The 140,068-nt window shown below is 32.8% G+C and overlaps 18 protein-coding genes across 24 annotated transcripts; 7 read left to right on the top strand and 11 right to left on the bottom strand.

Annotated features, from left to right (window-relative positions):
* Positions 1-1,779: 1,779 nt before the first annotated feature.
* LOC11408295 (uncharacterized) lies at positions 1,780-2,575 on the bottom strand. Its single transcript, XM_003629555.4, has one exon. The coding sequence runs from the start codon at positions 2,484-2,486 to the stop codon at positions 1,962-1,964; it is 525 nt and encodes a 174-aa protein (XP_003629603.1). The 5' UTR covers positions 2,487-2,575; the 3' UTR covers positions 1,780-1,961.
* A 7,794-nt stretch (positions 2,576-10,369) lies between these two features.
* LOC11415840 (serine hydroxymethyltransferase 4) lies at positions 10,370-13,458 on the bottom strand. Its single transcript, XM_003629553.4, has 4 exons — positions 12,644-13,458; positions 11,482-11,872; positions 11,288-11,389; positions 10,370-10,935 (listed from the first exon to the last, which is right to left on the bottom strand). Exons 1-4 carry the CDS (start codon positions 13,319-13,321, stop codon positions 10,691-10,693), a joined length of 1,416 nt encoding a protein of 471 aa, XP_003629601.1. The 5' UTR covers positions 13,322-13,458; the 3' UTR covers positions 10,370-10,690.
* A 9,600-nt stretch (positions 13,459-23,058) lies between these two features.
* LOC11406131 (adenosylhomocysteinase) lies at positions 23,059-25,480 on the top strand. The gene is made up of 2 exons (XM_003629562.4): positions 23,059-23,861; positions 24,423-25,480. Exons 1-2 carry the CDS (start codon positions 23,151-23,153, stop codon positions 25,167-25,169), a joined length of 1,458 nt encoding a protein of 485 aa, XP_003629610.1. The 5' UTR covers positions 23,059-23,150; the 3' UTR covers positions 25,170-25,480.
* A 7,653-nt stretch (positions 25,481-33,133) lies between these two features.
* LOC11411353 (heat stress transcription factor A-5) lies at positions 33,134-36,560 on the bottom strand. Its single transcript, XM_003629563.4, has 2 exons — positions 36,213-36,560; positions 33,134-34,618 (listed from the first exon to the last, which is right to left on the bottom strand). Exons 1-2 carry the CDS (start codon positions 36,453-36,455, stop codon positions 33,398-33,400), a joined length of 1,464 nt encoding a protein of 487 aa, XP_003629611.1. The 5' UTR covers positions 36,456-36,560; the 3' UTR covers positions 33,134-33,397.
* A 10,034-nt stretch (positions 36,561-46,594) lies between these two features.
* On the top strand, positions 46,595-49,500 carry LOC11409732 (protein BUD31 homolog 2). Of its 2 annotated transcripts, none has more exons than XM_003629565.4 (4): positions 46,595-46,754; positions 47,216-47,316; positions 47,439-47,626; positions 49,085-49,500. In XM_003629565.4, exons 2-4 carry the CDS (start codon positions 47,223-47,225, stop codon positions 49,238-49,240), a joined length of 438 nt encoding a protein of 145 aa, XP_003629613.1. In that variant the 5' UTR covers positions 46,595-46,754; positions 47,216-47,222; the 3' UTR covers positions 49,241-49,500. The 2 variants fall into 2 exon arrangements, with proteins under 2 accessions (XP_003629613.1, XP_024627786.1); XM_024772018.2 differs by having other exon boundaries at positions 46,615-46,754; positions 47,196-47,316.
* A 766-nt stretch (positions 49,501-50,266) lies between these two features.
* On the bottom strand, positions 50,267-54,609 carry LOC11413784 (putative pentatricopeptide repeat-containing protein At1g12700, mitochondrial). Its single transcript, XM_003629566.4, has 2 exons — positions 52,179-54,609; positions 50,267-50,647 (listed from the first exon to the last, which is right to left on the bottom strand). The coding sequence occupies exon 1, from the start codon at positions 54,234-54,236 to the stop codon at positions 52,410-52,412; it is 1,827 nt and encodes a 608-aa protein (XP_003629614.2). The 5' UTR covers positions 54,237-54,609; the 3' UTR covers positions 50,267-50,647; positions 52,179-52,409.
* A 4,327-nt stretch (positions 54,610-58,936) lies between these two features.
* Positions 58,937-62,146, top strand: LOC11409733 (microfibrillar-associated protein 1). The gene is made up of 3 exons (XM_003629567.4): positions 58,937-59,098; positions 59,322-60,566; positions 61,661-62,146. Exons 2-3 carry the CDS (start codon positions 59,371-59,373, stop codon positions 61,773-61,775), a joined length of 1,311 nt encoding a protein of 436 aa, XP_003629615.1. The 5' UTR covers positions 58,937-59,098; positions 59,322-59,370; the 3' UTR covers positions 61,776-62,146.
* Positions 62,147-63,826: 1,680 nt separating this feature from the next.
* Positions 63,827-64,528, bottom strand: LOC11417972 (protein RALF-like 32). The gene has a single exon (XM_003629568.4). The coding sequence runs from the start codon at positions 64,406-64,408 to the stop codon at positions 64,049-64,051; it is 360 nt and encodes a 119-aa protein (XP_003629616.1). The 5' UTR covers positions 64,409-64,528; the 3' UTR covers positions 63,827-64,048.
* Positions 64,529-65,479: 951 nt separating this feature from the next.
* LOC11415841 (selenium-binding protein 1) lies at positions 65,480-67,107 on the bottom strand. Its single transcript, XM_003629569.3, has 2 exons — positions 66,648-67,107; positions 65,480-66,182 (listed from the first exon to the last, which is right to left on the bottom strand). The coding sequence occupies exons 1-2, from the start codon at positions 66,867-66,869 to the stop codon at positions 65,904-65,906; spliced, it is 501 nt and encodes a 166-aa protein (XP_003629617.1). The 5' UTR covers positions 66,870-67,107; the 3' UTR covers positions 65,480-65,903.
* Positions 67,108-67,473: 366 nt separating this feature from the next.
* Positions 67,474-75,549, bottom strand: LOC11410333 (probable acyl-activating enzyme 16, chloroplastic). 3 transcript variants are annotated; one of them, XM_024772234.2, is made up of 17 exons: positions 75,058-75,549; positions 74,852-74,966; positions 74,025-74,112; positions 73,640-73,857; positions 72,698-72,816; positions 72,241-72,390; positions 71,939-72,006; positions 71,425-71,530; positions 70,865-71,023; positions 70,125-70,178; positions 69,965-70,045; positions 69,503-69,640; positions 69,092-69,251; positions 68,544-68,605; positions 68,284-68,432; positions 67,995-68,052; positions 67,474-67,903 (listed from the first exon to the last, which is right to left on the bottom strand). In XM_024772234.2, the coding sequence occupies exons 1-17, from the start codon at positions 75,394-75,396 to the stop codon at positions 67,811-67,813; spliced, it is 2,157 nt and encodes a 718-aa protein (XP_024628002.1). In that variant the 5' UTR covers positions 75,397-75,549; the 3' UTR covers positions 67,474-67,810. The 3 variants fall into 3 exon arrangements, with proteins under 3 accessions (XP_024628002.1, XP_003629618.2, XP_024628003.1); XM_003629570.4 differs by having other exon boundaries at positions 67,481-67,903; positions 68,544-68,623; positions 75,058-75,546; XM_024772235.2 differs by having other exon boundaries at positions 67,485-67,903; positions 68,544-68,623; positions 74,025-74,117; positions 75,058-75,200.
* Positions 75,550-79,570: 4,021 nt separating this feature from the next.
* Positions 79,571-81,158, top strand: LOC112417429 (uncharacterized). Its single transcript, XM_024773103.1, has 3 exons — positions 79,571-79,676; positions 79,786-80,427; positions 81,121-81,158. Exons 1-3 carry the CDS (start codon positions 79,571-79,573, stop codon positions 81,156-81,158), a joined length of 786 nt encoding a protein of 261 aa, XP_024628871.1.
* An 18-nt stretch (positions 81,159-81,176) lies between these two features.
* Positions 81,177-94,070, top strand: LOC11410334 (bifunctional aspartokinase/homoserine dehydrogenase 2, chloroplastic). The gene is made up of 18 exons (XM_003629571.4): positions 81,177-81,445; positions 81,762-81,826; positions 81,919-82,293; positions 83,330-83,418; positions 83,509-83,812; positions 83,982-84,034; positions 84,120-84,334; positions 84,494-84,581; positions 84,666-84,779; positions 84,987-85,085; positions 85,201-85,395; positions 89,799-89,881; positions 90,757-90,982; positions 91,697-91,842; positions 92,177-92,312; positions 92,771-92,854; positions 92,949-93,041; positions 93,629-94,070. Exons 1-18 carry the CDS (start codon positions 81,306-81,308, stop codon positions 93,872-93,874), a joined length of 2,751 nt encoding a protein of 916 aa, XP_003629619.2. The 5' UTR covers positions 81,177-81,305; the 3' UTR covers positions 93,875-94,070.
* Positions 94,071-94,445: 375 nt separating this feature from the next.
* Positions 94,446-99,558, bottom strand: LOC11406751 (subtilisin-like protease SBT3.9). Of its 3 annotated transcripts, none has more exons than XM_024772027.2 (10): positions 99,149-99,534; positions 98,947-99,038; positions 98,768-98,865; positions 98,520-98,675; positions 97,349-98,022; positions 97,185-97,270; positions 96,586-96,828; positions 96,379-96,493; positions 95,677-95,869; positions 94,446-95,229 (listed from the first exon to the last, which is right to left on the bottom strand). In XM_024772027.2, the coding sequence occupies exons 1-10, from the start codon at positions 99,272-99,274 to the stop codon at positions 94,673-94,675; spliced, it is 2,340 nt and encodes a 779-aa protein (XP_024627795.1). In that variant the 5' UTR covers positions 99,275-99,534; the 3' UTR covers positions 94,446-94,672. The 3 variants fall into 3 exon arrangements, with proteins under 3 accessions (XP_024627795.1, XP_003629621.2, XP_024627796.1); XM_003629573.4 differs by having other exon boundaries at positions 97,185-97,276; positions 99,149-99,529; XM_024772028.2 differs by having other exon boundaries at positions 94,889-95,234; positions 97,185-97,276; positions 99,149-99,558.
* A 5,860-nt stretch (positions 99,559-105,418) lies between these two features.
* LOC11406752 (receptor-like kinase TMK4) lies at positions 105,419-109,331 on the bottom strand. Its single transcript, XM_003629575.3, has 2 exons — positions 106,991-109,331; positions 105,419-106,217 (listed from the first exon to the last, which is right to left on the bottom strand). Exons 1-2 carry the CDS (start codon positions 109,227-109,229, stop codon positions 105,706-105,708), a joined length of 2,751 nt encoding a protein of 916 aa, XP_003629623.1. The 5' UTR covers positions 109,230-109,331; the 3' UTR covers positions 105,419-105,705.
* Positions 109,332-119,054: 9,723 nt separating this feature from the next.
* Positions 119,055-120,829, bottom strand: LOC11406133 (phloretin 4'-O-glucosyltransferase). The gene has a single exon (XM_003629579.4). The coding sequence runs from the start codon at positions 120,704-120,706 to the stop codon at positions 119,288-119,290; it is 1,419 nt and encodes a 472-aa protein (XP_003629627.1). The 5' UTR covers positions 120,707-120,829; the 3' UTR covers positions 119,055-119,287.
* A 4,972-nt stretch (positions 120,830-125,801) lies between these two features.
* On the bottom strand, positions 125,802-127,671 carry LOC11406664 (phloretin 4'-O-glucosyltransferase). The gene has a single exon (XM_003629580.4). It carries the CDS (start codon positions 127,442-127,444, stop codon positions 126,047-126,049), a length of 1,398 nt encoding a protein of 465 aa, XP_003629628.1. The 5' UTR covers positions 127,445-127,671; the 3' UTR covers positions 125,802-126,046.
* A 2,053-nt stretch (positions 127,672-129,724) lies between these two features.
* On the top strand, positions 129,725-131,361 carry LOC25501788 (phloretin 4'-O-glucosyltransferase). The gene is made up of 2 exons (XM_024772489.2): positions 129,725-130,262; positions 130,947-131,361. The coding sequence occupies exons 1-2, from the start codon at positions 129,846-129,848 to the stop codon at positions 131,331-131,333; spliced, it is 804 nt and encodes a 267-aa protein (XP_024628257.1). The 5' UTR covers positions 129,725-129,845; the 3' UTR covers positions 131,334-131,361.
* A 2,269-nt stretch (positions 131,362-133,630) lies between these two features.
* Positions 133,631-139,323, top strand: LOC11409734 (uncharacterized). Of its 2 annotated transcripts, none has more exons than XM_024773623.2 (9): positions 133,631-134,551; positions 134,642-134,753; positions 134,988-135,574; positions 135,868-135,970; positions 136,145-137,043; positions 137,198-137,300; positions 137,410-138,107; positions 138,787-138,885; positions 138,960-139,323. In XM_024773623.2, the coding sequence occupies exons 1-9, from the start codon at positions 133,703-133,705 to the stop codon at positions 139,026-139,028; spliced, it is 3,519 nt and encodes a 1,172-aa protein (XP_024629391.1). In that variant the 5' UTR covers positions 133,631-133,702; the 3' UTR covers positions 139,029-139,323. The 2 variants fall into 2 exon arrangements, with proteins under 2 accessions (XP_024629391.1, XP_003629630.2); XM_003629582.4 differs by having other exon boundaries at positions 133,636-134,551; positions 134,663-134,753.
* Positions 139,324-140,068: the final 745 nt, after the last annotated feature.

Raw genomic sequence — 140,068 nt, 5'->3', positions numbered from 1 at the left:
ATTTTTTTTTAACCTTTAGATTGAATCAACAACTAATTCTTATCATGGTTCATCCACACCAAATACAACCCATCAATACATAATAAAATGTAAATGACATAAAAGAACATTTGTAATTCATAATAAAATGTAAATCAATTCATATTTAAGATATTTAACAATTTAAATTAATCAATTTAATATATATTTTAAATATTAATAAATTAATTTTTTAATTTTTTGGTCAAAATATTTAATTAATTTCTTTTGATTAAATTATATTTTGAATTTAATTCATTTCAATTTTTATATTTCATTTCAATTAAATAAATTATTTTCAGTTTTTATATAATATTTCAGTTTTAAGATTTATTTTATGTGTATCAGATTTTTTTCATTAATATTTAAGTATAAAATTTTATTTTAAAAACAAAACAAAAAATAAGAAATCCATAAGATTAAAAACAAAAATATTAAAGAAAGAACAACAACAACAATTCAAAAAGAAGGTATTTAATAACATAAGCAACAACAACTAGATTTTTTTTCGTAAAAAAAACCAATTGAATACTTATTAATTCATGTTATTTATTTTTTTAAGAAATTTAATTCATATCCCTTCAAAAAAAATTAATTCATATATTACTTAAAAACTCGATCAATACAAAGTGCCGTAAGAAAAAAACTACTTGTATTGCTAAATAAAAAAATATACACGTATATGACAAAAAGAAAGTAGATAGATTAAATGAGAGTTATAGAGAAGATGGGTGAGATTTGGTGTTTATGGACCATGATAAAATTTGGTGGATTCATATAATCTAATGGGATAAAAAATTAGTCCATCATAGACCAATATTTTTATAGGTTGATTTTATACTTCAACCGAAACTAAATATGCCCTGCTTCATAAAATAATTCACACCTAAGATAAAAAATAGTCAATCAATAAGCCTAACTCAACTACTAATGTTTAATATTATTAGATTGAAAGTTTAAGGTGGTTTGCCGTACTGATAAAAAGAAAACCAAAACAACTTTCCACTCATGTCGTGTATTATTGTTATTTTGTTATCATATTACTTGTAACTTGGAAGGTAGAGGTTAATTTGAGCACACCACAAACATAAAACCGGTAACAAGGTTTAATTGGTTGATTAATCATCTTGAGGATGGAAATGGAAAAGTTCTATAAAGAAGCCATGTGTCCATAAAACACTCCTTGATCACCACGTGTCTTACATTACATTGAACCAAATACCAAACAATCCGAAAACAAAGTTTGTTTTCTTATTTATAGCACTAAGGATGGAACAAAAGAGGAGGTTGTAACTTGTAAGGCAAGAAAGGAAGAAAATGGAGAAGCAAATGGTGAAGGATGAGACAAAGGGAGCTAGAGAATCAGGTAAAGGAAGCATTGAAGGACTTCCATTTGAGGATAGTCCCTACTTGAAATGCAAAGATTTGGAAGATTATAAGTGTCAAGGTTATGGTACTCAAGGTCATCAACAACCAAAGCCTGGTCGTGGACCTGGTGCCACTGAGGCAGCTACTCTTTCTGGTGCTAATGTTTCCTCTCAAGCCCAATTCAATGCTGCTGATGATGCTGTTCATAGCAAAGAAGCCTCATAAGAAATTGTTCCTAGATTGTAATATTTTCTAAATTTCCCTTATATAACACATCTTGGATGTTTTCTTAATTTTCTTAATGTTGAATTTTTTATATATATATTGAAGGTCTAATCATTAGCGAACATAAAATTTTGGACATAGAATTTAGGGAAGAAAAAAATCAGCACCTTAATTAAAACATATATATAATTTTTTGAACAAAGGTTGGGATGATAATCACAACACATACAACATCATCAAGAATAAAAGGGTTGAAAAAAAGAGTAATAATCAAACAATCTAAATCCAACAAATAATAAGCACTTAAATCAGTGCTATTGTTGTGACTTATAATTAAGCTGAAGAATTAACTAAAGTTGTAAAGACAATGGCCAATCCTTCAAATCTTCTTGATTCTGAACCTTACCACTCCTCATAGCACCATCACCACCTTCATGGTAAGAATAACACTTCAAGAAAAACGCAAGTATCAAAACAACCCACTCCAACAAAAATATTAAAATAGTTAATCCACCACATAGTTTCAATATAACAGAACCATCTTCTTCCCTAACATATGATTTCAACTCAACAAGAAAATCTTCAGTTCTTGTGAAAATCAGCACAGAAACTGAACCTTGAAATATGGCAGTTAGCACAGTGACTACCATGTGTGCAGAGTACCAGCGAGTAAGAGTAGTTATTGATGATGATGCAGAGGCGGAAACAGCTCCGGCGATGGTGAATGCGTGGAGGAGAATGAAGAAGATGCCGCAGATTGAAGGGAAAAGGTTAAGGGAGAGAGTGAGGAAGATGCAACTTGAGGATGCAGATAAGAGTATGTAGTTGCAGAACAAGAATGCTTTGTGAATGTTGTATTGGTGTTGTTGACTCATTTTCTATGCTTTTCTATGTTCTTTCTAAATTGTAATTAAGGTTATGTATGATATGAGATTTGTGTGTGAAGTTTGAAGAATGGGTTTGATATATGATGTTATTTATTATATACTAATGAAGAAAGATTCAAAGTAACGGTAATATATTGATTGCTACTCTACTTTGATTTGGTAGGCTATATGACCGTTGGGAAAAGAAACAAAGGTGACTTAACGGATGATATAGAATTTGTTTAATCTAAAAAATTATGAGTTTTAAATTATTAATAATTCTTTTTTTTTTTTTGAGAGAGAGAGAGAATATTAACTAATTCATTAAAAAAAAAAATTAGTGTTCTTGAGAAACTTTGACAAATGCGAGGATCTACCATTTAAAGAAAAAAAATCTTGATAAATAGGCTTTATCTTGTTGTGTTTTCCAGCTTCATCTTTGCACCTCTTCATCTTGGATAGAATCAATTATGAAATTCGCTTTGCCTCAACTTGCGTCTAACTATTACATCATCTACCAAAGAATGTCACAATGTTCATGATAAGATCAATAAACTTTAGGGTAACTTTGAGAAATCTCAATCTATTCTATCATAAACTTTTTCAATGTCAATTTTAAAAAGCATGTGTCCAAGAGTTTCCTTTCATTTTATACATAGTATCTATTAATAATCGACAATTATATAAAGACTCTATCTCCTCATTGGTCTCACAATTAAAAGAAGAAATAAAAATATCTCACATTTCAAATTCATGTTATGCTATCTTTCTTTAATTCAAATTCATTAATAAGTACTTTTAGAAAAAAAATAAAAAAAGTTATAAATAAATGATATATACACATAGGATAAATTTAACGAGTTCTTATTAATTTAGTACAGTACCATTTAGATGTTTAAATGTACGGCAATTTCTTTGTTACAAAGTGCACCACAGTTTTTTTTTTGTACAAAGTGTACTTGATTCAATCGGAAAAACAATCAAATTCTTTTTCATGAATTGGATATATATTTTCGCAATTATTTGATAAAGAGAAAAAAATCAATAAAAATATTTTCTTAATACATAATTCAACCCTTTTACGATTCATGTAGAAATTTAAAATTTCAAAAGCATATGTTCTTAGTTTAACGATTCAATACTACTATAAAAAGGAAAAAAAGTATCTTCTTATTTTAATTTGATTTTTTTTAGGTTTAGTTGATATGTTTTTCATATTATCTATGGTATATATAAACAAAATAGAAGATTTTGGAAAGATTTTGGCTGATTTTTTTTTATTCTAATTATACCCTTAAACAAATGTTCCTATAAGAATGTTATATTGTTGATGTTATTAAAATAGATAAGAACTTTGTTATATTATTAAATAAGGTTTGATGAGTTTGTTACATTTGAAAATGACAAATATCTATCCTTATAATTTCAATCTATATAAAAAAAAAATCTATAAAATATCGTTTGTAATTTACACGCAAAATTTCTATAAAGTATTGATAATATAGACACATTAACACAATAAAAAGAGAAAAAACGAACATTTGAGTGTCCGTCTTTTGACTAGTATTTAATAAGGTATTCCTCAAGAAAAGAATTAACAAGGTACGAAAAGAAACTAGAAACTCGATCCACCTTTAACCTCTCTATAATTAGATAAGAATTCGTAGTAAAAATTAAACAAGAAATTAAAATTGAAAATTGATCTGGTTTTTAAAAGATTTGATTTTTTAATAAAAACTCAAATATTTTGAAAACAAATCAATTTAAAAAGATTTGTTAATAAAAAAGAATCTTGAAGCACAAGTTAATATAGGTTCTAGCGCTATATAAATACGAGAATATTGTTTCCTTTCACGGTCACAAAAACATCCTAGTTAGTTTAATCGATCGAACATCAACCTCGTAAAACACTAATCTTTGCATCGTTCATTCATGGCTTCCTTGTATCAACAACCTCGTAAAGGGCTCATGATAAAACTTCCCTTTCCACATGGTTCTCAAAAACGTGGATCATTCACCATCGACGATTCTCAAAGAGACAACAAGAGGAGAAGGGTGGAACAATCTTCTACAAAGCCAACAATTTCATGCTACCGGCTTGATGCAAAAGATTCGACAATTACCCTGTCTCAACAAAACAACAAGATGATCGAGAATCAACTTTCTTCCACAACAACTGTTTCTACCGCTAAGGGCAATCAAAACCCTAAAAGCACTTTATCCAAAGAAAACTCAAAGGTTTGTGCAAAAGACTCAAAGGGTACCTTGAAGAATGATGGTAATGCAGAGTTGATAAAAAAAGAGGAGCATAAGAAACCAATGGAGCATTACAAGAAAATGCAATGTTGGGTTATATTGAAAAAGATGATTGAAGGAAGAGATGGGTGGGCTCTGAAGCACCCTCTCGATCTCAAGGTTTTGGAGGGTTTATCGAAGTCAAACTGTTTAGAAAACAAGTACGAGTTGAAGGCAAATATGGGTTTGAAGGACATTGAAGCTAAGTTGGGATTTTATTCAACACCTGATGAATTTGCTGATGATGTGAGACTTGTTTTCTCTCATGGATTATTATACACTTGGAAGGATGATGTTCACAAAGCGGCGAAGAGGCTAAGCGACACTTTTGAGAACAGATGGAAATCTTTGAAGGAAGAATGGACACTTGAGGAAAGAAGAGTGAAAAAGATTAATAAGAGGAAGAGGGAGTCACTGTGCCCAAAACCTGATAGAGGACAAGATCAAACTTTGAGCAAACTACTGAAGGAGAAAAGCAACGTGTTGGCTACTCTCAAAGAAAGGAGCATAAAGATCAGATAAAGAAGAACATCACAATTCACAAGCATCAACCTCTTTTGGAAAATGCTTCTAACCATATATTTTTCATTCATCTTACTAAATGAAAAATATATGGTTATTCAAGCTACTTGATACCATATATTTTTCATTTGGAATATATGTTATTTTGAACCATGTATGTGTTGCTACCTACTCATTGTTTTTATCTAGTTTTTAGAACTATTCACTGATACTTGATACTTTGAATTGATCGGTCAAGTTATGTTTGTAATGAATTCTTCTAGCTTATTTAATCTGTGCCTTCCAATTACCACTTCAATAAGTCATGTGCAGTTTGGTTTTTATTTCTATTTTTTGCTAAGATTTTGAAGGTTGTTTGAGAGTTAACTATATGGAACCTAAAATTTGAATTATTCAGTTACTTACTAAAAAACATTCATCTTCTAGAAATAGCTTGAATGATACGCATATATATGTTTGGCTTGAATGATACGCATATATATGTTTGGTTTAGGTTCTACACCATCAAAAGCAATTCTAGTCTCAAAAGTGAAAACAAGCAATTTCAACAGTTTGGTTTAACTTCTCAAAATCAATTCTTAGCTCCAAAAGTAATTCTGATTGAAGCTACAATTCCTAGCTTTTGAGTTAACTACAATCAATTATGCATTAAATTTTCTATTTTGGTTATTATAACTCATTATTTTCCCTACAAGTAATTTTTTTCATAAAGATTTTTAAAGCTAATCAAAAAGTGCGGAGTTAATTAGGGTTACTTGCAACACTATTTAGCATTTAATTTAATATAATAAAGATAGGTTTTAATTAATTTGAGATTGCAAGTGAAGAGTGAAGGACTCAATCAGTTCGCTTTTTTGGGCATGTTTGGTCAAGTTTTTCTAGGTTTATATGAACATATATTTATGATGATGAAGATAAAGAGGAAGAAGAGGAAAGGAGAAGAAGGATAAAAAAAATAGGTATTGGTGATTCAATGTTACATACAAATAATATACAATCAAAAGGTTGCAATTATATCATGAATAATATTGACATCGTTTGATGGTCAGAATATGAAGGAATACATGATATGATATATTAATTTATCATATCCGGCTTAAATATCATGTTTGATGCACCAAAGAGGTGGATAAAATAAACTATTTACCTATCTTATCCTAACTTATCTTTGTAATTTTTATCTTAAGTATAAGATGAGTTGGAAACTATCATGATAGGATTACAAATTCATTCCTTCTTTATTACCATGATATTATATCGTTTTTAAAATATTGTCATTCATTACTTATTATTTATAAGGGTGTGTTTGTTTCAAGTGCACCAAATTTATTCCTATGAATAACATTCCTTGGAATATAAAGATAGGAATTTTATTCCAAGGTATTTAGGAAAAAAAATGTTTCGTTAACATTATAATATTCCAAGGAACCTTAAAAATAGGGAATATAATAGGTAATTACACATAATTTTATTTTCATCTCCATGGGAACTTTATTCCCACCATTTTCTTTGAGAAAACTTTTCTATTCCCAGGAACATTTTATACTCGGGAATAAAATTTAGTAAACTTGTAACAAACATAGGCATATATATTTTTATAATTTTATTCCTAGAAATCTACAAATATAACTTGAAACAAACACACCCTAATTAATTACATGTCGTTTTAAACCATTTAATTCATTACGAGAGTAACTTTCTCATTTAATTATAATAAAATAATGAAATTCTATTGGTTATCATGTGGGCATCAAACATATAATAGAATTAATGATTATCATGTCCATATCATATTATGTCTTGATCATATCCTGACTATCATATGTGTGCTAAAAAACTACAAAAAATGATCAATTTGGCTAACGGAAGCATAGATAATAGATAAAGGATCAAATAGTAACTTTTAACAATTATGGAATCACTTTGATACAAAGAATTGAGTTAAGGAATGGGGTGATCATTTAAGCCATGTATATAAGGACATTGTTATCTTTTACTATCACAAAAATATCTTAATTAGTTTCTAAAAGATTTGACCTCTCTAGAATTAAATAAGAATTCGTCGTAAAAAAAAAAAAATAGACAATAAATTAAAATTGAAAACTGATTTAGTTTTTAAAATATTTGATTTTTTAATAAAAAATTAAATATTTTGAAAAGATAAAAGTTTTTTTTAAAGGAGAGGAAAAACAAATCAAATTAAAAAGTAAAATATTTTGAAAACAAATCAATTGAAAAAGATTTGATAATAAAAAAGAATCTTGAAGCACAAGTTAATATAGGGTTTTGGCAGTTATATATATGAGAAATCCTAATTAGTTTCCTTTCACAGTCACAAAAACATCCTAGTTTGTTTCTTTAGTTAATCGATTGAACATCAACCTCGTCATCGTAAAACACTCAACTTTGCACTGTTAATTCATGGCTCCCTTGGATCAACAGCCTCGTAAAGTGCCCGTGATAAAACTTCCCTTTCCGCATGGTTCTGAAAAACGTGGGTCATTCACCATCGATGATTCTCAAAGAGACTACAAGAGGAGGAGCAGGGTGGAACAATCTTCTACAAAGCCAACAATTTCATGCCACCGGCTTGATGCAAAAGATTCAACAATTACCTTGTCTCAACAAAACAACAAGATGATCGAGAATCAACTTTCTTCCACAACAAGAAGTACTGTTTCTACAGCTAAGGGCAATCAAAACCCTAAAAGCACTTTTTCTAAAGAAAACTCAAAGGTTTATGCAAAAGACTCAGAGGGTACCTTGAAGAATGATGGTGATGCAGAGTTGATAAAAAAAGTGGAGAATAAGAAACCAATGGAGCATTACAAGAAAATGCAATGTTGGGTTATATTGAAAAAGATGATTGAAGGAAGAGATGGGTGGGCTCTGAAGCACCCTCTCGATCTCAAGGTTTTGGAGGGTTTATCGAAGTCAAACTGTTTAGAAAACAAGTACGAGTTGAAGGCAAATATGGGTTTGAAGGACATTGAAGCTAAGTTGGGATTTTATTCAACACCTGATGAATTTGCTGATGATGTGAGACTTGTTTTCTCTCATGGATTATTATACACTTGGAAGGATGATGTTCACAAAACTGCAAAGAGGCTACACGACACTTTCGAGAACAGATGGGAATCTTTGAAGAAGGAATGGACACTTGAGGAAAGAAGAGTGAAAAAGATTAATAAGAGGAAGAGGGAGTCACTGTGTTCAAAATCTGATAGAGGACAAGATCAAACTTCGAGCAAAATACTGAAGGAGAAAAGCAACGTGTTTGCTACTCTCGAAGAAAGGAGCATAAAGATCAGATAAAGAAGAACATCACAATTCACAAGCATCAACCTCTTTTGGAAAATGCTTCTAACCATATATTTTTCATTCATCTTGTTTAATCTCCAAGCAAACATTTGTAATATATGTTATTTTGAACCATGTATGTGTTGCTACCTACTCATTGTTTTTATCTAGTTTTTAGAACTATTCACTGATACTTGATACTTTGAATTGATCGGTCAAGTTATGTTTGTCATGAATTCTTATAGCTTGTTTAATCTGTGCCTTCCAATTACCACTTCAATAAGTCATGTGCAGTTTGGTTTTTATTTCTTTTTTCTCTGAAGCTTTTGAAGGTTATTTGAGAGCTAACTATATATGGAATCTAAAATTGGAATTATTCGGTTACTACACTTACTAACAAATATTCATCTTCTAGAAATAGCTTGAATGAGGAGGATTAACCTGACTTAAACTTTTTTCTATTTTATAAGGAATTAAGGTATTGTTCAAGTTTTTAGAGGGTATGGCAAGAAAATGGTTGGGAGAAGCAACTTATTTTATGGCTGCATGCAGTAAGCTACTTGTTTTGAATGAGGATTAACCTGACTTCAACCTTTTTCTGTTTTATAAGTGAGAAGCTACAATTGCTACCTTCTAACAATGTACTGTGCCCACACAAACAAACATAGCATTAATCAATTATAATCGTTTGAAAATTCATATTGACCAAACACATAAGTAATAATAATCAAGTCGCCATATACCATTTCCGGTCTTTTAAGTTAGATGATTATAACAAGTTAGTCTTTAAGTTTTTTTTGTTACAAATTGGTCATTTAAGTCATAAAATATATGCACCATTATCCTAATTTCATCAAACTCAGTCAAAAAGTGTTTGTATAGATGTTTAATGCTAAGTTGATTTGTCCAAATTCACTTCTCTTAAAATTAGGGCTCATAGGTGTGTTATTCGGTCTTGGTTCAAAACAAAATTGGCCGATTACTTAATTTATAATATTGTTTATCAAATATTTATCTCTAATATTAGGCTTGATTTCAAAAATACGAAGAAGAAAATGTGTATAAGTAATCATCTTTGATGTCATAAACTCTTTTGGACTTACCATCTTAATGTTAAACGGTCCATAAACACATTTTAACGAAGTTAGCTGAAAAGATGGATGACAGGGTAAATATTTTATGATTTAAAGGATCAATTTGTAACAAAAAATAACTTTAAGGACCAATTGGTAAAAAAAACTTAAACTAATATGTTATAAACATATAACTTAAAGGACTGCGGAAAATATTTGGCCTGATCAATTAATTAACTACACTCTGCCAAAAAAAAATAGCTAGAAAAACAATTACCAATAATAATATACTGTTCCAGTTTTTTATACAAGGAAAAACGAACATGCAATTCCAAATACATGTATGTTTTTGCTTATATAAAAAATTCGACCAAATACAAAAGCTTCAAGTACAAATTTGCTAGACTAATAATGGAAAATGGAGGATATAAGTCCCTCTATCTCCATACTAGAAATTTAGCCTAAAATGGAATGAAATTTTTTGTGAAACCCAAAAATTTCAATTCAGCCCATTGTAAAAATAAATACAAGGAATGAGATAACATATTTTTCTTCAATTTCTCTTCTCACTATTTCTTTCTTTTCAAAATCCATCAATCCAAACAATTCGTAAAGCATAAGAGAGACGTTAGTTTCGGATTTGTAGTAGGGGGCGTCAGGGATTGGGGTTTGAAGTTTGAACAACTTGAAACAAAGTAAAGATCTCAAAGAACAACAAATCTACTTTATTCTATTAGCTAAATTCAACATGTAGTTGCAGGCTGTTTGCGTGCATTTTTGTAGTATTATATAAAATGATGAAACATACAAGCCTCTTAGCAAAAGGAAAATAACACATTTATTTTGATGCAATGCTACTATTAAGAAAAAATATGATTAGGCTAACAAAACATGAAAACAAAATCCAAAACTTAATTTCTTTTGAATTAAACACCATCATGATATCACACTCAAAATAGGAAGAAGCTTATTTTATTTTTCTCCACCTTGTCTCAAACTTGACGTTTGATTTGAGAGGGAAGTTTAATCCTTGTACTTCATCTCAGATACCAGGAAACCAGGCATACCAAATAAAGACGAGAACTTCTCAACATCAGCTTTGAGTTCTGCAATAGCCTTGTTGTCCACCAAGCCCTTGTTGAAATCCTTCAAAAGTTTTCCATGCTCCTTCTGGATCTCTAGTGTGAGTGTCACAGCACGGTGAAGGAACTCTCCAATCTTCTCAAAATCCTTTTCAACCAAACCTCTAGAAGTCATGGCCGGAGCACCTGTTAACAGAACTCCAGTCAGCTACCTTGAGTAAAATATAAAATAAAGGCACAAGTTTTACAAACATCAGAAAAATATACGGTAACAAGATTAAAAGGTAGAGTCAGATACACTAAAAACAAGTATTTTGACAATCACATTGCATAAGCAACAATTTACAATTTTTACATGGTCAGCTGAAACAAATCGAATAATACTACTTGGTAAAGAAAGAAAAGAAGAAAAAAAAAAACATTACAAAGACATCCTCAGTCAAATTGCTTTCCAATAAAATCTACAACAACTTGCTTGCTATCAATGCATCCCAAGTTTAGACTCCAAAAATAAAGTAGTTCATACAAAGTTTCTTACCAACTCGTACTCCTCCTGGAGCCAAGGCACTGCTATCGCCAAAAACAGCATTTTTGTTTACTGTGATGTTACAGAGGTCACAAAGTTTCTCCACCTTGTTTCCTGCAATGAACATCAAACCGCAAGATTAAGTTTCCAGAAATAGTATGCAATTTAAATCAGACAAGATCATTTTTAGGTGAGGTATCCTTTACCAGTCAATCCAAGAGGGCGAAGATCCCACAACACAAGATGGTTCTCAGTTCCACCAGTGACAAGACTGTATCCCTTGCTCATCAAGTAATTTCCAATGGCAACTGCATTGGCCTTAACTTGCTTGGCATATGCCTTGAACCCAGGTGACATGGCCTGTTTCAAGGCAACAGCAAGGGCACCAATCTGGTGATTGTGAGGACCACCTTGAAGGGAAGGGAAAACTGCAAAGTTGATCTTGTCCTCAAAATCGTAAACTGCATTCTCAGGCTGGCCCTTCTTGGGTGGTTTAGGTCCCTTCCTGTAGAAGATCATACCAGCCCTGGGACCCCTCAAGCTCTTGTGAGTTGTTGTTGTCACAATGTCACAGTACTCAAAGGGATTATTAACTTCCTGTACACACGACAAATAAATAGAGCTATCATTCATTCATACCAAACAGAACAAGTCATATTATTATCCGTAAGAAAAGCTTTGAGACAACATAAATGAACTTATGCAACATAACTTATGCAAAACAAATAAGCTTTTATGTATTATTCATAAGCTTGTCAAGGTAGTTTATGAAAAAACAGTTTATGAAGATACAATTTTCGTCAGTTAGAAGAACTTATGAATTAACTTAAAAGCTGATTTATTTACATAAGCTCAAAAATAAGCCAATCCAAACGGGCCTATTATTATTAATGTTCTTGGGGTTTTGGACTTAACCTAGCATCAATGTTTATCAGAGACCAGTTGACAGGTAAGGCATTGTCTTACCCACACATTGAGCCATGATAGGAGCTTATAATGCCCATTCAATTGTCACCTTAAAATACAAGTTTATTGATACTTTAGAAATACATAAGTATTTTACATTTAACCTTTAACAATGGATCCAGATGGGAATAGATAACAACAACATAATCTGTAAATGAAAAAAACAATACTGCAGATAGATCTTAACACAATAATGGTGAAAACAAGTAACCAATAAAAAAAATACTTGATTAAAAAAACATACCCTCTAAATCAACAGAAAAAGATACTATGATAAACTAGCAGATCTAAAAGTAAAATAAAAAGAAACAAAGAAGATCCATTAAATTAAAAATCAGATATCAAACTTTGTACTTACATTATAAATCTAATAAATATAACGGTTTAATCAATTAATTATACCTGAGCAGCAACAAGGCCACTAAAATGAGCCATATCACAAAGCAAAAGAGCACCACACTTATCAGCAACATCTCTAAAGCGTTTATAATCCCAATCCCTAGGGTAAGCACTGCCACCACAGATAATCAACCTAGGCCTAAAATCCAAGGCTTTCTCCTCCAACCGATCATAATCAATAAAACCAGTCGTAGAATTCACCTTATACGGCAAACTCTCAAAGTAAATAGAAGTGGCCGAGATCTTCTTCCCACCGGAAGTATAGTAACCATGAGTCAGATGTCCACCTGAAGGAAGATCCAATCCCATAATCCGATCATGAGGATTAAGCACGGCGGTGTAAGCTGCGAAATTCGCAGGTGAACCAGAGTAAGGCTGAACATTAACTCCCCAAGATTGTGGATCGATATGAAAAGCTTGAAGAGCGCGTGAACGGCAAAGGTTTTCGATTTGGTCGATGAATTCGTTACCGCCGTAGTAACGGTTACCCGGCATGCCTTCGGAGTATTTGTTGGTTAAAGCGCTGCCGAGAGCTTCGATGACGGCGAAGGAGGTGAAATTTTCGGATGCGATGAGTTCGATTCCGCGGCATTGGCGACGTTTTTCTTTTTCGATTAGGTCGTGGATCTCTGGGTCGACGGTTACGAGTGGTGTGTTACCCCATTCACTAACGGGATCCATAATTGGAAATGTGGGAAATGAATCTGAATGAAAAAAGAAAGAAAGAAAGAAAGAGTGGAATGAATGAGAATGGAAATGTGCGTGTCGGTTGTGTTTTAAAAAGGGAAGAGATTAGTAGTAGTAACCAAACGTTAAAGGAGTGTTGTGGCCGTTGCTTAATCGTTGGTTAGTTTATGGTAGTTGGTTATTGGTAAGAGTAAATTCTATCCACTTCTTTTTTTTTGTCTTTCTAAATTTGAAATTTCTCATTATTATTAATAATAATAGTACAACTTCATTTCTCTTTTTTTGTCTTTCTTATTTATTATATTTAGGGTTTCATTTTTTTTAGCTTATAGCTTATGTTATATAAATTTATTTGATCAAAAAGGATATGTTTGAGTGCGCGTGACAACTTAATCAATTTAGCAAATCGTTAAACTTCTTCTGTAATTACAAAACACGTGAGAACATGACAACAACAATATTAAGTTTTTAATTAAGGAAGAAAATAGAAAAATTACACCAACCTTGAATAATCTTATTAATAGAATTTTATTTCTTTTGATTGAAAAACATACCGGTCACACCATAGTATAACATGGGACATTTTAATATTCATTTAAATTTAAAAGTCGTTGTTGTTTGCAAGAACCGCAAGCAATTAGAATTGGAATTGTCCTTATGGAATGCAAGTCAGTGTGAAATTTGGTTTCAACAATTCTCAATGTTGTTGTTGGTGGCTATGAATTTCGCAAAATTCTAAACACCAACCCTTCTTGCTGGACTGACTGTGACATTTGCTTTGCTTCTCCCACATTTTGTTTGAATAGTGGACTATGACTAGGAAGTAGTAGGAACTACTACTAATTACTAAATAAGCCCCAAACCCATAAATTTTGATGTATGAATTAATTTTAAAATTCATTTTAAATCACATAGTCAAGATTCAGCCACTGATGTACTAACCAACAACTTCTCTGATTGTCTTCATCCATAAAGCCTGATATATAATAAATAATATATATCATGAAGCACGTTCGATTAATAAAGATAAACCAATGTTGGTGGATTTCAAGTTACCTACCTCAGTTCTGTAATTAATCAATCAAGTTCATGAGCTAGAGCTAGAGCTAGCGATATCATAATTATGTCAATATATACTTCCGAACTCAAGTTTTTTTCTCTCGTATAATTCATATTTTTAGCGGTTACTTGTAGTTAATAAATAGAGTGTCAATGGATACATGGAAGAAAAAAAATCACCAAATTAGTTAACATCATATCTTTCATGAATCAAATTGACGTTTTCATGAACGTGCGCTCACCCTATTTCCATAAACTAGTATAAATTAAAATTATGGGCATAAACCACGTTATGTGGGTAGATTGCGGCACTGGCACGTCTCCACTTGGAAGGAGAGGAAGAGGAACGTGGTTCACACTACAACTAGATCTAAGCTAGGTTGTAAATATCCAACTTGATGATCAAAAAACAAATTTATGCCAAGGTTGTAGATCTTTGATCGTAAAAGATAAATGTTGCCCAACTCCTAAAATTTGGTTATATTTTAAAACCAAAAAATAATGACAATGTATAAAAGAATAACAATTATAAACGAAACAAATTTGTTTCATCATTGCTTTTTGTTTAAAATGGATCAAAATTTAGAGCTATGATATATTGATATCACTTTTGTGATAACTTTGTCAACGATTGACGTAGTGTTCTGAAGCTTTTTTTTTCTTTTGCTTTTACGAAAATACTCATATATACATAGAGTTGGTAATATATGCTTAAAATCATTTCTCTTTTGTTTAATAAAAAATCTAGAATGATGTATATGTTGATCAATACGAAAGGTCGTGCCTTCACACAGCCGACAAAATAAGCACATGGGGAATTTTCTCAAGAAAATATTATCAGGACGAAACGAACGAACATATGCTCACGTACCACTGTACTATATTTTATATTCTCTGGATCACACACTCTTCTGTTATAATTTCATTAAATTTTATATCATGGAGGGCCACTCTGTTGTGTTAGCTTCTATTCACTTTCCATGATGTTTCATTTGGTTCAGAAAAGAAGTGTTAAATAAAAATATGAATTAAGGGAAAGAAAACTAAAGTAGAAAATGAAATGATTGTGATTTATTTATTCAATTTAATTACTTTTTAAAGATGCTTATTATTTAGTATTTTTAATATTATTGAAGAAATATCAACCTACCATTAAACAAAATTAAATGCTAATGGCTATACATAAAGAAAATTAACCTAATTTATAAGAAAAACAATGTTTCAAATTGAACCTAGAGCTTATCCCCAACAACACATCGGATAAATCTCAATAATCAAATCGTCTTCTGATACTAATCAAATGGTAAATCTTAAATTACGTCAGGATCACAGCAACAAAATAGCTATTATAAAACTTGATATTCTTTGCTCGTCGTTGGGTGAAATGTATCTTCTCTAACACTTGTTGAAAGCCTTTGATTAAACTCGTGGTTGACTGAAAGGTACATTCTCTAATTTGATTAAACTTTCATTTATTCTCCTAAAACTCCTACTAACGTGTGTCGTAGTTTTTGCAGGTAAACCACTCCATATGGAGTAGCGATGTTGTCCTCCTCTATCATCAAGCGACTTTGAGCCTGTTTGTTTTGGCTTTTCAGCAGCAAGAAGCACTTCTACAAACCTCAAAAGTGGAAATTGAATTTTCAATGTTGTTTGGTTTGGCTTTTCAGCTTCTATCCTCCAAAAGCAATTCTCCTTGAAGCTACAATTCCTAGTTTTTGACTTTCCTCGAATCAATTCTACATTAAATTTAATATTTTAATTATTACAACTTATTATTTTCTTTTATTGCCCTTTATTAATTCTCCTTCTTTTTGTTTTGTAATTAGTTTGATGAACCAAATTTAATCAGAAAACTTAACCAACCAAATTAGCCTCCGATAAATGTTTATGGTCATGAGTTACCAAATTTTGGATTTTCTTTTACGGTGTCCCCATTCAGATTTACTCTATTTTTCTTTTACGCTATATTTTATCATTTTTTTACAACTAATTCTATTATTAATTAACTTAAATATATTTTATCAAAAAATATAAAATATATGAACAAATATTTTGTAAAAAAATTAGTTTAATGATCGTATTTATTATGTTTTAAATTAATATATAGAAAATCTATTTATTTAAATTAAATAATATATCTACATTTAATATTGATCTACATATACATTCAACTATGCACATTTACTTGAATTTAGCTATGTCTATTTTTGTACCCGCATGATTTATTCTTTGTTTATTTCATGGTTGAGCATAGGTGGTTGGACTAAAACTGTCATTTCTGTGCGTTTCTCGAGTTGGAAATAGGGAATAAAAAATTATCATAATTACATCTATGCTCAAAAATGACATAATTACATCTGATTAGTAACTTCAGTTACGAAAATTCAAATGACCTATATTTATAGGGACGAAAGACTTATTTAAGCCAACCACCTTGCCCAATCATCACTTGCCACATGGGCACCACGTCGCTAATGACACCCCACCTCAGCAAAAAAAAAAAACCTAATTATGACCAAAAGTCAAATGATTAAATTTTGCAGTGGCAGATTGAAAGGATCAGTAACTTCAAGGACGAAAATTCAAATGGCTTATATTTGCAGGGATGAAAGACCTATTTAAACCTTTATTATTTTACAAAGTTATTTTTCATACTTCACATATATTACAGAGTCGGTTTGATCAATTACCTCTATTTCTTTCAAGTAACTCTAAAGTTTATATAAATTTCTACATAATAAAATATAATTAAATAATTAAAGTAACTTTCTTTGTCAAATGAAGTAGAAAAAAAAAAAAAAAAACTCATATAAGCATGCATGAGTGAATCACTTAAGAGAAATTCTCACGTACTCTTACCCAACACATCATTCTTACATCCAATCAATTAAAATCAAACACCTCATTAAAATAAAATAAAAAAAGAACGAAAATCAGAATTTTTTTTGTCATTATTTTAAATATTTCTCTCTCCTTTTTCCACTTTCTTTAACTAACAAGAACTACCCACCACCATTTATGTTTCCATTTCCTTAATTAAAATCACACTTTTTTTAAAGTTAATAACATGTGTCATATTTTTATTGGTCGGGTGTAAGAATAATGTGTTGGAAGAGAGTTCATGCAAGAATATCTCATCACTTAATCTTCATACTCGTTGCTTGCGGTTGCAGTACGCCGAGTAGTGTCCTTTGGTGAGATATCTTATGGAAAGGCCATCGAGTGATTTTTTTTGTATGAAATTTCGCATAATCAATACATTGAAAATTATACCAGCAGTATTGAACTTTTTTAAATAATATAATTTTTAATGCCTTAAGAATTTGAATTTTGCTCTTCACCCAGCATATTTATAGCTCGTACCCTGTAACCATGTCCAAAATGTCTCTGCGCTAGTTAACCAGCGCAAGTGTAAACTTGTGCGCAAGTTAAGTAGCGTTGCGCATGTTAAGTGGCGTAAGTGTAAACTAGTGCGAACGTTAAGTGGCACAAAGTGCCTACATTTTTTTTTGTTCATTCAATATGATTCAATAAATTATTTTATTTACTTTATTCAATATGGTGCAAAGTCTAAAATATTTTATTTATTCAATATGATTCAATAAATTATTTTATTTAGTCAATATGGCGTAAAGTCTAAACATAAATTCTATTTTATTTTATTTTATTCTATATTATTTGGTCACTTTATTCTAATTTATTTATGCACTTAAAATAAATTCGATTTTATACTAATTCAATTTTCATTCTAATTTATTTATTTATTAAATACAATTAGAAAATAAAATTGATTTTATTTATTCAATATTTATTTATTCAATACATAAGCATAAACATAAAATAAATGCGAAAATAAATACAAATAAAAAACAAAATTAATAAAAATAACTCTAATTTTATTAATATGATTCAAACATTACATTATATAATACATATATTTTACCCTCTTCGGTATATGCCAATAACTCTTGGGGAAAATAGGGATTCGTCCTGTTGGGGAAAACGTCATCAAGACCCCTTGAGTTAAATTTAAATTTGGTTCCTTTTATACCCCTATGATGATTCTTTTTACCCACGGTAAAAAGATTTTGGGAGTAAAAGGAAGCAAACCTAATTTTACCTCAAGCGATGATGATGTATTTTTTTCCGACCTAACGGACCACTACTTCCTTCAAAAGTCACCGGTATTTACCTAAAGGGGTATAAAGACCCTAGAGACTATAGAAACAAAGAAGAAGAAGAAGAAGAAGAAGAAGAAGAAGAGAAAGATGGGGAGAGAGTGGGAGGAGAAAATGCGAGGAAAAGAGGAAGTATGGGAGGGTTTTTATAGGTGGTATAAGGTATATGACACTTAATGAGGTCCAAAAACGTGTGAAAAACTTAAGAAAAACGTGTAAAATCCAATCAAAATCATTGACTACCGTCTAAGAAACGTTTGTGCTTCAGTTTTACCACCGGTCAACTTGCGCAAGTTAACTCGCGCATAGGCTCAGTGGTGCGTGACTAAGTCACGCAGAGCTTGTGAGGTGGGTGTGTTAAGTCTCGCTGCATGACTTAACTCACGCATGGTTATATTTAAAAAAAGTGCAGGGCGCGAGCAAAATGTGCAGGGTGAAGAGTAGAATTCTAAGAATTTTGTTTCTATGATTGAGATGTCATAATTGTAATCGTGGGTGGCCAATACTTTTTTCCCGTTGGACCAAGTGTACCACGCTCATTGAATTGGGACCGTAGTAGTTTATATTTTTCTCATCACAAGTCACAACACTGTTTTTGGCCATATGCATATTGTTCACTTTGGTTGTGTCTTCTATTTATGATTACTGGTTCTTAGATATACAGATGGAACACAAACGACATACTGCATTTTAGCTTTAGCTATCGACTCAATGCAACGGTCAGTGAGGGCACCACCAATGATAAACTAAAGCAGTTACTAACAAGCTGACTAGGGATGACAGGTGTATAGTCATTTTTGTTTTAGATTTCAGCATCAATGGATTGGAATGTTGGGTAATGTGGTAGTCATAATTTATTGGGTTAAATATGTTTTTGGTCTCTATAAATATGTCAATTTTCCGTTTTAGTCCCTTTAAAATTTTCCTTCAACTTTTAGTCCTTATAAAATTTTCAATCACCACTTTTGGTACCTATTTTTAATTTAATTTTTATATTTTTTTTTAATGAAATTGCGCAGAAATGTGTATAATATTCTAAAAAAAATCCTAAAAAAAATTAGAATTTTTTAACAAAACACAGATTAAATATGAATTTTTAACCGTAAAACATATAAAAATTCATATTAAATTCATGTTTTTTAAAAAAATTCTAAAATTTATTTGGAGGGATTCTTGTAATATTTTGAATTTTTCTGGAAAATGTTATTAAAAAATATGAATTCTACATATGAGTTTACTTTAAAAGAGGGACCAAAAGTGAAGATTGAAAATTTTATAGGGACTAAAAGTTGAAGAAAAATTTTAGAGGGACTAAAACGAAAAGTTGACATATTTATAGGGACAAAAATCATATTTAACCCTAATTTATTTTGAGAGAATTTATTTTTATTAAAAGTGAGTTGGACTTGTATTTTTTTTAAACAAGAGGGTAAGAGTCCAGAAAAATTAACTACATTGCAGTCAAATGAGAGAATGAAACCTCCATCTGATCAGCACAACAAAATCATCGAATTCGGTCGGATATGACTCTTAAAACTTCAAAGAAAGACCTAAATTACAACATATATTAAGGTTGTGTTTGGTAACACAAAAAAGCTAGCTTATAGCTTATTGGATTAGCTTATAAGTTCGTTAGATGAAAACGTGGCGTGTTTGGTAACAAGCTTTTTTCAATAGCTTATAGCGTTTTTTGAAAAGCTATTTCAAGTAGCTTTTTAGCTTATAGCTGATAGCTTTTTATACTTTCTTCCAACTTTAACCCTATTAATTTAAATTAATTATTTTTTTAATTAAACAACTACCCATGTTCATCTTTATAATCGCCCCATTTTTTCCCTTAAAAAAAATGTCACGTTGTTTTTTTTTAAGGAGCACTTTATATATATATATGTGTGTGTGTGTGTGTATTTTTTTTAAGGAAATGCTTTATATTTTGCTATAACTAACCTGTTGTACACCACAAAAAAAATAACTAGCCTATCTTATTTTAAAGGAAAAAATAACTAGTCTATTGTACGTTGTAAAATTTTATATATTCTAGCTCACATTTTGTTTCCACCTTTCTCTTATTTTTGAGATTCATAAAGCAAGATCAAAATTGTCGGTGAATTTTTTTTTTTTAGGATTAAAGGTCGAAGAATTTTTTTATGGAGACTAAGACCAAAAGTTTGAATATTTATAGGGATCAAAAACATTTTTAACTATAATTAAAAATATTAAAAAAATAAATACATTACAAAAAAATGTGTGTGTCTATATGTATATTAAAAAAAAAAAGTCCTTTTATGTGATTTTATACTTATCAGCCACTTCAACAACTAATTTTACCAAACACATTATTTTTAATAAGCAAGCTTTTCAGTTATAAGTTATCAGTCATCAGCTATCAGCTAGCTTTTCAGCTATCAGCTAACTTATAGTTTATTTTTACCAAACAGAACCTAACCGTACAAGAATTTGTCTCATGGTACACATGATGCACCTTAACATCCTAGTCTAGTTGGTTAAGCCTTTGAATTCCTACACATCAAATTATTCTCTCCCTCTTTGTAGCAACTGCTCACTAACTCCTTCGGATTGTGGAGTGGTTACATTATGTTTGCACGTACAATAACGTTTGCGATGGACAAAACTTATAAGAGGTAGTGCAATTCATGAGTTTTGGTTCCCTAAGCCTAACAACTCTATTCAAAAGATTTACACTATCAAAGTGAGATTGTGGAAGGTTTAAAAGAGCCTTAAGAGCATAATTATCGTTAGTGTCTTTTGCCAACGTGTACATGTTTTGTTAGTTTCGACATTGTTTGGATATCACTAATTGATATAGCGGTGATGGTAAATGGTTGGTACAGTGCCAATAATGGATATGGTGCCATTCTCTCAACTTTCCACCTTTTGACTATATTTTATTAATTTAAAATACAAGTTAGAGTATATTGTACGATTAGTGGGACCTATTTTAGAGTTTACGAAAAATGGTATGAATATTTAGAAAATGTAGTTGAGTGGTTTAAATAATTGGGAAGTGTCCAGTAATATAATATATTAAGTCAGACTCATTTATACCACCCATATGAGTGATATGGATGTGGATGCTCTAACATCTTAAGCCATAAGCAATGGCGGGAGGTATGCCTTTGTCTTTTAATTTAAGTTTCCCTTGTTTAAGCATAATTTCTTTTATGGTTTTAAAGAAATATCTTACACATTATTCTTCCTTTTGTTAAGAAAAAAATGACTATACTAGTTGTTTACAAATGACACTACTAGAACATCCGCTAACATGGTAAAGTAAAGGCAATAGAGAGACTATCAGATAATGGCCAAAGGATCAATATCATTATCTCCCAATTAGGCTAGAACATCAACACAGTAGTTCCCTTCGTGAAGAGTGTGATGCAACCCAACATTTCAATCTTCCAGCAAATAATATTGAATGGTCGTCAGAAAGTTAAAATGGTCGTGGAGTCTATAAGTACTAGTGGTCACTGACCAGATAGTATAATTAAACCCCACATGTAAACAAAGTTCAATATCAGTTAGAAAGACTTTTATATAAACATGAAGCGCATTTGAAATTCTCACACTATCATAGAAGGCAGACTAAAAGGATCCCTCATGATTCCTAACCAAACCTCAAAAATTGTTTTCTTGTGTTTCTAAGAGTGCCACCATCTATATTAAGAATCATAGTCTCGACATTACCATGATGCCAAGAAATCTCACGAGATGGTGTCATAACATCAAATGCTTGACGATCTACCGCCAATTGTGCAAAGACTGTGGCTAAGCTCGAACTCACTACAAGCTGTTGACTTTCGAATACAAGTTTGTTTTTGGAACATTAAATATTCCACATGATCCTTCACTAAGTTGCGCACCACTATTAAAAGATTATCTAGGCCATTATTCAAGTATAAAGAGTGAACACGTATGAGGCCAACAACCACGCCAAGTAGAATACGGATACATGCAACATATTGTGCAATGAATAATGGACTCAACTACATCACTACAACATAGGTAAGACGTATCCAACTGGACTCCCATGCGATCCAAAACTATTTTCGCAGGGTTAAAGTTATGACAAACTTGTCAGATAAAAATTTGAACGCCGGATCAAAACTTTCACCTTTCAAATCAATCCTCATCTATTTTCATAAATTATTTTGATTATGTAAATAATTTGTTTTAAACAATACTAATTTAATTTTATTAAGTCAAATAACTTGCGTAGAAAATAATCCCTCCACCTCATTTAACAATTTTTTTGTCAAACACAAATGAAGAGAAAAGAAATGAAAAGGACATGGAGTTGAATAGTGGCAAATTGATTGAAGGAAGATTCACATTTGAAATCATTTAATATATTTTTGGGTCCATAATAATAATAAATCGGAAAGAATAAAAACCGGATCAAGTCCGGTCCAGTACAATTCCACTCCACCAACAACTCCAATCACTTAAACCTCTTCTATTTATACCCACTCTCATCCTCACTCTCCCTTCACCTCTCACACTCTCTCTTCTCTCTCTCTCAAAACCCTTACACAAACGCTGCGTTTAGTGTAAGAAAATCAATCATGTCTCTTACAGTAGAGAAAACCCAAGCTGGCCGTGAATACAAGGTTAGGGATCTTTCCCAAGCCGATTTCGGCCGACTCGAGATCGAGTTGGCCGAAATCGAGATGCCCGGACTCATGTCCTGCCGAACTGAGTTCGGACCATCCCAACCCTTCAAAGGTGCCAGAATCACCGGATCTCTTCACATGACCATCCAAACCGCCGTCCTCATCGAAACCCTAACCGCCTTAGGTGCTGAAGTCCGTTGGTGTTCCTGCAACATTTTCTCAACTCAAGACCACGCCGCCGCCGCCATCGCTCGTGACAGCGCCGCCGTTTTCGCCTGGAAGGGTGAGACTCTTCAAGAGTACTGGTGGTGTACTGAACGTGCTCTTGACTGGGGTCCAGGTGGTGGTCCTGATTTGATTGTTGATGATGGTGGTGATGCTACTTTGTTGATCCATGAAGGTGTTAAGGCTGAAGAGCTTTATGAGAAAACTGGTGAGGTTCCTGATCCAAGTTCTACTGATAACGCTGAGTTTCAGCTTGTGCTTACTATCATTAGAGATGGGTTGAAGACTGATCCTAAGAGGTATCGTAAGATGAAGGATAGACTTGTTGGTGTTTCTGAAGAGACTACTACTGGTGTTAAGAGGCTTTATCAGATGCAAGCTAGTGGAACTCTTTTGTTCCCTGCTATTAATGTCAATGACTCTGTTACCAAGAGCAAGGTTTGTTTTTTCAAAACCTAGATCTGCTTATTTTCGTTTACTTTTTAATATTTAATAATCTGGGGTTGTGTTGATTCAGATCTGACTTGTGTTGTTGTATGTTAGTGAGGTTGAGTGTGTGAAATTGAGTGTTTGGTTTTGGATCTGCTAACTATTTGATGAATGTGTTGAAAGGAGTTTTGTGAGAATGAGTTATGTGTAGTGTGAAATTTATTATTTCGTTTTGGATCTGCCTATTGTTTGATAAATGTCCTGAATGAAGTTTGGTATGGGTAATTGTGTTCAAATGATATAGCTTGGGTGTAGATATTAGATTTGATAAATGGATATGTCATTTACTTTCTGTAAGATACGTTTGTGTGGTTGTAGTTAACTATGATGTGAATTTGGTTGTAATTTTGGTACTATAGCATAGTTTGATCTTGGATTTAACAAAGTTAGGTGTTTGTGGTTGTTTTAAACTACGATGATGTGAATTTGGTTCTTGTATTTTGGGGTACCGTAGCATGTTTTGATCTAATGAAGTTTCTGTTTGCCATTTGATCTATGGTTTTGTAACAGTTTGACAACTTGTATGGATGCCGTCACTCTCTTCCTGATGGTTTGATGAGGGCTACGGATGTTATGATTGCTGGAAAGGTGGGTGTTGTCGCTGGATATGGAGATGTTGGAAAGGGTTGTGCTGTTGCCCTGAAGCAAGCTGGAGCTCGTGTGATTGTTACTGAAATTGATCCAATCTGTGCCCTTCAGGCTCTCATGGAAGGTTTCCAGGTTCTGACTCTTGATGATGTTGTCTCTTATGCTGACATCTTTGTTACCACCACCGGTAACAAGGACATCATCATGGTTGATGACATGAGGAAAATGAAAAACAATGCCATTGTTTGCAACATTGGTCACTTTGACAATGAAATTGATATGTCTGGACTTGAGAACTACCCTGGTGTGAAGCGCGTCACCATCAAGCCTCAAACCGACAGGTGGGTTTTCCCCGAGACCAACACCGGCATCATTGTCTTGGCCGAGGGTCGTTTGATGAACTTGGGTTGTGCTACTGGACACCCTAGTTTTGTGATGTCCTGCTCCTTCACCAACCAGGTCATTGCTCAGCTTGAGTTGTGGAATGAGAGGAAATCTGGAAAGTATGAGAAGAAGGTTTACGTTTTGCCTAAACATCTTGATGAGAAGGTCGCGGCACTTCATCTTGGCAAGCTTGGAGCTAAACTCACCAAGCTTTCCCAATCACAGGCTGATTACATCAGTGTGCCAGTTGAGGGTCCATACAAGCCTGCTCACTACAGGTACTGAGAGATGATCAAGGTGGTGATTAGAGGTCGAGGGAAAAAGGAAATGTGTTTTATGAAATGGATTGATTTTTCATTTTCATTTTCCTTGTTTGATTTTTTGGAATTAGACTTTTTCAGAATTGTGGTAGAGTAGGTTTTTGTAATGTTAACAGTGGGTGGGGAATGGTAAGAGGAAGGCAACCTACTGGTTTCTTGAATGAGACCAAATGGGTTTGAATAATGCCTTGTTTGGGGATTGTGTGTCAATTATGCTGAATTTGAGTTTCTGTAGACCTTTAATGTTTGAAAAAATGAGAAAATTATTTTCTTGCATCCTTTTCTTATTTTAAAATAATCATGTTAAGATTAAATTTGAGTTTTCTCGAGTTAGTAGTAAGTAGTACTAATACTTTCTTGATTTCGCTGTTTTAGTTCATGTATGATATTGCTGTGTCATGTCATGTTAAGTGCTTGTTTGGTATGTTTGTGTGATTTTTTTTCCTGTTATACTAACATGTGATGAATATTTTCAATCGGTGTTATTCTAACATGTGATAAATTGATGATGATGCTGAATAGCACAAATCAACATGATTGGGTACTTTTTCATATTTTATCATCTAAGATTTCAGTAGGAAACAAACGTGCATATGACTATGAACAATGGTGGCCATGATTTTCATTATTGTTTTGTGTCATGAGGCTCCATGTTGTTTCTTATAGTCGGTTTGTGTATTTGTTTTGTAACGCGTTTTTGGCTTCGAATATAGATGGACTGGTATGATTAACTTGCGATTTGTTTGGTGACGGTAACTTACGCTATTATTCTAAGTTTATTCATATTTCGTGGTGACTCAATAAGTTATTCTATTCATATAAGTCAGCATTATTTTTAAAATCTCTTCAAATCAAGGCTCATCGTACTCCAAAAAGAATCATGGCACATTAGATTAAATTAGACACACTATTATCATACATTATCAGCACTAATTTTTTTTTTATACACACTTCCTCCACCATTCTCTCACCCACCAGTACCACCATACTTTCTCTCCATCAACTCGTCTCTTAATCGCCCACTCTATTGTCTTTAACCGTACACCTTACTTATTAAGATGTTTAGACGGAGATGCTTGTTACCCACCGTTTGATTCTAAGTTGGATTTTAATAGAAATCTTTGGATGCATTTCATAAAGAATTCTTTGATTCTAAGTCTATACTAATAAGTGCTAACTATTAATTTCAAATTACTTGAATATACCATGGCACATTCAATACGGAGAAAGGAAGTTGTTTATGCAGACTATGAATTGAGAGCAGACAAAGTGAAAGAGTTTAACAACTTGACATTTGAAAGAGAAAAAAAAATAAAAAAACCACCACAAGATTCATCAACGTTTTATATTTTTTTTAGTTCTAAAAAAAACCAACAAATTTGTGAGTTTTTGATGTTCTTGGTGTGGTTGAGCTATCAATGATGTTGCTTATTTGTGTTAATCATCTTGTCTCTATGTATTTAGTTTGTTTGAATTGATTGCATCTGGACACGTGATTATGATTTATGGCAGCTGAAGTTACTGAGCAATGGGTGCCTATCAAAGTTCTTTTTGGAGTACGATGAACCTTGATTTGAGTTTGGTGGTGGTGGTGAAAAGGAGGGTGATGGAAGTGAGGTTGAAGATAAAGTGGGAAGATATACAGTGTGGGTAGACCATAATAAGATCAGTGTATCTCTTCAATCCAGTGTTCAAAAACAGCCTTTCCCATGATGGGAAAAAACAGCATTTCCCAGGCTAAATGGCACCAAATTTAGATTATAATAATATTTATGAGTTGTCCCTTCTTCAATGTCTATATGTCTATGTATATATTCAACAATTTCCACCTTGATGGATATCAAACCTCTATGAAGATTTTTCACATGACATTCACATCCTAGCGATTGAGAAACATGTAACAAGTTCAACCAATACTTACTTAACACTAGCGATTGACTTAGTTAACATGTCAGTTGCATTCTATATGCATGAACCTTTTTAAATGATATGAGTCATGCTTGGTGTCTATATGAGGCCTACTCAACATCGTGGTCAGAGAAAATAAGTGTTGAACTGTTTTTAACAAATAGTAGTTTCTTCGAATTAGTTATCATTCACACTTTGAGGAATGTTATTTGAACAACCATTTTTTTAGACAAGTTATTGAACAACCAAAATATATATAAAGAAGTGTAAAGATTGACATAAAAATCAAATCAACGGAGAGAGAAAGTAAGAATACAACGTGAGTATGAGATAAAAAGTTGTAACAAAAATTGTTACAAAATGATTGTTCAAATATCATTTCTCAAATAAATAACAATTGGTACAATGAAAATTCGCCAATAAATAAATAATGACAAGAGAATGTAAAAGTTTATCATTCGCATTAGCTTATTGTGCAGGTTGTTACCATCCTAATTTGCTAATACAATGTTGTTGGGGTGCGGGTGGTAGGTAGGGGTGGCATGGTTCGGTTTTTAAAGAAAATCGAATCAAATTGAACTAAACTGCTTCAATGGTTTGAAAAATTGAACTGAATCATTTGAGCTTTATAAAGAACTAAACTAAAGTTATGGTTCGGTTAATCGTTTTATTGTTTGCGAACCGAACCAAATCGAACTTAAAATAATATTTTGAATCAAAATGTGTTTTGTTATCTTTTTGGGAACCAATTTTTTTTTTCTTTTTCATAAATTGGAATTGTGCGACCAGTGTTAATAATTTTTATCCTCTCAAAAATATATTAAGACTTTTTATTAATTGTATTTAAACTATGACCAAATGTATTAAGCCTTTTTAAGAATTAAATAACACTAGTTATTAATTTTTTGTGGTTTTAATAGTTGTATTTTACTAATATCAACAAATTTCAATGTTAATGCATGATGAAAGGCAAAATAAAATTTTATTATTAGAATGTAAAGTGTGTGCTTTTGGTAATGGTTGAGTTCGGTTCCAAACAGTTCAGTTCGGTTCAAACAGTTCGATTATGGTTCAATAACTGTTATTAAATTATTGGTTCGGTTTACGAACCACTTAAATTGTTCAACTAATTTCAATTTAATTCGGTTCAATTAACCGGTTCGATAAATTTAATTGAACCATAATGTGATAGTCGAAGTCTCTCGTATTGCTCAAAAGCCCTTTAAATTTAACGAATTGTAGTTCTCAATTACACAAAATCTATCCGATATTTCAAATCAATGTTGGTTTTTAGGTCGGAGTGTATTTGTCAATCAAGTTATTGTAGAGAGTTGGACAACATGATAAACCTATAATACAATCACTGATCACTAATAATTAGCAGCAATAAGCAAAGTGTTATAAAAGACAAGTTGAATTTCGGAATTTTACAAGGATTGTGACCACCTTTAAAGTTTAGAAAACACTAACAAAGATGTTTATAGATGAGGAATACTAGCAACACTCACTTTTTAACACTCTTTTTAGCATTTACTCTTTTATTGGATGAAATCAATGTATGTCCCACCATTTTGTGGGGATTCAATTTTTAAAGTGTAGACCCACAATAATTCAAACTAATAAGAAAGTGAATATTAAATAGAGTGTTCAAAAGAGAGTGTTGCTAGCATTTATAAATTATCCAGTAAAGAGTTTATAACGATAATTGAATTCAGACTCTTATGGATACACTAAATTTGACCATTTATTATTGTACGTGTATATATCATTATCAAGGCTCTATAGATGATGTCCGAACTTGAAAATTAAAAAAGATGATGTCAAAGACTCAGGAACATCTCGAAGATAAAATAAATATCTTTTTTTTCCTCAATAAATATAGTATTCAATCTATCTTCTGAAGTAACATATTGGAATAAAACTCTTTTATATTATTTATTATTGTCCACGAGGAATGGCGGATGCAGAAATTTGTTACAATGGCCAGGTGAAGCAATAGCTAACTAGCTATAATATATTCACAGATGAAATGGATGATATTAGTTTAAAGGTTCAAACTAATTTCGACAAGAAAAGAGACCTTTTTGGTCCATGGAAGACAAAAACTAGTGTTCACAAATATCGTCAAATTAGTCATTTTTAAGATAATTGTTAAGAACAATTCAATTATTTTTTGAAACAAGAACACTTCAATTATTGTTAGGGAGTATTTTGACCACGTGCTAATGTATTTTATTTCACAAAATGCTGATCTATTTTTTTTATTTTCTTTTAAATTTGGATTGATTGTCTATTGAGGTCAAAACGGACTACTGAAATAAGTTATAAGCTCGTGGTGAAAAAATATTACCAAACAGAGGTTTTTTTGTTCATACGAGCTTATAGGCTATCCGCTATAAGTTATAAGTTAACTCTATAGTCTTACCAAATAGAGTTATACAAGGAGGGATGCGCCAATAAGTGACAAAACAGTCAACTATTTTTCTCACTCTTTTATTTATCAACTTTTTCTTAATATGTGTGAAATGAACAGTTAAAATGAGACATGGAGTAACTCATAAATCAATGTTAGATCACCCATATCCACCACTTCCAACTGCTGCACGGTGTCTCTTGGTAGAATAGATGATGGGGAAAGAAGGGATGGTGAAGTTAGAATTGTTTGCGATAGAATATTCATGTGATTTTCTTTCCCTTCTAAATCCTTATTCAACTAACCCTCAAAAAAAAAAAAGTCCTTATTTAACTACATATTATTTCTGATTTCTTATGATCCAAATTTTTGTTAAAGTATCTTTTACAATTCAAGCTCGTTAGATCTTTTACTACTTCATGAAGTCTGATCAACAACATGAGGAGATTCAAGTCCATTTATTTTAGCAAAAGGAAAGTTTTATCTTAAATTGATAGTTACAAATTACAATCTAAGGGACAAACTTATTCATTCGTTCATTTTTATCTCGATCTATATACAAATTTATTATTTAAGATGTTCTAACTCAGCTAAATCTAAATCTTATTTTCCCAAATCAAAACTCACACCATTCCCTTTGGTCTTGAGTTTCACCCTCAGATTTTGGGTTTGCATGGAGGACAAAATAGAATATTCACATATTTAGGGTTCCAATGGTGATTATTTGCATAGGGCAAAATAACTTCCTAAAGGCTTCATGCCATTGGAATGTGGTTTGAAGGGTTTCTGGTTCATGCCTCATGGAAAAAGTAATTGCATTTTCCAAAATAATTACTAATTAAAACTTTAACAAATTTAATGATATCATTTATAAAATACCATTCATTTAATTTAAAGTTAAAGGTTCAAATAAGCCTGTATTCTCAAGAAACAAATTGTAGTGAAAGATAAGTAGGAGAGTACAACTATCTTTTTAAGATACTATGCGGGTTTATTATTTATTTTTGGTCAAGCTGTTAGTGACTAAAAAGAACTTCACCTTTTATGATGAATAAATGAGTTGTTTGGGGTTCGAACATCGATCCGTGTATATATTATGTCTTTATCAATTGAGTTAAGTTTACATGCACATAAAAATTAAATTATACTAAATTATTTTCTTAAAGAGTACTCCCTTCGGTCCTATTTATAAGAAAAAGTTGATTTTTTAGATTTATTGTGTAATTAATGTATCTTGTCTAGAATATAGACCAAATACATCATTTATGCAATTAATCAAAAAAGTCAAATGTTTCTTATAAATAGGACCGGGGAGAGTATGTGTTATTTATTTATTCATAGGAAAATGCGTCTCTTGGGATAGTAAGATTTTATCAAAATCTATATATTTATTTCATTGAAAATTAAAATATTTAACTTTTTAAAAAAAATTATTTCATCATTAGAATTCTTTAAAGAACGTCATGGAGACATCGTTGATAAAACCCTTATTTATATATTGAGACCAAAGCACAAAAAATAGAGATGAAGAATATGATTACACAATTAATCCTTCTTTCAAACAAAAAATTGATTACACAACTAATCCAAAGTGTAAGTGTGAATATTAAATTTGAAGCTCTTTTGACGCCATTAGTTTCGCTAAACTGGATGCAACTGTCCTCGTGAGCTTAGTTCAATTAGTAAGGATAATGTATAAAATATGTAAGGTTTGGGGTTCAAATCCCAACCATAAAAAAAAAAAAATGGATGAAACTCACAAATCTTATTTATTTAGGAAAATTGTGAGCTCCTTGATATGGATTGCACATCACAATCAAACAAACATATCATTTAAAGTATAATTTATAGATACCATATATAATTCTCTAACTCTACTTTGCACATGTACATAAAAAAAAGAGAGACGTGATTATTTACAGTTTTTGACTGAACGTCAGATCATAAATAAATGAAGTTCATTCTTAACCCTGAATTGTGAAATTGTCTATTTATACAGAGCAACATGCACCATTAAGAAAGTATCAACAACATTTAGACAACTCTTAACAAATCATTCACGTAAAAAAAATGTATTAAGTCACGAATAAACATACCCTGTTAATTTGAATCTCAAGAGACACACATTTTAGAGTACTTTCTTTGATTTCATTAATTATTTTAAAAATCTCTCACAAAGGATAGCATTACAACTCTTTTTTTTACGAGCAAACAAATATATATTATCATTCAAACTTATAAGACAAATACAAGTGATATTAAATCCACACAGAGATATAGTACAATATTGTAGGTGCAAACTCTTTTTTCTTTTTTGTTAACAATGCTGTAGGTGCGAACTGTTCATCGATTTGATGAATGATTAGTCTTCATCAAATAATCCAACTGACCACTTTAATGAAGGCTCATATTTTAATTATGTTTTTGCATCCACAAAACTGAATTGAAACCTTTCTTAAGGAATCTATTATTTCCACTTGAACCAGATGAATGTTAGTTGTTACAAAACATGTATTATTCTGAAAGTTGGAAGCAAGATGAACAGAACAAGGGCAATATAAGTGCGATTAAACAAAAACTGTAGATTTTAAAATATTTTATAAAAAAATAAAGATAATTTTTAGTAAAATTTTGTATATAAAAATTAAAAATATGTTTAAAAATACTAAAAACACTTCTTGTTTTTCTTCTACAAATAGCTTAGCAGTGAAATTCACACTCACTATTTATAAAAAAATAATATTCACACTCACTAAAAAAATCGAAGAGGGTTTTCCACATTTAATTCTCATTATATAAAATGTTCCCGCCGTCATTTACCATTTGAATAGCACTAATCATACTTAAAAACACATTTCAACTACCTTTTACATGAGTAATGCTAACAACAATCACTCTAAAATTCTCTCAAATACTCGGCCTCTTATCGGGTGGAATGTATGTGGTTAGCGCCACTTTATGTAGCACTCACTTCTAAAAAGATGGGACCCACATGTGAAGAGTTGTGTGTCTCAGACAACTCAACAAGCAACCAGCAGGAACCATATGAGCCTAACAGACTTTTTTTTTTTTTTGAAAGAGCCCAACAGACTATTATAATTGTTGTTTTTCAGCCTCTCTAGACATATCATGGCCAGAGTTGGAATGAAAATAGCATTATTCATCTAAATCACAACACCAGTGTTTTCAATTTGTGTTGGTTGCCGATACAATCACAATTTCCATCATGTTACAAAGTTTAAAGTTCATATTCAAAAAGACAACTAGCAGTTTGATATAAATAATTTGAAGAATTCTTTAGAGATTCTAAAAAAAAAACTATAGTTTAAAAAGCATTCAAGTTGAAAAACTCTAAATATCAAAATAGTTTCTCTCTTTTGTATTAATTTTTTTTTCAAAAGCTAATCAAAATGGTTATTTAATTTACAAATTTCCAGCATAAAATTCAGTGTTTAACAAAAACATTTTTGAAAGAAGCTTGCACACAAACATAACTAAAACATCAAAATCAATTTTTTTAGACCTAAAGCAACCAGCCAACAACTGCATAGCTATCTGAGCAAACATGAAATAAAAACCGCATAGTCGAAGACTTTTTAAGTTCAACATACCTGTGAAAACCATTCAAAACTTGAATATATAGGAGTATGTATTCAAAACTGCATAGTCACTTTCAAGTCTACAATACCGGTGAAAACCATTAAAAGCTTGAACGTCTACAACACTACCAGACAACTAATTCGCAATGCATGTTTCAGTCTAAAAAGTCAAACATATTTTTACATGACAGTAGTAAGACAAACATATTCTTGAACGTCTACAATATTCAGTGAATCTCACATACCAATAGTAAGTGTCCCAAGACAGCATGCTCAAAGGGTGAGATTATCCATGTTCTTGATGTTACTGGAGATTCCATGAACTGACCGCCCTTCTTCTTGCTCACTATTTGGAATTGCTCGATAGTTGGATATTGCCTCTTCATTGTCTGAACAGCCTGGTCTTTCAGTAAGGAAATTTTCCCAAAACACATCATTCACTCCGTGCCGAGCAGCTGCTTTGACTTGGACGTTACCTGAAGCCTCCTTTGGTGGAGCTAGATTGATAGCCTCATTAGCCACATTTCGGTTTGAGGAAACTCCAATTTCAGATTCTTTACCATCAGCGTTAACTCTTGACTCTGCCAAATTGCCAATTTCCTGACAGTTTATTTGGGGCGACCTGGCCGAGTATGAATTCCTATTGAATTCCAATGTACAAGATGCCAGAGTTAAATTTAGTTGGCAGGATATATGACTATCGCCTTCTTCAGTACTCGGCTCCAGAGAGTGAAGATTTGGGCACTCAGTAGTTGTTGCTCTTTGTGATAAACACGAATCCATGTTAAAAGTGAAAGATGCCCCAGTATCTGCAAGGTCTAGTGTTTCAGGTGTAAAAGCAAGGCCAGTTCTTGTCTGCATTCCTGTCAGTTCTCCTTCAGACAGATTTTTCTGCAGGCTTTCCTCATCTTCGTTTGAACCCTGCGTGCTACCTGATATCAAGTTCATATCTGAGACAGCTGGTGACAATTCCAGTCTGAGTTTATTTGAGATATCATGAGGGAAAACATTCCCAAATTCCAGTCTGAAATTGCTAGGATTGTCAACCAAGCTACCTTCGGCAACAGGCTGCACCTGATCAACCTGAGGCAATCGCCTTTTCTTATTATAAGCTGCCAAATCCATGGATTCAATTTTGCGGGAAAGAAGTTCAACAATAAAAGAATCTTGAAGAGCCTTCTCAAAGAAGTTCTGCAAATTTGTCTGCCTCTTCTCCATGCCATCCAATCGCCGCTGAAAATCTTCCAGCTGAAGCTTTTCTGTATCGAGATAATTGTAGCTTAAGAGTTTGGTTTGAAGAGCATTTTTCTCGCGAGACAACTTCTCTATTTCTTGCTCCAATGCTGCCCTTTCTGGATCTACAGCAGAACCCGGAGGATGACTATGACTGTGGATAGGTTTCCTGCGGTGTATATTCTTCAGAAGATGTTTTTGATCTTTGATAAATTCTTCATTGGCAAACTCCCAACGCTCAGGATCTGCTTTTCGAAATCCCTGATAAAAAGCACATATAAATAAACCATAAGAAATTAAAACATACATTCATAAACAATTATTTATCATTAAAGCCATAAGACCTACAAACTTCTTTGAACGATTTACCATTAAATCTTTACAAGAATATTCCTCATTACACACATAAAAACTTCAGGAAGCAAATCAGGTGGTGGGCCTTAGTTTTTAATCATTGCCATAAGTGCATGATTTCTATTTTTCAACCCTATCTAAGACTTAGATATCAATTTCAACAAGTTCAATAAAAATTTACAATACAGGATATTTGCCATTTTTGTTTTCCGGGTATCATCATATCAATCAATAAATGAAAACCTAGATGCTTGAGATGTCTACGATGCAGAAGAGAAGTAGGATTAAACAATAAAAATCTGGGTTATAGTATGCACTTAATGGGAAAATTTAACATTTAGGGTTCCAAAAGCACCCATAAGTTTGCCATGTGAAAGATTTGAAAATAAGGTAATATTTGTATAATTATATGAGAAAAACAAGCTAACTTTTTTTTCTTCATGGAAATGTCACGAGAAATAACATCGCAGACACATCATGACTGACATGGGAAATTTTGGGTAAATCCTTTAAATTCAATAACTGCCCATGTATGGTTATACGCAGGTTCTAATTGGTCATTTTCCGCTCATGACACATTCGTGAACTTCTTTGTTGTATCACTCTATCTCTTTAACCAAAACAAGGACGAGTTGTACGGCACATTTATTTGATCACTGAATGTAAACCATCAATTTAGTCCCTGAACTATCACCCTGTCTCAAATTTAGTCCCTACCCTATAACATGAAAAGTAGTCTCTAAAGTATATGAAACCCGTCAATTTAGTCACAACAATTAAGATGTTAGAGACAAAATTGCCGAATTTCCATATACTTCAGAGACTAAATTGACACATTCCATATACTTCAGGAACTACTTATCATATGTATATAGTTCAGGAACTAAACCAGAAATAGTGTGATATTCAGAGACTAAATTGATGGTTTTATTCATGACTGGATGTATCATTACCAAGATGCAGATGCTGCAGAATTTTTTTTGTTCGTTTTCTTGAGTGCATTTAGAGTCCTAAATCACTCACCAATTCACACACCCATACCGAAAATTAAGACCCACGAAGCATGAACACTCCTCGGATTAGGTGTGTCCTGACGTCGGTGTCCAACACCAACAACGCATATGATTAGACTGAATTATGTCATTGTCGGTGTCAGCGTTTCGATGTTTGTGTCGTGTCCGGTCTCTATGTTTGTGCTTCATAGAATAAAAGTACCATATAAGACTATAACATCTCGTCCATCTTTCAACATTCTGTCTCAACATCTTGTAACTCCAACTAGACTCAATGAAATCCAAATCTAAAGTTGTTTTCATCAATCAGTTAATGATCATGATCATCATAATAATCAATATCCACTAATTGAAATTCGATGAAGAGACAATGAAATCAAATCATACAAATACAACAAACAATCGATCAAACAAGAACACAGTGAAAAACAATAACTAATTGATCATACAAAATAACAATGAAATAATCAAAAGAAGCGTTGACATACATAGGTATTGAGCTGACGGATGAAGCTGGAGAAATTGTTGTGCTTGAAATAGGTTGGGAGAAGAACGCGAGAGAATTCAGGAGGGTTCCAAACAATGAAGCTTTTGTTATCAGAGCTCCACGAAACGATCTCGTCTGTGGTGGAATCATCCACCATGTCATACGTCTTCTGAAGAAACGGTGCCGGACCTCCTCCGCTTCCGCCGGCGGCAGCGGCTGATGAGGATTGTGGTGCAGAATTCATTTCGTAATGGTTGAGAGAGAGAGATATGTTTTGAGAGAGAGAGAGAGATGTTTTGACTTGAAGAAGCTATTTCTTCTTTGCTTAGGCTGGTCTTTGTTGGCGTTTGCTGCTGGACACGGTGCCAGACAAAAAATAAATCAACTCAAGATTATTTTATTATTTATTCATTATTTGTAAAATACTTTTAAAAGTCTTAAGTCAATATAAAATAGGCTAAAATATGGTTTTAATCCGTGTAAATATGCCTCGTTTTGGTTTTAGTCCCTGAAAAAAAAAAATTGTTTTTGGTCCCTGCAAAATTTTTTATTTTTTAAAATAGTCCATGACCCCATTTTGTGATGATTTGCATAAGTGGCACATGATAACCGAACCGATTTTATAGTTTTTGGTCCTTGCAAAATTTTTTGTTTTTTAAAAAGGTCCTTGCAAAATTTTTTATTTTTTAAATTTTTTTTTATAGGGACTAAAACCATATTTTAGCCTATAAAATAATACTACCTTCATCCCTGATCCCTAATTATAAGACCCTTTTGAGAATATTTTTGTCCCTTTTTATAAGACTTATTTGTTATTTCCAACTACATTAATTATTTTTTTACATACATGCCCTTATTTATTATACATTTTTTTCTTCAATCACCAATAAAAAACATGTTGAAAACATAAACCAACTCTCTCTTAAAGGACAAAATTGTAAAAACAATAGTAATTACAAACATATTTAATATAAATATATACTATCTTAATTCCGGTTATTTTTTCAAAAGGGCCCTATAACTAGGAACGGAAGTAGAATTTGCACAGTTTAACGGTATTGGTAAGTTATATGCGGTTTTGCACAGTTTACCTCAGTATTTGTAAATGTTTAAAATAATTTTTTAAGGGGATGTATTGGATTAAGATTGTAAAAGACTATTTTGATAAAAGAAATCTTTGAGATTTTAAAAGACTCTGTAAGATTGTATTGATTTTGTGAGATTTTAAAAGACTTTTTAAAAAAAAAAATTTACACTCAAGATTTATAACAAAGATTTTAATGGATTTAAAAGAAAGATTTCAATGGATTTATAACACTACTTTTAAGATTTTTTTTAATTTGAATAAAGAAAAACCAGTGTTTTTCCGTAATAAAAAAAGTTATTATTGCATAAAAATTTGCTCTACATTTTGTTTGCTAACGACTTATTGGCATCACACAATCCCCTTATTTATAGCATCCACAAGGAGATGCAACAACCTAATAATTTCACCCATGATCTATGTATAAAGAACGAACTAGTTATTTTACTAAAACAATTGTTGTTTCCTAATTGTCAAAAGTATGATGTCTATATACCAAATAATATATATTCAATAAAAATAAAGAGAAAAACTACCTAATAATAAAAATAACACTCACTTATTATTTAATAATAATAATAACAACAACACGATATCAATAAAAAGAAAATGATTAATCAATATAACCAAATAATATAAGTGAAACAATTGTGGAAAGAAAATGTAACAACAAATCATAAAATAAAATAAAATAATAACAATGAATTGTTTAAAAATAAAACAAATTGGACGAAAGAAAAAAAAAACGAGAAATTGGAGTGTAAAAAACACGGTATAGAAAGAATCAGACTAAAACATAACAACAAATTAGACCAAAAAAAAGTGTATATGTATCTTCTAAAAAAATCTCAAGGGGGAGACCGAAAAGTCTTGAGGCTAGTTGTGAGAGTGTTAGTAGGTAGATTTTACACTAAAAAGTCTCATAAAATCCATTACTCACAACAATCTAATAAAATCCGTAATATTTTGAATACCAATAGACAATTTTTAAGTTGTACAAAATCTTAATTGAATACGACCGGATTTTATTGGACTCATTAAAAAATCTTGAAAATCCTAATTGAATACCACAAAAATGTTTTACATTCCTTAAAAATTTTGATTGAATACCACAAGACTTTTTTAAAACGAAAAAGTCTTTTAAAATCCATTAAAATCTCAATCCAATACACCCCTAAATGTGTACATTGTAAATGGATATAGATAGATCTAGTAAATTTGGAAATGAATTTTATTTTCATACTTAGTAAAAAAAAATTGAGAGATTTTTCATACTTAGTATATATCTCCCTAAAAAATACTTAGTATATATGTAAATATTTTTTTTTTTTTTTATAGAAAATAGTTTATGTGAGTTAAGCACTCGACATCTCCTAAAGATTTGAAGACATGTGTATTCTGATCACTTTAATTTTATCATATTATTATTCGTAGGTAATTTATCGTTATATACACTTTGATGTTGTGAGTTTAGTTGTAAATTTATCATTTACGTTTTCAGTAATGTTGAATAATATACTCTATCAATATGAATGAATAAATATCATTTTATTTTGTTAAAAAAAATGTTAGCACTACATCAGAATGTAATTGAGTTAAACTCTTATCAACAATTTAGACATACATAGACCGTAAGAAACTATTTAACCAATCACAATCTATCATTTATATCCTTCTTTAAAAAAAATATCATTTTAAATGAATTTAAAAATACATTTTTTTTTTGTTTTTGAAAAGGACTTTGAAAATACTTATGACTATAAAAAAAATACATTGATATTAATATCTATTAATTATTAATATTAATAAAGAATATATTAACTTTTCAAGTCAAACAATAAATAATATTTGTGCATGAGACAATGATTATCAACAGGTTACATGTGATTTTGTACAGTTCAATTTGGTACATTAAAATAACTTTTTATTCATGTAAAAAATATGGGTTAAATATGTTTTTGATTCCTATTTTTCGGTCTTTGTAAATTTTTTGTTAAACTTTTAGGCCTTCAAGAATTTTTCATCACCACTATTGATCCCTATTTTTTCGGTCATTAGCAACTTCCTTCAAAAAGTTTAAAAAATTGTTAAAAAACTTTTTCAGGGGATGTGAGTGTTGCATTGGATGAGGGAGTTAAGTTTAAAAAACTGTTTCTCGAACCATCCGTAGCCTTGTATCGACTTCCTCACAGTTCAATTTGCATGTTCCATGAGAAAAAATTTGAAGACTTCGGTACAAACTTTTTGAAGGAAGCTGCTTATGTATCAGGGGATGTGAGTATTGCATTGGATGAGGGAGTTAAGTTTAAAAAACTGTTTCTTGAACCATCTGTAACCTTGTATCGATTTTTGTCTAGCCTTCATATTTTTTAATGATTTTTTTTTTATAGAAGGGTAGGATATTATGACAGTCTTTGAAAAAAATAATTTTTTTAACAAAACATTAATTAAATATGAATTTTTAAACACCAAAAATATAAAAAAAAAAAGTCATATTTAATTCATGTTTGTTACAAAAATCAATTTTTTTGGGAGATATTGTCATAATATTCTACACTTATTTCTGGAAAATTTCATTAAAAAATATGAAAAATAGATATGAGTTGACTAAAAAATAGGGACCAAAAGTGGTGATGGAAAACTTTTAAGGGATTAAATGTCTAACAAAAAATTTGGGAGACTAAAATGAAAAGTTAGTGTATTCATAGGATCAAAACAATATTTAACCCATCAAATATTATGCAAAATTACGTCTTTTATTTGATATGCCATGTTATTTGGTTTAATAATTGACATGTTATAAAAATTGTCATTATCATTGAACATTGTCATTATCTAGTGAATTTTCCTTAAAAAAAAAATAGATCTAGTAAATTTGGAAATTTTGCACCGGTGAATGTTTAAAATAACTTTTTATTTTTGAAAAATAATACATGTTAAATGTATTTTTAGTGTATGTAAATATATCCATTTTTTTATTTTAATCTCTTTAAAAAATTTGTTTGTCTTTTAGTCTCCCAAAAGTTTTTTATCGCAATATTTGTCCCTAGTTTTTAGTCATTTGTGTCTAGTCTTCATATGTTTTAATGAAATTTTTCATAAATTGGTACAATATTATGAAAAACTCTTCCAAAAAATAAAGAGATTTAACAAAATATGAATTAAATATGAATTTTTGTGTTTTTGGTGCTTAAAAAAAATTATGTTTAATCAATGTTTTGTTAAAAAAATATATCTTTTTTTTAGAGATTGTGATAATATTGTACACATTTGTGGAAAATTGTATTAAAAATATGAAGGATAGACGTGAGTTGACTAAAAAATATGGACCAAAAGCGGTGATTAAAAACTTTTGAGGGACTAAAAGTCTAACAAATTTTTTTAGAACTAAAACGAAAAGTTAGTATATTTATAGGACCATAAACATATTTAATCCAAAAAAATATTATAAAAAATTAAATACACATATGGTAAATAGGCATGGCATCAAACCCCGTGCCAACGAGTACCTGTTAAAACCCACCTTGATTTGACGGGTTTTCTCCGTCTTGACTAGGTTTGTGTGTTGGTTTGAGTTTTTCCCGGTTTCAAAACACGGGGTATGAGACATGTAATGAGAATATATGTATCAACTCCAAATCTATACCCAAACTTTTTCTTGAATGTCGAAATTACTCTATTACTCTATTTATTCGGTATGTCATGTTATCCGGTTTAATAATTGACATTTCTTTTGGTTACAATTGACATTTTTTTAAAGAAAACATGTTTGTTTTGTTTAATAATTGACATGTTATAAAAATTATCATAGATATTTGAAGGAGCAACCATATTATTTGGTCAATGAAAAGTTAAAGTAAACATATTATTGGATAATACGTTACAACATTGCATTCTAGGCTGGATAAACTTGTTTTTCAATAAAAAAAATATTCGTTGCGGGTACGGGGATAAGGCGGGGATACATAAACTCATGAAGAGGGGGATGTGATTTAATTTCTCATATCCATTGTATTTGAATAGGGTAACGAGTAAGTAAACGGATAATATAGGCGGAGATAGAGTCTTGTTAACGAGTCGAGACACTCTTTAAGCATTCATAAGAAATTATTTGAAAAAGATAACATAAAGACTTCAATTTTCAATGCAATAAATGCACAAACTTTCATAAAATATTTTCACTTTAATTGAGGTTAATCATCCATATTATTAATTTTGAAAATAGTTTGCTGATTCTCTTTAATTGAGGCTTTTCAAAGACTACTATCATAATCTACAATTTACAAATTTAAAAAAAATGTCATTTTTATTATAAAATATTTAGGTGAGTTAGACTCTGGAGGACACATCAAGATCAAGATATGTCTCATGACTCAATAAGCACTTACAAAGTTACTCCCTATTATCATCACACCAATAGTGGGGTTTGAATCCACGCCCTTGAGGTTGAGTCAACTCGTTATTAGCCGAACCAACCATGATTAGGAATGTTATTATTAGTATTAATAGCAAAAATAGTGATTCAACATATGATATCATATAATGATATCATTTAAATAATATTATTTTCATCTGATCCAATAAATGAGACATTTAATAGAAACATTTCAATTTGAATGGTCATATTAATGACTCTTAATTTATTTTATCATGATTATACTTAATAACATAAAAAAATCACAAAAAAAGGAAAATATTAAATTATTCAAATTGAAGTATTCGAAATTTAATGATATTTTATTTTTGAAAATTTAGCGATAATTTTTTTAAGTATATGAAATATTATTTTTTAAAAATTGGATGTGAAACAATGATAAAAAACTTAAAATATTTTTGTTTTTAGTTTATTTAAAAAAAATAAAGTATTCAATAGTTTTTTCTAAGTAACCTCAATTATTTAAATTTCGAGAGTACATCATTTTTTATTTGCAATATAATTTAAAAAAAACTATTTCGTTTAATTTAAGGCTACAATTAAGAATCTTATTTAAAGAACGTTTAACTTTTTTTGTCTGACCTATTAAACGACAAAGTCTAATATTTATAGAATCAACTCAATTCAAATGACACATAAAATTTAATTATTTTAAATTATATAAATATAAAATTTCAAAATTTAATGACAAATATTTTTTTGAAAATTTGTCAAAAACTTTTTTTGTAAATTAAATATTCTCTTAAAAGAATTGAATATAAAACATTAATAGAAATGGTTAAAAGATTCAAATAATTCAGTTTTTTTATACAGATTAAAACATGAACTATTGGAATTTTAAATGTCTTCGATTTATTTGTTATAATATACTTCTATTTTTATTTGTTTTCATATTTTTTTGGTTTAGTTGTTTCCTTTAATTAGGGGTTAAAATTAACACTATCATTTTTTTCTTTTTCCGTCAGATCCATCGATCAAGGCATTTTCATTCTAAATAATTACATGACACATTTTGACCTTTATAAAATCATTTTAATTTAAATGACATCAATTACTCTTAAATTGTTTTATCGTTGTTATCCTTAATAAAAGAAACTAATATTTGAGAATTATATTAATTATTAAGTTATTAATTATACAAATACTTGAAACTTTCGTGTTAGTATAATTCATTTTGCCTTGTTAAAAATACCAAATACATGAAATTTAGAAAGACAAAAAAAAGACATGACATTGAGACAAAAGATTAAAAAAAAATGTTTTTGATTGAAATGGTGCATGAAATTGCTTGCAAATGGAAGCTATTTTTGGAATTAATTGAAGCTTTTGATACATTCATTTTATTGAAGAAACTATGATAAGAGAAAAACAGTCATAGTAAAACAGGACGATGTTAATATGTCTTCTTATTAAAAAATGTTTGTCCAACTTAGATGATGTGAACCAATTGTATGCAACCTTTACGGTGATGTTTAACATGTCCGAAGATGTGTTTAAAAGCATCAATTAAGATTCATCAAATAAGATTTCATGTGTAATATACCCATTGTGCAAGACAAATATTCATAAAATGAATATAGATAAAGGCCAAATCGATTTATTGAGATTAGCTTTTCGACATATCAATTCATTAAAAATTAACCTAAGATATCTAAACTCTAACATATTGATCCTATATCAAATACAAAACATTGCCTTGACTAAAAATTATATTGTTGATGTTGAACATCTTGAAGTCGTAGAACGTAGACACGTGCTCTCCAATGGAACCCTGAGAAAGTAGCATTAACAATAAACAATTAGATACAAATAAAAAAGAAAATCAACCCCATGATCTACAACCAAGTGATTAATCTTATATGCTTTTAAAACACATAAAATACTTGTTTTTACGAAAAAAATTATGGGGGGAAGAGACACGTGAAAATAATGAAAAACAAAGTGTTAAAATCATTGCGTAATCAATTTTGATTGGTTGGTGAAAACTAAACGAGTCATGGTCCGTCTTGATTAGCTAATAAAAAAACAAATGAGTCATAATTCAATTTGATTGGATGATAAGAAAACATTAAATGAGAAAGGGTTGTCGTATGTTGCAAAAGACAGACGAACAAAAAAAAACGATCTAATATAAAAGCGTATATAAAAATATATAAAAAAAAATTGGGGTTAAACAACCTTATTGTCCATTAGAACCATCTTCAAGGGGTAAGGAAGTTTGTCCTTGTTCATATCCCTAACGAACCAAAGTCGAACGACTCGAACCTAGATATATCAACTTTCTTTTGAAGGGGATATATCAGAAACGAAGTCGATTTTCGGAGACAATTGGATTGTAGAGAGCGATACGAAGATGACACAAAGAAAAACAAACGAAATAGAAAGAAAAACAACCGCAAACTTGAAGTTGTGATGTGAATAAACTGCTAACCAACATATCTAATTTATAGCAGATTTTTCAGGATAATTTCGTAAAATAACAACATTTAATTTGAGATCATATCTTAACTATTAATCAAAATATATTAATTTTTTTTTTTGTTTTTTTAAAGCTTACCAATCATAAGTTTGCCGTTGACCTATTTGCACTATGCATATGCAATACACGTTTCCTTCCATCAATTATGTGCAACATATATGGCAAATTAAAGTCCTAAATTAAGCACATCAAACTAATTTCATATGTAAACTTTTGATTGAAATTATGGTGCATTAAATACTCCTATCAAATAGAGATAACATTTTAGGTTAATTCACCAAATTATGACTGTTGTTTCTATTATAAACTTTTTCATATTTATTGTGTACATAAAAGAAAACATTGGTGCATTAAATACTCCTCTCAAATTATGACTTTTTGCACACAACATTTTCTGTTAACTAATCAAATTCCAATTCCTCTTTTTTTTTCTTTTCTATTATAAACTCTTTCATATCTTGTGTGTACATGAGAGATAACGTTAAATCAGCCTTTCACTAATAGGTTGCCACGTGTACTATCAAAAATAAAATAGTGCAAATGTTTATAATAGAGATAAAGATTGCAGTTATGTTATAAACAACACATTTGGTTCTACAATATTGAGTATAAATAAAATAATTCTATCAATATATCGGAGAATCGTCTGAAACAAATGTGTGTGATCTATACGGTAAAGAAAAACTATATATACGGGATAACAAAGTATCATATGATATTTTATGTTATGTTTTTTTGTTATTTTCTTTGTATTTGAAGGTAAATAAAAAGTCATTCAAAGGAGTTGTCAAAGGTTTTAGGTACATTTTGTATTGTTTTTACTCGAGTCATTGTAATTCATTTTTATCCTAAATCATGCAACTCCACATGTGTTTTGAGTCTTTTTTTTTGGAGAAATCAGGTAAATCGACAAAACAAGACATCACGTGGAGGATTGAGGGTATGGAGAATGAAAATCAATGGTTATTAGGAGGTTTTTGAAGACAGTACAAGTTAGGAAAATTTCATCCTAAGTTCCAAGGCATTTCAAGATGGAAGAACGCTTGAAAAAGGATGAAAAGTGCAAAATTCGCCTTGGAGTTGTTGCCCCGTGTACCCCTGCGCATGAGACGACTTTGGGGGTCGTCCCCTGCGCACGAGTACGGGAAAAGTGCAGTTTTAGCTCGTTTTCCAAGCAGGATCAGAGACAACAAAACCAGATATCATCTCTTGATCAATAAGCAATTATGCACAATAAATATAGAGTTTTGCACACTATTGATTAGGGTTCCACGACAAACCCCTTTTTATTTGTTGGATTCAATTAATAAAGTTTTTCATCCAGTTTATGATTTAATTTTCGGATTTAAATTGTATATGTATGTTCTCTAATGCCTCTTTTAAACCAAAAAAGAAATTGATCTCTATGTGGGTTGCAAGATTGACAAACCTACTCCCGTCTCTTTTAATTGAATCTAAGTATGAATTCATGGTTTTGACTCATCTTAAGGCAACATCACGATTGTAACGGGTTGAATTACGGTGATATAACAATAAAACTAAAACCTCCACTGTTATATCACAACGTCATAATTTTACTTTCTTAAATCAAAAGACATGTCATAAACTAATGATTAACAACGTTAATTTCAATAAAAATGGAAGGGAGATTCAACGATTCTTAAATTGTCGTTACACGTCTGAATCAAACGAATTGAGTCTCACATCGGGTAGATTATAACCATGCAACCACTATAATTTTTTCTATTTTTATTTACTTCTAATAAATTTTGCTAATTACCAAGTTAAACGACAATCCTTATGGAGACAGTAACTCACTATTTTATTACTTGTTACTATTTATTGCAATTGTCAATTCGTCCATCAATACATAAGGATGTTCACTTGACTCATGCGTGTAAGTTATAAACAACATTTTTCATGAAATTTTGATTTTGATTATTTTGATTAAAATTAAATGTATAGTTGTTTGTTACTTTTAAATAGTAGTCACAAACTCCGAAGTTATTTGTACCGCGAAATCTCTCCATCCAGTTGATTGGGAAAACATAAGCATCCTTGGACATCATGAGGGATCACTTTTGATAGTTTAAATAAATAATCAAGGATCGATTTGATATGGATTGACATAATTCAGGGATCATATTTTAATCAATAATTCAAGGATTAATTTAACAATGTAACAATTTATAACGACTTTCTTTAAAAAAAAAGTCCAAAAAATAAAATAAATTATTTTTTCATCAATTTCATCTTTGAATATGTGGCATCTGAGTTGACAATCCATGTTAACGTTTAACATTCTAGGTCATCATCGTTAATGGTGAGACTTAACACGAAATTGTTTGGTGTAAAAATTGAAGACGAAAAAACCTATTCACTCCACTTATAAAACCGGACAAATTCGATGGTTTGGTCCTACCTTTACAACTTTTAAAGATTAAGCGATTAATTTGAAAACTGCAGAGCTAACTTCTCTTCTATTTTGCCTACGCCCGCGACGCCCCGATCAACACCACCGTCTTTATCCACCGCGGATCGTGAGGTTAGTTCTCTTATCTTTTTCACCATGCTAGGGTTTTCAGATTCATTTAGCTACAATCTCACTACTGCTCTGTTACTTTGATTGCGTTACCAAATTCTCCATCACTCACCTTCGATTTCCTAGTTTAATTTTCATATTTCTTTACCCTTTGGTTTCAATTGCATAATTTGTGCTTCCAATTTCCCTAATTTTACTAACTTTTGCTTTTTCGTTTCGTAAATAAATTATTTCATTATAAAAATTTATTCTTGTTCATTTTTCCAATATTTTCATACCTAGCTTCAGTATAAATATTATCACTGTAGAAAGTACCGTTCGTCTTCATTGAGTTAATTTTGAGCTTTGTAATTGTAATTAACTTGTTTTTTAAGTGATTTTTGTTTATCTACTTACTTCATAGCTTGTTGCTTGGTAGAATGTTGGAAACACTGACCCTTGTAGTTCATGTTGTCCTTTGACAGATAAAAAATGCCGAAAGTAAAGACCAACCGAGTTAAATACCCAGAAGGCTGGGAGTTAATTGAGCCGACACTCCGCGAACTTCAAGGAAAGATGAGGGAAGGTTGGGATATTTTAACTGTTACATTATACTATATGTCTTACTAGATTTTATTTTATTTTTTTAAAGAAATTTAATTCTGAAATCTATGGTAGTAATTTTTTGTCATGTCTTTTATGTGGCAGCTGAGAATGATCCACATGATGGAAAAAGAAAATGCGAGACTTTATGGCCTATATTTAAAATTGCACACCAGAAGAGTCGCTATGTGTTTGACCTTTACCATCGGAGGAAGGAAATTTCTAAAGAATTGTATGAATTCTGTTTGGATCAAGGATATGCTGATCGCAATCTAATCGCAAAATGGAAGAAGGTATGTATTGTGAGATATTTTATATGAAAGTACTTCTGTTTTTGTATATTTTTTTTCCAATTTCATTTGAGAAAACGTAGAATAAGTTTGACTAGGAGGTAAGTGAGAAATCCAAATCCGAGACTGACTGTAATGAAGGAAGAGGTTAACTTGATTCTATATATACTTTTGGGTTGAAGACACATTAAATAGATGAGTATTTCTCTCCAACGACACACACCTTATGACTGCTAAAGACACAAAGCAATTAAATCCAATCTCCTTGTTTCTGTTCTGTCAATAGATTTGCTATAGAACTTCAAAGAATTACTTGAGCGGGCAGAACAACTAGTGCTCTCTAATAATCCTTAAACGTTGTTCCACAAGAAGTCACCTCAAAATGCATTAGTAACTTCCCTACAAACCTAACATACCGTGCAGTTCTGCTCAACAAAGGTAGTTTGCATATTAGATACCTCTAATTTAAAACTAAGGAATGATCTTCACACACCATAGTTTACCCCAAAACTAGCATACAATATAATTCCTCACAACAGGAGCAGTAATCAAGTTCTTGAACTTCCATCTTAGTACTTCTGACTAGTAATGACGTGGTTCGTTTCTCATCTGTGAAGCCAAAAATTATGCTTCGGGCAAAACCATGTCATTTGTAACTTGTCCAAAGTATGGTTTTGGGGTTCCGAACCGAGTGTTGTGTATGATCTCCATTTTAGTCTCGGAAATGAACAGTATGTGTTAGTTTTGGTAGAGGTAACCTCCTTAACTTTCTTAAGCTTCACTAGATTCCCACAACCCCAGGTCTCTAGTATTCCAACTTTGAATCTTTGAAACAATTTTATAGTTCACTTGCTGGTTTCATCAATTCACTCTTGAAATGTTTTCAAGAAGCACTGATTTTGGTGATTCCACCATAATCTTTCCCCCCTCCATCAGGATCAGGTCAACATTCAATGAATAAACTAAATACTGTGAATTTTATCTCAACTGCTTCAATTGTGAATGGATATTTATGAGTTCTTGCATTTTAGCATGTGTTAGCTGTGGCTCCATGATATGATTATTATAAAATTTGTGAGCCAATGCTTCTATGCTAATGCAGTGCTCTTACAGAATGATTAACTGTGTATTCATCATAGTGCATTAGATATATAAATATCTTAACTGTGAGTAAAACTATATCCCCTAAATACGATTGAAGAATCATATTTTCAGTTTGATGGGAGTCTTATGGTGACATGAGAAAATATCAATTCTTTGGGCAGTTTGGCTTTTCCTAAGATGTTATGAGGTCATAGTTATTTCCTAGCAACAATTATTGAAATATTCCGAAACTCACATATAATTATTGTCTGCCACCCTCATCTTGCCTTCTGTTAATTAACCTAACTGTGTATTATTATTACTATGTTCTCTTGGTTTTGAGTACTTAAATAACATGTTTTTGTTTTTAAACTGCAGCCTGGTTATGAACGTCTATGTTGCTTGAGGTGCATGCAGCCACGCGATCACAATTTTGCCACCACTTGTGTGTGCAGAGTACCAAAACAACTTAGGGAGGAGAAGGTTATAGAGTGCGTCCATTGTGGTTGCAAGGGATGTGCAAGTGGGGACTGATTGAACATCAATTCTAGTATCAGGAGGGTTATTTTGTTGTGCTTTTTTATCTCTGCTGTTGAAACCCTCACGGAGCTCAAAGTTCTTCTGGTTGTATTATTGTTTACTAACTTCACAAGTGCTATTCGTTGAGATGTTAGTTAATTATTATTAATCATCAGCACCATCTGCATAGTTCAAAACTTGACTCTGTACTTTAACATTGATAATCTGTGTTGCTAAAAAAAAAAATTGATAGTCTGTAGTGTACTTTTGCTCGATTCTTGATGATTTCAATATCTGGCATAAAAGTCAAGATTAATTGAACAAAGATTACCATAAAAAAACTTTTAACATTAAAGTACATTCATCCTTTATTTTTAAACTTTTGCTCTTGCTCATTACAAATGCCTAAACCATGTTTTTTTTTATTCAAATTACATTCATCCTTTAACTTTTAATCCTTTATTTTTACATCTGCTTGATTTTCTAGTGGTAGTTTTTAGTTGAGTTTTTTTGGGCAAGTTTATGAATACGGTGAGAAAGATGAAGAAGAAGGGAAGAGGAAGAAGAATAAAAGGGGGAAAACATCAATTGGTGATAGTGCACTATTTTGGTTTTGGGAATATTGTTTTTTGGTTTTGGTCTGTCACTGTGTGACATCTTTCACACTTTGCAAAACCAGGGTTGTCTGCTACATCCATCACTGCCATGTCACCGCACATATGCCTTTTGATACGATTGTTATTCCTGCCATCCATTTTCTGTCGGCTCTTCAAATCATTGAGTGACAATGGCTAGGAATATCAAGTGCATGCTTCAAAACCCAGAACGGTAATTGCAAAAATTGGAAATTGCCTAACAAAAGATTTGTCTGTCACTGACTTTGACTTAATAATGCACGACTAAACTTAAATCATACAAAAAGGGATATTATTTGAAGATAATATTATATTTCAACACTATAAAATACATCAGTTATAATCGTTGATGTTATTGGAAAAGAAAAGTAATTAAAATCTAAATGCGGTCTAAATAACATTTTTGTACAATGAAACAGTTTCAAATGAGACATCGATATTAGACTCACGTTTGAACTATTCTCTCTAGATTTTCAATTTTATGTAATCATCATATCTCTAGATCGTTTTATATTGACATTTTTCTATTCAAATATATATCCCTTTGCTATGAACTGAAGTGAGCATTGATGATAAACAAATAAAGAACATCCCTATCCTCTTTATGGAAACGACAAGTTCATATTTATATACAAAAAACAGACTATGCCGAAAAATTTATTTGTACTCCACAGACAAAGGGTATAAATTCATCTATTCTCCTATCTGTCTCCATCTTCAGCACAAGAAAAGTAATCTCCAAGTTTGTCAGCATGACACTGGATGCCTCTAGGAGGTCTTTGATACCCTGAAAGAACATTAGGAAAATTTCTTAAAACAGCCACATCTTAACAACAAAGACTTGATAAATAAACAAGAAAGTTACAAGTCAGATAGATTGTTTGTTTTCTAGTCCATAACCATGTACATTGTTTGGTGCTTCAATTGACTGTTTATCATACAGCTTCACTAGATTCTATTGAGTCATTGTATATTTGTAGGCTAGAAAATAAGGTGACAAAAGAAGGACTAGGCCAAAATCATTATCATCAACATAAGGTCATCACCAACATCATTTTCATGTAGATGTTTAACAATTATACACTTTACGTAGAATAAAAACAGATTACTGTCATCTGTACAGGCATAACTTACTTCAATCACAAATGCCTGCATGATTTTACTTGAAAAACCCATGCCATGTCATGCAAGCAAAACAAATGGTGTTTTAGCAACAAAAGCAAGTGAATCAAATAGAAGATTATTTAATCAAAGCAGGTAGAGACTAGAAATAATATTTCGACAGACCCAATGATGTGTTTGATCTATAGTGAAATTCCACACGGAGTAATCTAAGGCTAGGCTGTTTTACAAAAACACCCTAGCCTTAATAGGGTTCATTTATCGTATATAATATGACTCGTGATTTGTGCTAGCATTTAGATAACCTTAATACATACTCTTCAGGGATTTGAGGATTTACAACTAGTTTAATGCTAAACATAACCTCATATGGGAATATAAGAATGACTTGGTGGTTAGAGCGGAGTTGTTAAGGAGCACTAATAAGGAGGTAGAGGGTTCAATCTCCACCCTTAACATAAAACTAATAATACTGACATTTTCTGTTTCAAATAAAAAAAAAACATAACATCATTTGGTTAAATCTAATAAAACAGTGCCAGTCCACTGTCAAGGACTTTCATACTGGTCCTCGATACACGTGAAGTCGTGAACCACTGTCTCTGGCTTTACGTTGAAGCAAGACTATGAAGTATATTAACCGTAAGACAGAAAAAAGCAATGCATAAAATAACATGGGTTTGAAACGGAAAAACAAAGGATGAAACAAATATCAAATCACAGGCACACACAGATTGTCCTAATTTGACATTAATGAGTTGTACATCCATTTTTTCAGAATTTATCAACTTGAATACCAATAGTGGGAAAAAGAATGAGTCATAAAAACAACTTATTAATTCCTTTACATTCATGAATCCATTTAAACTTTTATGCTGTCGATTATACAAACTTCTACATATATTCAGTTCTCATTTTGTAAACTTTTATGCTGTTAATTATCATTTCCTAGCAATATCGGTTGACTAAGCTTTTCTTGTGTTTTTGGGCCACAATACACTTATCCAATTATAACTTGATCGTACCTAAACTTTCTTAAAGTCAAGAAAATATATACCCAAGCAAACAATTACTCAATTCCATAAATGCGAAGAGTATTGCCTAATTTGTGAACATAAGTCTAATTATTCGAAGATATTTTATTTGAGGCGAGTATGTATCATAATAAATGTGCAAGAAGACATTAAAATGCTTACCACAAAATATGCCAAGGAGAAACTCTGTTAAGGGCCGACTCTGTTGGTCGCATAAATTGTCAGGCGAACACATTTGAATGGTAGCAATTTTGAATAATATAGTTAAATATAAGTTTTGAAGCCTATGTCCGTTCTCATTGTTGTGTCAGATGCTATTGATTATAGAAAATGAATGAACTGAAAGTCTGCATCAAATAAACACATCTACTGAAACTCTTCAAAAATGTGTTATTATTTTGGAAACAAAAATTCTCTTAATTCATTGTCTCCTTGGTTAGTGGACAAGTAGTTGATAATCATTTCTGTGGTGGTGGCATCTACAGAAAAGCCTTTGTCTCTCATCATTGTAAGGTATTTTATTGACCTTGCAATCTCTCTTTCTGCTACCAAGCCTTGGACAAAGACATTGTAAGTGCAGCTATCAGGCATGCACCCATTCTCTTCCATATTACTCAGTAAGTCTTCAGCTTTATCCAACAATCCTTGTTTAGCAAAACCGTTAATCATAATGGTATAAGCATAAACATTAATTTGCAAACCTTTAGCAGGCAAGCATGAAAAAAGTTCCAACGCAGTATTTAGTTTTCCAGCACTGCACATTCCGTCAAGTATAATACTATAAATCACAATATTAAGATCAAGATTACTCTTCTCCATTGCGTGAAACAACGATAATGCCTCAGAAAGAAGTTGGCTTTTACACAGTCCATCCAATATAATAGCGCAAGTTTGAAGATTGGGAACTTGACCGTATTTGTGCATATTTAAAAACAGTTCTTTTGCGGCCAATGGTCTACCAACTTGACAAAAACCACCTATGAGAGTGGTCCATGTGACAACGTCAGGGGTGAAACCAACCTTAATCATTTCATCCAAGAGGTGCATAGCCTTATTAATGTTTTTAATCTTGCACCATCCATGGATGAGCGAAGTGTAAGCTACAATGTCTGGTAAACATCCCCTGCTAACCATTAGTTCAAATACTCTTGTTGCCTCATCCATTTGATTTTGCAAACAATATCTATCAATCAAAGAATTGTAGGTAAATACATCTGGCACTTCCCCTACCAAAATCATAAAACCGATCACACTTTTTGCCTGCATAATTTTCCCTTCTTTGCAAAGAACATCCACCAAAATGTTAAGTGATTGCAAATCCGGCATCACTCCCATTTTCATCATCTCATCCAACAGCGAACCAGCCTCTTTCCAACGTCCAAAATTACAAAGACCTTGAATCAAACAAGTGTAAGTAACAAGATTAGGCTTAATACCCTTCCCACTCATTTCCAAACACAAACCTAACGCCTCAGATACCAATCCATCCTTGCACAAACCATCCATAACTGTGCTATAAACCACCACATTAGGGTTCCAATTTCTTTCCTCCATCTTCCTTAACCACCCAACGGCTTCAGAAGTTTTGCCCATCTTACACAACCCATTAATCAACACCCCATAAGTCTTAACATCCGAACGATACCCCGTCTTTTCCACATGATCAACCAACTCCACGGCCCGGCCCACATCGCCTTTCACACAAAGCCCATTGATAAGAATGGTAAAAGTCACCACAGAAGGCTCAAGACCAAGTTTTAACATAGTCCCCAACACAGAAAACCCAAAAGCAACCAACTTTAAATGGCAAAGTGAATTGATAACAACATTAAGAATAAAAGTATCAGGCTTTATACCTAAAGAAGAATGCATTTCTTTAACTAAAGATATAGCAGTTGTGTAATGCTTCATCTTCACAATAAACCCTAATAACAAAGTAAAGTCTATAACAGAAGGCAAAGGGTTCATTTTAGCCATGGTATGAAAAAAATTTAAAGCTTCATCAATGCTCTTCAGTTTACCTGATTTGCATTGGTTTCTCATGAAATTCAGAAACTGGGTTTTGTTGCTATGTGACTGAATTTCATGATTAATGTTTGTTGATTTGGTGCAATGAGAGTGAAGTGGAATATGCAAAGCAGGAGAAGGAAAAGGAGAGGTGGTAGTACACATGTGGTGAAGAAGACGAAAACAAGAGAGAAAAGAGATTCTTCGAAGCATTCGGGAAAATTCATCAAAAGTTTACAATGACATTACGTCAAACACTTTGTAAGCACAGCAGTGGTGGGATTTCAAATAAATGGACAGTTGATTGTTCTTACTAATTAAATTAGTAACTGAGACATTACGTCGAACAGTTTGTAAGCAATATTTGAAACACACAAGGTAGTCGCTGTCCTTGAACATGGGTCACTGTTCCAAGTTCCAACATACAGAAGAAGAAAAAGCACAAACCTTTTCTGAGTTGATACTTGCTTGCTATGAGAATAGAAGGACGATGAAGATCACTGCTGACCTATTTTTGTTATAAAATAAACCCTATTTTTTATGTAAAATACACACAAAATTTTATTTGCCGTTTTTTGAGTTCAACACTTTTCATGCTTTTGTTACTTATAGTAGTGTTAACCTTTTTAACAAGTTAGGTTAAAAAAATACACACGATATTTTAATATTGTGATGGTTCACATAAACATGTTAAATTTGTATCCCTTTAAAAAATATCGCATAAGTTTAACTCAGTTGATATGGATATTGCACATATTACATGTATATGTAGGGTCGAAGTTCGAACTGTGGACAATACATTTCTCTAGTTAAATTGTGTGAGTTATAGCCACCAAACTATTTGACAAAAATAAAATGTTAAATTTGTTTTTTTTTGTTTCTCTCATCACTAAAAGTGAGACAACGATTAAGACATGATTGAGTGTATATTTATTCTCTGTATATTTTCACTAAATCTAAACCATTGATTAGATCTAACGATAATATTTTAAGGTTTCGTGGACGAGGGACTTAATTGATCCATCACCTTAGAATTCATGTATATTTCCTTTTACGATGCATATAGAAAATACGGTGGATTTTAAGGTGAGGGATCAATTAAGTCCCTCATCCATAGAGCCTTCAAATATTTTCGTTAGATCTAATCAATGGTGTAAATTTCGTTAAAATATATGGAGAATAAATACACATTCCCACACTCAATCATAGCTCAATCGTTGCCTCACTTTTATTTTTCACAAGGTGTTTCAATGGTGGATTTTTTTAGGGTTTGTGTAGATCTTTGCACGGGGAAACATTTAATTGGATTAATATGTGGAATCACAGCCTTCAATGGATGAAAGTATTGGGGAACGCAAGATTCAAGAACTTTCTCTTATGGTCCTCTTTGTTCGAAATGTTTTATTCATGTGTAATATATTATTGTTTCATTCTCTTGCTCAAAGAAATTTATAAAGTTATAACCATAAATAGACTTTGAAATCGGTCCATTAAAAATAGGCTTTGAAAGGAATTCCTCAAAACCCATACGTCGTTTTTAATTTTGAAAAAAAAAATTATCCATGCAAAACCCAAACAAAAATTGTCTCGAATCAATATTCAATTGGAAGTAGAAATTGGGTAAACCAAACCCATGATCATTTAAGGTTGGATTTTGATATGAAGGTTGAATTCAATGGATACGTTTGTTGCCGAGATGCAGAAGTTCATAACAGCCAGAAAGAAAGTGAGAGCAAAGAGAAGATATGAGTAAATAGTCAATTACCCCCCTGAAATTGTAACTTTCGTCAAAAACCCCCCTGAATTTTGCAAAATGTCAAAAATCCCCCTGAAATTGTCAAGCGTCTGTCAATTACCCCCCTCCGTTAATTTCCTCCATCCAACATGCTGATGTGGCCGTTAACTGCCACGTGGCACTGACACATGGTCAAAAAAGTCATGCCACGTCATAGGGGGGTAATTGACTATATATTTTTTTTTTTTGGAAAAAATCTGATTTTTTTTTCTTTTCATAATTAACATTTGTGTCACCCACTGTACATGCAAATACCCCCTGAAATTAAACATTTATGTGCAAATACCACCCTCAAATTTAAAATTTATGTAGCAAATATCCCCTCAAATTTATAACTTATATGCAAACATCCTCTTCAAATGTAAAACTTATATGCAAATTACACCTTGAATCATAAAACTTTAATGGTTAAGTAAAACTTATTCTTAATCTATAATTTACTATATCTCTAATAACAATAAAAAAGAAAAAAAATCACATCTTTAAAATAAAACAAAGGGGGAGAGGTTATTGGTGCATGAATGGATGGTTGTGTGTAGGCTCACGTAGAATTGTTTTTTGGCCAAGAGCTTGGGAATATTTCTAGCTATGTTCCTTCAGGGGTTCCCACGGAACACACCACTAGTTCTCTATCTGTTAAGGCCTAATGGTGTTGCTCGAAATGATGACAAATTATTGCCATTACACTTTTGTTGTTGGAGAAAATTTAACTTCCCGCTGTAATTACACTTTGCCATAACTACCAAATTTACCTTCATATATTATATATATGTCTTGGTCAAATCCTTGTTAATTTTTTTTTTCTGTAGGATCTGCAATTATTTGCTCTCAAAACACAACATTTTGATGCATATGCATCTCTGTTTCCATGTTATTTTAAAGATGTGATTTTTTTTTCTTTTTTATTTTTATTAGAGATATAGTAAATTATAGATTAAGAATAAGTTTTACTTAACCATTAAAGTTTTATGATTCAAGGTGTAATTTGCATATAAGTTTCACATTTGGAAAGGATGTTTGCATATAAGTTATAAATTTGAGGGGATATTTGCTACATAAATTTTAAATTTGAGGGTGGTATTTGCTCATAAATGTTTAATTTCAGGGGGGTATTTGCATGTTCAGTGGGTGGCACAAATGTTAATTATGAAAAGAAAAAAAAAATCACATTTAAAAAAAAAAATCAGATTTTTTTCAAAAAAAAAAAATCAGATTTTTTTCAAAAAATAAATAAATATAGTCAATTACCCCCCTATGACGTGGCATGACTTTTTTGACCATGTGTCAGTGCCACGTGGCAGTTAACGGCCACATCAGCATGTTGGATGGAGGAAATTAACGGAGGGGGATAATTGACAGACGCTTGACAATTTCAGGGGGTTTTTGACATTTTGCAAAATTCAGGGGGATTTTTGACGAAAGTTACAATTTCAGGGGGTAATTGACTATTTACTCGAGAAGATATTATGTTTGGATTGAACTCATTTTAAATTTATATAAATAAATAAGCTTTTATTTTAATTTATAAGCTCTCACTATAAATAAACTCATAAATAAAACATAAAAACTTATTTATTTGCATAAACAATTTTATATCTTCTTATCTTCTTATATATTAAAGTTAACCCGTAAACCCTAATTTTAACCTAAACTTTGCATAATTTTACTGTTTTAACCATAATGCTCACACCTAATCTTCTATTTTCATGAACAAAGCAAATCGGCATCGCTTTATTTCCCCTATTTCTTCAAAACAAATTGCCCTATTTCTTCAACAAAACAAATCGCCCTATTGAAATAAAAGGGTTTTGAAAGATTATAGCAACATTTTTTTTTGTTAATATTACACTTTTCATCTAAATTAGAACTGAACTCTTCTTGTTAAATATCTACCACAAAATGCACCAGAAATTTGCAATCTATATAAACAGGTGGAAGAAACATTTCAACAAACAGTTAAAGGGTATCATTTACGATAAAGGCCAAATATTCGATAAAAGGAAAATTATTTAAATAAAACGTTTTACATGTTGAGGTTAAGAATGAGCTATTTTTAGGGACATAATATAACATTAACATATAATTTTTACAAAAGAATGAAGTAACATTTTGTCAAAAAAAAAAAAAAGATGAAGTAACATACCGATAAACATTGACATATAATTTTAATAAAAGAATGAAGTAACACACGATTGATAAAAATTAATATTTTTAAGGTGAATAAGTGTGGTGTCTGAGATTCGAATTCCAACATCTGCATATATTTTGGACCACATATTTCATTCTCTTTGATATGCATTGAGATTTGTTTTTGTCTACTACATCTACAATGTATATGACCCGTGCGACAGCAGGGGTGGAAAGTCTAGTAAGCTCTAAAATAAGCTAATTCAAACGAGCCATATATTCAATGTAGCTTTGACTATTGAGATAATGTAAGATTGTTTAATCCAATGGTTAAAATGAATGAAAGACTTAACTGATCCAAATATTGTTACTCATTATAACTAGTATAAATACCCTCTCTAAAAGAAAAACTAGTATAGATACCCGACGTTGCCCGGATTAAGTATATCATATTAAAATAATTTAAATTTATAAAATAAAAATCATTAAACTACATACTATATTAATCGTTAAAATCCTTTAACCAATAATATTGATTTTATCCTTCAAAAAATTACTGATTTTAGTTTTGCACCTAAATAAGCTATTAAAATTTGACTTATAGTAATAGAAAATGATATTTATATTCTGTATAAATAAAATAAAATAATATATTAAAAGGTATAATACTTTTATCGATAAAATAATGTTTTAAAGACATATGACAATAACTTTTTTAATAGTTAGAATATGATCACAACTACTTGTAAGTGCTAGTTTTTGGTAAATTTGATTATATAAAAATCAAAGTATAAATAAAAAAAATAATAGAATAAGTGTTTGTTAAACCTGAACAAAGAAAAAGTGTAGATAAAAAAAAAAGTTTGAATTCGATTTGTGCACCAAAAAGTTTAGTGGATAGGATTAAACATTTTAAACAATAGAAAAATAAGTAAATATATTGAAAATAAACGTGGAAATGACATATGTATAAAAAATTTACTTTTATGTATTGATTGATTGATGATTGATTTCATATTCCATGAAAAAACCAGAATAAACTGGGAGAAAGAGACGCGGCCTCGAAGGAGAAAAACGCAGAGGTTCTTGTACGCCGCCCCGACCAACACCGCCGCACCACCGTCTTCGTTGCCGCCGATAGATTTACCCTGAGGTAGCTCTTCAACCTTTTTTTTCTTTGTTAGGGTTTCGAGATTTTAGCTTCCTAATCCTATTATTCGCTATTCACTCTCAATCTTTTTCTCCAAACTCGAGTCCATAAAACATCAATCTCCTGAATTTCACTGCGATACGATTTCCTTTTACTTTTCATTTCATCTCAATTATATGTTATTTTGTCAATAATTTACTTATTTTTATGCATCTATTGAAATTAGGGTTTGAAGGAAAAAAAAAAAAAGGAATTGTTGAATTTGTGGAAGAACAATGTCTGTAACAGCCGGTGTTAGTGATACAGTAATAGCTGTAAGGGATAAGCTTAGAGGTAAAATTGGACAAACAAAAGTGAATCGTTATTGGCCTGGTAAAGCTCCTGAATGGGCTGATAAGGAGATCGAAGACGCATCCGGTGATATTAGATCCGATAGGGAAGTTGCTTTGGATAAAGCTTTTCCTCGTCATGAAGAAGATACTGCTATTGTTAGGAAAGATGATCGTAGGCTTCGTAGATTGATTGAGAGTAGGGTAGATAACCGTGAGGAAGTTAGGGAGGATCATAGAAGGATTCGGCAGGCTGAGATTGTTTCTACTATTGAAGAGGAGGCGAAGAGGCAGGAAGGGTTGGATTTAGAAGAACAAGATGAGGATGCTATGGCGGAGAGAAGAAGACGGATTAAGGAGAAGTTGCGTCAGAGAGATCAGGAGGAAGCGCTTCCTCAGGAAGAGGAGGAGGAAGAGGAGGAAGAAGAGGAGGAGGAGGAGGAGTCTGATTATGAGACTGATTCTGATGAGGAGTACACTGGAGTAGCTATGGTGAAGCCTGTGTTTGTTCCAAAGTCGGAGAGAGATACCATTGCTGAGCGTGAGCGTCTCGAAGCTGAAGAGGAGGCTCTTGAGGAAGCAAGGAAGAGGAGAATGGAGGAGAGGAGAAATGAGACGAGGCAGATTGTTGTTGAGGAGATTCGGAAGGATCAAGAAATTCAGAAAAATATTGAATTGGAAGCGAATATTGATGATGTGGACACTGATGATGAACTCAACGAGGCAGAGGAATATGAAGCTTGGAAAGTGAGAGAGATTGGTAGGATCAAGCGGGATAGGGAGGACCGGGAGGCACTGTTGAAAGAAAAGGAAGAGGTTGAGAGGGTGAGGAACATGACAGAGGAGGAAAGGAGAGAGTGGGAAAGGAAGAATCCAAAACCTTCTCAATCCTCAAAGCAGAAATGGAGATTTATGCAGAAATATTATCACAAGGGTGCTTTCTTCCAGTCTAATTCCGATGACCGAGCTGCCACTGTTGGAACTGATAATATTTTCACACGTGATTTCTCTGCACCAACTGGGGAAGATAAAATGGACAAGACAATATTGCCCAAGGTTATGCAAGTCAAGCACTTTGGTCGCAGTGGAAGAACTAAATGGTCCCATCTGGTCAATGAGGACACTACTGATTGGAACAACCCGTAAGTTCACTTTCCCTTGTATATCTTTCAATAATAGCGGTAGATTCCATTTTCCATTAGTTGATATTATTGTTTTGCTCTTTGATCCTGCCAAAACATTGTTTCTCTTTACAATTTACATGCTCTACTGAAGTTCATATGGTTTGACACTCATCCAAAATGGTCTTGGAGATTACTTTTTTACATTCTTGATTTTATATTGAGAAGCTTAGGTCTAACCTGAAATCAGGGAAATGTTAATTATAATAAGATGCATTGATAAGGATATGAAGACGACTAAGTGGCTTTTAGTATATCACATGCCTTTATAATGCATTTTGTTTGAAAGATGTCTCCTGTGCTCCTGTTTGTTTTTATAGTCCTTGTGGGTTTTATTTATTTGTTTTTCATTTGCTTGTGAAGTTAAGAGAGTATGGCACAATTGTTAAAAGTTATGATTGTAATTAATATAATGATTAAGGTCCATTCTCTTGGTGTTTTTGAACCATATGAAATGCTAGCTTTATCATCAATGAAACCTTTTATCTGTTTGTTTTGGATATTGTTGTTATGAACAGCAAAAATATTTTTTTACTTGTTTTTAGTCTTTCACCAGAGTTTTATCGTGCATTCTCATTGTAGGTTGATAGGTTTGCTGTCATGTTAGTATGAATGATAATCATTATTGAAACCAGCTTTAGCATTTTAGGCAGCATTTGCTGCACTATTACCAAGATTGCTGCATCACGGCATATGTTTATTTTTAAATGAAATCTGGATTCCCACATAAGATGGATTATAGTTTGAGATAGTTCTATGATCCATGTAGCTAACTAAACTTGTTGTTATTTGAGTGACTTTCTGAAGTCTTTATGCTTCCAAGTACTTTTCTTTTATCTGAAATATGTCTATGTACCTTATGGAGATTTTTAGGATTTGTTAATGCATTGCTGAATTCATTTTGTATACCTTGCAATCTTACTTCAGGACCACTCTTGTCTTGTCCCTGTAATTAAAAAAGGGGTTTTCTAGGATGCTAGGATAATTTTATACCTGGATTAATGATTTATTTTTATGCTCTAATGTTCTTTTTTTAATACTGATTTGCAATGCAGGTGGACTTACAATGATCCACTTCGAGCCAAGTATAACGAGAGAATGGCAGCAATGAACGCGCCTATAGCAAAGCCTAAAGGAAGCAGAAAATTGAAGGATTGGGAATCTCGATGAATTTGAAATTCAGAAATAATGTATTAAGATATTGTCCTTTGGATAGTTTGATTACTGAAAAGACTAGATTAGCTATGCCATATCCTATGTATACTTGTGTTCTATTTTAACAGGAAATGAAAGAGCACTTCATTATTGGCTTAGGCATGCATGCTATGGATCATCGAGCACAGTTTATGCAGATTGGAATTTAGGCCTAGTTCATCTGCTTATTCTTCCTCACTTAATGAGTGAATCATAGGACTATGACTTCTTCCCTTGTATGTCATCACAATTACATTGTTACAAGCTGTTGACAAGGATTATATTGGGTTTTCCAATATTGATTCTACTCGTTTTTTACAAGTCAATACTCAAATTAATAGTCGAAAGACTGTGTATGTGTTATGTTAGACATAGAATGGTTTTAAAATAAAAATTGAATATATTCAACGATCAAATCTTATTGTTTTAAGCATAGAACATGAAAGTTAACGACTTATTCTCTTAGAATTTGGCCCCGTTTGGATTGGCTTATTTTGAGCTTATGTGGGCTTATCTACTCCCATAAGCCTTTTGAAAGGTGTTTGGGTAAATAAATAAAAATAGCTTATCATAGTTTCATAAGCTGCTTATGTCATATTTTAATAAGCCTAAATTTTCAGCTTACCCTTCGGCTTAACAAGAAGCTTATGAATTTATGTAACCTCATTCGATTCTCTCTGGATTCACTTTTTCAAAACATATATTTTTATTTTATTTTTTTGTTTTTAGAAAAAAAACATATATTTTAATTATAATGTTAGTTATCTTTGGTTGTGCATGAGTAACAAAATTGATATATACTTATCTTACTAAAGTAACACACGTAATTAAGATTTTTTTTTAAGGATGATTTTTATTATTTTTTTGTTACAAACAAACTTAACTTGTCTTTTTTGGTAACAAACTGTATATATAATTATAATTAATATATTATAATATTGTTTTTTACATCTTGATTAATTTTATCAAATTTTTTTTTGATAATTGTAGTTTGATTCTTTGATTTTTTTGTTAAATTAAAAATATTTAAAATTTCGATAATTGCTTATGTAATGTCACATCCAAACACTTCAATTTATGCAAGTACTTTTTAGTGTACATATCCAAACATAAATAGCTTATCAAGTATAAGAGCTTATGATGTAAGCTCTAATGTTATAAGCCCTAATGCTATAAGCATCTATATAAGCTGTTTATCCAAACGAGGCCTTTATTTGTAAAGTTTTCTTTTTTTGGAAATAGTTTAAGCTAGTTTTTCAAAATAACTACAGATATATATTGGTAATTTTTCTAGGAGGTTAAACAGACCGAGCTCAAACAAACACACTTAAAAACAGACGGAGTGTAAACAAACACACTTACAAGAACACTAGATTATTTATGGAGCATTAATTTTTATTTTTAGATTTTATTTATAGGAAGAACATGTATTGTATATGATTGAAGATAAAAGGAAGAACATACTTTATAGGATTTCAATGTAAATATAAATCACTCACGAATTGGATAAGTAGAGATCGATTATGAGGCAATAATTTGTAAAATTATATGTTCTGCAGACCAACACACTTACATAATTAGTCGGCATGTAAAATTATATTAGAATAGAAAATCAAGCGTTTCACCCTCATTTGATATACGCCACATAGTACATGAGATGATTAGAAGGGAAATTAAAATGTGATGTTTTTTTTTTTCCCTATGCAATTCAATGTCAGCAATTCAGTTTTGTGCAAATGGAGGTAGTTTTCTACGGCTGCGGTTATGGTGCATAAATTCAGAAATAGTTTCTTAAGTTGTATTCCAAAACCATTAGATGTATTTAATGGTTTCCAGCATCCTGCATAAATTATAGTATAAAATTACGTCAAAATCATTTTGCCGTGAAAATGGTTTCTTTGAGTTGTACTTCAAAACCATTTCTGAATTTATGCAGGATGCATTATGCACCATAACCGCATCCGTTTTCTACTGCTGAAGTAAATTTGCCGAAAGGAAAAGCTAACCTATAGCATATGCCAACACACTAGCAAGCTAACTCGGATGACTATTAAAACAAAAATTGTGGAAAACAAAGTTAGAAGGTTTGAATTGAACTTATTTAGAAGGTTTGCAAAGTCTAAATGTAAATATAGCTGTGACAGAATTATTTTGTAAAATTTCATACAATTTCCAAATACAAAAAAAGAAGTCAACAAATTTGATGGAAAACAAAAAAAGTTGTTTGCATAAAAGCTTCTTCATTCAATTCAAGAATCTGACCTACAACGGTAATACTTAGAACATCCTCTATTATAAGGATTTGAAGGTGGAGGAATACACCCTGCAGATTTACTATAAGCTTCACCACCTGCACCACCATTACAAACTGGTTTATCTCTCTTAAGAGCTCCTTCAGAAATGTATCTCCGTTGCTCCAAAAACCTTCTGCTTATCTCTGACTCCATCAATTGTTCATCTTCTTGATTGCATTCAGCTATGGAACCATTGCATATGCTTGCATGATGATGATTACTACTCAATGATATTACAGTACTGCTTAAATTCATGAAGCCGAAGAGCATGAAGTAGAAGAAGGTCAGGAGTTTAATGGTAGATTTTGAGGCCATTCTTTTGTTTTGTTTCTTGTCTAGGAGGTGTTATGTGTATGTACCCTTTCACTAAGAATCACTATATATATTAGAGTTTAATAGGGATGTGTTGTCGGTATATTAGAAAGTGTTATGTGTATGTATGTTGAATAAGAGCTCATTATATATTGGCATAAAAGTCCATTTTGTCATTTTAAAATAACTTCAAATATTGGATCATTTTTTAAAACAGTGTCACTATAGTCATGAAATGATTTTGTCATTTTTTCAATGATTTTGTGGACTAAAGAGGTATATATGAACTAAACTAACTAATAAAAAGACACATTTAAATATCAAATTTATTAAGGACAAACACATTTAACGATGTTTTTGTAATTTTAATATTTTTAAAGAGTATAGTAAAAGCGTTAGACATATTCAATGACTAAAATGATTGTTTGTTATGTTGGATTCTTGTTATACTTAAAATTAATAATAGGCTAAAATATGGTTTTAGTCCCTACAAATATACCTCGTTTTGGTTTTGGTCCCTGACCCCACTTTTGTGATGATTTGCATACGTGACACATGATGACTGAACCCATTTATTAGAAAAATAGTCCTTGCAAAATCTTTTGATTTTTAAAAAGGTCTCTTCAAAAGTAAAATATTTTGCAGGGATAAAAACAACAAAAAAAATTTAGAAAGACTAAAACCAAAACAAAACATATTTGTAGGAAGCAAAATCATATTTTAACCTTAATAATATTCATGTCGATTGTTCTCTATATAATTATAGAGAATAATAGTATATAATATGGCACTAGCTTTTTGAAAAGTTGCAAGTGGAGGCTGTAAGTGATAAGCTGATGGAACGCACTTCACCTAACTTTTTGGACAATATGGCATTGATGTTATTTTCCATGTGCTCAACATGATTTTCTCTATTTCTTTACTGTCAAGACTAATGATTTGCTTTGTCAATAAATGGTCGTATATGTATAAGATAATTCAGGTTAGGTGGTTACTGTGTGAAGAAAACAGAAGCAAAGGTTTGTCGATATAATGATTGTTATACATCCAAAGTAATTGGTACATTTTCCACCAAGTTTCCTTACCTGTTACCTTAGACAATTGACCTTCAAATGCACTTGATTGACAGGTATGTCGACTTCATTTGACTATTTTACTATGATAAAGTGAGGACATGACTTGAATTTATTTCACACTTGTCAAGCCAAGGATGATTTGATTGTTTTCATCCCTATTTTTTTTCATCAATAAGACTCGCTAGTTATGGACCTAAACTATCTAAAATTGCAAGTGGACAAGTGCTATTTAACATTAGAGTAACTGCTTTGTTTTGGAGTAATTATTACCGTGCAACCATGACATATCTACTTACATCATATATCATATATACTGTATATATCCACAAGTCTATAACTTTGGATAATATATTCCTCCAAAAAAAAGAAGTGATAATGTTAATTATTCCTTGTGGCCTAACTCAAGTGGCGTAACATAACTATTAGATCCATATATCTAAAGTGCCATCACCACCAGGATATCTCATCTCATGTACAAGGGAGGGACCATTAGGCTCAGTTCCAAAGTCAACAAAGAATTTGGGGTTAATTTTGATCCCACCTTCTTCAGAATCAACATCAATCTGTAACATGTGTGATCCTTTTTCTATAAGCTCCTGATAAACTTGTTTATTTGCACTAAAGAGTGAGTTTGTGACATATAATCTCTTCCCTTCTAAACTCAGCTGAATCATTTGAGGACCTCCTCTCAACTTATTTCCCTGAAAAGGAAAAGTTTTATTGATATCATCAGCATCAGATACAATCATGGTAGTTCTAACATAACCAAATTAATTATGATCCATGTAGCACATAATTCTGCTTCTCATAACCAATTAAAACTCCAAATGTGATATACGTGAATGACTCTTAAAATTTGAGTTGAGCCAAATTCAACCTTATAAAATTGGGTTATATTATCCCGTGAGCATAACTCAGTTGGTAGAAATATTGCGGTATGCAAAGGAAATAGTTTAAACCCTGGATTTTCCACTTATTCACCTTAAAGGGTGAATTTATAGCTACTAGGCTGCTTGACCAAAAAAATAATAATTGGATTATAAGGTTAGGATTGTTCAAGTTCTATAAACATTGCAAATGCCATGTCTCTAGTCGATGTGAGACTCTTAACATCCCCCTCACGCTCAAGACTAGACATATAGTTCAAAAAATTACGTAGCACTAACCTGAATGTATGGAACATAAGATTGCCAAGTATTACCATCTTCTGTTGTGACAACTATAGAGCTTCCTTTCTGGAACTGTCCACCAAACCATACTTGGCCAGTCAACATAGGATGTTTAGGGTCCTCGATGTTATATTGTCTTATATCACCATGCAACCAATTCATGAAGTACACAAACCGAGCATCGAGAGATATCAGAAAATCAGTTATAAGACCAGGCATTATGGAAGAATCCAATTTTGCACTTTCAATGGTTTCACTGATACTGCAACCTCATTGCTCCACAACTCTTCTTGGTTCTTGAAAAATCTTACCATGTTACAGAAGCCTTACCTGCATTTATGATAAATTGGTCCTAATTATGCCACCTTTCACACAATGCTTCACATATACAAGATAGATCGAAAGATGGAATTAAATGAAGTACAAAAGTATTTCTTAGAATCTGAGCTTAGGCCTACCAGCTCATGAACTGAGCATTCCCCCGCCCGCCCGCCCACTCCCCGCCCCACCCCCACCCCCAAAATATTTTTCACGAGACATTAATGTCACTCTCAACTATACAAATATTCTTGTAGATTGGCGAAATGGCAAAGCCATTGTAAACTTACACACTAGTGGAGGTGTCGGGGTTCAAACCCGATCATGACGTTCGACCTAACGATTTCGGCATTTTTGCCAATTTAGCTACATACATACGCTTTTTAGTATTGTTGCTAAAAAATATATTGTTCCAGACAATATTAACCTCAGATCATGCATAATTAAGGGCATGTAATGTGAGAATTCTCGTTCTTTTTAAGAACATTGAGAGTAATTTGGTGTCAGGAAAAAAGAAGCAGCAGTAAGTATATTGTTGAGTAATGATCAATGCTCACTTGGCATGGCATATATATATGATCTGTAACATTGGGGGATGAAGGCTTCTACAAAGCCAACCCTGGATATAAAGTATATTGTTTTATCAATTTTATGAACCTATTTAAACTAATGCTAATAAATAAGTTTTACCCGTACAACCTAGTTATAGAATGAATGTCAAATATTATTACAAACTGCTGATAAAAGTGACTGTTTGAGTACAAAAGTTACATGTACTCATACAAATTATACAGTTTTATTCAGGGGTCAATTTATTTGGAGACTTGTATAAATTAGGGTGTTCACTTGTATAAATCATCTATTTGCTCCTTGTATTTAGCCACAACTCTATCCCTTCGAATTTTCATGGTGGGTGTCATCAGACCATTATCAATCTGCCATTGAATAAAAGGATAAACCAAATTTGTCAATTTTATGATTAAAAAAATAACATAATAGATACAACTTCAAATTCCAAAATCTAACCGTGAAGGGTTCATTTACAAGAAGGATTGGTCCAATTTGAAATGGAGATTCTGACATCCTGTATGTTGAACAAGACAGGAAGAATGATATAAAAGCAAATACATCAAGATCAGAGTTTAAAAAAGAAGTCCAGTTTGTAAACATAGCAGTAGTACTCATCGGCAAAGCCGGTGGATACTTCGTACCAATAACACGGTCACTAAAAAAACATAGCAATAGAGAAAAATCTGTAAAGGCATAAATTTTTTCTGACATTTATTACAAGAAACAGAAATGAGACAAATCTTACCAGGTCTTTAGTTCTTTATATATTAGGTTCAACACTTTTTCCTCACTAACAACATTAGAACTGATGGAGTCTATAATCGATAATTCCCTAGCTACCTTCAAAACTTCTTCACTGTTTGGAACGATAATAGCTCCAAGACGTCGCTTATCCTATATGTTAAAGTTATTACCAATAAGTAAATTCATTACATTTTGAAATGATTAACAGACTCTAATGATAGAATTTGAGCTATCAAAAGTTCAAAGAAATCAAGAATTCACCTGACCAATAACTACAATTTGTTGAATTATGCTACTCCTCATGGCAGCTTCTTCAAGTTCAGCTGGTTCAACATTTTCACCTTTTCTTATTAAACCAAGTGGTTAGTATTTACTAACCTAAGGGGAACAGAAAACTGGTGATCATAGAGACTTCATAGAGAGAAAAGTTTGCAATTAAGTTCAAAAAGCCAAACAGTTAACCAATAACAACCAAGACAGTCGATTGTTAATTCAAAGTTGTGCAGAAATTGCTATAACCAAAATTCACACTATTATTAACAAAAACATAAACATATAAAATTACAAAAGACAGACATGTGCAAAAGTGCACAATTTGGGGAAGGTAGATAACGTAGGAAAATTGCAGAACAAAATAGCTTATTAGTGTACTATAAACTATATGAAGACTTTACTTCAAGAGTAAAATATACTAATATAGACTACAGAGAGCTTTCAACTTTGCAGTTAAATATCAGTTTTGCTTCTATTTTGAGATTCAAAGCTAAAAAGCTAAAATCATATTACAGTTATAATGAAACTTGTTATACCTGTTGAAAGCACAATAGTGTCTTTAGCACGGCCGTCCACAACAATCACACCACTAGAGTTACGACTCCGCCCAGTAGAATGATGGGGAGCAATCCACCCTAGATCACCAGTATTCAGCCAGCCATCCTTATCCAAGGCCTGGTTTGTAGCTAATGGATTCTAATGCAATAATAGGACACGTAACTATCATGACTTCATCCAGAAAACATCAATAAAATCACATGATGTGCCTATGAATTGTGAAATACGCTACGCTTATAGACTCCTATACTTTTGACAGGGTTGTTTGAATATCATGGAAAAGGTGTTTGATGTGTCATGAATGCCAATGAAGGTTGGTTTAACTATATGATTGAACAACATTGACAAAAAGGTATTGGGAAAGGTTTGTATTTTGATAAGCACATTACCTTGTAGTATCCATTCATCACTGGTGGACCCCTGACTTTCAAAATGCCCTTTGAACCTGGTGGAAGAACTTCACCAGTTTCAGAATCTACTACTTTGAATTCCGTGTGCTGAACTGGATGCCCAACAGATCCAATAACCTTCAAAAGATTACATCTGTAACATTCTTAGATAAAAGCACCCACTCTTTGCAAAATCAACATACAAACAAATAAAAATACTATATATTATGAATGCCATGCTATATAGTGGTTATAACAAAAAGTTAAACAGCGCTAAAACATATCAAGCAGAGAATTTTGTTAAAAAGCATCAAAATAAAGAGGAAAAAGAAAGAAAGACTTATTGGCGATTGCAAATAAAGATCTAATTAATAAACAATTTTCATGTAAATGTATGTACACTAACACACATATTGGTACATACAGGCAGAGAAATTTCGACACAGTAGATACATAGCTTACATTACATCTAGGTCGTCGAGCAGCAATAACTGGTGAAGTTTCTGTTAAACCATATCCATTCTGCACTTTCACTCCAATTGCCTGTATATTATAAAAGGCACCAATGTGAAATGGATTCCGAAAAATTGGTTGCAAGTCACAGCTGTGTTGAGTATCAGACCTCAAAAAATTTATCGACTTCCAAAGGCAGACTACCTCCCCCACTTATTCCAGCCTGTAGTGCCATAAAGTTTTCTCATGTCAAATTCAATTTCCAATATCATGAATGATGACAGAATATGGTTCAAAGGTTAGAATAATTTAGATTATAATATATGTCAATCCAAAGAGGGGGGACCAAGGAAGGATCCCAAGAAGGTCAAAAGAAAGAATATAACAACTATAAAGATACTTCTTTTATAGGGAAATCAGAACAGCATAACTGTGAAAAACATTTTTCTTGAATATTGCTATGTTTTCTAAAGTTATCTGGTTTTAAGAAAAGAAGGGAAAAATCTGAAAACACTTTCTTCTAGTTTTGCATTGCATCTCAAAACACTATTAAGTGATCAATTACAACTAAGGTGCAACTATGCTATCATAGTTTATCCTGATCACACAACCAAGTTTAACTCTGATACACTTAATTAAGTAGTCAACGCCTTACATGTATCAGAACATCATACTGTAATATGTGATTTCATTATCTCTAGTCTACATAGTTCAGTTATTGTTTGTAGTTTAGACACGTGGAATCCGTCACATATCTTCACTTTTCTCTTCTCGTAAAAATTGCAAAACTAAATATTATCAAGAGTTTCTTTTTCATGATTTTCCTAAAAAAAAATCCGAAGTGAGAGACAGACCGTAGAAATGAGACAGAAAAAAAATTATATACATTGCATTAGAAGAAAAAAAGACCTTTGATAATCCAATAGCTGAATGGATTTTACTGTAGACAAATTTTATTGCTAGAAGATGAATTGGAAATAATATTGTGGCAATAATTCTTGCCCATAAACAGTCCAACATTGAATTGACGATGGAAGGCTGCTTCACATTCCTTGTTAAACATTTACCCTGCAAACATATTTGAATTTTAGTAAAAGCATTACAGCAATATCTTTGGTGAGATTTAGGAATTACCATATTTTTATACTTGTTTAAATAAACTTGTAAAAAAAAAATGATGCTAAAATAAATGAAATATGAACGATTAGTATTTCAAATTTACAATCAGTGGCCTGGCCTCCAAAGTAAAGAGTTATAATGCAGCTCATGAGCTAGGAATTAGGATACTGTATATGATGTAGGTGAAGCAACATAATCATTTAACTGATAGATGATTCACAGCTACAAAGTATAGATAAGAGGGATGACAATTCATTAAGAGCATTTAATCTAAAAATAGAGGGGGGAAGTTTATGAATCGTTCTAAACTCTTCAAAGATCATACAGAAAGAGCTCGCGACCAAAGTTACCTCATAAATACGTTTATATTCCATGTATGCTAAGCTGACTCTTATGAACGTTAATGCGACAAGCTTTCTAACAGGGGGACTAGTAGATATCTGCTTCTGGATCCCACTACAGAGAAAACAATCAAGAAAAACAATGAAAGTGATTATCCTGAGATACATAATCTTTCTAACATAGATTTCTTCACAGTAATTTTACACTTCCTGATTATTTGATAAATTGGTTCATCACACTTTCTTTGGGCCCCTTCCTTTAACTGGTTGAGTCTAGAGGCTTATCAGAAACATAAGAACCCTTGTGTAGAATTACAAATTGCAGGAATTTTCCAATTTTATTCTCCATGAATATTTGTTATTAACTTGCCCCTAAACATTGCTTAAGAACCAAATCCATGCATCATATTGGGAGATGGTCGAAATATTTGACAAAAGGCAACATATTTCGATACAATTCGTTTCTTGTTTAACATATCATCAATTCAATGAGCATTTGTAGACTTCTTCGTAGAGGACGTACCTGTATAATGTTTCAAAAACTAATGGAACAGAAATCATGTAATGTGGTTGGTAACGCCCCAAGTCATCCTGCAAAATATAGAGTAAGAAGAAGAATATATTAATACTTGTGCATTTAAATAACAAAATGACATTTACAACATGCAGAGTAAATGTGCTATTGATCTTTTTATTTCAAGAAAAGCCAACCCCTTTAGCTTATTCTTTTTTCAACACCTAATGTTGAAGTAGCAGATCATGTTATAAATGTTTAAGAATCCACAAATAAACAATGTTTCAAACATATGATAAAAGTAATAATACCTTCAGGTTTCTCACGGTTGTGTACACTTGCTCGATACCGCATGTGAAAATAAAGTACTCACAAGCTCTTTCGTATGCATGCCAAGGTGGCAGCATGCTAAGAAATCTGTCTCCAACTTCAGCAGGTACAGTGTCCCATAAATTTTTTATCTAGAAACTCAACAACAAATGATGTGGCATAAATGGTAAGATAAAGCCAAGAATTACTTTCAACTTAAATTCAATTGAAACTCAAACAAAAATTTCCAAGCCGTAATAGGGTATAGTACCCCCAGGAAAAAAACAAAACTATGACAAACAAATGAGATGATGAGAACTTTTGTCAAGAACTTCTTGCTGGACATACTACTATTCCACTTTCAACAGGAAAAAAGAAATGATAGCCATAACCAACAGAGTCTTTCTAGTTCTGGAAGCATCTGTCACCATAAATTTTATAGAAGAATTGTAATGAAACCTGATGCAGAAGGTTCCGATGGGTAAGCATAACACCTTTTGGATTTCCAGTTGTTCCACTTGTGTATATAAGAGTGGCAATGTCATCTGAGTTGATTGCTTCATAAACATACCGTTGACCTGCAATCAATGTAGAAAGTAGCTGGGTAGAAAAGTAGCAAAGCACTGATTACTGCTTCTTTAGATGATTAGGAGAAATATTGTCTTGAAGAAATGGAAACACCATAGGTAATGGTAAAAAAATATTAAATCTCAAAGAAACAGTTTGGTAAAAGATATGAAACAAAGCATTCGCTGAAGAAACAGATTACTGCTTCTTTGAGGAATTTGATTGCTCCTTATCTAAAGTTCAAAGCATCGGCTAAATGTATTTTTCAACAGGACTATCATTTGAACAATCGACAACAATTTAAAAACTTCCACCAAGCTTTATCATTTAAATGGTGGGACCCCTTCCCGGACGCTGTGTATGCGGAAGCTTTAGTGCACCGGGTTGCCCTTTTGTCACATATGTTTGAAAACTCATACTTGCTCAACAAGGAAGAAATGTTTGGCACTACTCCAAAAAACAAAAGATGTGATTGCCTGTTTACTTTTATTTTACTTGGCAAAGGTGTTTAGCTGAGAAGCTCAAACCGTTCTCGACAATTAATTCTGACAGATTAGGTAGCAAGTTACGATTAATTATCAAATTAATGCTAATATTTTCGAACTTAATTCAATTTCTGATCTGTCTACTGTTTTTGTTATAGAATAATATTTTCTGGATAATAAAAGAAATGTTACAACTTGCAACAAGGACAATTTTTCATTTGAGAGGACCATATATTGTTGAATTCTCAAGAAGGTGGGGGACCATATATTATTAAATTTTCAAATAGTATTGATCGACAATTCTTAAGTATAATATAACCCGAGTTTGAAGAGAAAAAAGTCGACTTACTAGCTTCATGAGAATCAGACAATGCCATGCGACTCTCTCGTCCCAAATCTATGACTTCCATGAAACTAAAGATTGGGACCTCCTTATTTTCTTCAGCGATCAGATTCAGGTCTGATTTTTCTCCCCAAAGCAAAATAATAAATCTCATGCCAGTCTTTGAATAGAATGGTTTTGCAATTCGGTTAAACATTTCAGGGCCATCCACGGCTAGTGCAACACTGAAGTCACCAATGAAGATTGAGCATTAACAATGATTGCCAAAACAAAAGGTTAACATATAATGAACAATTTGTTGAGAATTGTTAGCAGTTATAACACACAATCTTAGTCATACAATATGGATGTGCCAATTAAGACTAGCTATGAATTGAGGCATTTCCAAAACCTTTCAGAGTGGTTGTATATTTGCAATAACTCTTCAACTGATGACCTTGAGCCTCTTACCACATTGATTGCTCCACTTGCCATCATGCCTAGACTAGAAATATAGCATGGATTTAATTAAAAAGGTACAACTACTATATCAAGCAAAAATTACAGGTGTTAATCCATATGTATGTCTCAAAAATACAAAAACATCTGATGCCATAATATAATTTCTAAGGACTAACGCACAAATAAAGCAAACTAATTAAGCACCTTCACAACTTATGAGTATGTAAACATTGTGAATCTTCCTCTAAGCTTGGCATATATACGAAAGTATGAAAATTAGAAATTGATTTTCACTTATGGTTGTAACCTTCACAAAAACAGTTTATAAAACAATGGAATAATTTTTACAGAACATGATAGTACGTAACACTTCCTTCACATATATGATCATAAGAGGGCAGCCCGGTGCACTAGGGTCCAGGAAGAGGTCCCACCATTCTGGTGTATTGTACGCAGCCTTACACTCTCTTTTACACAAGAGGTTGTTTCCAGGACTTGAACCCGTGACCTTTCAGCCACGTGACAACAACTTTGCGCCAAGGCTCCCCCTTCTTCACATATATGATCATAAACATTGTTATTTTCTATGAAACACCGACACAACACCGGTAATAACTTAATAAAATGAATTAATTGAAGTTGGTGTTGGACGCCAGACATGTCTTCTATTATGATAGTAACACTTCCTTCACACATGTAGTAAGATTTATGCAACTGGCAATTCCTAGACTCAATACACTGAAAGTGGAAGAGAAAAAGAAAAAAAGATTGACACACCTTGATCTGCAACTAGCCAACGACATGAATTATCTGCAAAAAGTGCAAGCTTTTCATCCGGCCTTACTCCAATAACTCTTAGGCCTTCTGCATAATCCAAAATTGCCTGCTCCAACTGCAATAGATGCCAAAACAAAGTATAAGAACAATATAAAGGATAAAAAATAGCAACTTATTTTTTCTAGTGCTAAAGAAAAAAAAAAGACCTGATTATATGTGATAGTTGAAGGAGGATGATGATATTGATCTACTAAGGCTACTTTATCACCATATTTTTCAGCAGAAGATCTCCAAATATCAGGAACAACTTTCCACTCATGTGATGAGTCTACAGCAGCATTATTATTATTATTATTATTACCAACAAGCATTGAACTTTCTAGGAAAGGGGAACACTTTCTTATTATCTGCACTGTTTCTGTGTTGGATTGAGAGAAGACACGAAAACAACGAGGACGAGCATAGTTGGTGCGAGGAAGTGTGATGGTGGTGGTGGTGAAGAAGTGGTAAGAGAAGGTGTTGGATGGAAATGGAATAATCGCCATTTGAAGACAGGTAGAAGAGAATAGAGAAGAAGTATGTGATAGTGTGAACGAATGAATGTATGTGCTATGTGATAGTACAATATAAGAAGAAAGACATTGACATTAATAGCGTACTATGTGTATAGTTGTAGATGACGAAATAAGAGAATCAAATCTCTCTCTCTCTCGAAGAGTCCGTAATAACAATGCACCGCATTGTTTGGTGATGGTGACTACAACATAGTATATATAATGGACCCCGGCCATTCATGTACAAAAAGACAATTACTTGTCACAATCAAAGTCTTAAGTGATGATAGGAACATAATTTTGTTATTCAATCTAAATTTTTTTGTTGATATAACGTAGGATCATGTCAAGTCTTAAATTCAATTTTTTCTAACCTCAATTTTAATAGACTAATTTGGTTTCTTAAAATAATGTAACATCTACTTTCAACTTTAGAGCTGCAAGACCACCTCTAGTTAGGCTTATATTCTCATAACACCACAACCAGTACCTCTTACGTGCACTTAAAGTCTTCTTTCAACGGTGGCCATACTATAAACAAAGACCACCTACACCTTCATTTAAGTCACTAAGATATGTTTATCCTCGAGAAATTGATCATGTGTTTTACAAAAGAGTTTGCATGTTTTTACACTTTAGAATTCAATTAGTGGTAACCTAACTTTAAGCTCAAGTAACTTCTAACACTGAAAAATTCTAAGATACTAAGTTTGTAAGAATTTTCTAAGTGTTTGAGTGCTTTTAAATTTGACAGAGTTTTGACACTTGTAAAAATTCGTAGTCTCTGGATTTCTTCAAACTGCCCATGTACTTAAATAGGAGAGAAATGAGAGAGCCCTTGGTTGAAGATTGCCAACTCATCAAAGTCATTCTTGAGAAGCTTTGATTCAGATTTGGAATTTTGTCTCAAATGGAATCTATCGTTGAATAGTACCAAGAGCGTCATTTGTTTTTTAGGTAATGATATGTTACATTCTCTTTGTCATTTGAAGTTGTTTGTTTGTTTTTGTATGTGGTCAGAAGACAAACAATAATATTAGAACTTGAAATCAACATTCCATAAGAAGAACACAAAACTGGTCGGAGTCACCGAGACTGTTGATGTGTCCATCAAAGTATGTTCCCTCATAACATGTTCTCATCAAAGTGTTCAGAACATTTTCTAACCAGAGCTTTGATTTTTTCTTGACATTTTTTCATATCATCTTCTAATTCTTCATAAAATTCCAATACTTTTATTGAGTACCATAATGCTTTCCTTATGCTCGGAATTTGATGTATGAGAATCAAAAACTACATATCTTTTGAGTATTATTGTCTTAAAAAATAATCTAGTTTGTTTGGATACAACTACATTCATAAAAAATATTTTAGTTTGTTGGTTACAACTACATAAAAGATATTTTTTGTTAAAAATTTAGAGCTCGTTTGTTATATAGTTTTTTGGCTTAATTACTCTTTTGATCCCTTAACTTATTTTTTAGTTTCGTTTTGGTCCCTTAACTATTAAAAGTTTCGTTTTGGTCCCTTAACTTACTTTTTGGTTTTGTTTTGGCCCCTTAACTATTAAAAGCTTCGTTTTGGTCCGTTAACTTACTTTTCGGTTTCGTTTTGGTCCCTTAACTCATCCTCCGTCAACCCCTTTAGTCCTTTATGTTAGGATGAATGTATTAGAGTTAAGGGACCAAAATGAAATCAAAAAATAAGTTAAGGGACCAAAACGAAACCAAAAAATAAGTTAAGGGACCAAAACGAAACTTTTAATAGTTAAGGGACCAAAAGAAAACCCAAAAATAAATTATGGGACCGAAACGAAACTTTTAATAGTTAAGGGACCAAAACGAAACTAAAAAAATAAGTTAAGAGACCAAAAGAGTAATTAAGCCTAGTTTTTTTTTTTAAAGTATTGCATGCGTTTTTTTTTTTGCGGTGACCGACGTTTGAACCTCGGACCTTGCTTACATTATGCATTGTTCATACCAACTGAGCTAAGCTCACGATGACAGTATTGCATGCGTTTGTTATAATTAAAAAAAAATAAAAATTTAAAAACAGTTTCAAATGAGAAGTTGTTAAGAGTAGTTTCTCTTCCTAAAAAAAAAAAGTTAAGAGTAGCTTCTCAAAAAATAGATTTTTTTAGAAGAGAGAGAAAATAGGTTTCAAAAGGTTGAACTAATTTTGTAACCAATTTTATATAGTTGTATCCAAACAAACTAAATTATTATTATTTCTGTAAATAATTTTTTATAACCGTAAATAAACACAAAATAGTTTTTATTTTTTTTTATAAAATCTCTAAAAAAAAATTGGGTCCGTTTGTTACATATTAAAATAAAAGTGATTTTGATATAAAATAATTTAGAGATTATGTCCCCGTAAACTTAGATCAGTTGGTAAGGTCAATGCATAATATATGCAAGATCCGAGGTTCGAACCTCGGGCACCACAAAGAAAAAGTGATTATATTTATATTTTTAAAAAAATGATTTTTTTTTCTTAAAAAAACTATAACAAACGGGCACTTAAATCATTCAAGGTCAAAATCATTTTATTTTAATATGTAACAATTTAGTACAATCTTTTGAATCTTATTTTCTCTAAAAAAAACAAATCTATTTTTTGATAAAAAATTAATAACAAATTTTCATTTAAAGGTGGTTTAGATTTTAGTTAAGAAAACGATTTTTTTTTTAAAAAATTTTTCAACTTCAAAATAATTTTATTTGAAGGGAAATGTTAACCGGTATCTCAGAGCACTGATTAAAGGAGCAAATATAATAATATCACATTGAAACTTGTATAATCAACTCATTCAAAATTTAAAAAATATTGTATTACTTTTAATTTAAAATTTTCCTTTTTTTTCCTTTCTTTGACCAATGCATCGGGACACCGGTTGGTATAGAAGAAGCTCAGACCACTTACAATGGTTTGTTTAATGGCACATTCAACACCAATTTCCCCTCCAATGGTGTGTTGAAAGTCTCTTGAATGAGGGAAGAGAAGAGAGAGAAGGTGAACCAATTCAACACAATTGAACCCTGCCAGGCCGGACACGTGGCAGCGCGAAATTGGCTGAAAACTGGCGCGTGCAACACACGCGCCGACAGGGCGCGTGAGAGGTCAGACGGTCGGAGAGAGAAACGCATTTTGGAAAGATAAGGACACGTGGCGCGTTTTAATTGGTTGTCCGGATTCTTATCATTTTCATAATTTAACCTCAATTATTTCGTTGTAAATTAATTTAAAAAAAAAAAAAATTATACCAAAATTCATGATTTTTCTCTCTCTATAAATAGAGACTTGATTCATTTGATTTGGACACAGAAAAAAAACCAAGTTTTTCACCATCTTCTTCTTATTATTATCTTTCTATTAGCAAACTAAGTGAAGTTTTAATCTTATTTTTAGTGAAATGGATCCCAATAATAACCATTTCAACAACCAAAATTATTCTAATTACCCATTTAACTACGAAAATCCCAACAATTATCCAAATCCAAATCAATTTTTCAACCAACGTCCTCAAAACATACCTAATTTTGGTTTTCCACCAAATTTCAACCAATCATCCTCTGTTCCAAACTTTCATCCATATTATGGATCTATGATGAGATATCCATCTCAAACACCCCCGTTTAATGGTTCTATGCCAATGGAGAATGATAATTTTCAAAATGTTGGTGCAACTCAATATCCTGAATTTTCAACACAGATAACTCCTAGTGGCATGGCAATTGCTGATGAAGTCACTCCAGAAGATTCAACTCCTAAGAGCAAGAGAAGTAAGGAACCAGCATGGAACACTCAACATAATTTGGTTCTAATTAGTGCATGGATTAAATATGGAACAAGCAGTGTTGTCGGGAGAAACTAGAGAGGAGAAACATATTGGGGTAAAATTGCTGAGTATTGTAATGAGTATTGCTCATTCGATTCTCCCCGCGATCTAGTTGCCTGCCGAAACCGTTTTAATTATATGAGCAAAATAATAAATAAATGGATTGGTGCTTATGAAAGCGCTAAGCGTATGCAAGGAAGCGGTTGGTCGGAAGATGATGTTTTGACAAAAGCGCAGGAATTGTTTGCAGGTGGGAAGAATATTCAATTTACTTTGAATGAAGAATGACACGCTCTCCGTGATCAACCACGTTATGGTAGTCAGATGGGAGGAAATGTTGGGTCAGGGAGTAGTGGATCTAAGAGATCTCACGAGGACTATGTAGGATCTAGTGCTCGTCCAATGGGTAGGGAGGCAGCTAAAAAAAAAGGTAAAATGAAAAGCAAGGGCGAGACATTGGAGAAGGTGGAAAAGGAATGGGTTCAATTCAAAGAATTAAAAGAGCAAGAGATTGTGAATGTTAGCATATGGTGTGGCAGCAGATGCGGTAGATGAATACATAAAAATAGGAGGTATTACAGCATTGGAGTGCTTACGTAGATTCTGTAAAGGAATCATACGACTGTATGAGCAAGTGTATCTGAGAGCACCAACCCAAGATGACCTTCAAAGAATACTACATGTTAGTGAAATGCGGGGGTTCCCAGGGATGATCGGGAGTATTGACTGCATGCACTGGGAGTGGAAAAATTGTCCTAAAGCATGGGAAGGTCAATTCACCAGGGGGGATAAGGGAACCACCACAGTTATTCTTGAAGCAGTTGCATCTCATGATCTATGGATCTGGCATGCCTTTTTTGGATGTCCGGGAACGTTGAACGATATAAACGTTCTAGACCGGTCACCAGTGTTCGATGATGTGGAACAGGGAAAGACTCCAAGGGTGAATTACTTTGTGAATCAACGTCCCTATAATATGACATACTATCTAGCTGATGGTATCTACCCTTCTTACCCAACTTTCGTCAAATCAATTAGGCTTCCTCAAAGTGAACCCGATAAGTTATTTGCAAAACATCAAGAGAGCTGTCGGAAGGACATCGAACGTGCTTTTGGTGTGCTTCAAGCTCGATTTAAAATCATCCGTGAACCAGCTCGCTTGTGGGACATAGCTGATTTGGGTATAATCATGAGGTCATGCATCATATTACATAATATGATTGTTGAGGATGAACGAGATACATATGCTCAACGTTGGACCGATTTTGAGCAATCTGAGGGAAGTGGATCTAGTACACAGCAACCATACTCGACCGAGGTGTTACCCACTTTTGCAAATCATGTGCGTGCTAGATCCGAGTTGCGTGATCCAAATGTTCATCACGAATTGCAAGCAGATCTAGTGAAGCACATATGGACAAAGTTTGGAATGTTTCATGATTGAAGATGATTTGTATCGTACTAAATAAATTACTTGTGTGTTGTGTGCTTGTTTGTTGTCTTGCATTTTAAGCTATTTGTGTGTTGCATGCTTAGTTTGTTGTATTGCATTTTAAGTTAAGAAAATATAAATAAATTATTTAAATAAATTTTGTTTTTACAAACAAAAAAAAATTAAGTGTATCTTTATTTTAATTTAATTATAATCGATAATTTTAATTTTATGTAATTATAAAAACAAAAATATAAAATTAAATAAAGAATAAGAAATAAAAGGTGGTGGGGTAGGGTGTTGAATGAAAAAATCATTGGAGAGGTAAAAATTGAATGAGTGTTGAATTAAGAGAGAGAAAATGATGTAGAGTGTTGGGAATTGAAAAAGTGGGTGTTGAATGATATTATTGTGTTGAACCATTGTACATGGTCTCATGTAGACATTTGGTGTCTACCACGGACAGTGTACTCCAATTAAACTAGTCAATAAATTTCCCTCGTGATACAACAAAACAAAAATTCACAAACCAGCTTTAAAAAAAAAACTACACTGATTGGGGTAACCAGTCCAAAACGAACCTCCATATCTCTCTCACTGCGCCGCACATAGCATAGCAGCCAATCCATGGCGTCGTCGCTTTCTTCATCCCTCTCTCACTTCTCTCGCATTTCAGTCACTTCTCTCCAACACGACTATAACAACAAGATCCCCGCCGATTCTCAATGTCGCCACTTCCTCCTCTCCCGCCGTTTCCACTCTCTCCGGTATCTATCTTTCTTCCCTTCCTTTCAATTATTAGGTTTTTTCCTTACACGGATCACCTCACACCAATGCTTCTCTCCGTAGCTTCCTGCTTCACAATTTTACTTCCGTTTACTTCCACTGATTATGATTAAACATATGTATTTGATTTTAATTATATAATTATGAATGAAATTATCAGTTGAAGTGAGAATTTGAAGCTAGGTTTCGTCATTTAAGTAGAATGGAGTGTGTTTATATGTTTAAACCTTCTGTATTTTTTTATCTATTAATTCATGTGGATGTGGCTACTGTGGTTTTTTTTTTTATTTATTTCAGTAAGGGTATTACTTTACCTCGACGACGAGAGTCACCGAGCTCTGGGATATGTGCTTCACTTACAGGTTGGTACATACACTTGTGTGCTGGAATTTTTGCTTGGTATTTTCAACAAGGCTAGTGTAATGTTCTGTTTTTAAATGTTTATTTACTGCAGATGTTTCGGTGAATGTGGCAGTGGAGGAAAAAGAGCTTTCGAAAGGAGACTCTTGGTCTGTTCACAAATTTGGTGGAACTTGTATGGGAAGCTCACAAAGAATAAAGAATGTTGGAGACATAGTTTTGAATGATGATTCCGAGAGGAAATTGGTGGTTGTTTCTGCAATGTCTAAGGTGACGGATATGATGTATGATCTTATCAATAAGGCTCAATCGCGTGATGAGTCTTATATATCTTCCTTGGATGCTGTTTTGGAGAAGCATAGTGCAACTGCACATGACATACTTGATGGAGAAACTCTTGCTATTTTCTTGTCTAAGTTGCATGAAGACATCAGCAACCTTAAGGCGATGCTTCGGGCTATATACATAGGTCGTAGGCAAATCAACTCTTTCCCCCAAAAAAATCCCATCCTTTTATTTTTCTAGTTATTTATCTTACTTCCTTTTCTTAGTTGTATTTATTTCTTTCAGATATCCTGATTTGCATATAGGATTTTATCTTACTGTCTTCATTTTTTTTAGTTGGCATTGATATCGTTCACTTTTTTATATTTTATATGCATAAATTGCAATAGTATTAACGTAAATTTATGTTGCACTATGCAAGGCCCTAAAGTATTAAGTTAGAGTAGTTATGCCTGAATGGTCAAAGCTTGGAAACTTAGGATAGAAAAGGAGGCATTATGATTTGTCATCTGTTGGGAATTGAGTGTTAGCTACTTAGTTCTATTGTAGAAAGAGAAAGTTATGTCTGAAGGGGAAACCCTTTGAAGGACAATTTTATCCTTAGGTTCTTTGTTTGTAATGTGAATAATGTTTGCAAGGACTAAAACAAAACAACCAACACTAAAAACACGGTATATTTGAAAGGAATAAAAACATTTTATTTTTTTGGCTAAAATATGGTTTTGGTCCCTGCAAATATGCCTCGTTTTGGTTTTAGTCCCTGCAAAAAAAATTTGTTGTTTTTGGTCCCTGCAAATATGTCTCATTTTGGTTTTGGTCCCTGGCTCCACTTTTGTGATAATTTGCACACGTGTCACATGATGACTTAACCATTTATTAGAGAAATAGTCCCTGCAAAATCTTTTGATTTTGAAAAAGGTCCCTGCAAAATATTTTGTTTTTGGAAATAGTCCCTGCAGGGACTATTTCCAAAAACAAAATATTTTGCAGGGACCAAAAACAACAAAAAAAATTTGCAGGGACTAAAACCAAAACGAGACATATTTGCAGGGACCAAAACCATATTTTAGCCTATTTTTTTTTACAAAGACTAGGAGCAAAAAATTATATGGTTGCAGGACCAAAAATCATTCACTGTTGTATGACATTGTTGTCAATGAATAATTTATGCATTAAGGAATTACACCATCTGCCCAACTAACATTCTTAATACCTTGCAGCTGGTCATGTGACAGAATCCTTTACAGATTTTGTTGTAGGACATGGGGAATTATGGTCTGCCCAGATGTTGTCTCTAGTTATTAGGAAGGTATGCTGTTTTGCTTAGAAAGATATGCTTTTTTCCCTTTAAATATCTATCTTGAGCTAATTGCATCATTCTTCCCTTATGGTTCTGCAGAATGGAATAGATTGCAAATGGATGGATACAAGGGAAGTCTTGATTGTAAATCCTACTAGTTCTAATCAAGTTGATCCCGACTATTTGGAATCTGAGCGAAGACTTGAGAAATGGTACTCTCTGAATCCATGTAAGGTAATCATTGCTACTGGGTTCATTGCAAGCACACCTGAAAATATTCCTACTACATTGAAGCGAGATGGAAGTGATTTCTCGGCAGCAATTATGGGTTCGCTATTTAGAGCTCGTCAGGTCACAATTTGGACAGATGTTGATGGTGTGTATAGTGCAGATCCTAGAAAAGGTTTGTGCTACTCCCTAATTTAACTACGAGTAGATTATGATAATTTTTTCGAGTAACCAAGAATGAGTTTACCTCAGTTATATTGGTGATGTTTTTTTTGAATGGTATGTTTGACTGTCTTAGCATGAAGTTTGTATTTAATATAAACAATGATATATTCTTTCTGCAGTTAGTGAGGCTGTGATTTTGAAGACATTGTCTTATCAAGAGGCTTGGGAAATGGTGAGTTGGACTCTGGAAATCCTCTATGCCTCTTGTGCCTACAAAAATGAATGATATTAACTCTCAAACTGCATGTTGTGTACAGTCTTATTTTGGAGCTAATGTTTTGCATCCTCGCACAATAATTCCTGTGATGAGATATGGCATACCCATTTTGATAAGGAATATTTTCAACCTTTCTGCTCCTGGGACAAAGATATGTCATCCTGTTGTTAGTGATTATGAAGATAAGTCGAACCTGCAAAATTATGTCAAAGGATTCGCAACAATAGACAACTTAGCACTTGTAAATGTTGAGGGGTGGGTGAGCCTTGAATTGCGACTACTTTAGCTAATAATAGTTTTCATTCTTGATGCTTTATGACTTCCATTTAATTTAAGATATTCTATAACCTATACAAATCCCCCAAGGCCAAGATTCCAACATGCTTTTTTTTTTGTTGCTTTTTTTGGTTGCAGAACTGGAATGGCTGGTGTTCCAGGTACAGCTAGTGCTATTTTTGCTGCAGTAAAAGATGTTGGAGCTAATGTTATTATGATATCTCAGGTGCACTTGTAATCTTTGGAACCTTTCCTAGATGTTGACACTAATATATAAATATCTCTGTCCTCATTGACGACTTTTGTGTAGGCTAGTAGTGAGCATTCTGTATGCTTTGCTGTGCCCGAGAAGGAAGTAAAAGCTGTAGCTGAGGCATTGCAATCAAGGTTTCGTCAAGCTTTGGATAATGGGCGTCTTTCTCAGGTGCTAAATCCAATTCTACATTTTTACTGTAACCAAATACAAGTTTTTGTACCAATATGGCGTGACACAAGTGGTAGATACTTGGTCCTTTAACCATTTGGTTAAGGGTTCCATCCCTCACTGATGCGTATGAACGCTTTTGAAATTTGAATACTTTTAAATTATTTTTTATCTTTATTTTATTCTAAATTATGTAGCACCTCTCAGGTTGCTGTTATCCCAAATTGTAGCATTTTGGCTGCTGTTGGCCAGAAAATGGCAAGCACTCCTGGAGTTAGTGCCACCCTTTTCAACGCATTGGCTAAGGTTAGAAAATTATGCTCATCTTATAAGAATGGCCTGGTATTGTTTTGGTTAGAATCTTTTTGCATATTTTGTTATTGCTTTTAACTTGTTTATCGTCAAACTTGTTATTAAACAGGCCAATATAAATGTCCGTGCCATAGCACAAGGTTGTTCTGAGTATAATATTACTGTTGTTATTAAGCGAGAGGATAGTATAAAAGCTTTACGGGCTGTCCATTCCAGATTTTATCTCTCAAGAACCACCATAGCAATGGGAATTATTGGACCAGGATTAATTGGGAGCACGCTACTTGATCAACTAAGGGATCAGGTGCAGTTTCCACATACAATTTCACTTCATTTTGGTTCTGCCCCTGTATGTTTTGATGTGTATTTGTCTTTTACAATCCTTTGTGCGGAATCAGTTACTCTAATTTCTATCGTACAAAATTGCACTTGAGCAAAATTATGCTTATAATTGAAGGATAAAGTGATAGGACTCCCAATAGAAATACTGTTTTTTTGCAGTTAGTTAGTGTCAGTTATTTGAGTCAGTTAGTTAGGATAAAGTGACATGATCTCCAACTTTCACCTCCAAGTTAGAAATGCTTCGGTTTCTGCTGTAATTGCATTCCATATACTCTGTATTGCTTCTACCCAGGCAGAAGCCTTACACTTCTAACGCCCGCCTCCAATTCTCCAACCTCCCATTTAATTCTGCTCTCGACTCTCCAAGTAGAACTATATCATCTACAGAAAACATGCATCTTAGAGCATCTCCAATGGTTCTCTTATTAAGATGTAGCTAAAGTGGCCCTCACACGTGCACATCACTTATTCAATCAGTTTTCAAAGGTAATGCCTAATAAGCATTCATTCGCTCCAATTCAGCAACTCTTAAGAAAATACTAAGTGGGTCCTACTAATAACTTTACATTAGTTTATTTCAAAAACAATTAATATGTTTGTGCAACTTTTTTTTTTAAATATGAGGAAAGCATTGAATAGAGTATGCAATGAGGCCATAATTATGCAAGAAAGAGACAATGCTTATACAAGCCTTGCATCTAAATAGCACTGCTTCTTATTTCTTCTCCAATGGGGGTAGCTAATAAGCATTATAAGCTCTACATGCTATTAGGCAAAACACCTCCCATCGGAGATGCTCTTAGTGCTCTTGGATGTAGTCCTATTATAATGGGAGAATCTTCTGTTTTCCCACCCCGTGTCCTCATACATGTTCTTGATAGCTCGAATATTAGACTAAGAAAAGAGACTAAAATTACGGAAGTGGCCTACTTACAACAACATGTGATGGAGCGATAGCATATGCATCACAAAGAGTTGCATTTAGTTTTCATTGATTTGGAGAAGGTGTGTGATAGAATGCCTAAAGAGACTTTGTGGAAAGCCCTAGAGAAGAAAGGGGTAAAGACCGCCTATATTCGAGCTATCAGGGATATGTATAAGGGCCCCTAAAAAATCTTGTACTGGAGCACCAAGTAGACACTTAGTTGTTGAACGACCCAAAAATATATATCTAATTTCAGAAAAGTTTGAAGAAGTTTAAGCAATGATTCGACTAAAACACTTTGATCAAGCGGAGAAAACACATCAAGATGCGCTACCAGTACATTGTGCAAATCACCAATTGTGCTAAATGTGATTTGATCGATAATAAAGTACTCGATACCAGACAACTCTAATATTTCAATCAAGGCAAACCTTAACGTTATTTTTAGTGGTGAATTTTAACGTCTTCAAGGAAGGTGGCATGCGAATATTGGAAAAGGATTTGGGAGCAAAGGAAATAACTAAAGCTTCAAGTATAAAGGAAGCCGGAGAAAATGACTTTTACATAATAGATATCGAGTTGTAACGTCATCATCAGCGGGAAACGAACCACCAAAGATGATTTCAAAGGCACCAAAGTTCCATCACAAAGATTGAGGGAGACAAGATTAGGCCAAGCGAAAAGAGAGAGGGGTAACAAAATAGGTCTCCACTGAAGGGAAAATTGGAGATTCAGTTCTACAAGGAAGGGTCCAATGACAATGCAGATCCACTTGTCGGTTGAGAGGGGGTATAACATGTCAAAGAGAGAGTAGGCACATGACAAACCCATCTTCCGAATGTTGCGGTATTTACTAAGAGCAAGCAGGACCTTTCTGAAAATGGTGAAAGTTTTCAACATTTCGAGTTGTACGAACAAGTAGAGGGATTCATCGTAGAAGTGGAAAACCTGGAGACCCTTCCAGAGATGAAGATACGTTTGAGAACATGGGCATATGTTTTTGTGGGGAGGAAGGAAGAAATGTGACATAAGAGTGAGTCCGCTCAACTACTTAGCTTGTAAATGACATTGTTTCCTTGGCCATTTGTGTTTCAGTGTTTTTTTGTGGAAAGAAAACAACTGAATAACAATTGGTAGTAGACGCCAACACCATTGACATTCTGAGTAGTTTACTAGATTCACTCTTATGTCATATACTTTCCTTCCTCTCCACGAACACCTATGACTCTACAATGAGCCTTGTATCTCATAAGCATCTTTATCTCTTGAAGGATCTCTAGGTTTTAGACTTCTACGACGCATCCAACTATCCATACAACCCGAACTGTTGAAAACCTTCGCTGCTTTCATCAACGTCGTGCTTGCTCCCTCTAAATCCCACGACATTCGATAGATGGGTTTCTCTCGTGCCTACGCCCTCTCTGTTGACACGTGGATTCACACTGCCATTGTTTACACCTTGAAGAACCAAATATCTCTTTCCCTTTGGTGGAGACCTATTATGTCCCTCTCTCTTTTACTTGCCTTAACCTCAGTCTCCTTCAGTCTTTGCGGTGGAATTTTGGCGCCTTTGTAACCCCTCTTTGGTGATTTGTTTTCCATCAATGAAGATGTTATAGCTCCACACCCATTATGTTGCCTTGAAATATTAGACGTGTCCGACCTCAAACACCTTTTTTTTTTTTAAGAAGCTAAATTAGCCCACTCAAATTGGCACAAGAGAGAATTAAACCTGAGCACACTCCCAAGTCCCAAGTCAATACCATCAAACTACCGCAAGTGGGTTTCCAACCTCAAGCACCTTATTATCAGGCAGATCAAATTTAGCACTTGGTAATTTGCACAATGTACTAGTAGTGCATCTTGGCGTGTTTTCCTCACCTGGTCAAAGTGTTTTAGTCTAATAATTTCTTATACTCATCCAAACTCTTTTCGAAATTACATATATATTCTTGGGTCGTTCAACAACTAAGTGTCTACTTGGTGCCCCAGTATTAGGTTTTCTAAAAAATTATCTGATATACGAAGGGGCTACCGTGTGCCAACTTCAATTTGAGAACCTCGATGGCATGGTGGGATTTTCCATTGACTGTTCCTAAGTGCTTGTTTGCAACGACAAAATTTCTGATACTGGTAGAATAATGTTTGTTCAAATGCTTTTGGCTTCACCAAAATGATGACATTGGGGGCTAAACACATATGTATGTATGTATCCATCCATTTTACATTGAGTGTTACTTCAAAAATAATTGTTTCAAAATAAATGTCATTTTCAATGACATTTTTTTTTTTCTGACTGTACCCTCTAATTAGCGCTTTATATTCAACTTTGCATCTCTAAAGCTTAACCCCTCTAGCTAAACCCAACCCTAATTTTTCCCTCCCTTTGCCACGCATTAAATGCTCACATTTGTCCTTCTCATTCCCTTTGCGACACACTAAATGCTCCTAAACCCCTATCATCATCCATAATCATGTTTGACATTCTCATTTAAAAGCAAATATGCCTCTTAAGTCAATATTAAAGCGTTTAATGTTGGCCTCCCACTCAATTCCATTTTCCCACCTTGACTCTTTATGTCTCCAAAGAGTCAACGGATCTTTCTCCAGCTTCTGAAATTACTCCAAATTTGGGTTAAGAGTCAAGGTGGGAAAGCTTCTGAAATTACTCCAAATTTGGGTTAAGAGTCAAGGTGGGAAAATGGAATTGAGTGGGACGCCAACATTAAATGCTTTAATGTTGATTTAAGAGGCACATCTGCTTTTAAATGAGAAGGTCAAACATGATTATGAACGATGATAGGGTTTAGGAGCATTTAATGTGTGGCAAAGGAAATGAGAAGGTCAAACGTGATTATGGATGATGATAGGGGTTTAGGAGCATTTAGTGTGTGGCAAAGGGAATGAGAAGGTCAAATGTGAGCATTTAATGCGCGGCAAAGGGAGGGAAAAAATTAGGGTTGGGGTTGGCTAGAGGGGTTAAGCTTTAATAATAAGAGATATAGTTATTTTTCTACGGGAAAGAGAATAATGAGTAACTTTGCAAAATTATCCTCTATTAATGCTATGGAAAAGAGAAATGAAAAGACTTCATATTTAGTGAGGTTGTGATGATAATTGATCAAGAGTTCAAATTCTTTAAACGATGTGCCAACTCATGCATAGTTGATATTGTGATCGTAACTCAATTATTGTTTCTTATTGGAGATATTTAGTTGTCTTACTCCAACATTCATAAGCATCTCCAATTCTCATGTTTTTTAGTTGTATTAATAAAGGTTTGATTTAATCCGTGAGAAGCATTTTATACTCCCATGCTTAAATGTGATGCTGGCAATCTGACTTGCTAAACATAGTCATTTGTATATTTCATATTTGTTACATACCAGAAGGCTTCTTGAAATATGTGGCAAGCTCATGCAACAGTTCATTCAATGCAGGCTTCAATTCTGAAAGAAGAATTTAACATTGATCTGCGTGTAATGGGCATAATTGGCTCAAAGTCAATGCTTCTCAGTGATGTGTAAGGGAAATCATTCTGAACTGAATCTCTCTTTCTAAATGATACCTAGTTAACCTTTTTTGCCTGCATATACATCTTAGAGCATTTTTATGTGAGAAAGATAACTTCATTTAAACTTTTCCCTTCACCTTTTAAAGAAGTACTATTGGTTATTATATATCTTTTTTTTTATTTTTTTATTTCGATAAAGAGGAATAGTATTAGAAGGAAAGAAAAAGTATAAGGGAATTTCCTGTAACAAAACCAGAAAAAGGCAAAATATATTTCCAATTCTTCTGCATGTCTAATGAGAAAAATTACCATTAGATATTGAAACCCTTCAAAGAATCGAAGAGAAAGCATGAGGACAATCCTTACCCAAAGTATGTTGATTGCAATGCCCCCCCCCTAAAAAAACATCTGATCATTCTGTTCCTGAAAAAGAACGAAGATGCTACAGGACCACAGACAAGGCACATAGTCATAACAGATTACCAACTAGGACATGAACTTAGTTGACATTTTAGGCTTCAAGCTATGTGGATATGCATTAGTTTCACTAAAAATGATGTGAAATGTCGCACACGCATGGTTCAATTATCATTTTTTTTTTAATTTGTCTGTTTTAAGTTCAAATTGTAAATGTATTAGTTTCCCTAAAAAGTGATACCTGGTTACTTTTGGGAACCGATGCTTTTTGCTATGAGTGATTTTAGGGTTTCTACTTTAGTTTCGCAACTCTCACAATGTGAAGTACTTTAAAGTTCTTGACAAGAGGAATTCTTTGGCCAAATACACATGAACCTACATTTTCAAAATGCATCATCATATATCTATGCACTATTGAACAAATTGGTTCTTGTTCAAATATTTCATATTTTAATTGCTCTTTGCAGGGGTATTGACTTAGCAAAGTGGAAAGAACTTCGGGAGGAAAGAGGAGAAGTGGCTAATTTGGAAAAATTTGCTCAGCACGTGCATGGAAATAATTTTATACCAAACACGGCATTAGTAGACTGCACGGCTGATTCTATCATTGCTGGCCATTACTATGAGTGGTTGTGCAAAGGAATACATGTAATTACCCCCAATAAGAAGGCAAATTCGGGACCACTTGAGCAGGTAAAGTAACCCATAATGTGTTTTTGATGGATATAATATTCTTAGCTATTTTTCACTTGTCTCGTGTAATTGGTGCTGTAGGTTTTTGAAATTCCAAACCTATTTTGTCATCTGCTGGAAATGGAAATTCCCATACATAAATTTAGGTTCATTTGTTTTCAACTTTTCTATGTGAAAAAAAAATACCAGTTTAAGGAAAAGAGGACTACTCATATTCGTCATTTACGTCGTATCCTCTCTGCTCTGGCTTCAGTCCCATTCTCTCTCTTTTTAAGAAGGCCAAAATTTCATCTTATAAATGCCATCTTTTGTTTTTGCAACAATCATATTAGTATTCTAAAAGGGTCTCATGTTGAGGATTGAGGACTTCAACTAGTCTGGAACATCTCTTATGCATCTCTCATTATATTTCAGCATTTTGGAATTTTGTTACCTTGACACTGAGTGATGTTTCATCATATTTCTTAGTTACTAGTATCTAACATGAAACTTTGTTGTTAGGATAAACTAGAACAACAAATTGTAGGAATTGAGCTGAGGATCATGTTCTTCTGATTGGACTATTACTTTATGGACTTCTTTTAATAATTCTTTTTGAAAAAGTGCAATCCTTCTTCAAGCTTCAGCAGCTGCTGCTAGTACATGTCACTTCTTTTGTTTGTATCATAGTTACCACAAATTTACTTCTTTTTCTCACCTTTTCTCTCTATCCAGTATTTGAGGTTAAGAGCTCTCCAGAGGCAATCCTATACTCACTACTTCTATGAAGCTACTGTTGGAGCTGGTCTTCCTATAGTCAGCACTTTGCGTGGCCTCCTTGAAACTGGAGACAAAATTTTGCAAATTGAAGGCATATTCAGGTTCGCTGTTGCATATTATTTCTATTTATTTATCTTAATTTGTGACAGTATTATGGTATCATTTAATCCATGTAGTTGACTTCACCTAGTCAACTACATATTCAGGCTTTGATTGGTGTTGTAGTATTTGTCTTAATTTGTGGATTGGCACAGCCTTAATTCTCAAACTTTGAGACTTAAAATGCTCTTTTGCTCAATGTCATTTGTCCACCCTCCAACAATTGTCCATTCTATACAGGAAAAAAAATTAGAATATTTTTTCAAGTATCAATGCCATTGGCATTATTGGTTCATCTTTAGCCTTTACCTTGTTGTATTTCCTGTGACTCTGCAGTGGGACATTGAGTTACATCTTTAATAACTTCAAAGATGGCCGGGCTTTTAGTGAGGTAGTTGGTGAAGCAAAGGAAGCAGGTTATACTGAGCCTGATCCAAGAGATGATCTGTCTGGAACAGATGTTGCTAGAAAGGTACTTGTTTACCAAATTGTTTTCAAATGTCAATGAAGCCCCGTTGTGCTTTTGTCCTCTTGAGTTTCAATTTCGTTTGACATTTGTGACTAGGGCTGTAATTGAAATGTTCCAAATTAAATATTTGGGTTTTGAGGTTGATTTGGTTAAGCTTGAATTTAGTTGCAACCTTGAACTTCAATTAAATCCACATCTACATCTTTTTCGGAAAAAAAAAATCCACTTCTATATATCAACTTATCAAATATTTGAGCTCAAGCACAAATATGATAATTTTAATATTGAAATATTAATTACTAAGAGAAGACTTGACTGCAGAAATAAAGCTATAGTATGTTTAGGTAGTATGTATATTTTTCATGATAAATAAATGACGTGTAGGCTTAATTACAATTTCAATTTTGGTTCATGACTGTGGTTATTCAATATCAACATCACAAAGCTCTGTTGTTGTACAGGTGATAATCCTCGCAAGGGAATCTGGTTTAAAGCTAGAGCTGTCTAATATTCCAATTGAAAGTCTAGTGCCAGAACCACTACGGGTAAGAACCAATTTCTATAAATTATGCAGTTCATAGTATTAGAGTTATGCCAGAACCAATTGCTTGACATGAATGTTTTGATGATTTCATTCAGGCGTGTGCATCAGCTCAGGAGTTTATGCAACAGCTACCAAAATTTGACCAGGAGTTTGCAAAGAAACAAGAAGATGCTGACAATGCTGGGGAAGTGAGTAACTCAAGACAGTTTATTCTTTGTTAAAGCATCTAAACGAATAGTTGCATAATGCATTTACTACTTTGTACATGCATGATACATTCAACATAAGATTGACATTGTTAATATTTTTATGATACCGTATTACATACATTATTTTCTTGAAATTAAAATTTAAGTCTACAAGCCAAGAAAAGCAAGGTTGAAACGTTATCCTGTCAAACTTAATAAAAGTAGAGTGCTCACAGGTCGGTAGGGAAGCAAATTTAGAGTGTCTGGACCCAACTCACCTAAACTTTATTTCATAAAAAAAAATGGAAGCAAGTTTAGATATTTCAAAGCAGCTTAAATTTCCATAATAGATCTGAAGTAAAAGTGTAAAGGTAGACCACAAACTGAAGTAAAAAGTGTAACGGTTGACTTATGTTGGATTGGCGGGTGATAGCTTGTGTCTTTTGCTGTTATTTGATAGTTAACGGTAGTACCATTAATTATATTTTTCAAGATGGCATCTTACTTTCTCTTTTTGATTCTTTTTTCTCTGTTTTTTATATCATATTTACGGTTGAGTCTGAGCTTCCTATGTTTGTACTTTGTAGGTATTGAGATACGTGGGAGTGGTGGATGTGACAAATAAAAAAGGAGTTGTAGAGCTGCGAAAATACAAGAAGGATCATCCATTTGCACAATTGTCTGGGTCAGATAATATAATTGCATTCACAACAAGAAGGTATAAGAATCAACCTCTGATAGTTCGCGGGCCAGGAGCTGGTGCTCAAGTCACAGCGGGTGGAATATTTAGTGATATTTTACGACTTGCCTCATATCTAGGCGCTCCATCATAGATATCATTCTGCAACCATAAATTTTGTAATGTCCATGTTGCTCTCTTGATTGCTTGGTAGGTTATTTGCTTATTGTTGTAATCTTATAGCAGTCTATGCTAGCTTGTTTATTTTGTATACGGGAATAAAACCTGTCTCCATTAAATCTTGTTTGGGAGTCGTATTGTAAAATAGCAAACAGAAACGTTATAATTTAGACCGTCTCCAATAGGCATTTTAATAAAAAAAAAAGAAAAAAAGAATTGGTGTTTATGCCATCCATATCCTACAACATCCCCTCCACCACTGCAAATTAAACCTTCATTCTACATTTCTCTCTCCCTTTTCTATTTGAAATTTAATTATATTTTGTTATTCTTATGTCACTTTGCTAATCGTACATCTACCAACAGCAGCATAAGAATAACAAAATATAACTAAATTAGTTTCTGTATCAATTATGTATGCTAAACTGTAAAAATCTACTGAAGTTTACCATTTTGCATAGATTTTAGATTGACTACAAATTATATGCTAAATTGTTTCTAACATTAATTAATTACATTTGTTTTGTTCCTTTACAGCATATAAATAAGCTTCAACTTTCAAGCAACCATTTCATTTAAAAGCTACAAAAACCGTTAGCTGCAAAATCAAAAAACTTTTTTAATCTCCACAATCTTAGTATATTCCTCAAAGAATACTTAACTACCGAAAATTCCCTAAAAAACAAAAAACTTAACTACCGAAATTATTTGATTAAATCAATCAAGAACATATGTAGTAACTGTTGAACAAACTAATTGTCAAAACATCAGTTTAATATTCAAATTGTATGGTCCTAACAGCTATTGGTATCCTCACAAAATGATTGCCATCTGTCCATGTTAGGCTTCCAAATCTGTAATCACCATGCAACTTTTGAGTTGAAATGAAGCTAACATTGAAGGTAAGTACTTTATTTTCTGAATTGAACTTCAAAATTTGAGGTTCAACTCTCACTTTTATACCATAAGGACTCTTCACTATAGCTTTGTAGACTACATTTATGTTTCCAACGTTTGTCAATGTTCTCATTACTGTTGTATCCCTCTTCAGGTTTGGAATTGATATGGAAGGAAGGTTAAGGTTCAACAGTGCTTGTCTTTTTTGTTTGTTGCAACTTGTAGTGGTTTTGGTCACTTTTCTAATGGAAGCTGTATTATGACCCATGGAACATAGGAAGTGGATATAATCCTCTGTGGTAATGTTGTATATGAGTCCTGCATTAATTGCTTTGTTGGGATCCACGTGTCCACCCCCCATATCAAACGGGTCTGCTGCCTTATTTGTAGAGCCTTCTGATATAAGGCCTCCATCAGTTCCGCTTTGCGAGGCTGCACTTTTCAATGTTGAGACTAGTCAGTTTTGATATTATTGGTTATGTAAAACTGATTTGATGATATTTTTTTATAAAGAAAAGTTTAGGCGATCCATGTAGCCGACCCCACTTAGTGGGATAAGGGTTAGTTGTTGTTGTTGTAAAAGTTTAGGTGAGTTGGGTCTCAGGGGCTCACCAGGGTCAGACAAGCCTTAAGGGTCAGAACAGTAGTAACATATGCTTAGAGATGATAACTGATTTTGAAGTGAAGTTATTAATCTTTGGCTGATTTTACTTTGGAAAGTAGGTGGCATTTAGCCTTTTTTTCCCATCATGGGAAAGATTTTCTTGACCATTAGATTAAATAAGGAACACAATTTTACTATCTTCTCGTAAAATTGAAATTTGAAGATAATTTGGATGGATAGAAACCAAACAAGTATGTTGACGTTCATTGACTCACCTGTTGTTACCAAAGCTGATCTTATGGCTGCAGGTGACCAAGTTGGGTGTTTGGATTTGATGAGTGCTGCTATTCCTGCCACATGAGGACAAGACATTGAAGTTCCAGATAAGAATATGAATCCACTGCTCTTTTTACTTCCCTTGGGTGGAAATGCAGCCAAAATGTCCACACCAGGTGCTGCTATGTCAGGCTATCTCCATCAACCATTCCCAGTAGAGTGCAGGTTATGATGACACCATAAATTGAAAACCATTTAAGAGCATTATATTTTAGTTTCATGGTAAGTTGCTTACTATAATTTAAAAGATAACACACCGAATAGACATTTCTTTAGTTCTCCACCTTCACTCAAATTGAATTTCTCGTTATATATTGCTTCTCTGCTGGCATGTGCCTTGAAAACATATTGATATCATATATTTAATTTTGCTGGCATCCTACAATACTAGAGATACAGCAAAAACTCTTGAATGTAACTAAATTCTAAGATCTTTTTGTTATGTTCGGTTGAATGTAACTAAATTTATTGTTTTTTACAAGCAATTCTTAAAACTAATGGCCGGTCGATTGTGCTTTTCTTTCTAAAGAATCCTAGCCAACAATTCTCTATTTATTTTTTTCTCCAAATTTCAGAAACATGGTCTAGTTGAAAAGAAATAAATCATGCCTGCAAGTAAGAATTTTAAGGTTGGGCTATACCTTTAACACAGTTGGAGACAAGGTACTAGGTCCTCTAGATGAGAAAGATGCAACTCTTGGAGATATCCATTTTCCTATAACAGTCTTTGGAAAACTCAGCCTTGCGGTTGGAAACCTTCCACATGAGCTTAAAAATATTAATTTCAGCTCAAATGAATATTTCAGAAGCCAATATTGTCAATCTATGCATATTATTTATTTCCTCACCTTGCTCTTCTAATATAGGTTAACAGTTCTGTCCCTGCTTCATAATCTACCTTAATGCATGGAAGTATACCACATTCATTGAGTCCATCTTCATGACGCTGTGCATATATTAGTCCAACTCCACCAGCTTCCTTTACTGAAAGTGCTGCAGAAACAATATCTTGTTGATCTGATACTGAAAAGCATAGAACAATTTTTCCTGCTGCCATTGTTTCATTCAGACTTCCAGACTGACAATCCTTACTTCAAAGGAAGACATAGACAGTTCATACAAAATATACACAAATGAGATTTTATATATATATTTAGGTATGAACCTACTTATTCCAAGATTAACATTTGCCAGAGTTACTTCATTTCATAGTTCTGTATAAATATTGAATTTCATCAACACCACCGTTGAATATTGTAGTAATATTGTTATGTCAACAGTTATGCATCATTTGATGAAGTATCAAATAATTTTTAGATTTCATGTTTTTTTTTAGATTTGATCTATTCAAGAGAAGAATTCAAATAGGGTAATTATGAAAAGAGTGCTAGAGTGAACAGATTCACACCCGTGTTTGTGTGTAATGAAGAAGGAAGAAAGGTCTCACGCTAAATCATCCGATGGATCACGTGCAATGCGCTCGGAGTATGTGAGCCCTACAAATCCAAGAGCATGTTTTCCATTGTCAATGGACTGTCCCTACATTATATCAATCAACTGTTAGTTGATAGCACATTTCACCAATTCGATACAGAAGTGGTTGTAGCCTACCCACAAAGTGAGGTTATTTCCAAGTGTAATGGCTGTTGGAAAAGTCCTATCGATTGTAGTGGCCGCAACTGTAATGAGCCATGGTGCTGTATTCGAAACGGTTTGAGAAATAGGACCAGAATTTCCAGCTGAAGAAACAACTGTGATACCTTTGGAAGTTGCGTGGAAAGAACCAATTGCTATCGTGTCGCGTTGATCAGCATAAGAAAACAAAGGAATGCCAATGCCAAGAGAAACAGTTAAGACATCTACACCATCGTGTATAGCCATGTCAAATGCTTTGAGGATATCAGCATCAGTACAGTGTCCAACAGGAACGTCCCAGCAAGCTTTGTAGATAGCCAAGTGAGCTAAAGGTGCTCCTCCTCTTGCTAAACCAGAAGCAAGGCCTCTATAATTTGCATTTTCTACAAAATATCCAGCTGCTGTTGAAGCTGTGTGAGTTCCATGGCCAATAGCATCTCTAGCTGAGAGATATTCTGTAGTGTCATTGTTTCCAAGGACGAGGTTCTTAGTGTGATCAGTTATTCCTTTTAGGAACCATCTAGCACCAATTATCTTCTTGTTGCAGTTTGTGGAGTTAAATTTTTCACCAACTTGACAAACTCCTTTCCACTTTGATGGAATTTTCCCCATTGCTTCATCATTGAAACTTGCAGACTCTGGCCAAATGCCTTCAAGAAATCATGTTTATCATTGGTTACATTACAACGCCGTTTTCTAGGGATTTCATGTAGTCAGGAATCTCGTACATTCATGCAATTGATCTTCACCATCCAATTTTCATTGGACAACTCTTATTTTAACCTCGGTAAATCACATTTAAAAATATTAAAAACTTGTTCGAAATCTGAATTGTTTGATCTTAATTGGAAGGTACCAAGTTGCTGACAGCATGAATGCATCTGATCCCTTATTGCAAGAAATCCATTTTCATTTTCTAGTGTTTGGTTGGATATCTGCACTGTCCAATTAGCACCATCCGATTTTCATTGGACGACTCAGATTTTAAGCTCGTAAATCGTGTTTACAAATATTTAAAAACTAGCTTGAAATCTGAGCTTTCTGATCTTAATCGGACAATGCCGATTTGCTGACTGCATGAATGCATGATATCTGTTTTCATTTTCAAATGCTCTGGTTGGTTATTTGTAAGAGGATTGATTAGTACCTGTGTCTATGACGCCTATGATGGTTCCTTGACCTAAGTTGCTTTCAGTGAAAACAGTTTTTGAGGAGGGATGATGGACCCCAATGAAGTCCCAACTTCTAGTTGTGTGAAGTTTGTGAATGCCATTTGGAATGACAGAAACTACCTCAGGAAACTCTGTCACATTATATATACATATATAGCTTTAAAAAAGTGGTGAAAATAGGTTAAAAAACTAATTTTAATCATGGTAAGGACCATATTCATACTTGCTATATCTTCTGCTTGAGACTTTGTCATTCTAGCAGCAAACCCTGAAAATCCATGCTTATAGCTATAAAGAAGTGAATTCTTTGCATCTTCTTTGCTGAAGAACAAAAATAAAATGCATCTTAATGTAATGATAATTATTAGGACAATAGTATCTGAAGATCATTACAAGCCATACCTTCCTAAGAGTGAAGATAACATTTTGTGGTGATACTTTTTAGCAGTTTCTGGATTATGATATATCTTATCTCCCATGTATACAATATGCACCTAGGAACATGCATTTAATAAATTATTGTGCTAAAATACCAAAAAAATAATATTCACATTTATAAACATGTGTAATGAATGTAATTACTACAAACTAAAGTTGGACTCACAGAGCTTGATTCTTCTGCAAATATCTCAGGGATGATCAGAAAGCTTTGCAGTAAAAGAAGAGCTGAAGTTACAAGCAATTGAACCTTTCTAGCACATCTCTTGTTTCCTGAATTAATTTCCATCATCTAATCAGTAGAAAGCCTCAAATCCTTTCCAAATTCTTAAATCATACAAAGCTGCTAAAATTCTAATGTGTTTTATAGTGTCTGTGATATACATAGTGTAAGTTTTTGAAATTAAGAAAAGTTGGTGCTCTTTTTCTTTTTTCAATTGCACTTTTTGATTTTTATTTTTATCAATCAGATGAAAAGTATACATAAATATCTTCATGATCTGGGTGAGTGTGTTTCATGTGTATATATTCAGAATACTACTTTTATTTAAGTGATTAAATTTAGCAATCAGAATCAAACATAATTAATCCAGTGAGACATTGTTTTTGGAGAGATATTTTATCTTAGTTTGAATGATTTAATAATATGTACATAACTAATCCTTTACTTTTAAAGTGTATATTGAAATGACTCTAGCCATAAGGTTGTGTACTAATGTAGTCCCAAACCCATCATCCCACGTTTATTGAATTATTTTCTTATCAACTTTGAGTTTCACCTTTTGCTTTTATATTGTTTTTCTAAAGTCATTAGTTGAGATGGACCATGCCCTATATGTATTTTCTAAAGGAAAAGCAATATTGTCAATGGTAAAATTTTGAGGGTAGCAAGGTTTGAGTATGTGTATGAATGAGTATATATGCATGGAAATTCTGAAATTTATAGTTGCAGTTTTGCATGGTCTTGGTTTGTTTTTTTTTAAATAAATTGACTACATTCTCTAGTGGAATATGTTTTCAACCAGAAAAATTCATAGGATGCATTTTTTTCCCTGATGATTTTTTGTATTTCTCATACATGACTGAATTCAGTGTAGATAGTCAAATGTTTAACACATGATATTTCCATCATGTGTGTGTAACATCAATCAAATATTATTTACTATTTATTTTCTCCTTTTTCCTTACTTTATGAGAGTTGCACAAGTAATGTAGATAGCCTTTCTCTTTCATGAAGTATAAAGCCTTTGTGAGGTCCACTTTGCACTTTACCTTTTACACTAATGTCATTTTCGGTTGGTTTGGTTTTCATGCGGAATCTTTCTTGCTAATAATATTAGAATAATATAGGTGATTTACAGCTGGACACAACATTCTCCAATCCAATTTAATGAATAAACAGTGAGTTAAAATGTTTTCAACGCTCGTAAAATCTGATGAATTTGCATTCGCAAACATAGTTTAGTTGGTAGAGACATTTTAATATATAGGGGTTAATGTTTAAACATGAGATTTTCCTCTTATTTATCTTAAGGGTGTTGTTTATGACAATTAGGCTATTTGACTAAAAAATTAATAATCAATGGATGTTAATTTTGATGGCTTTTACAAAAAATAGATAAAAAAATTCCAGTAACAAAGCTAATTTTGATAGACGGAAGTAAAAAATCAATTCTCACTTGCTTTAAAGATAGATGTTGGAATAAATGTCAATCATGTAGTGTCAGATCGATCTCTTTTGGTAGAGAAAGAAATTTTGATCAAATTTTTTCCTCTAACTATCTTATTATATGGGAACTTTCATTCTCCCATATACTCTAGTGAAGAAATAGAAGGAATGTTGAGCTTTTTATTTGGGGGTTCAAAAGAGAATGGTCGGTGAGGCATTAATTGTCTATGTTGGGACAAACTCGCTTTACACAAGGATTTTGGTGGCCTCGGCTTTCGTAACATGAAAGCATTCAACCATCTATGATCGATAAACTGGAATGGAAACTCATTACAGACTCTAGCTCCTTACTCATCCACATCCTCGAAGTTATATACTTTCCTATAACAGACTTCTTGAGAGTTGATATTGGTCACAATCCAATTTGGAGATCTCAATCTCTCATTACCTTGCGACATGGTGGAAAATGATCTATAAAATTTGTTCAAAGTCTCTTGTCAATAGTTTTAAATTGGTGGCCAGTAAATGTATTTCTAAAGAGAAGTCGACATTTGCTGAAGTTATTGATAATGCTTTGATAGTCAACAAAATTCAGAATTACATGAAATGCAAGCATTTTGGTGACTTGGGTAAATTGAGATTATTTGCTAGCAAGAATGGTGAAAATTGATTTTGATCGAAAATGGATTGATTAGATCTAAATGTTTGTGTCTTCAAAGTAGTTTTTGATTTATTATGAATCAGGATGAGGAGAGTCATATTCATCTGATCAACCGGGAGTCCATTATCTCCATATTAAAAAATGCACTAAATACCACACTTCTCTATTGCTACTTTGCTAGCTCATATCCATTTTGCTCCCAAGAAAAAATCACATTCTTTCTTCCATGATTTAAATTATGTTTTCTTCTAAATGTGCTTTTATTACACAATTGAAACCTATCACTCCTTCATATGCCCATTCACAATTACATCACGTTCAATTTGGTAACTCCCACATCAAAACTTTTTATGAGTTGCCATCATTTCAATTACAACTCTATTTCTCAAACCCATTTTATCCCTTTCCAACATTGTATTTCTAATTGATCACTGTTAGACCATTTATGAATTAATGCTTATCCAAACTGTAAATAAAATACGGATGTTATTTTTCTTCAGCATTTTATGAGCGTCTTTGGTAACTTGATCATCATGGGATCCTTTTTTACTTTCCAATTCCGTTGAGTTAATATTCAATGGTGAATTTCTGAAACCATCAACATTATCTTCCTTATTTCACTATGCAATTTGTCTCATATTTCTTATTTTACTTATATCTATTGAATGTTATTATTCAATTTTTCTCCATGTTTGCTATGTGGAATCAGGCATCTCCTCTTATCAATGTTTGGCGAATTCTTTAGATTTGGATAGAGTCTCGCTCATTAAAGAGAGTTGTAGATTCCTAGAAAAGGAGAGTAGCCTTGATTCTCTTCTTTGATCACCCAAAGGTTTCATTAAGGTTTTACCTGTTGTTCTATATCTATAGGACAGAAAAAAACATCCAAGGAAAATGCCCTGCAACCAACTACTGCCTAGGGAACCCATTTGCTCGCCTGGCACGACAAACTAAAAACAGGATGGATGATTGGAAACTGGCCTAGCATATAACTCTACAATCAGCTAGTCGGAATCGGTTTCACACAATATAAGAAAAATCTACCTCCCTTGAAGTTTCACACAACAAACGTTTAAATTTGTTACATTGCATATCTTTTTCTCTCATTTATATTCATATATGACAAAGTCGAATGTGATATATTAAGATTTAAATCCTCTTATGCTCATTTTTTTTTATATTGTCTATTTTGCCTTAATCTCAAATAGTGTTAATAGCTATTTACCTCCTGTAATATAGGTCATTTTTGGTTTTCCCCTCTGTAATTTTTTTTTTATTTACCCCCTGTAAAAAAAAAATTGTTTTGATTTATCCCCTAATAGGCCAAACAAAAACCAATTTTTTTTCAAGAAATTTTTGTTTTTGTTTGGCCTACTAGGGGGTAAATCAAAACAATTTTTTTTTACAAGGGGTAAATAAAAAAAAATTATAGGGGGAAAACCGAAAATGACCTATATTACTAGGGTAAAGACCTATTAACTTAAATATCATGCTCATTTAAATTTGTTACATCGCTGATTGAGATGCGGTGAGGGTGCTGGATTAGATTTATAAGGGTGTGGTTTTGAGCTGGCTATTTGAAGGGGAGAGGGGTTTGGGCGAGTACGTTTATATTTTGATGCATGTTTAATACTTAAAAAAATTAAAATAACAAAATTATAGACGTATCAAAAACCAACTCACAAACATGTCGTAATAGTCTAGCCTTGTCTGCTAACAACAGTGACCAGGCTTCCCTCGTCCTACGAGGTTCGTGAAATTCAACATTGACACAAGTTTATTCGAATGACAGGAGTTATGTGCCTTTGTAACCTTCTAGGGTCTTTTATCGCGGCTCATGTTGATTACATTTCTTTCTATCTTTCAATTGTTGAAGGAGAAGCACATGGACTCTTTAAAGCTCTTCATTGGGTGAAGGGTAGGGGTGAAAGTAGGTCAAGTCGGTCTGACCTATTTATTAAAAAGGTTAGACTTAAGTTTCTTTAAAAACCTATTTAAATATATAGGTCAAACTTATACTATCAAAAAAAACTTACGAAACCTTATAGAGCGAGTTATTTATACATATATATTAAAACTTATTTTTTATTTATATTAAAAATATAATTTTATATCAACTTATTCTTACAAACTCATTATATTAGCTTTAAATTCATAGTGATTTTTGATTATAGGTTTTTAAATAGGTTTTAATATCGCTAAAATACGAAGGCCTTATTACATAGAATTTAAGGCATATTTAACCTACTTAAAAGGAGATAAAGTGGACTATACCTTAATAAGAAGAGAAATAGGTTTGAGAATAGACTTCCAGGTCATGTCATGCTTTTAAATAGTTTAGACCATGTCATTTTACACTTAATATAGATTTTGCAGTAAGTAATAATATGTACACATCGCGATCACAAAATAGCTGTTACTACCACACACTCCACACAACCAAACCGAAGGACACAGACACACGTGTGAGCTGCTACAAAATTATGGTACGGATGATAAGGAAACATTATTATTGAAAAAGTACATCATGACCATGACACTTTATGAAATTCCATATTACTAATTTAGTTTACTTCAAATTTTGTATATCGATCTAGCTTGCGACAAATATCTTCTTCTCAAATAAAATACTATGCATCTGCGCACGTTCTCATGAAAATCAGAAGCCACTAGTAATAAAATAAACACGAATTCATCAAATAATCAAATCTCAATCATAATCCATGTTTGAATTATTTTAAACTACTCTCTATTGTATTTTTTTACTAACACTTACTCCAGAACGTGGTGCGCAAGTAACATCATAGATACGAGAGGCAGAATCAGAATGAATTTTTTTTAGATATTGCAACCCACGTACCCTCATTGAATTGCACGTGCTTTGTAGCCAAATTATCTATGTACTTTTTTTAGAGGAATTATCTATGTACTTGATACTCTTCTTACGTGCGACCAAGTATAGACTATACTATAGAATATATATGTGAGATTATAGATTAAGGTCCCTCAAAAAGTTTGCAAATTAAAATTATATATGAACCAAGCAGAAAATTTATTCACTATATTATATACCTAGAATTATCTATTTAAAAAATTTCTTTACATAGGTTTATGCTTATCTATATATTCAATTTTTAAACACTTATTTTGTATCCATATATGAGCTGATATCTCGATCATTTGATGTGTTTTCTTCACCAAAGGCAAAAATATAAAATGGTTTTATTTCTATCACAAAGTAAGGACATGAAGGACTCTTGGTTAGATTTTACTCATTTTCTTTTTATTTGTATAAGTAATTGTAAAAATATTACCTTATTTTATTTTATTTATATTGTTAAAATTGCGTGTAAAAAAAAACATTTAAGTAACATTTTTAGAAATCTTTTAAAAATTTGATATTTTTGTAAATACTAATGAAATTACAATTTTATTAATACACTAAATAATTCTTAAATAAGCATTGCCTACTACATCAAGGAGATTTGTTATTGGAATATTCTCAAAACTTGGATTTCAAACTTCGAAAAAAACGATTTGAATTTCAAACTTTTGATTAAATTGAGAGAGATTTTTATCATCCAAACATAAATTTCAACTCAAAATCTTAATAATATTGAACTACCTAACCTAACATATTGTTTGTTTTGGTAATTCATTACTGATCTTCCCAACATTATAGGTGGAGAAAAAAATATTCTAAACTTTTTTTATTACAAAAGGGTTAAAAGTCCAAATTTGTATCATCCAACCATAAATTGCAACCGACAGTCTTGATTATATTGGACTATTGCTAACATGATTATATTGGAGTATAGCTAACACATTGCTTGTTTTGGTAATTCAATACTGATTTTCACAACATTATGAGTGGGAATTTTTCAGTATAGTTTAGCAAAAGAGACAAGCCTCTAACCAAAGTTTGAAACTTAATTAAAAGAGATGTTTATATTTAATGTCGGTCTCAAATAGGATTTCCTTCCCTAGAGATAACCTATGAGAAATTAAAAAAAAAAAAAAATACATATTTCTGATTAAAAATGGATATAATACATTAGATTTCTTTAGGTCGTTCCCCTTCCTCCAAAATTAATTACTTCACGATCTAATAATGCTCCAACAATCTTTTAAAATCCATAAGAATCAATAAAGTGCATCAAACTTACTAGTATATTTAGGTCTATATCATAGTAACGGAGATTTTAAAAGCAGACAAAAAAAACTACATTGTCAAGTTAATAAAACAAAAATGGACGTAATTTTGGTGATGCTACCGGATCAAAGAGCTGCACAATATTCAGATTTCTTGGGTATAATTTTTCTCGATCAATTCTTCCACTCTTATAAGGGCTATGAAGAAGCCCTTGGGGGGTGCCTCATTTATCAATTTTGGCTACCGGCAATCAGGTGAATGAAGGGAATCTGCAAACACTGGAGGTTTAGATGTGGAACTTGACTGTGTTTGTGAGGTCATGCCATTGAAGAATGTTGAAGTGCCTTCATTGGCTTGCCACCTTTGTAGTGCTTGAGTAAGACTCATCTGATTGTCATCCGCACAAGTACTTTCGTCTGTGTGGGTAGTAGGTTCCCATTGCTGCACAAGAGGACACAACACATTCACTGCATGCCCTATATCAGGCCTTTGGTATGGTGAACGAGTGGTGCAATGGCCAGCCAGCTCAGCCACTTTATATATGCTCAACATTGTTTCCTCGTCCGGGTCGAGAGTTTGATCAATTGCCTTTGGAATGTTTTCCTTGTTAGTCAGTACCCTACGGAACCACGTAACCAAATGAGAACTTTCATCGGGCACAGAATCATCTAATGCCTTTCGACCTGTGATCAGTTCCATCAAAACTACTCCAAATGCGTAAACATCCACTTTGGTTGTCACTCTTCCAGTAGCTACAAGAAACAATAATAAATTAATAAATAATGGAATAAACTAGCATAAATAAAAAGGAATCAATCACACACAATGCAACAAGAATGAAGCATATGTTATAATGTAACACTTAAAATTAGATAAGACAGCAAAGGTGAACAACATTTACCACATTTTACACTGTGAATTTTATAGCTGGTTGATTCAATACAATACCATTCAAAATTCAGGAATTTCAACAAAAAATAAGTCAATGCACCAAGCCACAGCAGAACAAATTGGGAAGACAAATTATGCAACAAAAATTAGTGGTGCCGGAGTAACTACCACCTAATAAGTGGGATTTTTAGTGGCTTTAGGGAGAACCGAAGCCGCATCTATGGGGATATGGGAGATTAATTTTGGACCGTCGTTGACCAGCTAGGTCAGTTTCTTTTAACAATTTATAAATGGCACAACATATTATGTCTGCATGCAACTATATACTACTAATAATTTTACAAAAAACACAAAGCAACTGAATGAAACTTATGAAACAGGTGAAAAAATAAAATTGCATAGCAGCAGCAGCAAAGAGTTTCAGAAACACATATCAGGTATCAAATAACATTTTTTTCTCCTTCCAACTTTTGTTTTTGTGTAGCTACTCAATCAAACTACCAAAATATTCGCGACATTAGAGCATGATATTGATGCAGTACCTATAGGCTATAGCTATAATCACAAAATAATGTACTAGATACAATTTTAAAATTAATTAAGGCACGCGCTTAAAACCAAAAGTTTTTTATACCTGCATACTCGGGTGCAAGATATCCAAATGTTCCAGCCAACTTTGTCTCAACAGAATAATTCCCGTCCGGTGCGTTTTTAACCAGCCCAAAGTCTGCAACCTTTGCTCTCATGTCATCACCTAATAGTATATTTGATGGTTTTAAGTCTCTATGAATGAAGCTTTGCTGAGCTAAGCTGTGCAGGTATTCCACCCCCCGTCCAACATCCAAAGCTATTATCAACCTTTGTTTCCATGTCAAAGGAGTGTACCCATGTTCACGGCATTCAAACAGATGCTGCGTTAATGTCCCTTGAGGCATATGCTCATACACCAAAAGCCTCTCATTGCCATTGATGCAGTATCCCAAAAGGGCAACCAAATGTCTATGCCTAACCTTAGTAAGAACACCAATCTCTGCTTGGAACTCATTCAACCCTTTGCTTCCCTTTGCGACGGATATCATCCTCTTGACAGCAATTTTAGTTCCATCAGGTAACTCCCCTTTATAAACAATACCAAATCCTCCCCTTCCCAAAATGTTATCGTCACTGAAATCATTTGTCACTTGTCGAAGAACATGAATCGAAATCGTAGCATTTCCACCATTTCCTCCATCAAAACCGTGAAGATCACTATGATCACCACTGCTCTGGCTTTGCAACTCACTCGAAGCACCACCATATCCATTTGAAACACTCGCAAGATCGAGTTTGACATTTCCTTCCCCATTTTCAGGATTACCAACCCTAGCAAATCTCCGAAGCCCCTTTCTGGAATAACACTTCCAAGAAAACCATGCCCCCCCAACAACAAAACCCACAACAATAAGCACTATTATTATAATAATCCAAACTTTCTTCATCGAAGCACCTTTTCCCGATCCAGCAGGACTTCCACCAGGAGCAGAACCAGGCGCTCCACCTCCATGATTTTTACCAAGCCAAACATTACCATCAGTTATAAACTTCACCTTTGGTGAGAATTTGGGAACCTCGCCTGATAGATCATTGTTAGAGACATCAAGAGTCTCAAGTTGAGACAATGTAGCTAAATTTTGAGGTATAGAACCAGTCAAATTATTCCCATTTAGATACAAAGCCGTCAAATCAGTCAAATTGGCAAAAGCAGGGGAAATTGTTCCCTGCAAACCCTGCTTCGCGAAATTCAACTTGGTAATCTTACCCCCACCACATATAACACACAACCAATCCTTACAAGGATCATTCCCTGTCCATGACTTCGCGAATTGAATAGGGTACCCAAACCCACCAACAATATGAAGCAAATCCATAACCCTAGCATCACAAGGTACAGATGCATTATTATTACAAAAGTTATTATGACTGATATCATCAGAATTATATTTCACATCTTTACCGAACACCGGAACAGGTCCCTGAAGCTGATTATTTCTTAGAGTAACATTCTGCAAGCCAGACATGCTCACCAGAGAATCAGGAACCACACCAGTTAACTGATTATCCCTAAGTTGCAGATCTTTTATACTATTGCATTGCGATAAATCTGGAATTGGACCGGTGAATTTATTCACATGAAGCCATACCTGAGTTAACAATGTCATGTTGGAAATCACAGTGATTGAACCGGTTAACCCAGGTAAATTGTTATTGATCCAAAAACTCTGAATTCCGGAACCAGCGAGAGAGTTAGGTAATCCTCCGCTGAGATTGTTGTATGCGAGATGAAGGGTGTTGAGACTAGAGAAACTACCGAAAATGTCTGGTAAGGTTCCGTTGATTTTTGCTTGATTGATATCGATTGAGTTGAGGTTGGAAGACTGAGTCAACTCGGTAGGGAATGTCCACGGAGAGAGGTTGATATTTTCTCCGAGGGAGAGTGTTTGGAGTGAATTAAGGCCGGAAAATGCGCCGGGAGTTACGGAGGAGAAGTTATTGCTGCCGAGATTAACGTCTGTGAGGGAGGAGAGGTTGGCGAGAGAAGGAAGAGGACCGGAGAGAGCGTTGTTTTGGAGATAGAGAGTTGTGAGTTGAGTGAGGGAGTTGAGATTATCGGGAAGGGTTCCGGCGAGCTTTTGATCGGAGAGGTTTATGCTGGTGACGCGGTTGTCGGATGAGCATTTGACGCCGGACCATTGACAGAAGGAAGTATTGGAAGACCAGCCGTTAGGAGAAGGTTTAAGGGATTGCCGAAGGCTTTGCATGACGGTGCCGTCATCGTCGGCCACCACGAAGGTGGCGGCGATGATCGCGATGATGATGAATGAGATTTGGTGCATTTTGGAAATAAATGCGGTTGGCAGTAGCAAGAGACTACTGTCCTCCTATAATAGCAAAGTATGAGAGGGAATGGAAAGAGTGCGCGTTACTACTTGTTGGAAAAGAACGAGAAAAAGACAGGGGTCTTTATACTTAACAAGTAAGATACACACTAATATTGCATGAGATGGTTGTTTCTACCACTACGGTGGAATTAGGTCAGGCCGATTTACAAACGTTTTTGTACGAACATATCTTAAAAGTAAGTTTAATGTATTTATTTTTTTACATTTTATAAATGTTTTTATGGAAGTTTTTTTTTTTTTTTTTTTATGAAGGATGGAAATCATTTTCAATAATTTAAATTTATTATTTACATTAAATTTTACATATTTAAATATATTATTGTATAGTATAATTAAAATAAGTCATTGTAAAAAGTCGTGGTCTTTAGATATCATGTTAAATTTAAAATTTTAATATAATCTAGTTGATTTGTTAGTTTGTTAATAGTTTATTATATGGCTAAATTAATCAAATGGTCCTTCAGTTAATTACCAGTTTTCATTTTGGTCATATAAGTCTTAAAATCATCATTTTGGTTCCTCAACTTCTGAAACAAATTTCAAAAAGATCCTTTCCGTTAAAAAAGTAATTGTGACGTTTTTTTATTTGATTTTAATCATTCTATTGAATGTCCATTGTATCTATAGTGAACCGTCATCACCTAATTTTTTTTCACTTTTCACCGTCTCTTCACTTCTTCTTCTTCCTCATATCTTCATCATCCTTTTCCATATTTTTTTTTCTTCCAAAAACCTAAATTTCTTCTCTATAATTGAAACTTAAATTCACAAATTCAAACCCTCGGATTCACAAAATCTCAAAACATCAGTAATCACAAAATTTCTAAAACGAAATCTAGGTTCAGATTTGTGGTGTTTCAGATCCGTCATTCCAGCAAAAAAAACTCATCATAAAGGTATTAACATTCTATTTGTTTTATCAATTAATCACTGAATTCGACCCTTCCAAACCCCAAACCCTAATTCCCCATTCGAAAATCAATGGCGTCCTCACAAAAATGATGTTGCTGGGATTATCATATTCAACAAGGTGAAGCTCAGGATGGTGTTACTCAACCTGGATCTTGCAAGAATTTGAAGCAGGATGTTCATTCTATTCCTGTTTCGCCTATGATGGAGATTTCATTGTTTGGTTTGATTTGGGTTGTAATGATATGGGTTGCAAGAATTTGAAGCAGGATGTTCATTTGTTGTTGATGAATGTGCAGCTTGTTTGTTATATTTTCTGCTCAAAATGAGCGGAGATTTCCGGTGAAGCTTCACGTTTTCCGGCTACCACTCCAGTGAAGGTCATGGGAGCTCATTTTTTGAGTTTTTTCATGGGGTTTTTTCTTCTCTCTTCTTCCTGAGCTCATTCCTCACATCTAATTTCATTATTTCACTCTTATTGTTTTAGATCCATGTTGATTTAGTTTCTGTAGATGTTCGTAGTCGCGACTTGGGGTTTCTCACCAGTGCTGTGTTTCCTTCGTCGCGTTCCGTTCTGATGATTGCTTTTTATTTGCTGTCTATCTTTGAGTTCTCCTCACCTATCGCCGACGCCATCTCTATTTTCCGGTGTGGTGGGTTCGATGGGAAGTTCTCAGTTCCGGTGGATTGGTCCTGTTCTGGGTCCTTACTATTCTGATTCTTCTTTGGGTTTCCATTTTTCTCCCTGCGCCGTCAACTGTCTCCGGCGAAGCTTTCCGATGGAATTGATTGTAGCTTTCTCTGAACCCCAATGCATTGGACGTTTGCAACTACTCACTGCAAGAAAAATGCCTATTTGCCAGGGATTTTGACAGGGACATAAATCCCCTGACAAATTTCCCACAACCTATGACAGGGAAACCCCTCGCATAACATGGTATGGATGGCACCAAGAGCTTTGTGGAAACCAGGGGTTTTGCCCCTCGCATAAAACACTAATCCCTGACTTTTATTGAGTGGGAAAATAAAATTGGAATATTGAGACATAATCACATGGGCTTGCAGGAATTTGGCAGTGTTTTCCCACTCTAATTTGACTACATCATGACAAAAGCTGAGCAAAAGCCAAAAACGAGGGGCAAACCCTAGTCAACTTGCGAAAATCCCTGGCTTATGGTCTGAAAATATGACAGTTTTTCAGCTATTCTGCAGCTAGTCTGAATGCTAGCTCTATACCTCCATATGTGAGGGGCACCCCTCGTTTTTTCCCTGTGTTTTTGCTGCATTATAAATGACTCAGCACCGTTCATTTGCAACACTTCAGAACACTTAGAAAATTTTCTTCACATAAAACACAACACTTCATCAAACTTCATTTATTTGGTAAAAATCTCTTCTTTTGTTATATATTTTTTCATATTCCTATTTTTTACTACCTATTATATCTTTTTTAAGAAGCTCTACTCAACTGGAATTCGATTTGTACATTCCCATTGAGTATTTGGAACTTATCTCTATTCCAAAAAATGAAACTTTGTTTTCAACTATTATATATAACCTTTTTTCAAGCTGCTGCCCTGCAACTATGTCTTTGAGCCCGGATCCTCATTCTTGGAGCAAAGCATTCATTGAAGTATACATATTATATTGTGATTGTTGTTCGACAGAAGGTAGAAAAAGCTTGTCATCAAACTATATTATTTCTTATATAGCATTTTTTTTAAGTATTACAGAAAACTGTTTTTTTTACTAAAACAGTTGTTTTAAAATTTTATTTTTTTAATAGAGGGAAAATCGTTTTTTATATTTGTGTAGTCAAAAGTCTGATATTTTTTAAAAGTAAAACTGTTTCATAAACTAAATCTGTTTTTAAAAATAATAATTTTATTAATTTTAAAAACTGTTTTTTAAGTAAAAATATTTCATAAAAAATAATATACTAAAAATGTTTATTGTTGGAAAACATATTTTTTAAAATAGTGTATTCAAAATCAGTTTTATTTTTTAAATTAAAACGTTGTTCAAATTATTTTTATATAAAAATTTAAAGCTATTTTTTTAATAAATTAAAATCTGTTTTTATCTTAAAAAAAATTATATAAAACATTATACTATATAAAGCCTATTGTTTGAAAACAAGAGACTCAAATATAGCGTAGTACAAAACAATTTTTTATTTAAATTAAAAGTATGTTATAATTAGTTTTTTTCAAAATTAAATCTGGTTTTTTAATAAATTAAAGCAATTTATAAAAAATCAATATACTATTATAAATGTGTGATGTTGCTTTATTTATATGCATTTAATTGTGTTTTAAAAATAATTTTAAATTTTTTTGAAATAAATTATATTAATTAAACTGATTTTTAAACCAATTAATTGTATTTGAAAAACAACTTTTAAAAAAAAATCGATTTTTTAATTAATTTAAATACGATTTATTAATTAAAATTATTTATGAAATATTTAATTAATTAATAAAAAATTCGGTTTTATAAATAAAACATTTTTAAAAAATAATAATAATATACCATTTGTCAGGGGTTAAACCCCTCGCAAGACCCTGATTTTTTGCTGATTTGATTTGACCTTCCATCAGTCAGTCAGTGCGTCAGTCAGAGTAGACTGCACAGCAGAAAAAAGTGAGGGAATATGTCAGGGGTTATGACAGGGACAAAGTCAGACCATATACCAGGGGTTGAGCCCCTCGTTTTTTTCTCAGGGGTGTAACCCCTGGCAAAATGTTTGCGACGAACGCTTTTGCCAGTACTTCCGCCCCTGACAAATTCCCTCACAAACGTCCATTTTCCCAGGGATTCTGTCCTTTTCTCAGGGATTTTGCCCCTGGCAAAAGGTAATGTTTCTTGTAGTGACTTTTCTAGAATACATTCACTAGTTTTTATGTAGAAGTGTTTTAGCAAGCTACACCTTAAGTGTTTTTAACTACTTTTTAGTTATGAGCAATGTTATTTGAACATCAATTTGGTTGACAACCACATTGACAACCATATTTTTACAAAGAAAAGTATGTGTTGGCACAAAAACCAAAGCAATAGAGAGAGAAAGTAAAAATATAATGTGAGTATGAGAGAGAAAGTTGTCACAAAAGTTGTTAAGAAATGGTTGTACAAATATCATTTCTCTTTAGTTATAACTTGCTAAAGCACACCTTCTAAAAAAATAAGTGGGCGTATTCTAGCAAATACCTAAAGGAGTTGCTAACATACACCCACTTATTTTTTTAAGAATGTGTGTTTTAGCAACATTTATCTTAAGGTGTAATTAACAACTTTTTAATTATATATTTGTTAAAACACACCTTAATAAAAACTAGTGGTGTATCTTAGAAAACCCATATATATATCAAACCGATGGAAACTTCTAAAAGTGGTTTTTTTTAAAAAGATGATTGATTATTTTCGAAGGAAGAAGTTGTAACAAACATACTCTATATAATGTCTTGCAAAAATATCGGACATAACGTCGCAATTTGTCGATTTGCACCCGTAGAGAGGTGGTAAGGTTGATAAAGCAAACAAAAGAGATAAAGGCAAGAAAACAGCCCAGGTATGACATTTGTTCATCAAAAGCATTTGAGACACCAATTGCTCAAAATGTTGTTTTTAACCTACCGGTATCAGACCATACAATTGTGTAATCTGAAAATCCAGATGATGCACAACCAGCTATAGAAAATGAGCTTCCAGGTACAAAATGGTCAGTTTCTAATGTTGCTCCGCCGCCCCCTCAGATAACGAACATATCTAACACATCTTTTCACCTAGAGTTACATAATGTCACATGATATTGTGAGGCCATGTATTACAAAGCAGGTTTTGATTTTGGAGTTGGTAACCGAAAATGAAAACTTGAAAACATCAAGTACGACAGAAAATGTCCTAAATGTTAGCGTAGAAGTCAATGTTGAAGCCTATACCAGTCATTCTTCACTGATTGCAGGCATAACTCATTGTTGTCTACAACTTCCAAAAGAACTTGATCTTGTTAGAGAATATCTTCTTCAAGGTAAAGATGTTGACGTCCCTTTTACGCCTTATCCGACGAAGAAGCAAAAGAAACAAATTAGTAAACTCAATTCCTACAACACTCGATCCAAGAATGAACCCAAGGACGGTTGAGCAACACCTTTTCTTTTAGGGCCATTATTCTTTGCTTTTTCTTATTTATTTTTTTCTATTGCTATTTGAGGGTTTTGGTTTTGCGTCATATGTTTTTTTTTTTCTTTTTTAATAAATATATTACGAGTAGGCGACATAAGATGAGGATACCTGACATTCACACACACCTTGATACCTTACCTATTTATGAAGAAAAAAAAAACTAGACCAAACCTTTTTATGAGATATAAAGTTGTCTTAGTGATTGGACTGGGACGTTAGGAAGCGAAGTGACAAGAAGGTCGAGCGACATCTACTTGCAGCATAATATTGTATTTAGTCGTATACACATTCTCATCATTATTATAAACAAAAAATTATTTTTTAAAAGGTTAATTAAGTTTTTAGTCCCTATAAATATTCACAGTTTTGATTTTAGTCCCTACAAAATAAAATCACAGTTTTTAGTCCCTGTGACATTTTCCTTAAGCATTTTAAGGACAAAAAATGTTGATGGAAAAATTTTATAGGGACTAAAAATGCTGATGAAATTTTTATAAGGACTAAAAATGTTGATGAAAAATTTTATAGGGACTAAAAAGTGTGATTTTATTTTGTAGGGACTAAAAACAAAATTCTGAATATTTATAGGGACTATTTACTTAATTAACCCTTTTTTAAATTCATTGAATAACTTATGTATATTATCTATAATATTGACCAAATACAATTTTTTTTTTTTTTAGAACAATAAAAATAGCATGATAATAATCCAAGAATCTAAAATACAATAATTTTTTTCTATTGACCAAATACAATAATTATTCCAAGAATCTAAAATGATTTTTTTCTTATAATAATGATCAAATAATTTTTTTAAAGAAATAATGATCAAATGATGTATATAAGAAGAACAAACAACTTGTCAAAAAAAAAAGAAGAACAAACAAATCTCTTAAAAAAAAAAGAACAAACAAAAACTATCATAATTAAGAAAAATCCTTATACATGGTAATTTAAAAAAAAAATTACTAAAATAATATTGACATTAAATGTTTTCACACCACATACATTAATTGAATTTCTTTTAAATATGAAGGGTATAAAAGTGCAATGAATGCACCTTAAAATTCAAAACTTTTTCTTATATTTTAGACAAATATTTCTCCAAAATTTTCTTATATAAGAGACTAGAGAATGTACTAATCAATAGGAAGTTTCAATAATAAAAAAAAGATAATAAAATCTTCAAAGAAAAGGAAAGGAGTAGTAAAATATATGAAAAGAAAAAGGAAGTTTTGTAAAAACAACCAAACAAGCAAGGGAATAATAAAGAAGAAAAGATTGGAATAGGTAAATGGAATAAATTTTGTAACAGAAAAATAAAACAAAGATAAATATTTTTAATGTTAATAATTTATGAGTAATAAGAAATAATTTTTTTGAAGGATAAGAAATAATTTTTTTTGTTTTATTTTGAACAAACCACAATGGAATATATTAAATCCAACAAAGAGAACTCTAAACGTTTAACAGCAGATACAAATCTAAAAAACAAAAGATCGCAACATAAGAAGGAAGAAAAAAAAATTAGACATAAAAACAATTTTGATCCTCGTTTTATAAATCATATTTTTTGTCCATTTATACTTTTATCCATCAATTTGGTTCCTACCGATAAACGTAATTTTTACACTTAAATTTATTATTCAACTCACTTTTATAGATATGTATCTATATATAAATATAAACTACTTTACATCCGACACATTTTTAACTAGAATAATGTTGGATCAAAATCACTTTTTTGTCAAGAGAGCATTTTAGTACCTGCCGCCAAATAATCAAATACACATGCATGAGAAATTTGTTTTTTCTTAAAGAAATAAATAAATTTAACGCATATCATTCATCAAAGTTGTTTCAATACATGATGGGATATGATTAAACTCTTGATGGCTAACGAAAGAAAGAAAGTGATGCTCTTACTAACAAATGAGCAATATTGTTGGTTTCTCATCTGATAAAACTCATCTAAACTAAAAAATTTATAACAATTGTAACCATAATTTACTCTTCATTTGACCATATTACTAAATTCTTATGAACGCCATAACCTGAATCCTCTGCTGTTAAATCCTCTCTCCAATTCTCGAATCCTCTGATGTTAAATCCACTCTCCAATTCTCAAATTCTTCTCCACCAAACACTATTGCTTGATCCCAACAAAGCTATAAAAAAAAAAAAAAAAGTCAAATCAATTAAATGGATATGTGATGTGAAAAAAGGAAAACAAACGAGCTGAAGCGGTTAATGAGAGAAAGTGAATATGTGTCAATGAATTTATCAAAGGGTCTTGTTAACCAGTGCCACCGGGTACTAGTTAAGAAAACAAAAATAGAAAATATTTGCATTGAAAACATCTTTCTTTACACTTTTGAAACTTTGACTACACAAGTTCCAAGGTACTTATACTATATTTGGTTTCCTTAACCAGTACCTCGGAGGTACCAGTTAACATTTTCATACATCTAGAATCAATAATGGTTCATTAATCCCAATATCCGCACTATTACTCCTACTCCCTCCGTATCAAAATATAAGCAAAATTGACTTTTTAGGTTCATTTAATTAATGATGTATGTGGTTCATATTATAGACCACATACATCATTAATTGAATGAACCAAAAAGTCAATTTTGCTTATATTTAAAAACGGAGGGAGTACATCACAAGAAGAAATTGTTAGAATTTTCACTTCAGATTCTATTAACTAATCCGTATAACAAAGCATTAAGAATGAAAGAATATGCGATTATATTCGAGCCAAGCTGTCTTGAACCTCGAGATCCCCAATGTAGTGTTACATTCGCTCCCTGAATATAATCATAACCTGGTCGTTTTTCTACCTGAGACTGTGACAGCTGTAGAAATTATGCCAGCTGTAGAAATTATGCCAGTTCTATAAGCAATACAATTATGTTCTAAAAGTTCACTATAAAGTTCTCAAACAAATGGTACACTCCTATACATATTATCTATGAAGCACAGATACAGACACGGATACCGAACATAGACACGTCTAATATCACATAATTCATGCTTCGTATGATTTTCGATTGCAGAATATAAGCAATGAATTCTTTTATTTTCTAAAGTTTTCCACTACATCTCTTTGGGTATTTTATGATATATACAATTGAATTGAACTTACTTATTAAATGACACTTTGATTGGTACTCTCCTGATTAGTCTTACTTTTTTTTTTTAATCAGCAAAATTTTATTAAAAATCAGGTCTCTGCACAAGACAAACAGAGAACAGTGTTACAGAAAATACAAATTAATACGCCGTATATAGACAGAACACCCGAAAACAAACACCAACAACCCCTGCGATCAACACCCAAAAGGACATCACACACCAAAAAAAAACCTCCCCTAAAACTGACTCATATACTAACCAACCACTAAAAAACAACATCCATAACACTCGTCGCCACTACTCACCTCAAGAGAACACCCTTGTAAAAGAGAACCCAGTCCTCATCACCAACATTGTGCCACCTCCGAAGAACTCCTTCTCTAAAGATCATTCACCTTCCACCACCGCGCAACCTCTGATCCACCGAAGGAACACCTAAAAAGCCCAAAACCAAACTAGAACAAGAGAACTGACTCTCGATCTCGAATCAAAATCGATCGGCCCACCAGACTTCAGAACCAAATCAGAGAGGCACCCCTTACCCTCGATCTTTCAGTGAAACACTGTAGCCAACCAAACAATAATGCCTCTAGACGCCAACTCCCGATCTCGAAGCAAAATGAATGGCTCATCAGAATCCAGCACACAATAAGTAAGACGGACGACGTGACTTGCGGTGGAGCAAACATCAATCAAATAGGAAAAAGAGCTCAACTCGAAGGGCACACACCCTCAAAATACCCTCAAAATCCAGTCTTACTTAGTGTGGAGTATTTTGTTCCTGTTTTTTCTTAGTTTGTCTTCCATCTACAAATGAATCAAGCTCGATTGATTTAATCTTGGTATGCATCGTAGTTGGAAAGTAATTTGAAGTTGCTACTCTTAATAGATGATGTTGCTAACTATGGGCTATGTCTTCTGACGATCATTTAGATAACCACCAATTGTTTCAGCAAATTCTGGATTTCTATCAAAATCCTTGGAATTGGGTTTGCATGCATAAAAGGATTGAGATATAATAATGTCAGAGAGACAGAGAGATTCCAACCTTTTACCAAATAAAATTGTATTTGGTACAAGTAAGAAGATAAAAATGATTTTATTGTCAAAGAATTAGTCATTACAATTATACATTGAATAAATATTTAATAACCAACAGGAGTTAGGTGTTGATCTATTGATATCAAACCACGTGATAGAGTCATTTAGCTTAATCCAATTAGTGGTATAAGTTATTATCACCGAGTCTTTGAAAGAGTCTATTTTTTTTTTATGGTGGCCGGGGTTTGAACCTCAAATGTTGTATATATTATGTATTGTCTCTATCAATTGAACTAAGCTCACGAGGACTATTTTAAAACATGGGAGTGGTGTGTAAGTTTAATGGTGCAATTTTTTTAATGTTGATAGAAAAACTTGGATAACGTGTTTTGGAGGTAAAAACAACTGTTTTTTATTCTTTTTTATTTGTCAATAAATATCAAATAATACCAGCTCACATCATTTTATACATCTTTCTTTGAGATCATTAAAAAAATTGATGCGGATTTCTTTTTAATTCTTGTAAATACAAGTTAATTTCTAAAGATGATATTAACCACAATATATACTAAATTGACAATGACATGCATATACTAGATTTACACAGGGCACAGGCACAACAAAAGTTTTGGATTTTATAGCCCTCACCATCATTCTTTATTGTAGCCATAGAAAAGAAGCAAGAAAATACAGCATTGATATAACACAATAGTCCAAACTCAATTTTTAGCCGCATCCATGCATGCATTCTCCAATATATCATCCAAAAATTTCCTTAGATTCTTTTCTGCAGGACCACCTTCCTTCCCTGCCTCTCTAGCCAACCCCTTCCATTTCATTGCATTCTTTCTCAATTCCTCTCCTTTCTCTCCTCTTCCCATCACCTCTTCCAAACACTTTTTAATTTCATTCCCTCCTACAATTCCATCCTCATCCACTTTATCATCAACTCTCACCCCTATCTTCCACACATCTTCAATTAGTTTTGCATTAGTCTTTTGATCAGTCCATTGAGGAAATGCCACTAGTGGAACCCCAGATACCAAACTTTCCAAAGTCGAGTTCCAACCACAATGAGTCAAAAAACAACCCAATGAAGAATGGGAAAGAACCTCCACTTGAGAACACCACTTCACTATCTTCCCCTTCTTTTCCAACTCATCTTTAAATTTCAACTCTTCTTCTTTTTCTCTCATGACCCACAAGAATGAAAACCCACAATTCAACAACGCACTTGCAATTTCCTCTGTTTGTCGCTCAGACAAAACAAAGTAACTACCAAAAGAAACATAAACAACTGAAGATTTTGACTTTGAGTTCAACCATTCAATATAATCATTTGAAGGTTGCAATAGGTCACCACTAAAGGAAGTATCGGAGGGAATCAATGGTCCGATGGGAATCATTTTGAGGTTATGATGAGTATCAACGGCCCTGAGTGCCTCTGGCTCCAAAGCTTCAAAGGTGTTTACGAGTATTATCGGATTGGTTTCAACGTCGAGTTCATGAAAATCTTGTTGAAAATATGGAAAAACAAAAGACAACACACTAGGATTTGAGGTAAATAAAAAAGAAGGTATGTCACGTGGCGATAGTGTGAAGGGCAATCCTGGTAATTCAATGGTAGTTTGGTTTTGGTTTTGGTTTTGGTTATTGATATGGTTACTATAACCATGAAAGTAGTAATAGAGAATATCAAACACTGTGGCGGGTTCAATCCAGAGTTTAGCTGAGCGGAGGTTGAAACCACGAGCTACTCGTGGAGCCCAAGGAATGATTATGGTGTAGAGTAAGCAAGTGAAAGGTTTGGATTCTTGTTTGGCAGAGAGTATGAGATTGGTGATGAAGTCGGAGCCACGGGTGTTGAACTGTGAGGTGTATTGATGGAAATCAGCGTCGGTGTTTGTGATGGCGATGAAACCGTCGTTGTAGCCATCGGAGAAGGGGGTTATGGAGAGGTTGGAGATGGTGGTTATGGATGGATTGAGGAGGATTAAACGACGGTAGAGGTGGAGGGTGATGGGAAGAGTGACATGTGCACCCATTGATATGAGTCGCTTGGCAAATTGAAGGGCTGGGTTTATGTGGCCTTGAGCTGGGTACGTTACCAGAAGGATGCGGTGGTGGTGGTGGGACATGATTGCAATGGGGAGATTGGTATCACGACTTGTCACGCATGTATGCACGTTTATTTATTTATATTAATGGACTCACTCAACCATTGTTTATTTTGATTTGGATCTCATAGATACACACAAATTAACACACGAGTGATGATAGTGATATTGAGAAGGACTTCCTCTTGGAATGGTGAATTTGTAATAAGTTAGTTTTAACCTTTTTTCCTTCTATAAATAAATTGGATAAAATATTTTCATCATTATCCTCATTTTATCGCACTCAATTAAAAAATGTTTATATAAACGTCTAATACTATGTTGGGTGGCTCCAAATTCATTTCTCTCAAAATTAATTGAGATTCATAAGTGTATCATCAAGTTTTTGTTTGAAAGAACAATGTTCCATTACTTAATTTATAATGTTGTTAATGAAATATTAATTTATCTATAAAGTTATGTTTGAATTCATAAACAAGAAGAAAAAAACTAGTGTGGGTAATCATATTTGGTGTAATAAATATTTTTTGGACTTATCACCTCATTATTAAATGGTAATGGAAATACTTTTTAAAGAAGTTGAATGATTTATTTTGATACCAAATTTGAATGAAATTAACGGTAACGGAAATACTTTCTACAGAAGTTGAATGAAAAAATGTGACATTTTCATAACACAGATGATACTTAAAACGTATATTGCATCTAATATAGACGGTCTAAAAGAATGTCAAAATGCGAACACTTATCACTTTTAAATAAATTTCAGTATCATATTAGGTTCAATAGATATGCACACTTGTTCCTTAAAAAAAAAAAAAAATGCACACTTGTATACACAAGTCCTAGCTCAATCGATAAAATGTTGAAATTTTTATAGGTCGGATATCATGATCGGAGTTCGAACCCTAGTACCTCCACTTGTGTGTGTGAGTTTATAATAGTTTTGCTATTTCGTCTATCTATAAAAAAAATAAAAAATAAAATATGCACACTTGTCACTCGTTGAAAAACCACCATATTACCATATATATGCATATTTAATATTTTATTTATGGTCGCTTTTTAAAAAAGAATGATATTTGTATAATTATTGTGTGATAACTCTTTGACAATTGTCTCTCATATTTATTTCATATTATATTCTCATTTTATCTCTTCATTTTAACCAACAAAAAATAAAAAGATATAAAAAGAAAATGTTCTAAAAGTTATCTCAATAGTTATTCAAATACAAGTGTCCAAAATAATTAACAAATGCTACATTCTTATTTGATGGGGATGTAAAACTAATTTACATATTTTTCTCTAAAATATTACACCTCTTTCCCTTTCTTTTGACCAAACTCTTTCACTTTTTTTTTTTTTTAGATAGACGAAATGACAAAGTCATTATAAACTCACACAAGTTTAAAATTTGATTCGATAATTAATTCGTTTAATTTGGTTCAACAATCAAATGAGCTGAACTTGAGCTGAAAATCAAGTTTGTTAACTAAATGATTTGAATTTGATCTATATATAATTTGGATCATTTGATTCACAAGTTAACTTGGTTGTATGTATGTATATATATATATATATATATATATATATATATATATAATATGTGCGTGTGCGCACGCGTGTATGCTTCTGCTCACAGGTTCTAATTTTTTGTATTAGAACTTGTGCATTTTATATTAAAACATAGCTTTCGGGATAATATTTTATGTAGATTTTATTTCCCTGCGACAATGTAACATTTGACCTATCACGATCATCATTCCTATTCTCATTTTCGTAATCTATCTTGGGTGGTCAAGTTATTCGTCGTCACTACATTTAACTTAGGAAAGTGTTTTCCTAAGTTAAAAGTACTTAGGAACGAATATATTCCCTAAGTAATCAATTTATTCGCGATTTCAATCGATTTTATCTCCTGGACTCGTAAACTATTAGAAGTTTACTCGCGAGTTTAACAACCATGAGCGAAATGATGTGTCTAACAAAATATTTTCTAAAAAATCTTATTTTTCTATGACAATATTTTTTTTAAATTAAAGTAGTGTTACAAAACAAAATTGTAGCACCATAATAAATTAGACATCATAAAATCTCAAAAAATATAACAAATAAAAAAGCTAAAACTCCAACATAATAATCTCAAAAAAAATATGCGAGTGTAATAAAAGCAACAAGCGATGCCACGATAATAACTTCGATCCAACAAAATTAAACATCTTCATATACAAAACATATTATCTTAAAAAAAATTAAAAAAATTGAGCAAATCTTAAAAAAATATTGAGAACATATTTATATAGAACTTGCATGTAGATGTTGTAACAACTCGTTTTTCGTTAGGATTGTTTTACTTGTTATTTATATGTGTTTATATATGTGTATTTGATATGGGATTAGTGGATTTTTAGGTTGTGTTTGGTAACATAAATAAGATAGCTTATAGCTTGTTAGATTAGCTTATAAGCTCGTTGGATGCAAACGTGACGTGTTTGGTAACAAGCTTTTCTCATGAGCTTATAGCGATTTTTGAAAAGCTAATTCAAGTAGTTTTTTAGCTTATAGCTGGTAGCTTTTTATATTTCTTCCATTTTGACCTTTATATCATTTTTTATTTTAGAAAACTACCCACTCAAGAAAACATAACTACCCACGTTGTGTTTTTTTTTTTTTTTTTTGTACAGTTGCGTTTTCACCTTTTCTTTTCTTTCTATTTGATGTTTATTTAATGTTCCTTATGTTTTGAGGTTTGTATTTTTTTATACGGTCTCATTCAATTTTTTTTTTGTAATAATATACAAAATTTATTAAATATAATCTCAATTAAATTCATATATCACATTTATCATTTTAAAGACAAAAAATACTTTGAAATAAATTAAAATTGTTATAATAAATATATTAGTTAAAAATGTTTATAAATATAATTCATAACATATTAAATATATGTCCTTAAAAAAACATATTAAACTTATGTGTACTTTTCTGTCATTTTATATTTATCAGTCATTTTAAACGCTAATTTTACCAAACACTTTAATTTCAATCAACTAGCTTTTCAGCCATAAGTAGGGTTGGGAATAGGCCAGGCCGGCCTACAAGGGCCTACGGTCTGGCCTGTTTTGGCCTGGCCTGTTTAGTTGATAGCCCAAGGCTTAGGCTTTTTAGAAAGCATGTTTGGTTAAATAGGTCAGTCTTAGGCTTTCAGAAAAGCTTGTTAAGCCTAATAGGCCGGCCTATTAATACTTATTTATTAAAAAATGTTTTTTTATATTAAAATAATTGCATACATTAAAAATATAAATATTTCTTTCTCTATCTATTAGTCCCTTAATATACTTTGTTGTTATAGGCTTTAATCTAGTTAAAATTTACTTATAGTGAAATAGGCTTTTAAGTAGGCTTTAAGGCCTGTTTAGCCTATTTAGTAGGCCAAATGAACTATTTGATGGCCTTATTGTTAAGTAGGCCCGTAATTAGGCTTTCAGGTCAGTCCAGGCTTTTAAATAGGTCAGATCAGGCCTAAAAAAACGGCCTATGATAGGCCATAGGCCAGGATCAGGCCTGTAAATTTTTTCGTAGGCCAGGCTCAGGCCTATCAAAGCCTGACCTGACCTGGCCTATTCCCACCCCTAGCCATAAGTTTCCAGCTATCAGCTAGCTTTTCAGCTATCAGCTACCAGCTAGCTTATAGCTTAATTTACCAAACACACCCTTAACCTATAGGGTATTTTAGCCATTTAAGACCAAGGGTATTTTGGTAATTTGACGAGTAAGGGTAAGTTAATAATTTTGTTGGGAAGGTTATTTTTAGTACTTTAGTGAGAATAGTTATTTTTAATAAGTTACCAGTGAGTTGGCATAATTATTTTGAAATGATAATTATTCGATGTTTTAACGAGTTAATGAGTAGTAACTTTTTAGAATTTATTAGTAAGAGTTTTAGGCCCATTGTGAATATTAGTAACCTAGCACACTAAGGAGGAGTATATATACTTAACTCATGAAGGAAAATTAGGGTTAGAAATATTTCATTCACATAACAAAAGTTAGAGAGGCTAGAGAGAAAAGTAAAGAGAAGAATAGAAGAGGAAAAACTTAGAGAAGAGGAAAGCTAGAGCTAAGGAGCTAGAAGGGAGATTGAAGACTAAACTAAAGATTTTGAAGGTTATGGTAAGAGGGATAGTTCTACTTCATATAATAAGCTATAAGCCCTATTTGGTTTGAGCTTATTTTGAGCTTATGAAAAATAGCTTATGTAAATAAATAAGCTTTTATTTAATTCATAAGCTCTCACTAACGAAAATTGTATCTTCATAAATGGTTTTTTTTTCATAAACTACCTTAAAAACATACAAATAATACATAAAAACTCATTTACTTGTATAAGCTTATTTTTTTATAAGCTCTAAAATAAGCTAATCCAAACTGGCCTCATTCATCTGCTTATGGGTCATAAGTGCTTTTGTGTAAATTATGATTTTGATGATTTTAAATGTTGATTTTGGTGCTCATAATTGAATGATGAATTTGAGTAAATTACGATGGCTTTACCTGTTAAACATATCATTTCATATAATTTAAACACTTATAGTATTATAGATAGAATAATTATTAATAGTGGATTAAGGGTTAAATATGTTTTTAGTCCCTGCAGAATCGTAAGTTTTCAAGTACAGTCGTCCATAATATTGTAGTTTGTAAGAATAGTCTTTATTTTGGATTTTTTTTTTTTTTTTTTACAAAAATGGGTATTTTTAGTTCTCCAAAATAGTCCCTATAAAAATGCAATTAAGGACTAAAAATGAATAAATTTTTGTAGGAACTAAACTTGAAAACTTGTAATTTTGTAAGGACTGAAAACATATTTAACCGGTGAATTAAACTTTGAAAATAACAAATAATTATGATTATTATGTTTTACAAAAGTGACAAATGAAAACAAATGCAGGAGTATTGATTAAAAATAGATTTTTTTATGATTTATTGATTAATGAAAAAGTAACAATTAGTACCACATTACATTCATTTTAGGACAATTATTCTAATAAAGTAATAATATTCAAGTGAGTGTACTAATAAAAAAAAACATAAAATAACAACACCAACTGTGTCTACTAAATATAATTGACTTAATTGAAACATTACAATATATATGAGCCGAGATTCTTCATTTATTCATTGTAAGATGGTGAAATTCCGACTACACAATTCTTAACCCAAAAAAAGCATATGATATATTAAACTATGCCTATGACATATTTTTGGTGAAATATTATTCCATCATTGACAATTCTAACTTGTAGTAATCGTGGTCCACCTTAACTATGCCTTTTTTAGCCATACACATCTACATCATCATCCAACAACCCCATCCAAAAAACTCCTCAGATTCTTTTCTGAAGAGCCACCTTCCTTCACTGCTTCTCTAGCCAACTCCTTCCATTTCTTTCCACTCCTTCTCAATTCCTCTCCTTTCTCTCCACTCCCCATCACCACCTCCAAACACCTCCTAATTTCATCCCCTCTCACAATTCCATCTTCATTCACTTCTTCATCCACTCTTACTCCTATCTTCCACACATCTTCAATTAACTTTGCATTAGTCATCTGATCTGTCCATTGTGGAAACGCCACCATAGGAACCCCTTTTACCAAGCTTTCCAAAGTTGAATTCCAACCACAGTGTGTCAAAAAACAACCCAATGAAGGATGTGAAAGAATCTCCATTTGAGAACACCATTTCACTATCTTCCCCTTCTCTTCTAACTCCTCTCTATATTTAAAACCTTCCTCATTATTCTCACCTTCTTTCTCCCTAAGAACCCACAAGAATGGAAATCCACAATCCAACAAAGCATGTGCAATTTCCTCCCTTTGTCTCTCAGACAAAACAAAGTAACTACCAAATGAAACATAAACCACAGAAGATTTTGGTTTTGAGTCCAACCATTCAACACAATCATTAGAAGGTTGAAAGATGTGAGTCTGACCTCCATATGAATTATCCTCCGTTGAATCCTTCTCGTCCAAATGCTCTGAAGGAATCAACGGTCCAATTGAGATCATGTTAAATTTTTTAACGGCTCTCAACGCTTTTGGTTCCAATGATTCAAAGGAGTTAACAAGTATTGTTTTTGTTAGGTTTGTTTCTACATCAAGCTCGTTGAATTGTTCTTCAAAGAATGAAGTCATTAAAGAGTAAGCATCTGGACAAGACGCTAATAGAAACGAAGGTAAATCACGTGAAGAAAACAATAATGGTAATCCTGGTAATTCAATAGAACTTGAAGGGTTTTTGATTGAATCAGAGAAGCCATGAAAGTAGTAATATAAGATATCAAACACAGTAGCTGGTTGAACCCAAAGCAAAGCCGTCGGGAGGTGAAACTCACGTGCGGCTTCTGCGGCCCATTGAAGGAGGAGGGAGTGAACTAAGCAAGTGAAAGGGGTACCTTCTTGTGAGTTTTTGAGTATGATATCTGAGACAAACTCTGAGCCGCGGCGTTGAAACTCTGCATGGTATTCTAAGTAAGCATCGCTGCCTGTGCCTTTAAAGCCGTCGTCGTAGCCGTCGGAGAAGGGGTAGTAGGAGAGGTTAGGGAGGGTAGGTTTGTTAGTGATGCGGTTGTGCATGTGTACGGTGGTAGAGATGGTGACATGTGCACCTAAAGTGATGAGTCGTTTTGCGAATTCGAAGGCTGGGTTTATGTGGCCTTGTACGGGGTATGGTACAAGGAGGATACGGTGAGGCATGGTGGATTGTGGTGGTGATGATGGTGAAGCGTGGTGGAGACAGTAGATATATACAAATTTATTTTGTATATATATAGCAGCTGTTTGGACAAAGTGTGTGGGATGCAAGAAAACTTCTAGCAAATCTTTCTTGGTGAACACTTCTTTATTTTGACTGAAATAAATGTTTTAGAATTATGCATAAAAAATGTTTTGGCTTGTTGTGACGTTTGTGGTCATGAATGCATCCATGGATTTGGCGGGGATTTCCATTCACACGCATCTTTCAAAGTTTCGTCCCTCGTGGTATGACTTTGGTTTTGCTTCATTTATTTTGTTGAATTTATTTTTAATTATAAGAGTGACAGAGACAAACATGTTACTACTCCCTCCATTTTCTTAATCCAACACGAATTAAGAAATGAAATAAAGTAGTCGAATATCATAGTAATTTTATTAAAATAATCTTATTTTTAAGAAAAAGATAAGTTTAAAGTTGCATTGAAAATTATGTGAGAGAGAAAATTTTGAGTATTTATTGAAGGGAAAGTTGAAAGAAAAAAATTAAAGTTGTATTGGAAATGTAAAACGACATTCATTTTAAAACAATTTTTTTTTGCTAAAGCGACACTCATTTTGAAACGGAGGGAGTATTAGTTTTTACGGGATCTGCTAAATAAAACAATCCCACTAACTAATACTACCTCCGTTCTTTTTTAAGTGTCACTTTAAGACATTTTACACAAATCAATACATTCAATAAATGTTACTACCTCCGTTCCTTTTTAATTGTCACATTTTGACATTTTACACAAACCAAGACAATCAACAATTGATACTATTTTTGATGCAATAAGCTATACTTTTACTATAATGACCTTATTTATTTAATATCTCATTTCATATATTTCTCTCTCCACAATAAATAAATAAGGATAATATTGGTAAAACAACATTTAATGTTGCATTGAACTTTGAAAGTGACAGTTAAATATGAACAAATTTTTTCTCCAAAAGTGACAAATAAAAAGGAACGGAGGGAGTACTACTTTTGATAAAACAATGCATACTTTTACTATAATAACCTTATTCATTTAATCACTAATTTCATACATTTCTCTCTCCGTAATAAATAAGTAAGGATAATATTGGTAAAACAATATTTAATGTTGCATTGAACTTCGAAAGTGACAGTTAAAGAGGAACAACTTTTTTTCAAAAGAGACACTTAAAAAGAAACGGAGGGAGTATATCTTTGGGTCTATCTTTTTTATAAAATGAAGAAAGTAAATGGAGCAAATTTAGAGTACACACAATTAGTCCACTTGATTGATGGCGAGGTGTAGAAAAAATACCTTCATCTAGGTTTCAAAAAAGATTTTGTCATTAGATATAAAAAATGATTTTGTCTTAACCAACTCGACAGGGTAAAAAGGTTCTTCGCTAAACTATTGAATCATTAACTGAACTACGTTCTCAATTGAACGATTCAACCGTGTCATTCCATGAAAGGTTGATACAAAACTCAAATAATTATGACACTCATTTTATAAAAGGTAAATAACACTTTTCAAACATGAATATCTGAATATATGTGTTTAGAATGATTCTTTTTACCAGAGGTGTTTAAAATATAATTGTTAAATGGTTCTTTAAATACTTTTACAAAACTTTTGTATCAAAGAAGAAAAGTAGTAAAACCTTAAACTATACTAAAAGCAAACCAAATTAAAAAAACGATTTTTTTTTTGGTGCCAAGTGTTCGAACCCAAAACCTTGCATGTATTACTCACACCTTAAACAATAATAAAAGAGATCGAAAAATATTTAACATACAAGCATGCAACTCACCCGCACCTTGAACAAAAAAGAAATCAATATAATAAATGTGATATATTGATAACATACTAACAGAGATAGAGATGGAAAGAAACATGAAAAGTTGAAGAAGCGTTTAAAAATTAGAGGTAGATATATATCATTATCAAAAAAGAAAACCAACTTAATAGTTAATTGCTGTAAAAAAAACTTAATATATAGTTAATTGCCTAAAGAGTCTTTTCTTTAAAAGAAAAAGTTAATTGCCCAAACTTCTTTTTTATTTTCTTTTTTTTACTAAAAAAGAAAACCAACGTAATTGGCTAAAATCATGCATGTTCTGATTTTCGTCACCTCAAACGTCACAAGCTAAGATTTCTACAAAATCGTAAAAAGTTTTCTGGCAAGTAGCAACCCCACTTAGTTTTATCCAATAACTTCTGATACATATTATCATATCATTATTACATCGTTTAGTACTTTCTGGTTATAAATTGTCAATCTTTTCATGTGGCCTAAATTCTTCAAGGAGCCACTCATATAGCAATTGAGACTCTAATCATTATTACTACCTCACTATCATGCACCACCACAACAAACCACCATGCCTCACCACCGCCACCGAATCCTCCTCATACCATATCCAGTACAAGGCCACATAAACCCAACCTTCCAATTCGCAAAAAGACTTGTTGCTTTAGGTGCACACGTTACTCTCTCTACCACCCTACACATGCACAACCGCCTCACCAACAAACCCACCCTCCCTAACCTCTCCTACCTCCCCTTCTCTGATGGCTACGACGACGGCTTCAAAGCCACCGGTACCGAGAATTACTTACACTACTCATCAGAACTCACGCGCTGCGGCTCTGAATTTATCAAAAATCTCATACTCAAAAACTCACAAGAAGGTAAACCCTTCACTTTTTTAGTTCACTCCATCTTACTTCAATGGGCTGCAAAGACAGCGCGTGAGTTTCACCTCTCGACAGCGTTGCTTTGGGTTCAACCAGCCACTGTGTTTGACGAGAAATTCTTAGATGGGAACGTAACTAACATGTCAGGATTTACAAACAACCAATAAAAACATTACACCTCAATTAATTTATTAAAAAAATTAAAAATTAAAATAAAGAAGAAACGTGTGGTCCTTAATATTACTACTCTCCTTCCACATTGTTTTGAGCAAGTATTTTGTTCAAGGATTCCTTCCTACATCTAAACAAATAACACCGAATAATTACAGGGACATTGATAAATTTTAAACAAACAATTGATGTATTATGACTGATTGCCATAATAGAAACTGAATTAGATTATTCAGCAAAAAGAAGAAAAAAAACTACATCAGATTAGTAACTGTGACATTTAAAAAAAGATTAGTAACCGTGAACTTCCATGTGTGTGTAGGACTTCAGTGATTTTACTTAAAATCAAACTTTATTATGCCTCAAACTTCAGAACCTATTGAATTCAACACATTAAAATTTGAGAATTTATCTCCTCAAGGTCATGTATAAACTCTGCCGTTGGAGAAACAATTCCTGAAAATAATGGTGGAAGAAGAGCAAGCAATATGGAGGACAAGTTTCATCATTATTTTAATTTTTTATTTTTTTAATAAATTAAATGAGGTGTAAAATTTTTATTTATTGTTTGTAAATGCTGACATGTTAGTTACGTTTCCATCTAAGAATTTCTCGTGTTTGACATCATATATCACTACTTTCACGGACACTCTGATTCAATCAAAAACCCCTCATGTTCGATTGAATTACCGGGATTGCCATTGTCCCTATCTCCACGTGACCTACCCTCGTTTCTATTGGAGTCATGTCCAACTCCTTACTCTATAATGCGTTCATTCTTTGAAGAACAGTTTAAAGACCTTGATGTAGTAGAAACAAACCAAACAGTACTTGTTAACTCATTTGAAGAATTGGAACCAGAAGCATTTAGAGCCTTTGAAAATTTAAACATGATTTCCATTGGACCGTTGATTCCTTCTGATTTTTTGGACAAGAAATTAGATCCAACGGAGGATAATAAATTTGGTGGTCAAATTCATATCTTCCAACCTTCTGATTAGGGGTGGCAATATGATCCATAAGATCCATATCCATCCACTACAAAATCCATCCAATCCATCCATCAAACAAAAAAATTTGTTAATGGATTGGATTTGATCCATCCATTAAAAACTATGGATGGATTTGATCCATCCACCTTATTTTAAAAATCTAATGGATCACCTCTTTAAATTAAAAAAAGTCCAATAGATATCTTCAAAAAATATTAATCTTTTTTATTTAAATAATTATATTTTTGATTATCACCTTTTTTTTTTTTAACAAAACTATTTAAATAAAAAAGTTTATTTATGCAAAACAACTTATTAATATCTCATTTTCAAAAACAACTTATTTATGCAAAACAGCTTTTTACGATCTCATTTTCAAAACAACTTATTTATGAAAAACAGCTTATTATGATCTCATTTTCAAAAATAGTTTATTCATGCAAAACAACATATTTATGCAAAACAGCTTAGTATGATCTCATTTTCAAAAACAACTTATTCGAAACAAATTATTTATGCAAAACAGCTTATTAATATCTCATTTTCAAAAACAACTTATTTATGCAAAACAGCTTATTACGATCTCATTTTCAAAACAACTTATTTATGAAAAACAGCTTATTATGATCTCATTTTCAAAAATAGTTTATTCATGCAAAACAACTTATTTATGCAAAACAGCTTAATATGATCTCATTTTCAAAAACAACTTATTCGAAACAACTTATTTATGCAAAACAGCTTATTAATATCTCATTTTCAAAAACAACTTATTTATGCAAAACAGCTTATTTCGATCTCATTTTCAGTAACAACTTATTCAAAACAGCTTAATTATGCAAAATAGCTTATTATGATCTCATTTTCAAAAACAGCTTATTCAAAACAGCTTATTTATGCAAAACAGCTTATTACGATCTCATTTTCAAAAACGACTTATTCAAAATAACTTAATTATGCAAAACAACTTATTATGATCTCATTTTCAAAAATAGCTTATTCATGCAAAACAGCTTATTAATATCTCATTTTCAAAAACAGCTTATTCAAAACAACTTATTTATGCAAAACAACTTATTATGATCTCATATCATAATTTTCAAAAACAGCTTATTCAAAACAACTTAATTATGCAAAACAACTTATTATGATCTCATTTTCAAAAACAGCTTAATTATGCAAAACAGCTTATTATGATCTCATTTTCAAAAACAACTTATTCAAAACATATTATTTGTGCAAAACAACTTATTACGATCTCATTTTCAGAAACAGCTTATTTATGAAAAATAGCTTATTATGATCTTATTTTCAAAAACAGCTTATTCAAAACAACTTATTTATGCAAAACAGCTTATTACGATCTCATTTTTAAAAACAACTTATTCGAAAGGCATGTCTACTTTTCTCTCTCATACTTTGAGTTGATGTTGATGTTTGTCTAATTTTATTTTATTTTATTAAAAAAATTAGCAAGGCATGTCTACAAACCATTGTTGACAATTATATAAAAATTTTGACTTTTGGAATTAAATATATTAATTGAATTTATAATTTTGTTATTTCAATTTATGTTACAATTAGACATTATTCAAACTTTTCTTTCAAAATAGAAAAACATTATTCAAAACTAATTTTAAAAATGTACCGTGGTAGTCACAATTAGATTTTTCAAATTAAATATATTAATTGAATTTATTATTTTGTTATTTCAATTTATGTTACAATTATACATTATTCAAAACTTTTCTTTCAAAAAAAAAAAAAAAGACATCATTAAAAACTTATAAAAATGTACCGTGGCAGTTACAATTAGACTTTTCAAATTAAATATATTAATTGAGTTTATTATTTTGTTATTTTAATTTATTGTTACAATTAAATCAATTAAACATGTAATTAATGTTCAATTTTTGCGGCAGTTAATTAACTGCAGAAGTCCGTCTCGGTAGTTAACTGTCGAAATTTTCCTCGGCAGTTAACTGCAGTTGATTTTTAAATTCTTCGGCAATTAATTGCCGCATGGACATTTAAGTTTTTTATGGTGTTTCTCAGCCTTCTCATATGTGTCAACAACAATTTTCTTACCCGTGTATCACAAGAATTTAAGCGTTAGTTAACAAAAATGGAGTTCAAATACCCTCTACAAAAAATTAAGGAGTTCAAATAGCAATCCCTTTTTAAAGCGAGTTTTTATTAAGAGCGCGAAAGGCCCAAACAAACAAACACAAATTATCGAGGAAAAAAAATTGGATTTTTATCAGAAATCACGCCACGAAAATTTCCCGCCAACAATAACCCTTGTTCCCGCCATCACGCACGTATATAAACAGCGCGCCAATTTTCACACATTTCGAGACCAAAGCAGCAGAGCAGCCATGGACCTGACCCGAAATTCCCGCAAACGGAACGTCCGATCTCCACCACCCGCCTCTTTCACATTCACCCGCAGCAAAGCTCACCGTACCCGCTCCGGTCAGATCCGGTCCGGTTCAAGTTCCGTTTCAAGTTCCCGCAGCAAAAATAAACCACCATACTCAGTTCCGGTTCAAGTTCCGTTTCAAGAGGAACCCGTTCCCGTTCCCGTTCCTTTTGGTGGAAACGATGTAAGCAAAGGAATTTCAGATTCAGAATTCAAAAATCTAATTCATGATATTTGTAGCGAATATTGTGAATCAGATTCCGAAGATAGTGATCTTGTTAAAGATCCTTGCAAGAAAGCGAAACGTGATGATGCTGATTCTGATCTACCTTGTGCTACGACCAAGGACCTCCGGGCGAGGCGAATTTATTCCCCACTTTCCGGCGCTTGTGAGTCTGATCGGGAAGTAGCTGAATTAGGGTTTCAATCTCCGTCGTTTGTGGAAAATGGCGGTATGAGGACGGAATCAGCTGAAATTCCCGAATTAGGGTTTGAATCGCCATCAAGTGCTGAAAATGGAGATACACATATGGATGATGTGAGGATCAAATCTCCTGAGATTCTCGACGAGCCTTTGAATTTTAATCAGGGAATCACCAAGCTGTCAGATGAAGATTTGGGCAAAGAATCAGTGCAAACAACACCACCTAATGATGTCATATGTGTTGATTTAGAAGCTAGCTGCGATGTGAGGAATGTGGAAGAGGCAGACACACTTGTTGTCAAAGATATGTCTCCTGCTGCTAATGTAGCTGAAAATTCAAGCGAGGGCCGGAAAAATAGCTCTGTTCACAAGAGTAAATCTGTAAGGCCTTTCAATTTTTATTTTCATCATTGCATATGTGCTGGTTAATAATTTTTGTACAAATTACTTTTTTATATGAAATTTTGTTAGTTGATTGGATTCTTGATGCAGGTACTCAAACCGCGTTTACCTTTGAAATTGTTCAAAGCCCCAGGTTCATTCAATTACAAAAGGCTAATGGATGCTATGGGAGATAATTTCGGTAATTGTGTTATGCAGAAAATCCTTTATTATTTAGTTGTTTGCATAGTGTTGATCATGATTTAGTTTTATATGTGCGATGAAACTAATTGGTTATTGGATATTATTGTATGTGATTTCGGTAGTTGTTCTATGCAGAAGATCATTTGTTATTTATTGATTGAGTAGTGTAGAATGTAGATGATGATTTAGCTTGATATGTGCGATGTAACTAATTGGCATTGTAATTTTATAGGTATACCGAAATTGGGTCATTGTCATGAAGACAAGAAGGTTATGGGAGGTCAGGGATTGGAACTTCCTTTGACATCTGATAATCATGAAGGTTCTAAGCCTGAAACTAAGACTGATAGTTGCACCATGGGTGATACCAATGGGCCAGAACTGGCATCTTCACCAATGCAAGTAGATACCGAGAAAGTGAATGGCGAGTGTTTATCTGTGCCATCTGTGGATGATAAATGCGTGAGTGAATCAAAGGTGGATCCAGCTGCAGATTTTCTGGGTGCTAGAGATGTTGGTAATGCTTTTGACCACGGTGATGTTAAGCAAGATTCTTTCAACAGGAATAATCTTGATTGTGCTAAGGCTACTGATCACAATGGCTGTGCCTTAGAGCAGCTTGGTGTTTTGAATGAAGATTGTATACCAATGATTCGTGATATTGAAATATGTGATGATATTGTGCTCAATGTAGACCAAATGCAGGGCATACCTCAGAATGTCAAACCTATGGATCTGACCAGAAGCACTCAGGAAAGCACTGTTGAAGCGTTATACCCCAAAGCCGATAAGAGAAATAATCCACTCAAGGGCAAACATGTAAGAATCTGTCATGTTTTCAAATCTTTATTTTCTGCCAGTTATGGGTTAGACATTTTGTTGCTGATCTTTACTAAATTATAGATATACTACCTAATACCTAATACAATGTCAATTTGGTTAAACCCTCAGCTGGGTTTTATTTAGGGTTGTTGAGATGTTTAAACTTCCACTATAGTGGCTAGTGAACTTGCTAATTTCTTCCGTGTTTAATTTTGACAATATATGTATATACATGGTTTTGTATTTGTTGGCAATTTGGATATATCATGTAACCTGGGATGTCTGTGCAGGTTCATAAACCATATTTGCACGGGAAGCTGATCAAAACCCCTGGTTCGGTCAACTATAGAAGGTTGCTTCCATATTTTAAGAATCTTCCCAAAGATAACTATGGTAACCACCATGTTTTCAACCACTTATGCAATACAGTATTATATATATATATATAGAGGACATATCTAGTGAGAATGACTTCTTTATGTGAGAATACATTATGAGCCTCTATATATATATATATATTAGATATTAGATGGATATGGACACTGAAAGTGCTTGCTGATTTTACAGGTACATCTGGTGATCAGGCCCATCATAAAAATGAAGAGGCAGATTTATATGCAAAGGAGTTCCAACTTCCTTTGCCATCTCAAAGTGAAGAAGCTTCTATTAACAGACAAATGACAGTCAGTGGCTCTATCCATGACAAAGTTGACTTGAATATTTTGGAAAACAACATCTCAGTAAATCCTGCTAATATGTCATCTCATGGCTGCCGGCCAAAATTGCCATCTTTCCAAGACTCCTCTGAATCGCCAATGCAATTGGATGCAAAAGAAATGGCACATGAGTGCTTATCTGCACCCTCTGTTGAGGCAAATTCTGAGAAAGCTATGATCAGTTCTAAAAATGAATGCTTGAGTGAATCAGTAACTGATCCTTGTTCAGTAGTGGTGTGTGATAAGATTGTCACAAATGGTGGGTCACCATCCAAAGAACAAAATTTGCTTAATGTCAATAATAATATCTCCAACCTTTCATTTGAGAATCATTCAAGAAATGAGAAAGGATTCACTATCGATTATGATGAAAGAAAGCAGTTTGTGAGTCTGGAGGAGCATGAATCTGTTAGCAGATGTCCTCCTGAAGCTCAGAGTCTAAATCAATTGGATCCTAATATGTTAGATGCCGAAGAGAATGAAACAAGCAGCCATGCAATTTGCAAAAATGACGATGTTGTGGTTTTAAGTCACGTCACCGTCTCAAATGAAGAATCTAGTTCACAGTCAGAGAAGATCATCTCTGAAAAACTGGCGTTACCAGACACTGTAACACATGGTGGTGGCAAAACAAAAAGTCTTCTGAATGGCCTAGTCAATGGTTCAAAGACGCCTTCAAAAGGAAGCAATAACAAAAAAGCTAGTTTTGCTGGTGAGATGAAAAATGGTTCCGAATCCAAGACTACACCGGTGAGAACCATAATTGTTTGTGTATATATCTCCAAAAGACCTGCATTCTTTTAAGTTTTACCCCTCTCTTTCTCATTGATTATAGTAATACCTTTTCTTTTATGTTGATTTTTTTCTTTCTCGAAAATATATTTGATCAAGTAATTTTGAACAGGTTCTAAATCGCTGCCCACGGGTTAAGTTTTTAAAACATGCTGGGTCTTTGAACTACAAAAGATTGCTTCCAATTTTGTTGGAAAATGAGAAGTCTAATTCCCGTAAGTATTGGTTTTCATTCTATTGGAAGATATCAGTCAATTTTATAATTTTCTTATTCTTTTTTTTAATTGGCACCGTTGTTTAAAACTAAACTTATACTACTTTTAGGTGCTGCGAATAATGATCATCGCCCCAAACTTCAGAAGCTTTTGGATCACACACCACTTCTGCCAATTTCAGATTCAAACTTGCCAGTAACTCCTGGAAGTGATTCAAATGATTGTGATCCTATGGGCGATAGTACAGGAAATTCTGGAGCTCAGCAAGAAACAGAGTTGCAAGCTTGTGATTTAAATAGCGATAATTTAAGCCCAAGATATCAACTACAAGATAAACAGAGTATGTTAAATGGACCCTACTATCTGGAGAACTCCACCGTTTCACCAATTTCTGTTCATAGAGATTTACCAATCACACCTTTAGGTCCTATCGTTGATCCAGTTGTCACTAGAGAAGAAGTAGGTTCACCTGCCTTGTCCAACGGAGAGAAATCACCTGAAACACCTGGATGTTGTCGGAGCTTGTCCAAAATGAAAGTCAGAGATCAACATGATGCCCTTGCCGTTAGTTCCCGAAAAGGAATTTTGAGAAAAAACCCAAGAGGATGCAGAGGGCTTTGCACATGTTTGAACTGTGTTTCTTTTCGCCTTCATGCAGAAAGAGCATTTGAATTTTCTAGAAATCAGCTGCTAGATGCCGAAGAGGTTGCCCAAGACCTTATGAAGGAAGTATCCCATCTCAGAAACATGTTGTTAGAAAGATGTACTGATAATGTCAACGACACTCCTCTTTTGGATGGAAGTCAGGTGAGTGCCACATGATGTTGATATCACTATTACACTAACATTCGTTTTCTGTTCTTTTCTGATCATTTTATCATTCTTCACGATAACTGAAATGGCTACATTTCTTTTTATCTGCTAGTAATGCATCTTATTATCTCATCCGATAAGTTTGGTTATTTCAATACTCGTCTCCTTGCAATTCCTTTCACTATTATTTCATTTCACAAATTGTCAATTTTTCTCTCTTATGATAAAAAAATAAATGAGCTAGATCTTATCAAATATTGTGAAAAATTATCAAGAGAGATTGATATAAATTTATTTTCTCAGGTGTAATATTAACTCTAGAGCTTTCATTTCCGACAAGTTTATAATATTTTGCTTAGAACCATTTAGAAATAAAACCTCAAGTGAATTCTGGCCCTATAGTGTTCCCCCTATGGTGAGAAATTCCAAGTAACTTTGCCATTTTTTTTAGTGCATTTGAGCTTATGAGATAGCTTCGTTGTCCTTATTTGATTGCTTTTCTACTGTTCATAAGATTTTCTAGACTTAGTCTAGTTCATCAGTCATCATCCGTGTAACTTAATAAATTCAGCCATTATCAACGTCTTTATATGCAAAATAGTGATAATGTAGCATAAAAATAAGAGGAAAATACTAATCAAACTAAGTCATTCTTTTATTTGAATATTTTCAGGTGAAAGAAGCCTGCAGGAAAGCATCTGAAACAGAACAACTTGCAAAGGATCGATTTAGCCAGATGAATGATGATCTTAACATACATTGCAGAACACCTGTATGTGCTTACCTTATTCCCAAAATTTGTTCCTCCAAATAAACAATTTGTTTATTTTAGCTTGTTTTGTGCAGAGTCTTCAGCGACCAAGTGTTAAGTTTTCAGATCGTGTTGAGGAAAAGGTCATTCAACCAAACAGATAAAAAAATGGTTAATTGCACCATACATTATCTATCATCAGAACAGAAATTGTTTCTAGGAGTGGAACACATCAGGCTAGTGTTGGAAAACCAAATACCTGGAAGTAGTTGCCTGGCACTTGGATGTTTCTAGCAGTAGGAGGAAAAATAGATGGAGAGAAGAACCTTGTAGAAATTTGTTTTTTTAGACCCACTTTTCGTTTTATCTTTGCTGTATATACTCTTTTAAGGAGTTGTGAATACTCCCTAGTATTTATTTTTCTCTATTCAAGAAAATTTGATAGAGTTATTCCGATAATTTTTAGCATAGGTGGAATGATGTATTGATGTTCACTCTTGCTTCTTGTTTCAATCAAGAACGAACACAAGTCGCTGTAATCCATACGACGGTCACGGAAAAAAAACATCGTTTTTAGATGATTAAAGAAAGGTTCTTTAAAAACTCAACAAACTTTGCAGGAGTAAAATATTAATACAAACAATATAATCTAATAGAGGATGTATTTCAGCATTGTCACCTGAAATTAACTTACAAATTCCCTGCCTCACCTTTTCACCACCTATAAGCTATAACAGCTTTAGTCAATCTTACATCAATTTTACTTTAATCTCTTTACCACATCTCTCCTATTTTATTACTTTATGACTTTTAGTGTTGCCCATAGGCCATATTATCATACATGAAACTCAAATGACGTTGAATTGGATCTCAAGAAAAATTGACCAGATACCCTCGAGAGACATATAGTTAATCAGAAGGTTATGCAGATTGTAGACCAAAACTCATCATAAGAGTGCACTTAAATCTTGTTCAAAAGAGTGCACTTAAATCACACAATACGTCACTTAATTTGGAAATTGGATGTTGAAGAGTGCACTTACACCAAAAGGTAAAAATAATGTTCATAAACTCTTGAAAATGTTCTTAAATTGCTTGACTAATGCAAAAAGTGTAAGAGAGAGATATGCTTTGGCTGCAAGAAAAGAAATTAAATCAAATTTGATCTTTTTTTTTTTAAGAAAATAAATCAAATTTGATCTTT

The sequence above is a fragment of the Medicago truncatula genome, chromosome 8, assembly GCF_003473485.1.
Source record: "Medicago truncatula cultivar Jemalong A17 chromosome 8, MtrunA17r5.0-ANR, whole genome shotgun sequence".
In the NCBI taxonomy this organism is placed as follows: Eukaryota; Viridiplantae; Streptophyta; class Magnoliopsida; order Fabales; family Fabaceae; genus Medicago; species Medicago truncatula.
The sequence above is the reverse complement of the archived record's forward strand: the minus strand, read 5'-3'. Positions and strand labels throughout refer to the sequence as shown.

What these genes read in the sequence shown, in the direction of transcription:
- LOC11408295 (XM_003629555.4), bottom strand. Translation starts at nt 2,486, where the DNA reads ATGAGTCAACAACACCAATACAACATTCACAAAGCATTCTTGTTCTGC.
- LOC11415840 (XM_003629553.4), bottom strand. Translation starts at nt 13,321, where the DNA reads ATGGATCCCGTTAGTGAATGGGGTAACACACCACTCGTAACCGTCGAC. An exon ending in TCGCCCTCTTGGATTGACTG is followed by an intron (nt 11,390 to 11,481) that starts GTAAAGGATACC and finishes TGTTCATTGCAG; the next exon opens with GAAACAAGGTGGAGAAACTT. An exon ending in TCCAGGAGGAGTACGAGTTG is followed by an intron (nt 10,936 to 11,287) that starts GTAAGAAACTTT and finishes TTCTGTTAACAG; the next exon opens with GTGCTCCGGCCATGACTTCT.
- LOC11406131 (XM_003629562.4), top strand. Translation starts at nt 23,151, where the DNA reads ATGTCTCTTACAGTAGAGAAAACCCAAGCTGGCCGTGAATACAAGGTT. An exon ending in ACTCTGTTACCAAGAGCAAG is followed by an intron (nt 23,862 to 24,422) that starts GTTTGTTTTTTC and finishes GTTTTGTAACAG; the next exon opens with TTTGACAACTTGTATGGATG.
- LOC11411353 (XM_003629563.4), bottom strand. Translation starts at nt 36,455, where the DNA reads ATGAATTCTGCACCACAATCCTCATCAGCCGCTGCCGCCGGCGGAAGC. An exon ending in TCCGTCAGCTCAATACCTAT is followed by an intron (nt 34,619 to 36,212) that starts GTATGTCAACGC and finishes GCTTTTTATCAG; the next exon opens with GGATTTCGAAAAGCAGATCC.
- LOC11409732 (XM_003629565.4), top strand. Translation starts at nt 47,223, where the DNA reads ATGCCGAAAGTAAAGACCAACCGAGTTAAATACCCAGAAGGCTGGGAG. An exon ending in TCAAGGAAAGATGAGGGAAG is followed by an intron (nt 47,317 to 47,438) that starts GTTGGGATATTT and finishes TTTATGTGGCAG; the next exon opens with CTGAGAATGATCCACATGAT. An exon ending in TAATCGCAAAATGGAAGAAG is followed by an intron (nt 47,627 to 49,084) that starts GTATGTATTGTG and finishes TTTAAACTGCAG; the next exon opens with CCTGGTTATGAACGTCTATG.
- LOC11413784 (XM_003629566.4), bottom strand. Translation starts at nt 54,236, where the DNA reads ATGCTTCGAAGAATCTCTTTTCTCTCTTGTTTTCGTCTTCTTCACCAC.
- LOC11409733 (XM_003629567.4), top strand. Translation starts at nt 59,371, where the DNA reads ATGTCTGTAACAGCCGGTGTTAGTGATACAGTAATAGCTGTAAGGGAT. An exon ending in ACTACTGATTGGAACAACCC is followed by an intron (nt 60,567 to 61,660) that starts GTAAGTTCACTT and finishes TTTGCAATGCAG; the next exon opens with GTGGACTTACAATGATCCAC.
- LOC11417972 (XM_003629568.4), bottom strand. Translation starts at nt 64,408, where the DNA reads ATGGCCTCAAAATCTACCATTAAACTCCTGACCTTCTTCTACTTCATG.
- LOC11415841 (XM_003629569.3), bottom strand. Translation starts at nt 66,869, where the DNA reads ATGCCTGGTCTTATAACTGATTTTCTGATATCTCTCGATGCTCGGTTT. An exon ending in CTTATGTTCCATACATTCAG is followed by an intron (nt 66,183 to 66,647) that starts GTTAGTGCTACG and finishes TTTCCTTTTCAG; the next exon opens with GGAAATAAGTTGAGAGGAGG.
- LOC11410333 (XM_003629570.4), bottom strand. Translation starts at nt 75,396, where the DNA reads ATGGCGATTATTCCATTTCCATCCAACACCTTCTCTTACCACTTCTTC. An exon ending in GTCTGATTCTCATGAAGCTA is followed by an intron (nt 72,817 to 73,639) that starts GTAAGTCGACTT and finishes CATTGATTGCAG; the next exon opens with GTCAACGGTATGTTTATGAA. An exon ending in AAATTGTAGTTATTGGTCAG is followed by an intron (nt 68,433 to 68,543) that starts GTGAATTCTTGA and finishes TTTAACATATAG; the next exon opens with GATAAGCGACGTCTTGGAGC.
- LOC112417429 (XM_024773103.1), top strand. Translation starts at nt 79,571, where the DNA reads ATGGGAGGAAATGTTGGGTCAGGGAGTAGTGGATCTAAGAGATCTCAC. An exon ending in GGAGGCAGCTAAAAAAAAAG is followed by an intron (nt 79,677 to 79,785) that starts GTAAAATGAAAA and finishes ATGGTGTGGCAG; the next exon opens with CAGATGCGGTAGATGAATAC. An exon ending in GTGGGACATAGCTGATTTGG is followed by an intron (nt 80,428 to 81,120) that starts GTATAATCATGA and finishes GGTCTCATGTAG; the next exon opens with ACATTTGGTGTCTACCACGG.
- LOC11410334 (XM_003629571.4), top strand. Translation starts at nt 81,306, where the DNA reads ATGGCGTCGTCGCTTTCTTCATCCCTCTCTCACTTCTCTCGCATTTCA. An exon ending in TGTCTCTAGTTATTAGGAAG is followed by an intron (nt 83,419 to 83,508) that starts GTATGCTGTTTT and finishes ATGGTTCTGCAG; the next exon opens with AATGGAATAGATTGCAAATG. An exon ending in TAGTGCAGATCCTAGAAAAG is followed by an intron (nt 83,813 to 83,981) that starts GTTTGTGCTACT and finishes TTCTTTCTGCAG; the next exon opens with TTAGTGAGGCTGTGATTTTG.
- LOC11406751 (XM_003629573.4), bottom strand. Translation starts at nt 99,274, where the DNA reads ATGATGGAAATTAATTCAGGAAACAAGAGATGTGCTAGAAAGGTTCAA. An exon ending in TTGCAGAAGAATCAAGCTCT is followed by an intron (nt 99,039 to 99,148) that starts GTGAGTCCAACT and finishes GCATGTTCCTAG; the next exon opens with GTGCATATTGTATACATGGG. An exon ending in GAAATAACCTCACTTTGTGG is followed by an intron (nt 97,277 to 97,348) that starts GTAGGCTACAAC and finishes GATATAATGTAG; the next exon opens with GGACAGTCCATTGACAATGG.
- LOC11406752 (XM_003629575.3), bottom strand. Translation starts at nt 109,229, where the DNA reads ATGCACCAAATCTCATTCATCATCATCGCGATCATCGCCGCCACCTTC. An exon ending in TCTTGCACCCGAGTATGCAG is followed by an intron (nt 106,218 to 106,990) that starts GTATAAAAAACT and finishes TGTTTCTTGTAG; the next exon opens with CTACTGGAAGAGTGACAACC.
- LOC11406133 (XM_003629579.4), bottom strand. Translation starts at nt 120,706, where the DNA reads ATGTCCCACCACCACCACCGCATCCTTCTGGTAACGTACCCAGCTCAA.
- LOC11406664 (XM_003629580.4), bottom strand. Translation starts at nt 127,444, where the DNA reads ATGCCTCACCGTATCCTCCTTGTACCATACCCCGTACAAGGCCACATA.
- LOC25501788 (XM_024772489.2), top strand. Translation starts at nt 129,846, where the DNA reads ATGCCTCACCACCGCCACCGAATCCTCCTCATACCATATCCAGTACAA. An exon ending in TTTGGGTTCAACCAGCCACT is followed by an intron (nt 130,263 to 130,946) that starts GTGTTTGACGAG and finishes TAAGAATTTCTC; the next exon opens with GTGTTTGACATCATATATCA.
- LOC11409734 (XM_024773623.2), top strand. Translation starts at nt 133,703, where the DNA reads ATGGACCTGACCCGAAATTCCCGCAAACGGAACGTCCGATCTCCACCA. An exon ending in ATCCACTCAAGGGCAAACAT is followed by an intron (nt 135,575 to 135,867) that starts GTAAGAATCTGT and finishes ATGTCTGTGCAG; the next exon opens with GTTCATAAACCATATTTGCA. An exon ending in CCGAATCCAAGACTACACCG is followed by an intron (nt 137,044 to 137,197) that starts GTGAGAACCATA and finishes AATTTTGAACAG; the next exon opens with GTTCTAAATCGCTGCCCACG.